This window comes from Trichosurus vulpecula, chromosome 5 (assembly GCF_011100635.1).
Source record: "Trichosurus vulpecula isolate mTriVul1 chromosome 5, mTriVul1.pri, whole genome shotgun sequence".
NCBI classification, from domain to species: Eukaryota; Metazoa; Chordata; class Mammalia; order Diprotodontia; family Phalangeridae; genus Trichosurus; species Trichosurus vulpecula.
The window spans coordinates 55182199-55326377 of NC_050577.1; the positions used below are offsets into that span (position 1 = coordinate 55182199).

Here is a 144179-nt window from a genome sequence, read left to right on the forward strand (position 1 = left end):
ATTTGGCCTTATATACTTAGTAGGCATGTGACCAAGCAAGTTTTTGTCTGGCTCAGTGTCCTCATCTGTAACTTTTGTAAAGTGCTTTGCAAAGCTTAAAGCACTATATAAATGTTAGCTATTGGTATTATTATTGCTGTTGTTAGCCCCTTCTGGAATAAAGTGTGTTGTTAAGCAGGAAGGTCAAAGGAATACTTCCAAGTCAGTACCACTCAGCCTTGAATTAAAATGTTGATTGCTGTGGGTCCCTGTATGCAGAGTGCAGGCATTTCCTTTGAGGAAGATTACAACCTTGGTAGTCTAGAAACTCCTAAATGGGTTCATTTAGCATTTTTGCTGGGTTATGAGATCTACTACTGGGTAGACAGATATTATCAACATATCTAAATGTAAGAAGAGAGATACACTTTGGATAACTAATGTAAAAGAAATTCTAGGTCATAGTTCAGGAAAAAAGTTTATTTAGAGCCATCAACTAGGATCATAATAAATAATGTAATATACTAATGTAATAACAGATGTTCTCATGCAGTTAACACAGTTACAAATATACAAGAAAGCTGGCTTACATTGTTGTTGGGACAAATTCAGAAGAGTATTTGGCAATACAATAAAAGTGAATAGTTACAATTATAGAACAAAATCTTTCTGTTGAACTTATTTTTACATTCCTCTCATACATCTCTGAATAAATCAATACATCATCCTCTTAGTTTCTGCCTTTCAACATGCCAGATAATTAAGCGAAAGCAACAGACAACTGTCAAAAGACAGAGTTGATGATTTATATGTTACACAGGAATATTTCTGAAGTGTACCATCTGACCAACATTTGTACAAGCTACTTAGTTGAAAAGGGATTTTAGAAAAGAAACAAAAAAATCCAAACTTTTATGATTTCAATGCTGAAGCTATGATATGATGTAAGCCAGTATCATTTAAGTATTGAAACATGCTCGGATGAATTAAAAATACAAGCAGAGGTGAAGTTTTTCAATTTTTTAATGCACTATAATGTAATAATATAGTTTTCAATTTTGATATCCAGTATGCAGATGCTACAGTACTGGACTTTTATAATCTGCCTGTAAGAGATGGCAAATTATCCTAGCCTGCAAATAAACATTCTATTTAAAGCTTAGAATTTTTTATTGTCATTGTCACAATGGCCCCAAATGATAAACTTTAACAGAAGACATTTAAAAAGAAATATAAATTAAATATATCCCAAACACTGAAAAAGTGTTTTAAAATTATTTACAATTTATCAATGATACCAGTGTATATCTTCATTTAGCCAAAGTATAATATTTTACATCTAACTGCCATTTTTTTTCAACCCTTCCATAAGTATTAGCATGGACCATCTTCCTTATAAACACTTGGGCAGATCAGTTTAGCGAGGGAGAACGGTCTGTGGTCCAGAGCAGTTCTATATATGGCCATTTGGTCTGGAGACAGCGTTTAACTGGAGTGTCATCTGTCTGAAGCATAGGATCTTCAAAGCCCATAACGACTGCTGTGCCTTCAACATACATGACCTGTTAAACAAAGATGACACCTATAAGTTTAGTCTACATGTTCAGATAACTCCATGAGGGATCTAGGCAATCTTCAGGATTAGCAAGTAAACTCTTCCACTCAGGTATAAAACCCTACATCTGATTTTGTCTTAGTAGAAATTATGAGTAAAAACATCTGTTCTTAGGCTACAGACTGAGGGTACATTTGTGATCTGTTTATAGTGAAAATCTAGAACTAAAGAGTAATGCATATACATACATTATTGTATGGCTGGCTATTCTGGGTTTGTTCCAGTTTAATAGTTAAAAATATATATGACCTCATAGAAAACATGCCAAACACCACAAGAATGAATTTTTCCATTTGTTTAAACCTTATTTACATTCTGTCTATATGGTGCATGTATATGAAACCTACAGCTCCAAAACCTAGATAGTCATGCAGTAACAACTGACATATTCTGAAAGGCTCTTTTTGCAACAATCCTCTCCCCAATCTTTAATGTCATAAGGTTCAATGTAAAGTTTGGGAGCTCTTGGATCTTTCTGGCATGGAAATCATCTGTTGCTTCAGTAAATGCTTCCATAATTTTAATTTTGTTTTGCTTTGGGTATGGACCTGTGACTTCATCAATGTGGAGAATTATAGGTGTGCAAACTTCTACTGATGCTGATCAGAAACTATGTGTAACCTGAAGTCTTAGAAAATGGCCTGTGACACTAAGAAATTAAGTCACAGGCTAGAACAGGGGTGGGAAACCTGCAGCCCTGAGGCTACATGTGGTCCTCTAGGCCCTCAAGTGTGGCCCTTTGACTGAATCCAAACTTTAATTGTTCTGTGATTCAGTCAAAGGGCTGCACTTGAGGACCTCAAGGCCTCAAGGCCACAGGTTCTTCACCCCTGGGCTAGTATATGTCAGTGGGATGATGTGAAGTCCATAGAAGGCTCTCTACTAGACCATCCTTCTACAGATTTTAGCCAAAAATATATCTTATTTGAATACTATATGAAAAGAAGAAAGAGTAAATAGGTGAATGTAATAAAAAAAAAACTGGAAGCAACTAAAAAAAGGTGTTGGGGAGAAAGATACATAAGAATAGATAGAACTGTATGGAAGGGAATGGCAGTCAGAAAATATTTACATGGGGCAGCAATTCTAGATATATACATATATATGCATATACACATAGAGATATATAATATGCATATACATGTACATGTCATAGAAAGGAAGATAGATAGATAGCTTGGTAAGTAGCTTGAACTTCTTAATGTGTAAGACTAAATGAAAATCAAAAGAAAATTTTTAACCCAATTATTTAATTTCTTTATTCAACAGGTTCTTTTAATGCTCTATATTATTTTCTCTATTAGGAAATATCTGATAATCACTAAGGACTATTAGCCTAAGTACATATTTCCAAACAAGAATTTAACATTTATGGTGCAAGAATAGATAATCTTTAATTTATACCTCTTTCTATGCAGGTATAATATGATGATTAACATTAATGTATAAGAAACAATAATATAATAATGAAGTTCTTCCAAAAGTATATTATCAAGTAAAAAATGGCTGATACAAAGTACCCTTGAAGTCTTACTTTTGGGACCCTCTGTATGATCAAGCCACATTACTGCAATACAAAAGCCATAAAACATTATCATGGCACATAAGTATAAAAGCTCATAGAATCAAACTGTTAGCTCAAAAGGGTCTTGCCAATAGAAATACTTTAAGTAAACTAGTGCATTGTTCTGTATCACTTGCTTAGGGAAAGAGGCAAAGTTTATTCCATCCTAAAGAATTTGGAAGACATGCTTTAAGGCAGGTCTGCCCAACATATGGCCCATGGGCTGCAACTGGCTGGTGAAAGGATTTTGGGTAGCCCGTAAAAAATGTAAAGGATGTAAAAGAAAGTAAAGATGGAACAAGTGCTTTTTTCCATGCCCCACTTAACCACCTTTGGCTAGTCACTATTGTGTCCGTCGTGTAACTTGGCGGGGTTGGTTGCCACTGCCCACTCTCTCCTGTCATGTGTCTCTAGTCTGAGAGGAGCCAGTTGTATCTTTTCACTGTGTTTTCAGCATATTAAAACTTGTACCACTCAGCAAAGTAATTTTTTAAAATATTAATGTGATTTCATGATAAAAATCTTAAGTATAATTAATTGATGTTAATTGAAATTTCCCTTTTTTAAAAATATGGTTTATTTGCAAAATAGTTTAACCATTAATTGTATTTTTTTGGAAAGTGAGCCACTAAAAACCTATCTGCGGCCCGAAGAAATTAAATTTAGCCTGTTTTAACTTTGGCCCCTACCTACTGCCAAGTCGTGCAGGTCTGCTCTAAGGTGAGATGTATATGAATTTTTATTTTAGCTAAAGCACTTCTGTTTGTTTTTCTTAAAAATTTCAGTTTTTTTGCTTTTAAGCTCCCAAATTAAACACTTATGAAGAATTATACACAAAATGTTGTCCAGGTTTTTTATATTTAAGAAATAATCTCATAGAACTTTTTTCATAAAGAATTTCCCTTACTATTCATTCAGTTCAAAACCCTTTTTTTCACTTAATACTGTTTACCATAAGCTCCTGCCTAAAACCATTCAATCTCCCTCTCATTAGTTCTTTCCTTTAGCCTGTTCACAGGTTATACCTCCATGATTTTATAGCATAGGTATTTTCAGAACAATTTCTATGAGCTTTCCATCCTAAAATATGTTGTCAATACTTGTTGCCTGTTGTGATTTCTCCTCTTTTTGCTACGGAGTGAGACATTTGTCATAGGCAGAGCTGCCCTCACTTACTGGAGAGAGGTGATGTTGGTAAGCAGACCAAGGACAGGCCTGGGGGTCCAGGACTCCATTTTAGTCCTTGCTCTGCCAAAGACTCGCTGTATGAACACAGGGACTGGGGAAGTCACTTAATGTCCCTCTCTCAGCTGCCTCATCTGTGAAATATGGATAATATGACCGACTGCCCTTGCAGGGATAACTAATTAGTGACTATACAGCACTTCATACGACAAAAGACTAGGCAAACCTTCAAACTTTGAATGAAGCACTTATGAACAGATTAAGAAACAGTATCTAAGCTTTTCTATTGTAGATCTATATGGGTCATGATATAGAAATAAAATATATTCTCACAGAATCAAAGAAACTCAAGTCCCCTAAGTCTGAGTATAAGTGAATACAATTTCTTGCTTATTATTCCCTTCATATGTTTATAAAGGGTGATAAAAAGACCCAATAAGGAAGCTGTGGCCTGGAAGACACCTGTGAGTGGACAAAGAGGTGGGCAGGTCACGTAGTAAGAGGGATAAAGGTGTACAGCCTGAAGGCTTTAGTGATATCCAAGAAATATTAAAAGAACCAAAGGAAGTCACTGCGTAGATCTTTTCTGGAAGATTTATAGATGTGTTGGTAAACAAAATGGGCTCTTAGCACTCAGTTCAACCAAGTGCCGTTGAAGAGTTTGGCCTTTTTTTCCTTGATGAGAATGAGAGTCCTTGGTAACCTCCTTGCCTCAGGGGAGGGCCCAGTTTACACATGAGTTTGAGTGACATGTTTGGGACATCAGAGGCTTTCAGACCACGTGGGTTTAAGTCACCTCTTTGTGACAATTCTAGGTCACGTGGGTGAGTCGAATGTATGACTCACCCTTGACCCTGAAAAAGATATAAAACCAGGGGTTGGCTTTCTCTTTTTTGGAGCTTTTACCCTCAGCCATGGTGGCACTCTGGTGACTCTGGGCCAGCCCTTGTTATGAGCTCCCGGGCTGAACCTAGATGTTGGTAACTATGAATTGTATTTGGTCTGTCTGTCGATGTTTGTAATTTGTTTGTATTTCTTACGAAGTTCAGTGAATGGTATTTGTATGCTGAATTAAAGTAAGCTTGTTAACCCCTTAACATAAAGCAGATCAAAAGAACCCAGGCTTTGGCAGCATTCTTGTTGTTGGGCTTGTGTTGGTCTTTCACCCCCACAACAGCTGCTAGCCAAATTGTTGAAACAATAGAAAGACATGGACAAGAATTATATCAGATGAGAGGGCATGGAAGAGGAAGAGCTCATGTGGATGATACTGGAGCAAAGATTCATTATGAAACTAAAGTATAATTTCTTTTTAGTTTTAAATACAGTTGAGTTGTTTTTTTTTTCCATTTCACCAAAAAGAGTCAATCAAAGCACAAATTTGCAATGCAATCAGGTCAGTTTTTGTGTGGTACAAGTTCCCTTTCCTGAATTTAAAAAAAAAATGCCCTTGGCGATAACGTGCTACTTGTAATCTTTAAATTGCATCTGTTTTCTCCTTTCAAACCATTTTTTCATCTATATTAATCAGAACTTATGTGACTAACTGTAATGCTGACTCAATAGCATATGTACATCCAAGATATTAACACACCCCTAAATACAGCCTATTTTGTGACAGTGAAACATGATGCTTCAAAATGTGATACCAATTTATATGCATTGTTCATAATAGAACATGGCATCTGCAAAGGATAATGTAGATAGCAATAAAGGGAAAATAAAGAGAATTTGGCGATCATGTCCTAATGTAGAATTCTAATAATACTTATGTTCTCAAATATTTCTATCATTGACCCAGTTAAAAATAAATAATTTATTTAAATAATCATACCTTTTCATTATAATTAGACTGCTTTAATCCATTGTAGTGGTATACGGTAAATGACTCTGGCACACTGGAATCCTATGACAAGTAAAGTATCATTACATATTTAAATCACAAATCAAATTGTTTCTAATTAGTAACTGAAACTTTAAATGTCAAGCCTTGAAAAGAGATGTATCTAGAAAAATGCACCCAAGCATTTTATTTACTTCTAAATAACTTGTTCTCAGAAACCCCGGCTTATCTGCAGCTGTGTGCTCATTCCACTGCAAAGACTTTGGACTTCCTACATAGAATGTCCCATGAAGGCTGTCAGTTCTTGAATAGCAGTTAAAAAAGAAAACGGTGTCATACAGAATGAGAGAATTTTAGAATTCTAAGGAAATTTACTTCAAATGTTATTCTATGTGAAATATGGCCATCTGGAATGTGACTTTCAAGCTAACCCTAATTTCCCTGCAAAAACCTGTGATTAATCCCTGTTGCCTAAAGGGCAAAGACCAAACCTGGTATTTGAGGCTTTCTGCACCCTGGCCCCCACTTACCTCTCTAGCCTTTATTTCAATGACTAATTTTCATGAACACTCTGATCCAGCCCAGTTTTATTTACTCACCCTCAAAAATGCTTTCACCTTGAGGCACAATTTTCATAATTGCTAAAACCAGGCTATCAACTGGAATGTTCATCCCTTTCCCAGTAGGGCTACGAATACTTTCTTTTGAGACCCAGGTCACATCCCATGTCCTCAAGGAAATGTCCACTGACCATTGGGAAGTGATTTCTTCCTCCTTTCAACTACCATGGCAACCATCTGAAGCATTCATTGGGTGATTATTCACCTCTTGCCTTGTTATATATCTCCCCTCCACCCCTACCCCCACCCCCTAGCACTTTTTTGGGAACAGAGTACAGTTTAATGATATTAAATAGGAGGATATTCTACTTCTAAAAACATTGGGAATTACCTCAAAACTTAAAAAAAGTTTTTTCTTTTAATGGATCTTTCCATTTGGATAGTATACAAAATTAAATATTACATGGATGGCAATATATTTTTTGTTTACTTAAGATGTTATATCATTGAAAAACATACTGTGACATTTACTGAAAGCATGTCAGAAATGTATTAAAAATAAGATTATTTCAACTACAGAAAACAAAGAGGAGGAAGTCTATGTTAAATACTTTTTTTATTTTTTACAATTTATCCATTTTCTTGTTTTTTTTTTTTTTTTTTTGTTTTCTGCAGGGCAACTGGGGTTAAGTGACTTGCCCAAGGTCACACAGCTAGTACATGTGTCAAGTGTCTGAGGCCAGATTTGAACTCAGGTCCTCCTGACTCCAGGGCTGGTGCTCTACTCACTGTACCATCTAGCTGCCCCATGTTAAATACTTATTAAGAAACCTAACACTTTAAGTATCTATATTTTAAGACATTGGAATTCATTGGAAAATACTTTTGCAATCTTCCCTCCATTAGGTAACTGCAAGAATTTTTTTCAATCAATAGCTTAGGATTTGAAAACCTATTAAAAAAAAGACAAAAAAAACCTTTCGTTCTTTTACTTTCCCAAATTTCCATGGCAGTTGCAGGTTTAGAAAGGGTGTGCTCTAGTCATTTAAAAAAAATGATCAAAATCTTATGTTCATAGTGCTGTTTACCATTTTAGGAATATAACTATTATGATTCAGACCAACTGTTCAAATCTGACACACAGGATTAACAATTTAAATTCTTTTAAACTCTTCTAAATTGCAATTAAGTCTTTAACATTTTTTCCCTTCTATTCTGAGTTATTTTCCACTTGGCAACTATCTCCTTTTTGTAACAGGGGTGAAAATGACACGGGTAATTTTGTCAAAGCACTTAACTTCAACTTACAATTGTGCTATTTGAGGAACAAAGGACCCAGGTATATTCAGGTAACTGACTAATTCAGTTAAGTGATAAAATCTTATGCTAGAGAAGAGACAAGGAACAATCTATAGGAGAGTGGAGTTAATGTGCCCAATATTCAGTCCTAGAATTCAGCGCCTCATAGGAGACTGAGAGGAGAAGGCAGAAACTGGTACTTAGCAGAGTGATAACAGCCAACGTATTCCCAAGCTGATGATGTTTCCCTAGGTATTTTTCTTTCCTCTTCCAAGAAGAAAGAGGTTATCCTTATGACTGAGGGTCCTTGGAAGGAATTCCTACCACCTGCTCTCTTGGCTTTCTTTCTGGAAAAAAGGTGGTCTAGTTTTTAAAGATTCCAGGCCACGGGAACTGGCACAAGGAACCTTGCTGCCACACAACCCTGGTGATAAACCTGGCCGATGATTCCAAGCCTCAGACTGAGCAGAACTCACTTGTATCCCACTTTATGCAGTGATTTAACATGCTACAATGTATTTTTGAGTGTACAATTATGAATTATGTTATTTTTACCACAAAATAAGAGCAGTATAAAGTAGCGATTTCTTTCTCAAAAATTAAGTGAACATACACAAGTGAACTCGGGGCAATCTTCCCATTAAATATAACGTAATTTAAGTACGTACATACACACATATATTCTTACTATGAGAATCTTTAAAAGAACAGAGCTTTCTTGACCTAAACTAAATCTATAAGTAGTAGGATAAATGTGTAGGAAAATTACCAGCATGATCTCTGAGAATCTCAACCATATTAGGAATCAATGAACACAATTCCTTGTTACCTGATCAGGAAAGAACTCCTGGAGAAAGGGACCCAGTAAGATAATTCCTAGTCCTTCTGGGTCTAATTTATTCTTCATGAGGTTGACACTGTAACAATATCAGAAAATACAAAAACAGTAAGTGCACTGGTACATTTTTATTCTTACATGATTAAAATATGTGGCATTACAACACATCACACTGCCAAAAATTCTGAGTGCTGTTCTTTTTAGAACCTTAATGACAAATACATAGGAATGGTGCTTGATTTGCCAAAATGTGGTTATTTTTAAATCACAGTAATCTGTTACTATTTACAATTTAATGTGAAGATAATTTTGAAGGTTCATTCCTTATTAGGTAAAGTCATTTTAAAATTGATGTTTATAAGCCTAGACCCATGGCACTGCCCCTGCCAGGAAGAATTTCTTTCTTTTGTCTGTTTTTAAAGAAAAAAAATTTATGAGGTGTATTTCACTGTAAGAGTACAAATCATTCATCTACTTTTTTCCTCTTTTTTCCTGGCAGAGTGGAAAGTACATGGGACTGGAAGTACAAGATCTAACTCTGTAATCTTGGGCAAGTCAGTTTCTCTAGGCCTTAATTCTTTATCTGTGAAATAAAGGCTTGTACTTGGTCAATAAAGTTCCTTCAGGCTTGATCACACTATACTATTTAGGTATAAGAATGACAGTGTTGTCGAGGAGGAAGAATGTTGTAATAAGAATCAGAGACAACTTCCAGTCTTATCTACTGGGGAGGGAGAACACTGTACACCATTGCTAAGGAGGAACACAGAAGGAAACTGGGGTGAGAGGTAGAAGATGAGATTTTTCAAACTTGAAGTTTCTGTTTTGAAGCCAGTAATTTAGGGTTCTTTGAAATACCAAAATATAAAAATGCTTGGCTTTTAATCCTCTGCTGGGTTCTACACACACACACACACACACACACACACACACACACACACACACCCATGTAGAATAAGGGTATCAAACTACCTACTATCTAACTTAAAAAGTAAAGGATTTGAGTATCATATTCCATCTAACGAATCTGAGATGATTAGGTCAGTAGGTTTGAACAGGAGGCTTATGAGGTTGTCAGACTCACAGATTCAAGTCTGTTTAAAAAGGATAACTCTACAGAGGGGAACAAATTCTACTACCAAAGACTGGACCTCAGTCATTTTACAAATATGTACCACTAGTCACAAGACTGGGTATCAGGACCTTTTAATTTACCCACTAACTACAACTAGAAAACAATTTAAATGGATCACTGTTGTCTTCTTCATACAGCAAGGATACCAACAAGTACTAAAGTAAGACATGGGAAATGTGGGTTAATTTTTAAATTAAGTTATACATGGGAGTGGGGGTGAATGGAGAAGGCAAAGAGAGAAAGCAACAATTGCAAAAGGAGAAGAGATTCAATTTTCTCCTTCAAATTGATAGGCTTCAATAAGGTGGTCTTATGCTTGGAGACTGGTTCAGTCTTTATTGAGAGGAAGCCTGGTAAACCACCATCATTATCACTTGCTACCATAGTTGAGAATCCTTCAGACATCTCCTTTATGTTATAAACCTGTCCACCTATGCTTAACTATTGAATACGTCTGCATCATAGTTCAAGGTGATAAGATTCTAAGATATTAGACTTGATTAGTTTATAAGTGTTTATACGTAGCTGCATACTTTCAAAGAGACCACATCTGAAATTCATCTAAAAAACATGAACAAGGCTGTATGCTGAAATCCCTAGTTACGTTACTTTACACGTCAGTTTGTTTTTTATTGTCAGATGAAAAATGTACAGAACTTAAAAGCATTAGAACTTGACATTCATGTTATTGTTCAGAAGAAACTGGTCAAATTTCCAGATTTAGTTTCATATTTGATCAACTTAATATTCCAATTAGTACAGTAAAATGCAAATTATCCCCAAGGAGAAACAAAATGCAAAAAATGTTGGTTTGTTTTTTTTTTTTTTTAGAGAAAGCTATTATACATGTGAAAAGTGCCTCTGCATAACACTAAGGTAATGAGGACAAGAAAAAAAAAATGAAACCTGAATGAATAGAAAGACTGGATTCTTCATGTGCTGACACTCAAAGGATTTAGTCCAGATCATTTAGTCATCTGGAAGTGTTAACATCTTTGACTGTCTTTAAACACGTAAGGCTGAAAGTCAAAGGGCTGCTGGTTATTGACAGAAGACACTATCTATTATCAGTATCTATAATATAGGGAACTGTTACAATTTTCTCCAAAACTGCCTAAACCAGGTTCAAAATGACAAAACAGAAAAATAACAGGAGATTGAAAAATTAAGTTTTGGTAGCTAACAGAAAAATACTTTGAAATTTCAAAAAAAAAAAAAAAATCCCCCCAAGCCCCACAATCCAACTTTTTAATACCATTCTTTTAAATGCCTAATAAAAAAAGACAGAGTATAGACAGGAAAGTTAGTTTTTGGCTAAGTGTAGTCTCAAAATCTTTCTTACTTTTTTTAACTATCCATCCACACAAACTGATCTTTCTTTTAATTAGAATATCATTCACTATGACATTTGTGTATATGTATATAAACACATATATCAATAAAATAATTAATGATGGTATGGTAAATTTTGATTTTAATGGAAATTTTACTTATGGTCAAATAAAAACTTTAATTTTCTATTATCTTACTATTCAGGATCTGATACAAGATCCAAAGCTTTCATCACATCTTCTAGAAGTGTATCAGGTATAAATCCATTATCTGCAAAAATAACAGAAAATTAGAAATTACTGCAGAAAGTGTCAACATCATCTTTGTAAATGTAGTCTTCAACAATCATTGCAGTCACACAAGTTCTCAAAAAAAAAATCAAATAAGAGGGGAAAATAAAGTGAGACACATTAAATTTATTCGAGGTTCCTTGACATATTCTCATTTGGACTTCTGTTTCCCTTGGCCTGGGCCTTTCTCGGCTAATGATTAACATTACAAACAAACAACCAAGCTTAATAACTTCAGTTTTAGAACTCTATCATGAAACTCTAAAATGAAGTGATCTTCCCTAGAAGCCTTTCCTATAAATGGTTTTAAAAAGGGCATAGTTTAAACTGACATTTAAACTTAAAATTATATGGAAACATTCAGCATTAAACAAATCTTTTATTTTTTAATATTTTGTTTTCACCATCTAAGATCTACTTTTTCACCCTCTCATCTCACTGCACTTCCCTTGACCCCAGTTGAGATGATAAGAAAAACAAAACCTATCACAAACATGTACAGTTGGTTTAAAAAAAAAGTTAAAAAAAATTCACATTAGCCATATCAAAAAAAAAAATTGTCCATTCTACATTCAGCCTTCCAACCTTCTACCACGAGGTGGGTAGTATGTTTCATCATCAGTCCTCTGGTACAGTGATCAGTCATTTTGCTGGCAAGCGCTCAGCACAATAGTACCATCACAGTTATATACCATAACTTGTTTATCTATTCCCCAATTTACACACATCCCCTCATAATGCCATCCTTTGCAACACTCAAAAATGAGTCATAAATAGTTATGTACACCGTTAGAGTTTGTTCTGCTTAAGACTAATCCCTTCTTAATCTATCTTCCTTCTATTTCTGCCTCACTTCTTCTGTCTTTTCCTTCCAATATCCCTGTTGTATGATTACCTCCAACTCTGTGTATGTGTGTACATGTGTACATATGTGTGCGTGTATTCTTCCTACTTTTGACCAGCAGACATGAAACTGAAGTTCAAGTGTCAAACATTTCTCTCCACCCCCTTCCTTGTTTGTACAGATATCTACTTGTACACTTTCATTATGTGAGATAATTTCCCCCAACCTTCCTTTTCCTAAATCCCAGTGTATTCTTCTTCCCTTCTCTATTTTTTCCCCCTTAAGATCATCAAAACATAACACAATCTTCCAAGGCCTTGTCTAATTGCACTCTATCTGTAAACAATGATGCAAAGGTTCAGGAGACATATGTATCATCTCTCTATATTTGAATGTAAGCAATTTATTCTTGTGTATCCTTTATCATTGTTTGTTCATGTTTATCTTTTAATATTTCCCTTCATGTGTGTGTTTTAACTTCAAAGTTTCTAAGCAGCTTTGGTATTTTTTTTTTTTTACCAGAAATGCTCCGAAGTCCTCTATTTCATTAAAAATCCATCCCCCCTTCCCCCATGGTATCATACTCAGTTTTGCTGGCTAAATTGTTCTTGGCTATAAGCCCCTATCCTTTGTCTTCTACAATATCACATTCCAAGCTCTCTGCTCCAACGAAGTGGTGGCTGCTAAATTTTGTGTGATCCACTAATGGCTCAGTGGTGCTTGAATTTTTTCTTTTTGCTTGTAGTATTTTGTTTTTAATCTGGAAACTCTGGATTTTGGCTATGATATTCCTAGGAGTTTTTATTTTGGAGTTTTTATTAGGAGATAACTGGTGGATTCTTTCTAGTTCAACTTTGCCTTCTGGTTTCTAAGAGATACAGTTTTCAGTTTTCTTAAAGTATGATATCAAGGCTCTTTTTGTATTAAGAGAGTCTAAGGATTAATTTTTGTATTCAATTTTTGTATTGAGATAGTCTAAATGATTAATTTTTTCCCTCCTCAATCTGTTTTCTAGATCAGATGTTTTTGCTATGAGATACCTTACATATTCTTCATCTTTTTTTTTCAACTTGTGAATTCTGTTTTAATATTTCTGGTTGCCTCATGGAGTCACTGGCTTCTATTTGGTCCATTTCAATTTTCAGGGAAGTTTACTGCTCAGATAAGATTTTGCATCTCTTGTGCAAAGGTATTAATTCCTTTTCTGATTATTTCTTCCATAGCTTTCATTTCTTTTTCAGTTTTTTCTTCAAGCACCCTCATTCCATTTATAACAAATATTTTTTTAATTCTTTTTTTTTTTTAACTCTTGCTTCATCTCTCCCAGGAATTCTAGTTAAGTGTGTGCCCAAGCTGTGTTTTTTCTCTGAGGCTTTGCTTATAGATGTTTTGGGATCATTCTTTTCTTCAACGGCTGTATCTTAAATGTCTCTGCTACCATAATGGCCCATTAGGGTGGGGTACTTGGGTTGGTCCTTTTGCTGAGTTCTTGGGGCACTGAGTGTTGTATTATTACAGGATCTCAAGGACAGGCTAGGGACAGGGAAACCTCTAGTACTCCCAAAGTGGTTTGATGCAGGGAGAAGTCTGATTTCTGGCCTCCCAGTCAGAGCTCCACAAGTTCCTGAGCTGAGATTGTGGCTGAACAAGAGTATACTACTGTTGGAGTCAGTTCCTATCAGCCAACTTAAAAGCTCTCTTGGTCAGAGCGGGGTTCCTCTTTGGTCTGGGAATTCTGCTTTGGTTATTTCTTTGCAGGATGGGCTAGATGATTCAACTGAAACTTTTCTCTGTGCCTGGAATCTGAGCAATACTGCTTCTTCTGGGTTCAAGGCTTTTTTCTTTCTCTGTGCATTGCCTGGGGCATCCCTACCTGGGATGCTACTTCCACGCACAGGTATGTTCAGGAGTCCTAGTGCCTCTAGTGTGAGGCCTTGCCGAGCTCTTTTCAGGGCTACTCATCCACCTTTGGTATCCACCTGATTCACCCAACTCCAAGAAGCTGTAGCATGTTCAACAGCCACACCCCAGTAAACCATCTTGGCAGACAGGCTAAACCAGGCTAAGGGTAACCAACAGACCTCAAACTTGTTGGTGAGTTAGGGGATGTCTATTCTGAACATGTGAGGATTTTCCCTTGATGGAATGGGCAGATAGAAGGTGGCTGGAGCAGGCATTATAGAGTGCTTGGAGCTTGTTCAGGCATCAAAGATGCCAAGGTCATCCACTGCATCCTGAGCCATCGCCAGTTGTCTTGACTTTTGTCCTGCCACTGATTTTGATGACTCAGGAAGAGAGAGGCTAACAATTTTGTACAAATCTGTCTCACTTGATATCACTCCATGATATCACTGGTCCTCTCTGAAAACAAAGGACAAACACCACCAACCATCACGACCTTTCTCAGTCTTCCCAGACTCTGTGACCCCGAACTGGGTAGTGGGCAATGAAGCTGCCAGTTGTTAACTGTCTTCATCATAGGGTACCAGGATGGGTCTGGTGGGGCCCTGCCACAAATCTGTGACCTCCTTTTGTCCTGGTGCACAGCCTCTCTCTGGGTGCTGGGGTTCTCTGCTTGCAGTGTGCTTCTGGCAGACTCAGTCCCCAGTGTATGCATATACTTGTCTGTCTTCCTATGCTGAGCTCAACTGAACAAAAAGACTTGTGATTTTTTCTATATTTCCCTATAAGGATTCAGTTTGGTGCATTTTCTCAATCTGTTTGGAGACGTTTGTGAAGCAAAACTCCCTGTCCTGCTTTTTACCACTTGGACATTGTGGCTCCGCCTCCTCAAGCATATCTTTTAATAAAAAGTATTCTTTTTACTACTGTTGAAATAACTGTTACAAGTTCCTATTACTCCTTTGTTTCATAACGCATATATTTTTTTAAAATTTAATAGCCTACTTAACTTCTGACGGGAATTTGGTGGTGTTATTTTTTAGACAGAGAGAAATCTCCCCCCTCCCTACTCCAGCTTTTATTGGGATTTAATTAAAGAGTATTACAATGTTAAAATGCAGTGTGGTATTTAATATAGGGAGAGACCATTTTACAGGAAAAAAATCCTTTCTGGCAGAAAACTGTATGAGTAGTGGCAAAACATACCTGGCAAAGGAAAAATATGACATAGAAAAGCTTCTAGGATATTTTAAAATTAAAGCAGTTTTAAACAGACATATTTTATATCCATAAACGTACACTGCCCTTTCTCCATACCTATTTACTCATTCCCGAGGATTTTCTCAGTTTTAAACTACCTTGCAATAAAAGATACTGCTTAGCAATTTTACATCCTGCCAAGTAGAATAGGGTATTTAAGAGCTCTGCTTCTATAATCAAACAAAGCAGTCACAGCAAAGTAAGATTTAGTTACTCTTCAACAAAATGTGGAACATACTGTACTGCCTCCCCCTCAGTATGGTATTTTTTTTGGCTCATATGTAAAAATAAGCCCATGTGTTGATCTGAACAAATATATCGATGGGGCCTGATTAAGTAATAAGAATCATTTAATAAAATTCAAAGCCAACATACTTTCAAGTGGTTTATAGTAATATACATATCAAGTATCTTAATATAGAGTTAAGCAGAAATTTAAAAAGGAATATATTTAAGTAATTATGAGCCATTCAGGCTTAGAAAACTCTGAGCAGAAAAAGGCTTATAACTATTTATTCTGCTTAGCTATGTTCAGAACTAATAATGTTAAACAATTTTTCAAACTTGGATAGAGCTTACTAAGCTATTTAGAGAAAGATTCCTCAATATGAAAATGAGCAAATTTCTGTTCATGGGCACGTAACAAAGAGAACACTATTTTGAGGTACTAATAATTATCTTTTTAGTAACATTGATGGACTGTGCTAAACTATCCATGCATGATCACCTAGTTCCTTTTCGGTAAATGGCAGTTATCTATGAAACTGCTGACAATTTCACACTAAAGAAAATTTCTATTTGTTGATGCATACAAAGCTTATTGGGTTTTGTGGGAACTGAAACTATAAGCCATGCCTCATCTATACCAGAAGTGCCAAACTCACAGCCTATAAAACTCCCAAGTACAGCCTGATTCAGATTAAAATGTAACTAAAAAATGTTTAATGAAATATATAAAAATACAATATACCACAGATGATTTGTAGTCAATATTTAATAATTTGTAATAACTGTAGTCAATCTGCAGTTTGCATAGATCCATTTCTATTTGAGTTTGACATCACTGATCTACAACATACTTCAGCCTTAGCATCACACAACCTCTATATAACATTACTTTGTTTCCTTAGTATAAACATCATGCAAATCTAGCTATGTGTACATAAAAAGTGACATCATCTTGTGCCACTATTTTCACCTATATCATTCTTAAACTAAGAAAATACTTGATAAAATATACTATCTCGAGTAACTTGCAATACATTCACTAGTTCAAGTAAGCACAGTTTGAAAGAGGAAGTACAAAAGAATACCTATAGTTTTCTCTTTGTTTCACTTTCTATTCAATCATATGTATAAAGGCTTAAGTAGAACAATCACTTTCAGAAAGAAACTGGAAATACTATCTCTCAAAATCTAAATGTAAAACTTCAGTAATCCAGTATCAACATTTTAAAGAGATTGGCACAATAGGGAACCTGGAAATTGAAGGAAGAGATTGAGTGAAACTTGTGCTACCAAGATTATGCATGTGGTATAGTGGATACTGCACTGGACTTGGGAGTCAAGAAGACCTGAATTCAAATCCTACTTCAGTTACTTACTAGATGTGAAACTCTGGGTAATTTACTTAACTTATGACTCAGTTTCCATATTTGTAAAATGAGGGGGTTGGACTTGACTGACACTAAAGTCTCTTCTAGTTCTAAAATTTTGATCTTATAAGATTAGCCAAGTTGAGGTGAACAGAAGTAGAAAATAAGAGCTGGCAGAGATGATGAGAGGAAACCACTGTATAACTCATTTAAAAAACTTCCATTTGAATTGTGCTTTTAAAGGTTCCAAGAGAAAAAAAGACATGGCCCATTTAAGAAAAGAACAATTTTTTAAAATGGCAGAAATCCAGTTACTAAAAACCACAGCAACTGCACAGCCAAAGAATAATTAATGCTAAGTGAGTCCTGATGGAATAGGGGAGTTGAGAATGTGACTGCTTTTATACCAGAAGAAAATCATAAAGCTGGACTTCACACAGATAAGACAGAAGAGATGTACTGTTTTTTTCCTCCATCTTTTCTGTTTCGAATCACAAACACAAATGATCAAAAGGATAGAAGATGTATAGAAATGTTTGGGGCACTCACTGAGATCAGCATGGTGATTCTCTTTCAGGAAATTAATTACTGAGAGCTGAGCACGAGCAGGAGGAAATCAAGCCATCAGTGACTTTTAATTAACTCAGGCAATAGGAAAAAGAGCTTTTAAATATTCAAGCTATAAGTAAATTGCCAGGAAGCTAAGTTAAGGTTGAGCATCTAAAAATTTTCAAATGCTTGGAACCATTGTGGGTGAGGCAAAATATAGGTTTTCTTGGGAGAGAAAACTGAGATTAGTTAAGTAATGGTTGTTGTTTATTGACTTAGTAACGAAGTTATTCATGTTTCCCTAAATCTTGTACTGTTACTATAGGTTACCTTAAATTTTAAAAAGTATTAAGAATAGAAGTTATTTAATTAAAGACTAGTATTTCTGCAGAAAAAAAAAAAACCCAAGAAATTTTTCTATGCCTGGAAAAAAGATAAATCATGGAATTTACCTAGCTAAATAGAAATCACTGTAATTCACATGGAGACAGAAACTAGACTTGCAGGCATAGTACAAAAGTGAAAATAAACTACAGGGATTCCTTTGCAAATCCAAAACTATGAGATGAAAGCAAATGGCACAGGTGTCAAGAAAAGAATCATGGCTAGGGCAAAGAGAAGTGCTTATGTGGACAGCAAGCAGCAAAGCAATGACAGGAATCACAGAAATCACTCTAAGAGGTGCAACCCCCTTCCCTCAATATATGTATGTATGTACCATTTATACATATATACATAAACACATATTTATATTTACTTAGTTATTAGAAATGTTTTCAATCATAATGGTTGAAAAATGAGAGAATTTAAGTCAACTTTTAGTTCACCAGAAAATTTGACGAACTGAGGTTCTGGGATAAAACAAAAACATTCAGAGGGCATTAAATTATTATTCACTAAGTTCAACAGAATTAAGTGCGTTTGATTCCTCTGGTTCCTGTTCTAGAATGAGCTCTAGATTCATAGAACATGAACATTACAAATAAAGGAATAACAAATTTTAATAGCCTAGAAAAAAGTTTTCAAAAATGGTTAGATCCATCAAAATTATTTGTTATTCAATATGTTTTTTGATTCCCGTTCTCATTTGTCAATTTTAGCTTTTTATGAAACATTAGTGTAGTTCTGAAAACACATCCTTAGAGTTTACAACACAGAAACAAATAGGAACTAACTAGAAGGAAATCAAACTATCACATTTCTCTTAGGCCCACAGCCTGATTTTCATTAAGCTTGTCTGATTTCCTTTAGACCTTGAGCACATGGAATAGTGTTTATTTTTATTGTTGAATTCAGGATTACTCCATAGGTTGGGAAGTGAGTAATGGAAGGTGATCTGCCAAGGCCTTTCTAAAATTAAAATATTGGTAGGGCTCCAAATGAAGAAGTAAACAGTTTAAAAAAATATCTGAACACATACCTCAGACCTTATTTTAAAAAGTATGATAAGCATATTATGATGATTATCATTCTCCTAGAATTCTAAGCTAGATATTTCCTGGTGTTAGACAAATTGAGAGTTAAAATCAGTTTCTAATATGTAAAGAAAAATAGTGAAATCTATACTTGGGTAAATTGGGAAAGAATAAATAAAGTAGTCATTTGGATACTTTTGCTTTAAAAAATATTGGAATTTGAAGAGAAAAGTGGTACAGGATACTGGAAAGAACTAGTGTGAAGAAAACCTACTTGCCTGTCGCAGAATTATTACTTATTAGCTGTGTGACCTCAGACAAGTCACTTTGGAATTTCAAATGTAAAATGAAGATAATAAACTCTCCCAATCTCATAAGATTGCTGTAAGAATCAATAAAAAATGTACAAAAATGTGCTTTGTGAACTCAAATAATCTGAGTTATTTGTTTTTTCTTGCATATGACATCATATCCTGACTCTGAGTGTTTTCCCATACCTGGAATAGTCTATCTCCTCACCTTTGCCTTCTGGGTTTCCTGGCTTCCTTAAAGTCTCAGCAAAACTTCAACCATTAGCAAGATTAGTATTTATTGCAAATAAAATTTTACCTGTCAATATTTTAAAAATTGATTTTTCCCCCCAGGGAAAGGCTTTGGGGGGTCATTAAACTAATTCTGAAATTTCTCAATGGTGACTTGGCCTATTCTTCTACTCATATGTATGTAAGTGAATCCATGAAACGATCTATGTGCATGTAGATCACAGACATATACATATATTATATATTTACACATTTACATATGCACGCATATCTATATACCAACAGATGGACACTATAGATTGCTCCTTCAATCATACTTTGGATAATAATCAGTTTTTTATCCACTTGGTTTTTCCTGGATGTATGGTTAAGCCAAATTCTTTTAAGTGATTATGGATCCCATCCAGGAGGCTCTGCGCTATTTCAGGGTTTGATGCAATCAGTAACTTTTACCTTCTCTGCATTGGGAACATCTGTAGGACCTTACCATCTAAAGGGAATCTCTCTTCAATTTGGATACTGTGCTGTAGCTTCTCCAGTGGGGAATGCCTGAATTGTGTTTAATTTTTACACACAATGACATAGATCACAGGACAGAGCCGGAACTCAAAGGCCATCTAATCCAATTCTTTCCTTTTATAGTTGGGGAAACTTAGTACCAGAGAGGCTAAATGACTTAGGGTGATACAGTTATTAAATGGCAGAGCTTGGAATAAAACCTAGGTCTTATGATTATGTATCTAGCACTTTCCACTGTATCTTGTCTTCTACGAGGTAGAAATTAAAGTGCTGTAAGCATAGCACTTGAGCTAAGTCTGGAAGACAGAGAAGGATGGATACTAAAATATGGACATGAGGTAGATGTGCTATCTGGGTATGGGAGATGTCCTGTGGAAATGCAGGGAGGCAATTAATGGCATGTAAAATTCAGAGAACGTCTAAGTAGTCTAGTTTGGCTGGAACATATTGACAACTGTGAAGGTAAGAAAGTAAGATTATGGAAGGTTTTAAAGGACAGGTAAGGAAGGAGTTTGCATTTTACCCTAGAGAGTAACAGTAGGGACCCAATGAAGGTTTTTCATTTCAATTCAATTTAAAAAATACTGAGTGCCTACTATGTCCAAGGCATTGTGCTAAGAATACTCTCAAATCCTCAAATCTGTCTTCTCACTGATTTGGAAGTTTCTTCTCACAATGAAAATTTCAACCATGCTTGTAGATCTGTGTGACTCCTCTTTATGTCTTCTATAATTTTAGCACAAAACATCTACCCAACATGCTGGAAGCTTTCCTTGATTTTTCCTGATGTTTCAGACACCAGTGATCCACTAGATATTGCTTGTCCCAATCATGAGACTAGCCCATGTTTTTTCTGTCATGCATGTCTTTGATGGGCTTCGTTAATCCTATTCCTCTTTGAAGCTTCTCATTAGTCATTAGTGTGCTATAGCCCAATGGCCCACACCTAGCACAGACCTGAGTATGGACAACATCTGTATGAAATTAACTTTCAATTTTTCAGAGCCTCTGTCATTTCATGTCTTGTATCCATAATACTATTAAGAGTACTGATATTAATGGGATAGGCTTTGTTTCTGGGAGAAGGCTAGAGCCATTCAAGGAGTTTTGCAAATTCCTGAAGACAATCCAGCCTAGGCTTTTTGGAGCCAGGCTTGTTCTTTGTTATTGTATAATATTCCCTTTTGATTTCTTTGTGGTTGTTCTTTCCATTCATGTTCTTGAAGTCTCTGTATGTACTGTATTTTTGGCTCCTCTTGTTTTGCTCTCCATTAGTTCTTATAGGTTTTTTCCACTCTCCTCTGTACTTATCACACCTGCCATTTCTTACCCCAGAGTAACATTTCACTACAATTATGTGCCACAACATCTAGCCATTCTCTAAATAATGGGTATCCTCTTTGTTTCCAATTCTCTTCTATCACAAAAACTGTTGCCATAAACATTTTGATGTATATGGTGACTTTCTTTTTATGAATGACCTCCTGATGCTTTAAATAATACTTTAAGGACCCTCTTTCTTTTCTTTCCCTTTTTGGTAGCTCTATTACTAGCTTGCTTCTTTGCTCCAAATGATGAAAAAAAAATATACATACATACACTCACATAGGTATGTATATCAAATAAGCATGGTCAAACAAAACAAACTCCTATTTGAAACTCAAGTTGCCTTCGACCATCATCTCTTTCTTCTTGGAAAGCAAGTCAGATGTTTTCTAAAGCTTTTAAGGCTCTTTTTAGTCTCCTTTTATGGCAATGGGTTCCTATCAGTTTTGTATAAAATTATAGCAACATTGGTTGATGTCATTTCTGTGTTACACATTTTTTATGACTTTCATAACTTCTAAAAATAGGTCAGAATTGAGTTATTTCAACTGCACACTATATATTTTGTTCTCATCATTATAGATACAAAGAAAAAAAAATGAAATAGATCTTGTCAAAGAACCTATATTTTATTGCTAAGGTTTTTGAGCATAAGAAGGACATGGTCATATCCATGCCTTTGGATGAATATTTTTGGCAGCTGATAGATTAAAGAAGGGAAAACAATTAGGAAGCTTTTAGAATAATATACATGACAGATGCCAGGGGATTTGTACTAGGGCAGCTGCCATCATTGGAGGTAAAATGAGTTCCTTAGCGATTGAAAAGTAAGGGTTATCTGTGAATACTGAAGTTACAAAACATGTCAGGGGATAGAGAGAAGAGAAAGAGGCTAAGTGTTAAAGCCACTGTGAAAAATGAGAGTAGCAAGGAAGTCATGACATGGTAGTGACAAAGAACGGAAAAGAATGCTATAATAGGATTGCATAGGGCTCAAAGAGGTTTTTGAATGACAAAGGGAGAGGAAGGATTTGAAATGACAGTGGGTAATTAGAAATATGTGCCTCCTTCAGGCCCAGTGAGTTAGAAAGCATTGAGAAGGCAAGAAAGATAAAGTTTTAGAAGATTTCCCTTCATACACAATTTGGAAAATTCAATGAAAAAATAATCAAAAGCTAACTATCACATGTATGCAGATCACTTTCATATCTATATTTCTACATAGTTACAAAACATCCCATGCTTTTTCATATGAGTAGAGGAAAAGGAAATAAACATTTATATAATCCTTATCATGTGCCAGGTACTATGCTAAGATTTTGCAAATATTATTCATTTATCTTCCCAACAACTCTGAGAAGCCTGTGCTATTATTATCTCCATTTTATATCTGAGGAAACTGAGGCAAACAGACTAAGTGACTTGCAGGTCTTCCTGACTCCAGGTCCAGCACTCTATCTACTGAGCCACCTGAGTGCTAAAATATCTTCCAGAGTAGACTTTCTGACACCTGAAATTTAACCCACTGAAGTTAAAATTATTTCTAAAAAGGGAATCTCTTTCCTATATCCATATCACTGACAATAATATTGCCCTTCTTGTGGGTTCTAAGTTTTTTCTTTTTCTTTATTTTTAGTTTTCAACATTCACTTCTACAAGATTTTGAGTTTCAAATTTTCTCCCCATCTCTCCCCTCCTCCCACCCCATGATGGCATGCATTCTGATTATTCCTTTCCCCAACCTGCCCTCCCTTCTATCACCCCCTGTTCTTATTCCCTTTCCTTCTATTTTGCTATGGGGCAAGATAGATTTCTATGCCCCACTGCCTGTATATCTTATTTCCCAGGTGCATGTAAAAACAATTTTTAACATGTGTTTTTAAAACTTTGAGTTCCAAATTGTCTTCCTTCCTTCCTCCCCAACTCACCCTCACTGAGAAGGCCAGCAATTCAACATAGATTATACATATGTAGTCATACAAAACACTTCCATAATAGTCATGTTGTGAAAGACTAACTATATTGCCCTCCATCCTATTCCACCTCCCATTTATTCTATTCTCTCTTTTGATTCTGTTTCTCCTCAAAAGTATTTGCCTCTGATTCTCCCTTCCCCTAATCCTGCTCTCCCTTCTATCATCCCACCCTTTCTTATCCCCTTCCCCCCTATTTTCCTGTAGGGTAAGATAGATTTCCATACCCAATTGAGTGTGTATGTTATTTCCTCCTTAAGCCAAATTTGATAAGAGTAAGGTTCACTCATTCTCTCTCACTTCCCCCCCTCTTCCCCTCCACTGTAAAAGCTTTTTCTTGCCTCTTTTATGTGAGATAATTTACCCCATTCTATCTCTCCCTTTCTCCTCTCAGTACACTCCTTTCTCACCCCTTAATTTTGTTTTTTAGATATCATCCCTTCATTTTCAACTCACCCTGTGCCCTCTGTCTATATACATACACATATACATACATAATACATATACAAATCTATCTACCTGTTCCCTCCAATTATGCTACGACTGAGAAAGGTCTCATGAGTTACAAATATCATCTTTCCATATAGGAATGTAAACAGTTCAACTTTAGTAAGTCCCTTATGATTTCTCTTTCCTGTTTACCTTTTCAAGCTTCTCTTGAATCTTGTATTTGAAAGTCACATTTTCTATTCAGCTCTGGTCTTTTCATCAATAATGTTTGAAAGTTCTCTATTTCATTGAATATCTATTTTCCCCCCTGAAATATTACACTCAGTTTTGTTGGGTAGGTGATTCTTGGTTTTAGAACTAGCTCTTTTGATCTCTAGAATATCACATTCTAGGCCCTCCAATCCCTTAATGTTGAAGCTCCTATATCTTGTTTTATCCTGATTGTGTTTCCACAATACTTGAATTGTTTCTTTCTGGCTGCTTGCACTATTTTCTCCCTGAAGTGGGGGCTCTGGAATTTGACTATTATAGTCCTGGGAGTTTTCATTTATTTTGGGATTTCTTTTAGGAGGTGATCAATGGATTCTTTCAATTTCTATCTTACTCTCTGGTTCTAGAGTATCAGGGAAGTTTTCCTTGATAATTTCTTGAAAGATGATATCTAGCCTCTTTTTTTTAATCATGTCCTTCAGGTAGTCCAATAATTTTAAAACTGTCTCTCCTGGATCTATTTTCCAGGTCAGTTGTTTTTCCAATGAGATATTTCATATTGTCTTCTATTTTTTCATTCTTTTGGTTTTGTTTTATACTTTCTTGATTTCTCATAGAGTCATTAGCTTCCATTTGCTCCATTCTAATTTTTAAGGAATTATTTTCTTCAGTGAGCTTTTGGCCCTCCTTTTCCATTTGGCCAATTCTGTTTTTTTTAATTTTTTTTTAATTTTTTTGCTTATCCTGATTTTTATTTATTTATTTTTAAATTTATTTAATATATTTAGTTTTCAGCACTGATTTTCACAAAAGTTTGAATTACAATTTTTTTCCCCATTTCTACCCTCCTCCCACTCCAAGATGGCATATATTCTGGTTGCCCCATTCCCCAGTCAGCCCTCCCATCTGTCACCCCACTCCCCTCCCATCACCCTTTCCCTTCTTCTCTTGTAGGGCAAGATAAATTTCTATGCCCCACTGCCTGTGCATCTTATTTCCTAGTTGCATCCAAAAACTTTTTTTTTTGTTGTTGTTTTTGAACGTCTGTTTTTAAAACTTTGAGTTCCAAATTCTCTCCCCTCTTCCCTCCCCACCCACCCTAAGAAGTCAAGCAATTCAACATAGGCCACATGCATATCATTATGTAAAACCCTTCCACAATACTCATCTTGTGAAAGATTAACTATGTTTTGTTCTTTCCAGGTAACCTGTCCCCCTTTACTGAATTTTCTCCCTTGACCCTGTCCCTTTTCAAAAGGGTTTGTTTTTGATTACCTCCTCCCCCTGTCTGCCCTCCCTTCTATCATCCCTCCTTTTTTATCTTTTTCCTCCTTCTTTCCTGTAGGGTAAGATACCCAATTGAGTGTGTATGGTATTCCCTCCTCAGGTCAAATCCAATGAGAGCAAGATTTACCCATTCCCCATCACCTGCCCCCTCTTCCCTTCCTACAGAACCACTTTTTCTTGCCACTTTTATGTGAGACAATTTACCCCATTCTATCTCTCCCTTTCTCCCTCTCTCAATATATTCCTCTCTTATCCCTTAAATTGATTTTATTTTTTTACATATCATCCCTTCATATTCAACTCACCCTGTGCCCTTTGTGTGTGTGTGTATATATACATGTATATATATACATATATATACCTACATATATACATACATACACATATGTATATATATGTATACACATATATATATGCATATTCCTTTCAGCTACTATGATACTGAGGTCTCATGAATCATACACATCATCTTTCTACGTAGGAATGTAAACCAAACAGTTCAACTTTAGTAAGTCCCTCATGATTTCTCTTTCTTGTTTACCTTTTCATGCTTCTCTTGATTCTTGTGTTTGAAAGTCGAATTTTCTATTCAGCTCTGGTCTTTTCATTGAGAAAGCTTGCAAGTCCTCTATTTTATTGAAAATCCATATTTTGCCTTGGAGCATGATACTCAGTTTTGCTGGGTAGGTGATTCTTGGTTTTAATCCTAGCTCCATTGACCTCCGGAATATTGTATTCCAAGCCCTTCAGTCCCTTAATGTGGAAGCTGCCAGATCCTATGTTATCCTGATTGTTTTTTTACAATATTCAAATAGTTTCTTTTTGGCTGCTTGCAGTATTTTCTGCTTGACCTGGGAGCTCTGGAATTTGGCGACGGTGTTCCTAGGAGTTTTCTTTTTGGGATCTATTTGAGGAGGCAATCTGTGGATTCTTTCAATTTCTATTTTACCCTGTGGCTCTAGAATATCAGAGCAATTCTCCTTGATAATTTCTTGAAAGATGATATCTAGGCTCTTTTTTTGATCATGGCTTTCAGGTAGTCCAATAATTTTTAAATTCTCTCTCCTGGATCTATTTTTTAGGTCAGTGGTTTTTCCAATGAGATTATTTGACATTGTCTTCCATTTTTTCATTCCTTTGGTTCTGTTTTATAATATCTTGATTTCTCATCAAGTCACTAGCTCCCACTTGCTCCAATCTCATTTTTAAGGTAGTATTTTCTTCAGTGGTCTTTTGGACCTCCTTTTCCATTTGGCTGATTCTGCCTTTCAAGGCATTCTTTGCCTCATTGGCTTTTTGGAGCTCTTTAGACATTTGAGTTCGTCTATTTTTTAAAGTGTTGTTTTCTTCAATATTTTTTTCAGTATTTTTTTGGGTCTCCTTTAGCAAGTCATTGATTTGTTTTTCATGGTTTTTTGCATCATTCTCATTTCTCGTCCCAATTTTTCCTCTACTTCTCTAACTTGCTTTTCCAACTCCTTTTTGAGCTCTTCCATGGCCTGAGACCAGTTTATGTTTTTCTTGGAGGCTTTTGGTGTAGGCTCTTGCACTTTGTTGACTTCTTCAGGCCGTATGTTTTGGTCTTCTTTGTCACCAAAGAAAGAATCCAAAGTCTGAGACTGAATCTGGGTGCGTTTTCGCTGTCTGGCCATGTTCCCAGCCAACTTACTTGACCCTTGAGTTTTTCATTCGGGTATGACTGCTTGTAGAGCAAAGAGTACTTTGTTCCAAGCTTGAGGGGATGTGCCGTTGATTTCAGAGCTATTTCTATATAGCCAGCTCTGCCACCCCAGCACTCCTCCTTCCTCAAGAACCACCAACCCAGACCTGACGCAAATCTTCAGCAGGCTCTTCAGTCCTGCTCTGATCTGCCACTTAATTCCTCCCACCACATGGGCCTGGGGCGGTAGTAACTGCAGCTGTAGTTCTGTAGCTGCACCCATCCCGCTGCCCCTGGGGTGGTGTCCGAACTGCGAAGTCTGTCCCCCCCACAGCTTTTCCCACTAACCTTCTCTGTTGTCTTTGGTGTTTGTGGGTTGAGAAGTTTGGTAACTGCCACAGCTCACTGATTCAAGGTGCTAGGGCCTGTTCTGCCTGGCTCCTGGTCTGGCTGGTGCTGCTGCCTCCCACGCTGAGCTCTGCTCCCCTCCACTCCGTGCGCGATAGACCTCATCCAGTGACCATCCAGGCTGTCCTGGGCTGGATTCCTGCTTCCCTCTGCCATTTTGTAGGTTCTGCAGTTCTAGAATTTGTTCAGAGCCATTTTTTATAGGTTTTTGGAGGGACATGGTGGGGAGCTCACGCAAGTCCCTGCTTTCCAGCCGCCATCGTGGCTTCACTCCCCCAGTTCTGCTTTTTAAGACATTCTTCTTCTCATTGGCTTTTTGGACCTCTTTTGCCATTTGGGTTAGTCTATTTTTTAAGGTGTTATTTTCTTCAATTTTGGGGAGCTGTCAACTTGTTTTTCATGATTTTCTTGCATCACTCTCATTTCTCTTCCCAATTTTTCCTCTACTTCTCTTCCTTGATTTTCAAAATCCTTTTTGAGCTCTTCCATAGCCCGAAACCAATTCATATTTTTCTTGGAGGCTTTGGATACAGCAACTTTAACTTTATTGTCTTCTTCTGGTTGTATGTTTCGATCTTCTTTGTCACCAAAGTAAGATTCTATAGTCTGTCTTTTTTCTGCTGGTTGCTCATTTTCCCCAGCCAATTTTAACTCTTTGTTAAGGTAGGACTCTGCTTCCAGTGTGGAGGATATACTGTCCAAAGCTACAGGGGTTTTGTGTAGCTATTTTCAGGGATATTTCTAGCGGCCTGTAAATTTTCAGTTCTTCCAAGGTGGTATGATCAAACAAGAGGTGTTTACTCCTCTCTTGGCCTGTGCTCTGGTCTGTGAGTGACCACAAGCATTCTTTTCTGCTTTGGAACTGTGAGGAGGATTCCATCTCCACCACTGCCACAAGCTCCACCAGGCCAGTATTCCTCCTTGCCCCAGGACTGCCACCCAGCACTGCTATCCAGATCCAAGCACGGGCAAAGCAAGAGAATCCTGCCTCAATGCCACTAAAGCGATCCCTGGAATCCCCCTGTGATTAGCTGCTTGATCCAGCCACTGTCTGTAAGCTGAGAGCTCTGGATGCAGCCACCACTGCCACTGCCCCTGGGCTGGAGCCACCCGGGCTCTATCTCTCGCCCTGGTCTGATAAACCTTTCCTACTGACCTTCTAAGTTGTCTTTGGAGTTTGTGGGTTGAGATGTTTGGAAACCACCACAACTGCCAGTGATTCAGTCCCCTGAGGTCTCCTCTCAGTTCGCTGGGGGCCAGTCCATGTTTTGTGTTGGACTGCGCTCCTCTTCCAGCCTGGTGCAACAGACATTTCCTGTTGACCTTCCAGGTTGTCTTGGGCTAGAAATTTGTTTCACTCTGTCATTTTGTGGGTTTTGCTGCTCTGGAATTTGTTTAGAGTCTTTTTTTACGGGCATTTGGAGGGGTTTAGGGGATAGCTCAAGCAAGTTCCTACTTTTATTCCGCCATCTTGGCTCTGCCCCCTCTAAGTTTTTAATTCTCTGAAATATCCATTGGATTTTTAATATGGGACTTTTTTTATAACCTCCTTTATGCCTATATCTACCTGTTAACTCAATAAATGTTGGTGACTGAATGACAAAAGAGTTAACTGATATATTGATGAGGCATCTAGAAGACTTACTAAGAAGGCTAAGGAATACAATGAGTCATGTGTACAGAAATGTAACTGAACATTCTGATTCTTTTTAAAACAGAATTTACCACCACACCCATGTCTAAGTAAAAATAACATTTAAACGGGGGGGGGGGGGGAAGCTTATTTTTTAACTTCTTATTCTAAGTCAGGAAATGTAGGAGGGATTATTAGGGATGAGATACAATAATCCATTCATAGCAGCAATTAACTATTCAATAATTGATTCTAAATCATACAACATAAAATTACTACTATTTCCTTACACACAAGGGAAAGTGAGATTTTCAGTATATCAGGGAGTATAAGTGTCAAGGTTTTTAATTGTAAAATTTTAAGTGTCAAAGTTTTTAATTTAATCCTTTTAGTGGATGTCAATGATGTCTTTCATCAGGTTACCAACTCACACTTAATGTTATGCCATGCTACAAAGACCTTCCATGTACATCATCTCATATGATCATATTGATAACTTATTTAGGTAGTTAGAACATCACTACTACCTGGGTTTTTTAAATGAGAAAACCAAGTTTAATTAGTAATTGGTGGCCAAGCTAGAATTCAAACCCCTATACTTGTACTCTAAGTCTAGGATTCTTTCCAAAACATTTTGTTGCTTCAAGCAAGAAGATAAATAGGATTGGGGATAGGGATATTTGTGAGATAAAAGCTTTAGGTTAGGAAAAAGTAGACACAGAGGTAAAAGAAGTACTAAATAACACCTAATACTGTGGATTTGGCAAATGCATAGGATACTGGTGACACTGATAAGAAGGGGATTTACTTAAAAAAGTTTTAACATTATTTAAAAAAAATGTGAACATTTCCATAAAGAACAGAAAAAAGGTTGTACATGACATAATGAATTTATATTACAGCCTTTTAAAAGGTATATATTAAATTTAACACAGTAATCCCAATATTGCCCTGCTTGTCTTTTTCTGAACTACCTTCTTTTACCTCTTCTTTAATATTTATTGATGATCTTTTCTTTTTTCCTTGTACTTTTATCACTATCTGCTCCTCTCCCTAGAGGTTCTTCCCTCCCTGCCCAATCTCCCAAGCTCTCCCTTGTTATAAATAAATCAAGTGAAACAAATTAACTCAATAGCGGTGTCTGGAAAAAGTCTATCTCCTTCTGCACCTCCAGCTCAACATCTCTCTTCTATGAATTGAGAATGATTTACCATCATTCATCTGGATCTGTGCTTGGTCATTACATCAATCCTGGCTCTTAAGTCTTTTACAATTTTTTTTCCTTTTACAATGTTGTTGTCATTGCACATATTTTTTCTCCTGGTTCTCTTCACTTCAATATATCTGTTCATATAAATCTTCCCAGTTCATATGAATCACACAAATTATCCAAATTGTTCTTTTCATCATCTTTTAATGGCACCATACATTAATATTACATTTATATACAGTTTAGCAAATATCTTCCATGTAATAACACTTTTACATAATATCAGAAGTCATTTGGAAATACCATTTTCTGATCGAATATAGATACAATGCACAGAATGTTAAGCATATTTAAATAAATTAATCTTGATGTTGTAATCATATTTCATATAAAATTTAATTTATATAATTTCTTTCTAAAGTTCTGAGTTTATAAACTACTCACTTAAAATCTGCAATTTGTAATTTGTAATACATGAATAAAATATTAATTGACAATGTATAATTCAGAAGGTAGTATTTCTCTTTTCAGACTGTGCCCAAAGTAAGAGTCCTAGTATGAACTTATTATATGAACAGTTAATTTTGATTAGACAAAATGAAGAATTTCTAACAAGCAAAATGAAAATAGAATGAAAAGAGACATAATTAACTGGAAAAAATCCTTTAAAACAAATTTCTCTGATAAGTGTCTACAAACTTGCACAAATATAAAATGAGAGCTTTTCCTAGATAGATAAATGGAAAGATATGAATAAGTTCAAATTACCACATGGAAGATATCAACAACAATAATGAAAAAATTGCTCCATATCACAACTAATAAGAAATGTGTAAATTAAAATAATTCTTAAGTTCTACTTTACGTCCACCAGATTGACAAAGATGACAGAAGAGGAAAATGGCAATTGCTACAGGGATTGTAGAAAGGACAGGGGCACTGATGGAGGTGTGGTGGAGTTGTGAACTGGTCCAACTATTCTAGAAAGTGAAATATCCCATAAAGGCACACTTTATAACCAATGATGCTGTGGTTAAAAAAAAAGAGACAGCTCATTCTCAAATATAACAACCTACTGCTGACTTGCTGCCTTTCAAAGTATAAAGACACAAACATTGCCTTCAAGTTGGAGTAGTGAGAACAATTAGCATGAGCTGTTTCAAGGACTGACCTAACTATACCTGGAGATTAGTATTCCTGAAGTATCAAAAATTCACCAAACTGTGCATTGCCTTTGATCCAGTGACAACATCATCAAGCATATAATCAAGGAGGTCAAAGAGAGAAGGTAGATACACACAAAAATATTTGTAGCAGTTCTTTTTGTTCTATCAAGTATTGGAACAAAGTGTGTGCTAATCAATTAAGGAATGGCTGTACAAATCATAGTATATGAATGCAACAAAATATTATTGCATCTTAAGAAATGAATAGGATGGATTTAGAGAAACTTTGATTCAGAACAAAATGAGCAGAATCAGGACAGAACAATTCATATGTTAACTACAGAAAAAGAAAACAACTGAAGAATTATAGAATTCTGATGAAATTAGAAAACAATTAAGACTTTAGGTGACTGATCCACATCTTGGCAGGGAGGTGACAGACTAAAGCACAGAATAAGATCAATGTGTTGATTTGTTTTCCTTAACTATATTTGTTACAACTGAACAGGTCTTCTATTTGGAGGAAGAGAGATAAGTAAGTAGATACTGATAGCAATGCAAAACAAAAGAGTATCAATAAAACATCTTAATTATATACAAAAGAAAACAAAAAAGAAGCTCAGGGCAATCTTATTACCATTATGTTAAATCTGACACACATCTGAATACAAAGGATGCAGCAGAATTGCAGTTTTGTATACAATTTTCTTTGTTGTGCATTGAAATATACAGGTTTGTTGATGATTGTTTAGCTCATAATAAAAATCTCACCTAATTACTATTTGGCTAGTTTCAGTCCTTTTCTCTGTTCTATTTTCCATTTTTCAAGAAGTATATTTTCCTTTTTATTTATTAAATTTAACAATTTATTAAACCTTTTCCATAAGACCAAATGAATATCAATAGGACTGTGTGTGTGTGTGTGTGTGTGTGTGTGTGTGTGTGTGTATGTGTATAGAAAGATGAAATCAACAAAAGTGAAAACAATGAAGTTTCTTACCTTCAGGATCATATGTTTGAAAAACCCTCCTCGCTTGTTCTGAAGGAGCTTCAGGGGCAACTAAAGCCATATCCTGAAAAGATAAAAATTTTCAAATGCATCTGTACAAAGCATCTGTATCTGTACAAAACATCATGTTAAGTGAAAGTGATACAAAGAAAAACAAAACAATCCCTGATGTCAAGGAACTTATATTACACTAGAGAGATACAATAGTATAAAAATAAGAATAATAAAAATCATCTGAAAAACAATTAACTTAAACAAAAGTAAACTACAAAATTTCTCTATCAAAACTAAATAGACTATAGTTAGCAACAACAGTAAATGTTTGTTTGACAGTACTAATTTACTGGGAAGCAAGAAGTGTAGCCTGAAATATGTCCCAGTCTTCAAAATATTTGTTACTGATATCCAAGTACTTCTTATACAAATGAACAGTATAATATAGAAACATATATGCTTATATTTCTGTTAGAATAGTTGACATACTGTACTGTATGACTGACATAAGCTGAAAAACTAAATCAAGAACCATTTCAGATCCACCAACTCTTATGATGCTGCCTATCAGATATGTCAATCTGAACGTCTTAAAATCAACTAAAATCAATTAGGATAAAAATGGTTGTTTATCTTCCATAGTAAACTTCCTCATTACAATATAAATAACCATTCTGCCAAACTTTCAAATGAGACATTTGGTTCTTCACCTATGACTCTTCAGTCACATATGTTTCACACTTTTTAAGGGAGACGTTGGGGAAAGGGTGAGTGGCTAGGCAAAAGATTTGTGATGTTACATGTATAAGGGAACTCCCAGTATTGGAAACTCCCTCTGTGGAGACAGCTTGGCAATTTACCTTTGACTTATAGTTTAAGTCACTTTATGGTCTCTCATATAGGTCTAGGTGAGAAAGGAAGTATAGTGGATAGAGAGCTGGTCCCATGAATCTAAAGATCTATGTCCAAGTCCCAACTTTGGCCTGTGCTAGCTGTGTGACCCCAGGCAAGTCACCTAACTTCTTAATAACCCGAGTAGTTCTCTAAGACTCTAAGTTGCAAAGATACCAATCTGCACTGGTGGAGAAAATTCCACAACAAGAGCATATTACTACAACAATGAAATTACAGGTTTGGTTAAAAAACGGAGGGATGGGGGGCTTATATCAGTTTTAGCTATTTTCTGTTTTACTATCATTTGGGAATTTCCAAGTGTCAATTTAACTTACTTGGAGAATATCTAGCAAATTACTATATGAAGGTAGAGCTCTTAATAAATTATCGATGAGGGGTGCTTACTTTCCTGATCTCTCCAGCTTCTAGTATCATCTCCCTCAAATCATTCACTTCTTTTCTTTACACACCCACACATACACACCCACACACAGAGTCTCTGCTGGCTAGTCTGTAAACTCCTTGAAGGCAGGGGCTACTGGAATAAATGCTTAGTGACTGAATAATTAAACTGTACAAATGACAACAAGTTTTCTCTGAAATGCTCTCTTCTGTTCTCAAATAAATACTATTCTTTCCATTATTCTAACCAAGGTGTATAAAAATTACTTAAACTTTTAATTTATTTTCCATTTTCTCGTTCAGTTACTGGAACAGACCATGACTTTCTGAATTACTTCAACAATCTTTCTACTGATTGGAATAAATTCTGCTATAATCCTCAAACTATACATAGGACACTTTGAAAATTAAGTATATCAAATTTATTCACACATAAATGTGAATATGTTAAGAAATGACTTTAAATATCCAGTATATCTATTTTTACTTGAAATTTTTTGTAATCCCCTTTGTAATTCTAGTTATAATAAAAAATGCAAATATAAATTTGAGAAGTAGATCATATATCCTTCATAGTGATGGGTAGGATATGAATTCTTAACCAAAATAGGGATAATTGCACAAGATAAAAGAGGTAATTATTATTATTACATGAAAAAGAAAAGCTTTTACAGAAATAAAATCTAAGATAAGAATGGAAGTAGCTGACTAAGGGGAAAAAATCTATCAAATATCTCTGATAAGGACTGATACCAAGATGTATAGACAGATAGACAGACAGAAGGAAAGAAAGAAGGATTGATTTAAGTATATACTGTATGCCAGGCACTGTGCTAAGTGCTTTACAAATATTTTCTCATTTGATCCTCATGACTCAGGAAGGTAGAGCTATTATTAAAAAAAACAAAAAATAAAAAACAAAACTGGGGCAAACTGAAGTTAAATGAGTTGCCCAGAGTCACAAAGCTAGAAAATCTCTACCTCCAGGCCCAATGCTTGATCCACTATGCCACCTAGCTACCTATACCTCTGCCTAGAACTCCAAAATTCCCCAATAAATAATGATCAAAGGATAGGAACAAACAGTGCTCAAAGTAAAACTTACAAACTGTTAACGACTGTATGAAAGAATGCTCCAAATCACTATTAATAGCAGAAAGTCAAACAGGAAAAACCCAGAGGTTTTAGCTCACACTGCAAATTGGCAAAGGCATCAAAAGATGGGAATAGTCAATGTTGGGGGGGTTGTGAAAAACTAGGTGCATTGACACATTTTTGGTCAAGCTGTGAATTAGTACAACCATTCTGGAAAGCAATTTGTAATTATGCAAATAAAGTGGCTAAAAATATTTGGATTTCTCTGACCTGAGATTCTTTGGTTAAGTATATACACTAGCGGGGGCACTGACAAAAAGAAAAGCTCCATATACTCCCAAATATCTATAGCATTACTTTTCGTGGCAGCAAAGAACTGGAAACAAAGTAAATGTCAATCAGTTGGGAAATAGCTAAATAAATTGTGGTGGATGGATTTAAGAGAATAATTCTATATTCTAAGAAACAATGAGCATGATGACTTGAGAGAAACATGTGAAGATTTATATGAACCTGTGCAAAATGGAGGTAAGAAGAGCAAGGAAAACAATATCCACAATGACTACAACAATTTAAATGGAAAGAACAACCACAAACAATAAAAAATGAATGTGGTGAAAATATAAAAAACATGTCTGGCCCCATGGAAGAAATAAGAGAAAAAAACTTCCATTGCAGGGGGGAGGGGGAAGGAGACAGTTCACAGATGTCAAAGCACTGAATATAATGTCAGAGAGTTTTTTGATGTACTGACTGGTTTTGCTGAATTTTTTCTTTTTTAACAAAAAAAAACTGTCATCATAAGGGATACCTTGTTGGGCAGAGGGACAAAGAAGGAAGTCTAGCTGATGTAAAAACAACATATATCAAAAAAAGCCTATTTTAAAAAGAAATTGCCAGGAAAATATTCCCAATACACATTTCTGACCAGAACACCTTTCTCCATGGCTTCTTGCTCAAAAAGACTTTGGCAGCTCTCCAAGTGGTCAAAGGATAATAAAACACACTCTAAGCCTGACATCTAAGGTCTTCTAAATCTGGCTCCACACAACATTTTCAACTTTATTCCATTCTCCCCCTCTTAATATGCTATTAAATTCCATCCAAATTATACCTCTAACTGTTCTCTTATTTTGTCCTGACTGAATTCATGAGAATCTTGCATAACTGTACTGCAAAATTATATCTAGACCAGGATCAAGTCAACTCCATAAATCCTTCCCTCTGATTTTCCTGACTCAAACTGATCTCCTCTAACTAAAATTACTTGTAGCATTTTGTTTGGGACCTCTCCTTTACTCTCACTACACTGCATTATATTTATCTGTAGACATATCTTATTTCTCATCTAAGCACCTAAGTTCCTTCAGGGCAAGAATTATGTTATTTTCCCACCATGCTTTGCACAGTGCAGATGTTTAATTTTTTAAAAAAAAATTAGAGAAATCACAGTGAACACTCAAGTCTTTTGTAATATCCACAGTGGGTGAAGGATGAAGAGTCAGTAAGGAATAAAGACAAGAATTCATCAAAGAGGTTGGAAAAGAACCAGGAGAATGATATAGAAGCCAACGGAGGAGAAACTTTCAAGAAAGACTGGATGATCAACAATGTCAAATGCTCCAAAGAGAGCTGAAGATGATGAGAACTTAGAAAAAACCTCTGGTTGGCTAAGAAAGAAGTAGAGATTCAGTTTTAACAAAGTGGTAATCATGGAGAACACAAGTTGGAAGTGAAGGGATAAGAAATGAAAAAGGAGGGGTAAAAAACTAGATAAAAAAAGGATTATCAAACATATTTTGCATTCTTCTAAAACAGGGTATCTTGAATATTCTTTTGTAGTTAATAGTTTTAAAAATAGCTTGGGTTTTTTATGTTCAAAAGAGAACAGTACAACTCACAAATGTACCATCTGAAGTGGAGAAGTGTGAAACATCTTAAACATATGTACTTGAATAACTCAAACAGGAGTTTCACAATTTTTTCCAAAATGCAAAATTTAAGCCCTAGGCCTTGTGAATTTTAATTGGATGGGTCCCACATAATGCAACTTCCACACAAGAGAGTAAAGTCAACTATTATTGTCACTTCTTAATAATATAAACTGAATTATGAAATGAGAAAATGCTTGCTTCTTTGTTCCCTATAATTTGCTATAAATGGTACTGCCCTAAACTTCTTAAAATTAATTTCTCCAACTTTAATAAATTAATATTAATAAATGTTTTTATTAATAAAATTTTCTTATCTTAATGACCTGATCCATTCTAGTTCTAAAGTTCCATGAATTCATAACACTGAAGATAATTTATCCAATTCTATTCCATTTAATTGGACAATTTCTAAGAATTTACTACTATGTACAAGGCACAGTGCTAGAGTTTGGGGAAACAAAGAGAGTTATAACACAGACTCTGCTTGCAAGGACTCTACACCTAATGATGGGTAGGGAAAGGGAGGGATGTGTATAGAAAAGAAATATACAAATAATTGTGTGTATAGAAGAGAAATATACAAATGATTATGTGTATAGAAAAGAAATATACAAATAATTATGTGTATAGAAGAGAAATACACAAATGATTATGAGAATAGACAGAGAACAATTAAGTAAAGTAATAGGTTTAAGTGAGGGAGGAAAGAGAAAAGATGGGAGGAGAGAAAGGGAGGGAGGGAGGGAGAGAGCGAGAGAGAACAATAGAGAGTGAGAGAGAGCAAGAGCAAGAGAGAGAGGGAAAGACAGAAGAGAGAGAGAAGGAGAGAGGAGAGCAAGAGAGGAGTGAGAACTGTACAGGTCTCCATAGGAGTTACTACCAAGAAAGGCTCAGACTGCATGAAATATAGTCAGTCAGTTAAATGCCTATTACATGCCAAACACAGTGTTAAGCACTGAGGATACAAACATAAAAAAAAAGAAAGACAGTCTTTACCTTCAAGGAGTTTATAATCTAATGGGAGAAAAAAACACATTAAAAAAAAAACCTGAAAAGGGGAGAGGGGAAGGGAAGCTACTGGGGATTGGGGGAGGAAATTGATGAAGAAGTCCAAAAGAAGTGTAGCTGGCTGGGAGATGAAGAGATGATTGGCCTGACCACCCTCCTTAAATGGTGTTTTCTCAGTCCCTGTTGCATCTGCCAATGTGGATTACTCTCTCCTCTCTGGAGTTCTGTGTCACAGGTTTGCAATGCAGTCCCTTTTTACCTCTGACTCCTAGAAGCAACTCGTGTTACATACACCTGTATTTAACCTTTTCACACTTATTCAATATATATACATATACACGTATATATATTTATATTTATGTATGTACTTTCTGTCCTCCCATTAGAATGTTAAGTTTAACACAAGTACAGAATGTTACATTCTTTGTATTTGCATTCCCAGCAGAGGAGGTGCTTAATTATGAGATAAGAAAATAGCAGTTGATTGACTAATGGAATCTCTTCTTTCTGGTTATTAGGGGGAATGAGGTGTTTCTTAAAAAATAATTTTAATGTAAAAACAAAGAAGAAAAAAATTCTTAAGAAGCATTGGGGAAACATGACCTGTGTCAGAAGGTTGTAAGACTGTCACAAAGGGGAAAGGGAAGGACCACTAAGCAGAGGGGCTGATAAACAAATATGCAACTGTTTGTAAAGAGGATCATAGAAACCTGCTTTCATGTAAAGGCAAGAATGATGTATACAGATGCACAGGTGATTTTAGGTGAGAGATCTTCTAATAATGGCAGGAGGAAGAGATGAGTGATGGAGGTTGGTATATCCCTACTGAGGGTAATGAAGCAACCAGCTAGTTGTTAAACCTGCTAACAACAATACAAATTTATTGACTTCCACATTCTTCTGTCTTTGACCTTGGAGCATATGCCTGACAGTGAGATCCATGGACAATTTAGTTACTTTTCCTACATAATTCCAAAATGGCATCCAGAATGTTTGGACTAGCTCACAGCCACATTGACAGCATAAGTAGTTCATGATCCAAAAACACTTTAAAATTATTATCCAATATACCTTTTTTTACTTTAACAATGGCATTCTGTTTCTGTGCAAAGAAAATTTAATTATCTTGATTTAAGAATGATAATAGAAACTGCATTCTAATTTGGGAGATAAGATTCTAAAATTATTAAAAACCAAAACAAGTGAGAAACTAGAAGAAAGTAATATAAAATACTCCCTGTTCCTAAAGTATCATTATTTAAATAAAATTTCACTTGATAATATATCTACCTGATTATAATGCTATTAATGAGATACAAATACAATTTTAAGCTACAATAAAATAGATTGTGATTTGAGTCATAACATTTAATATTCACAGATGTTACTAGAATGTACAATGTACTAGGTTACTGTACTACTCTCAGAGATAGAATACAGTTTGGAGCTATATTACATAGCATACGGTATTGTACAATTTAATATAGACACTAGCTGTGTGACCCTGGGCAAATCACTTAACCTAGTTTGCCTCAGTTTTCTCATCTGTAAAATGAGCTGGGAAAGGAAACGGAAACCACTCCAGTATCTTTGTCAAGAAAACCCCAAATGGGGTCACAAAGAGTTGAACATGACTGAAACATGACTGAACAATGATGACAACAAAAAACTGTAGTTTTGAACTGACCATCAATCTGACCCAGTTTGGCATTTTTTATATTATTAAATTCTCAGTACAGCAGAAATTAGGCAATGTAGGATTTCTTACTCCTACTATTGTCAAAATTAAGAACAAATGTGGGCTACTGACATAGTAGCCTAGGGTCCTCTTGTAGTATATGGTAACTATAAGTAAAGAGGAAGAGTTTATTCTTGAAAGGCTGGAGTAAGGAAGTAAATGGACAGGAAGAACCATTCAGAGAAGAGGATTTTTTATTACTACATTATAATCATTATCACTATCTGATGTAATTCATTCCTTGCACCCATTTTTATCAGATAACCTTAACTTTGTAAATCTCCAAATGAGGCTGGCTTTTTTATTTAACTTCCAGACATTCTAAAATTATGAAGCTGAAAAGGTAGTGTGACCTGGAATCTTTGCCACAGGACAAATGAATGCCTACATAATTTAAAAAAGGTGGATTTTTAAAAGGCCTATTTTAAAAAATGTCTAGGGATGAAGTGTCTTAGTATTCTAGATAACTTATTCTAATGTTTAGTTATTCTGTTTATGTCTGACTAATGAGTCAGTAATGAGTCAACTTGTAACACAGTTCCTCTTAATCAGGTTGCTATGATTATAATAAAAAAAGAAAGTCAGCAAAGTCTCTTTAAAGACAGTATGTCACTCTTTAACATTTAAAATGTTGATGGATCACTTTTGTCTTTATGCAAACAATACTTCACCCTAGTAACATCTCATTTTTCTACTCTGGAAAGGCATATTTTGTTTTCATTTCTCTAGGATTTTTATAATTTTTCCATTCCTTAGAGTTGAATGTCCTTTCAGTGATCACTTCACTTACATTGCTGCACTCATTCAACTTGGTTTCTTTGGTTTGGATTATTTCACTAATTCAGTCTGTTAAAAATCTTCCCATATTTTCCTGAATTCCTCATATTATATAAGTTTTTTCTCCTCAGTAAGTTTATGAATGCATAGCTTTTTCGACTACTACCCACTAAATGGGCACTCACTTTGTTTCCAGTTCTTTGCTTCCACAAAGGGTGGTGCTATGACTATTTTCTTATACAACAGATCTTTGTGTGTCTGCTTCCCATGATCACTGGATCAGAGTACGGACAGTTTAATAGTGCAGGGGCTCTTAATCTGGGGTCCACTAACTTGTTTTAAAATAATTTACAATTCTATTTTAATAGAGCCTGTATTCTTTAAAATCTTGTTTTATTCATTTAAAAAAATTCTTCTGAGAGTCCATGACACAAAAAAAGATTACAAACTCTCGTATAATTACAAACTAAAATCCAGAATAGTTGGATCACTTTATAGCTCCACTAACTGGATAAGATTGTCTACATTCCCATATGTTCTCTCATATTGACTGAATATTTCCATCTTTGATCTTTGACAATTCATATGGCTTAAAATGACAACTCAAAATTGTTTTAAGTTGCATTTCTCTTAGTGATTGGAAGAATGTTTTCACAGACACTTAAAATCTGAAATTCTTTTGAAACTGTATGTTCCTACTTTTGATTTTGAAACTGTGTGTTCATATCTTTTGACCACTAACTAGGGAATAAATTTTGGTGTCATATAATCATGTCATTTCATTATATATTTTGGATTTAAAATTTTTATAATGTCTTGTGATGCATGTGACTTCTCCTCTTCTGCATTTTTTCACATAAAAGGTCTTTTAGCTTGTCGGTTCCACTGATCTGCTCTTTTATTTTTAAACAGCATCAAAATTTTTTGATGATTACTACTTTATAATACAATTTGAGATATGAAAATGTTATGTCTTTTACTCAAAACTTTATTCCTCATTATTTCCCCTAAGATCCTAGACTTTTTGTGTTTCCAAACAAATGTGGCTAAAATTTCATCTAGTTCTGAAAGTCTCTACTCAATAATCTGATTGATAGAGCACTAAATGTATAAACTAATTTAGGTTATATTGTTATTTATAGGATTACATTGGCACAGCCTATCCAAGAGTGGTGAATAGCTCTCTAATTAAGTCTCACAATATTTCCATATATAGTGTTTTGTAGTAGTATTCAAGATTAAAATTGTCTTGGAAGGTTAACTCCCAGATACTTCATATACTTTGTTGTTATTTTGAATGGAATTTCTTTTATTGCCTCTTCCTGGTTTTTGTTAGTACTGTTTAGAAATGCTGATTTTTGTGAATTTATTTTATATCCTGCTACTTTGCTGAAGCATGTCAATTAATTTCTTTGCTGATTCTCTGGGGTTTTCCTAGGTATACAATCACTCATTTGCAAAACAAACAAACAAACAAATAAATAAATAAATAAAAAGGATATGTCTTAGTTTTACCCATTTCTAATGGGAAAGCCTCTAGTGTTCTTCCATTGCAAACCATCTTAGCTCTGTTTTAAATTCCTTACTACCTCTCCTCCACATTTTACGATCTGGAGCACTGGTCTATTTGTTGTCTCTTGCTCCGTGCTTTTGCACTAGCTGTCACCCATGCCTGGAATGCTCTGCTCCACTCACTTCCATCTTTTACCTTCCCTGGCTTTTTTCACAACTCAACTTTAATCCTGACTTCTGCAGGAGGCCCTTCTAGTTCTCTACAGCTTCTAGTGCCTTCTCCTCTCACATTACCTCCCATCTACTTTATATGTATTTTGTATGTATTTAGTTATTGTTAGTACTTTGAGGGAAGAATCTGTTTTTGCCATTCTTTGTATCCTAAGGTACTGCTGAGTACAGTATCTTGAACCTGATAAGTGATTAACAATTTTTTTTTGATTAATGGAGCATTTAAAATAGGTCCCAGCATGAGATAATCTTGAAAAAGCTGAACTAGGCTCTTTTGAACATCACTTCCTTTTCAAGATACTCACTAATTATTCAAGCAACTTGCATTTAAAATGCCTACTATATGCAAGGAATTAAGCTAGACTTTGGGGATGTCTCTGATAAGGTAAATCTATAATTCTTACTGGGCATGAAGTAAAGCTCAATGATTTATACTCTTCCAATTTCATTCTCTTCCCTTTGGAAAATGAGGACACTTATCCTTTTCTAGTTCTATGGCACCTCTATAATTTTCCATAATCTTTCAAAGATCACTAACAACAACTTAGCAATCACATCTCCCAATTTAAGTTTGCTGATTATTGGACATTCTTTATGATAGTCTCCAGTTCTAAACTGATGATCCTATGATGTATTCATTTGCAGGCAGTCAACAATTTGCTTACTATGGATGGACATACTAAATTTGAGATGCCTATGGGATGTCCTGTATGAGATGTTCAAAAAGACAATTGGTAATGTGAGTATGTAGCTCAGGAGAGATACTAGGGCCGGATAAAAATACCTGGAAATCATCTGTATAGAAATATTAAACTGATGATACCTGATGAGATAACTAAATGAGATAGTACAGAGCAGTGATGGGGAACCTGCAGACTCAAGGCCACATGTGGACCGCTGGATCCTCAAGTGCAGTCCTTTGACTGAATCCAAATGTCACAGAATAAATCCCCTTAATAAAAGGATTTGTTTATAAAGTTTGGACCCAGTCAAAAGGCTGTACCCAAGGATCTAGAAGGCCACAGGTTCCTCACTTCTGGTATAGAGTGAAAAAAGGAAGAAGTCCTAGGATAGGGATTGGGGGATATCCAGGGTTATGGGTATGATAGAGATTAAAAACCAGCTAAAGAGACTGAGGAAGACTAGACTTATAAAAGTACTGTCACAAAAGTACTGTCACTAAGAAGAAATAGTATCCTAGGGATGAAAGTGATCGACAGCATCAAACTCTGCATTGAGGTCAAGAAGGATTACAACAGAGAAAAATCCAGTATGGAGGTAAAAAATGGAAATCAAGGAGATGTCCATCATTTGAGGGAATGGCTGAACAAACTACAGTATATGAATGTAATGCAATACTACTGAAGTGTGAAAAATGAGGAAGATGGTTTCAAAAAGACATGGGAAGACCTAAATTAATGCATGATGAAGGCGACAGAACCAGAAGAGTAACCGATCTTATAAAAATGAACTATTTTGAAAGATAAATGAACTCTCATCAACCATGATTCCAGAGAACTGATTAAGAAAAATACTGCTTCCCTCCCTCTTTTCTTTCTCTGTCTCTCTTTCCAGTGGATGGGAGGATGTGGGAGGGAGAAAAAAAGAATGCTTCACAATTGAAAATAATAAAATAAAAAGTTCATTATTCCCATCAGTATCTTTAGACAACTCCTCTTTTTTTTAGTTCACTGGACTTGTTTTCAGCATTTCATTTTTGAGAACTTCCCCTCCCTCCTTTTGCTCAGTTCTTCTGTAATAATTTAGGCTAAAAGATGTCACCTAGCCCTTCCCTGAGCTGTGTGAAAGCTGTTCCTTATAAACCTAGGTTATATTCCAAGCTTCAGGGAAGAGCTGGAGTTTGAGCTGTGCCTAGAAGGATGGCTGAGATTCTGATAGCAAGAGATAAGAGGGGAAGATGGAAGCATGTCAGCTGAAGAAAATAAAAGTATGGGGAAGAATTGGTTATTTTCAGGAAATTCTTAGTTCCGTTTTGATATCCAGTAAGATAATAATAATTCACATTTATATGATACTTTTTGATTTACAAGGCAATATACACAAATTATCTCAACTGACAAATAGTTCTGTGAGGCATTATTATTATATTCATTTTACTGATAAGGAAAACTAAGTCTCAGAGAGCCTAAGTGGTTTGCTAAGAGTTACACAACTAAGAAGTGTCTGAAGTAAGATTCGAAACAAGAAACTTTTAGGTACAGAGCTCTAGACTATTTTACTGCTTTTCAACTTATAACAAGCCAGGAATACCAAAGCTAAAGAGTTTTGACCTTTTATTGTGTAAGGCAATGAGTACTAATTAAAAGCTTTTGAGCAAGAGTATCAGAAGTATATCTGTGAATTGGGAAATTGGATACAGGCTAGGAGTAATAAAGAGTAACATTTCAATCACAGTTGAAATTAAATACAATCTGAAATCCAAATAAAACAAAACAAGACTTTTAAAATGTGCTTGTGAGATAAAGGTAATTTCCAGAATTTTTAATTTAATTTTCCATGTTACTTAAGGTAAGGCTCAAACATACCAACATGTCTTCTTTGTACTATTTACTCTACCATATAAGTGAAAGGTCTTCCAAGGGATTATGTTCCAATATAGTGGCTGATTTTTTTAAAAAAAATTACCAAAACATTAAACCATTTTCTATCAGTAACCTAATCAGGATGGTCGCCTCACCCATCCAGTAATATAGCAAGAACCATAAATCAAACAAAAGAAAAAAAGGACTATGAGCCCCTAAAATATGCACTTCACATTAGCCATTTTATTTTAATACATGTATACATAACAAGGCCAGGTAGGTAGCACAGTGGATAGAGTGCCAGAGAGATTGATCTTCCTGAGTTCAAATCAGGACCCAAACACATACTAGCTATGTGACCACAGCCAAACAACAACAATGTTAACAAACTTCAGTATCTAAGCTCATAGATCAAAAGTTGCAAATTAGTAGTAGGAAGAAAAGCTACTACAGGTAGGCACACTGATAGCAGGGAGCAGTACAGCAAACAAAGGAAGGGGGAAAACACTACAAAAGGCACAAAGCCTCAAAAGATATCATGCTGATGTCACTTGGAGTAGGGACAAATTGCTCTATGAGGATATCACTGTTTTATAGCCTAATACAGTAATGAATTTGGGCAAATTACTCAATTTCTTTGATGATTTCTAACATCCTTTGCAACTGTAATACTCTTTGATTCTGTGTTAATAATGCTGAGTTATAATGGTTAAATTACATTCAGGACACTCTGTTAAGAAAAATAGAAGTATAACATATTTTTTTAAAAAAATTTCCGTCAAAATGGCTAATCAGCTGTATGGAAAAATCTGACTATTTCAAATGACTTATTTTTCTGAAAGGTTCCTGATAGTCAAGGTTGTATTATATGTGGTTTGGAAAGCATTATGTGATTGCACTGCATCATATTTACATTTTAAATTATGTTTCAGTTAGGCTGACATGAAAATTAATATTCATTTTCTGGGTGGTGAAGTGACATATCTATTAAGCAGCGAGAAGATGAAGCTTAGAATTTAAAACACATGTAGATTTTTAACAAAGAAGGTTATTTTTAACTTCGTTCAGAAAATTGTTATGTATATGTATTTTATGTCATTTTCTAGTCAAATTCTTCTAAATACTTACACAGTCAATTATAATATCCTCCGATGGAGGTTGCTGTAATTTTGAAAAGTCACTTATCTGAGGTCAGATAATGCCTTTGTACCCAATATATGAACACAAACATGCCCCTTTTTAGCTAAATCTACATTGCTCACTGGAATATAGGCAAAAAATTAAATTTAAATACTCAAATTTTTCTTACAAAAAAATGGAAGTGTACTAAGCCAATGATATCAAAGGTATTAAAATATAGTAAAACTCCATCATTATTTATTCCAGGTTGTCAGGCCAACCAGCTACAGTAACATGTCTTTCTCTGTAACAAAGAAATTCTACAACACACTGTTGTCTTTTCAAATCAATGTGATAATGGATTTTTACTCCATTAAATTTAGGGAAATTTACTAAAGTGGTAAAATGGATCTGTTGAATTCTGAAATACTTATATACCTTCCTCCTCCAAAAAATTAAAAGCAAAAGGTTTTAAATGGATTTCTAATGTTACATAACTGAGTAACAGACAAAAAGAGCCTGACTGCAGAAACAATCCTTTCTAGTCTCCCAGTAACAGATATCACAGTAAGAACATTGTCAACATACCCAGGAAAGGTTAAATGCATCTCTCTCTCTCTCTTTGGCATAAAACTAGCTTCTTTATATATTTAAAGTTTAGATCTTAAGTGTTTTAATGTACCCTCAATCTGAAAGGAAAGCTGCTTCATCATAAGAAAGGTCAAAGGTAGTACTCTGTACACGTACAAAGAGTCCCTATGTAATCACGAAGGGGGAAAATATAAAGGGATGAATGTAAAACTCATCATTTCCAGCCACATCAAAAGAAACTTTGAAATGGATTTCCAAGGAAATTAGTCACCCAGCTTCTGAAGAGTGAAACAAGATGCCATAGGTAGGCTTCAGTTTTGTTGTTACTGAATCACTAGCTGTAATGCCACACAGTGAGGGCTTAAGCCCCATCACCCTCTCACATGACAAAAGAAACTGATTTCAATTACATTTATGGATGTAATTGTTATGTCAGTGACACTTTTATGGTGTTTTAATTAATCACATTTTCTTAAAAAAATTTTTGTCACTCTAAAAAATATTCTTAAAAGTGACAGGATGCTTCTTGCTCAAGGGAAAATAAAGGATACTTAAAAATGCTCCCAAATTCAATTCTGGGTGACAAAATAGAAATTGAGGGGTACAGAAAAAGGACAAAAGGGGAAACCTGAAGGTCAAAATCGTCTATTGGAGGAAATTTCCACATAAAATATATCTACATGTAGAAGAAAATTTTTCAGTTTTCAAAGAATCAAAAAGAATTACATAAGACTGAAATCAAGTATAATAACCTCATTACTCCCTTTAACCAATTTTTGTCACGTTAAGAAAAAATATACTTTAAAGATGAATATGGATGTGACTAGCTCTTTAAGTGTTTGCTTTTCAAAATGGATTTATTATAAATAAGGATTTTTACAGTCTAATTTATCACACCAAAAGTACCACTTTACTCCCTAACACCTGTAACAACAATCTCTGGATTACATTCAATATTCAACATCTGGAATTAAAAAGGGAACGGGTTGGACAGAAACATATTTCTAACTGATTACATGTGTGCATGATGGTTAAAGTCACCAACAAATTATTTATTAATTTTAAAAGGAGTGTATATGTACATATACACATATAAAGCTTTGGGTTTTAAAAATTATAGATAATTTTGGGTATTTTTTAAACCATAGCTTCAGAATTATTATTTTTTTTTTCTCCTTTCCCTAACTGCCTTTCTGAATTACTTATATAACCGCTGGGTGACCAAAGGGTTTCTCATAGAAAACTCCTGTTGTACCCTAGAGACAGCTCTGATGACATGATAATAAAATCCTTTAACTCTACTTAAAGAATAACTCTCCATCTTTAACTAAGTTATGTTTGTTATTTTTAATCTAATAAAAGAAAGAAGTCTGGAATTATAGAAGCACTGGGATCTTGATCTTCTGTCACACTGAACAATTTTGATGAATCTTTGTCATTTTCATTACTTACCAGAGAATGGGACTGATGCACTGAGTTAGGCTGCCATCAGTGTTAAAATAATTATACATTAGATCCCAAATACTTCCCTCAAATCTGATGTGGGCAAAATTGAATTTATTCTATCTTCACTCTTCCTTTGTCCCCGCCAAAAAACAAACAAACAAAAAAAATACAACAAACTTCTTACAAACTTTCCTGTTTTGGTCAAGGGCACCCCAATTGCTTGTCACCCAAGACAGCGTTGTCACTCTCAACCCCTTATTCTTGCTAGCTTTTTCATTTCTATTTTCAAAATATTTCTCCTGAGGGGCCTCTCTTCTCTACTCAGACAGCTATTACCTATGTTAGGCCTTTTATTTGAAACTTCCCATAGCTTTCTAACTGGGCCATCTCTCTCAAGGTTCCCACCAGGCCAATGGAGCTGCACGGTTCTAGCACACTGACAGGATTAACTAAGGATGTGATCGTTTCATTCTTCTCTCTAGGATTAAGTATAGGGTGCCCCAAAAGTCTCTGAGCAGTTTTAAGTTTAATAACTTCAAAAGTATGAATGCTACAAATATGTAAAAAACCATTAAAATTTCAATTATTTAAATTTCTTTTAATATTGTTTTATGAATTTTGAATGTTAATTTTTTTTTGTTTCAGTCCCTCTGGTTGTAGATGGCAAGTATTAAAGTAAAAGTCAACTATGTTCTTTATTTAGCTGAACTCATGTTCACAACAGTAGTAAGAAGAAAATTCATTTCCTATTAAAAGAAAGAGGCCCCTCCATGGAAATTCAGAAAAAAAATAATAATATATAATACTGATTCAATTCCCAACAAACCTAGATGGAGGAGATGCCAAGAAAATGAATACACTGACAAAGTGAGAGAGAGGGCATTTGGACAGTCCCCCAAGATGAGTGTGCCATGAGTCTGCTGAATTGAAAATTCCAAATGACAGTGCGCAGAATTCTAACAGTGAAACTCTATAAGCATGCTTCCAAGGTCATAATTGTTCAAATGCTACAAAAAAATTACAATGTAAGGTTAGACTTTTGTCAACTGATGAAGTAAAAAATGTGAAAACTCCAATGGCGTTCTTGACAAGCTGACCTTTTCTGATGAAGCAACTTTCTACATAAGTGGCAAGTTAACTGCCATATTTGAGGTACAGAAAAGTCTCAGAAGTCAGGCAACATGAGACACCCCAAAAGTTAATGTTTGGCATGTCATTAACAAAAGTTTTTATCATTGGCTTTCTTTTTTAAAGAATCTATAGTCAATGGGAAATCTTACTTAGCAATGCTTAAGAATTTTCTTCATTTCTGAACTGCAGAGGTTACATCTATTAAATAATATTATTCTTCAAAAAGATGGGCAGGCCACTTTGTGTGATAGTTCTTGGATGAGAATTTCCCAGACTGGTAAGATAAGTAGAGAAGGCCCTTTAGCTTGGTCCCTTAGACTTTTTCTTTGGGGTCAAGTCAAAACTGTCATGTATGTATCATGTATCGAAACCTCTTATCTTTGGATATCTTTGGATAATGCTAGCTATAGGCCAGGGTTACAAATGCAATCCTTTTAGTTAATAAGCAACAATTGCTGTAAAGTTTTACAAAGTTAAAAAATCAACTAGAGCAATGTATAGTACTTCAGTAGCTATGTTAAGTTTAAGTAAGAAACATCAATATTTTAAAATTATAAATAACTAGCTTTTCAAATGTGTAATTTTGGAGCATCTATATTTCTCTTTATGCTTAAAACTGCACAAAGACTTTTGGGACACCCTGTATAAGCTCCTGTTTGGTGTTTAAAGCCATTCACAAAATGGCCCCAACCTACCTTTTAGGCCTTATTACATATGACTCCACCACAAACAATGTGGTTCAGCCAAACTATCCTCCTTGTTGATTCTCATACATGGCACTCCAAGTCCTTCTCTCCGCCTTTACACATTCCCGCCATGTGTAGAATGTAGTCTATAGAATGCGTGAAATATCCATCTATCACAATGTCTTGCTTTCCTCAAGTGCCACTTTCTACACTATACATTTCATGATCCACCAGCTGCTAATTCCTTCTCCCCCAAATCACCTTATATCTATTTTGTACCTACATATGCACATATTTCCCCCTGGCTACACTAAATCCTTGAGGACATGGCATGTTTTAACTTTTGTCTATTCCCAGTGACTGAAACATTGCAGTTACTTAATAAAATGCTTGTTGATTAATTAAATCTCCAATGTCCCTCTGTGTAAGAATTATATTGAGTTTATAATACTCTAAATCTGTATTGCCTTTGACTGCCAACTCTTTCTATTTGATAAATAAACCATCAGCTCATTGTGGTGGATTTTAGGCTGTTTGGTCTCCTTTTCATGACAAATGATTTACATCAGCTAACTTCCTTTCATCTGCCTATAATTCATTTGTTACCAATAACTTGCCTAAATAGGTTAGTTTTAAAACTGTTTTAAAATAGTTATTTTAATCACATATTTTTGGTCATTTTTACATTTTCATCTAGCTTTATATTAATTTTCATATTTGTTCTAATAAGCTAGTGTCCTAGCTACACAGACAGTTGATTAAGGAATAGCTCCCATATTGGTGACAAGTACTTTGCTGTTAAAATATAATCAGTTTTATTTTTTTATGTTATTTACTGATCACCATATCCAGTGCCTTCCCATTTTTTTCTTGAAGAAAATATTCATGATGCATAGGTAAACATGGGGCATCTGTGTAGTATAAAAATCTTTGGTCTCATTTATTATTCTTAATCCATATCTTCCAACAAAGTTTTCACCATTCTTTAGTATTCTCAACTTTGTACTTAAATTACTAAGAATCGAACTATATTGTTTTCATTTGCTATTAAGTTCTTCAAAGAATTTTTGGTCTCTCCAGCCTCTGTCACATTTATTGGTGTGTAAGCAGTGTTTTCTTTTCTTTTAGTCAAACAGGTGTCAAGCATTTATTAAACACTATGTGCTAGGTGCCGTACTAAGTTCTGGCAATACAAAGAAAGGCAAAATATAGCGCCTGCCCTCAAGGAGCTCACAATTTAATGGGGGAAACAACATATCAACATTTATCTTGGTTGTACATAGGCAATGGAAGGTAATGTTAGAAGAATGTAGTGGGAGGGTCAAGAGGTGGGATCAAGATGTCTCCTATAGAAGGTAAGATTTAAACTGAGTCTTAATGAAATCCAGGGAAGCCAGGCAACAGAGGTGAGGAGGAAGAACATTCAGGGCATAGAGGAAAGTCAATGAAAAAGCAGAGAGCCAGGAGACAGAATGTTGTTTACAAGGAACCACAAGAAGGTCAGTGTCACTTGAAGGGGTGTAAAGTGTAAATGGATAGGTAGGAAGAGGCCAGGTTGTGAAGTGCTTTAGATACTAAAGAGAAGATTTTATTTGATCCTGAAGGTAAAAGAGAACCACTGGAGTTTAAGTAGGGGCTGATAAAGTTAGACCTTTATTTTAGGAAAATCACTTTAGCAGATGATTGGGGGAAGGAGAGTAGAAAGGGGAGAGGGTGGGAAGGAAACAAGCATTCATTAAGTGTCTCCTATGTGCCTGACATTGTGCTAAGTGCTTTACAAATATTGTTTATTTGATCCTCACAGCAGCCCTGTGAGTGGAGGACGGATTAGAGCAACGAGGCTGACCAGAAGGCCATTGCAATAGGTAAAGTCAACCAGCAGGGATGACAGGACCAAATGGAACTTTTTTTTTAAAAGGATAGGGGAAAGATAAGCATATTTCTATGCTGTAAGGTAGGAATTTGTAGCTAGAAGTCAAAGATTACAGAGCACATGGTAATAAGAGGGGCCATCTGCTGGAGAAGTTCGGAAGTGATGAGATCAAGGATGCATATATCCAGGATTTGCTTTAGTAAGGAGAAAGGCCATTTCTTCATGAGATAGTGCTGAAGGAAGAGATAATGGGGAAAGGCATCTGAGTGACACGAGATGAGGAAGACGTAAAAGAAAGAACCCTTGTCAAAGGGCCTTTTTTTTTTCAGTGAAATATGAGTAGGGGTGCTTTAGATGAGAGTCTGGGAGATGGGGTGCTGCTAGATCACTTGGGAAGGCTAAGGCCTGGATCTAGGGTTTGAATATATAGATTTGAGTCATTTGTAGAGATGAGAAATTAAACTTATGGGAGCTATTAATCCTCCAAGGAGAATTTATCTATATCTTCATGGATAAGAATTAAACAAAATGGCCAGATGTTACTACAGTTGCAAACTTTATTATAAGTGGAGTGCAATTGTGAAACTACATCAAAGCATAACTATTATGAAAAGAATGCTCTAGTTATATTTTTAAAAAATAAAGTTGCCCTGTTCTGCCTATTTGGTAGCATCCTTTATAAATGTATATATTTTAATTTCCTACAAACTTAGCCATGGTCATGGAAAGAAGTTGTCAGGGTCTTTCAATTTAATTTTTTATTAATTATAGGTATCTGAAACTGTCATTGACAACTTTGTCATGAGGAGAAATACAAAAGAATACCAACCTCCCTCCACTGCCACAGTGTGCTGTAATAATAGCTACTGCTTAATACTATCACCTCAGAATTATAAAGTTTAAATACAGAACAATGTATTTTACTTATTGGGAACAGCAGAACAGAAAGCAACACTGCAGATGATCAGTGAGTCGATAAAGCGATTTGTGGCAGAACTACTGTACAATTATTCTACTGAGTCTGATCATTTACTTTGCTCAAACCTCATGGCACAATAACAACAATTCAAGTCTCTGTCAGTAACATTACTATACGGGTAGATGAATGGTGACCAACAGCCAAAGTACTTCTGAAACAGTTTAGGCCACAGCTTTTTTAAACTTACTCTAAAACCATGATTTTTCTGAATTGGGTTTTATCACTTACTTGTGAATTGTGGGTCTTTTTATTAAACAAAGTGCTATGGAAAAACAGATGTGCATTGCTAAACAAAGAAAGGCAATAATTTTTCTGACTCATCATACTTTAAGAGAATAAATTAAAGAAAAAATCATTTTTTCCCTTAGTAATCTAAGTGGTTTTATTGGGCAATTTCAAAGATCTGGCAGGAAAAAAAATCTATACGTGCATAGATTTCAACTACCAATATGAAACAAGAGTATGGTGCATCAATTATATAATTTTAGAAAAAATAAAATCTTACTTGAAAAAGCAAAGATTCAAATATGACTATTTTGTGTAAATTCCGGGACTAGCTACTTGAATGAGTCATTTATGAATTTTTCCTTTGTAATTTTTAAAGCTACCTATGGGATGTTGGTATGTTTTTAAAATTGTGAATTTCAAATTAAACTGACCAAAAGCTCCCTTCTCTCTTCCACACCTATTGAAATTATTCTACTTGCTATTTTGTCATGTAGCTCAGAAAACAAGGATTTCCATTGACATGGAATAAACATATATTTCCATTGCTGAAGGGCAGGTCTCCATTATGTATAACACTTCGGTAGGAAATGAGAGCAACTTAATTTGCCATCAATGAGACTTCTCAAATGTATGAAATCACAACTTCATTAAGTGCATGGGTCAGCACCTAAATTAAGAATCATGAACTTGCACAACCAACATTTCCTAGGAGTTCGCCACTACAATTTGAGGAGTTAAACACCTCATCTTAAAGAGAAAACACAAAACATATGGATAAGTGATCACTTCCCCAAAAGGAAACAATTTTCTTCTTCATCTGAGGGCACACACAATTACATTTTCATGGTCTACATCAACCAACCATGAACATTAATTTTAAACAAGTTATTTAGAGCCTATATGATGTGACAAAGTCTGTTAGCCACATATATATTTACTTTAGAAGGAATTACTAAATATTAATTTAGAGAATTGATTTACCAGTTTGGGACAAAATTTTTAAAAACTGACAAAGGATAGTAGCAAAAGGAGCATTATTTTTATTAGTTCAATAGATGGGTTAAAATAACTACACAGATTGGCTATAGTTTTGTAATTGCTAGGATACAGCTGTGATTTTAACCAGGTCCTAAGAAATGATTATAAAAACGCAGTCATAACAATATGCATTAACAACTATAACTCCTACATAAAAAAGAATACTAAATTCTCTATTCTTGGAATAACACACTATAAAACAAAAATAAAACACTATAAAATAAACTATACAGTGTTCTGTACTTCATTTTAATTGGTACTGATCATATATCCACCACATAGAGGAAAAGAAAGAGGGAGAGGGAGAAGTGAGAGTCATAAGAGATCAAGATTGAAGCCTGGTGAGAATTCTGGTTATATTGTGGACCTAACATATCAGTAAGAGCCATAGGTGGGGCTCTTGTATATGTGTTATTAAGTTCTCCTGTGAACCCTCATTCTGAGAATGGTATCAGAAGAATTTTGCTGTCCAGGTCCCTAGGGAATCTTATGTGTTTTTGTGCCTTTATTCTCTGTTGCTCTGAATCTGATTTGTCTGCACCCACGGGGAATGACTCTTTTCAAACGACCAGAGGTCAGTTCCTAAGAAAATCCTTGGAGCCATCCCTTTACTATAATGGTATGCCTATACTAAGAACTGTGGGACTATGGAAGCCAAAGTTCATGGGATACCTGACCTGCAAGAAGAATGAAAGTGCTATGAGATCAGAGGAAGAAGAAATCACTTCCAGGCTGGTGAAGGGGAATGGACAGAGAGAAAGCAGAGGGAAAACTGAAGGAAGACTTTATGGAATATGTGATATTAGTGTCTGGCCTTCAAGGAAGGGTAGGAAATGTAGAGGCAGTGATCAGAAAAAATTACTCCAGCCTGAAGGAACAAGAGACAAAGGCAGGAGACAACAAAGCATCAGGAATGTTTGGGAAATGGAGAATAAACCACCCAGTCTATGCACAGAATGAGGAGAGTAGCATGCTGAAAGGGAAGGTTAAAGCTAGAATGGATAGGCCTTAAATGCCAGGCTAAGAACTGTTGCTTTTATTCCAAAGACAGAGGGGAGTTATTGAATGTTTATAAGCAATGAAGTGACACAATTATATTTGTACATCATTTAGACCGATCTGTCAAACACACATAGACTGGGCAGGGAAAAGACAAGTGGGAAGATCTGTTGCTAGGCATTAGCTCAGGTGAGAGGCCGGAAGGACCTGAAATAGGATGGTTACAAGGGGAATGATAAGAAAGGAAGGGAAGCTTAACATATGGTAGAGGAAGAATCTAACAGGACTCGGAGAGAGACTGAGTGTATGGGACAAATTATATGGAAGTTAAAAATGATTCTTAGGTTATGAATTCTGGTGCCTAGGAGAGAATGTTAGTTTCACTGGTAGAAAAAGGAAGGCAAGGAGATCAGAATTTGAGAACAAAATGATGAATTCTACTTTAGATATGTTGGAATTAAGATAATGATGGGATATTTGGGTGGAGACGCCTAACTGGAAGTCAGAGATGGTTGTCTGGAGCTTGGGAAAGAGGTCAGGGTTGGAGATGTGAAGACCATCTTCACAGAAATGGAAGTAGACAAGATGAGACGAGGAACAGAAAAGTCCAGTCTAGAATCCTAGGGCATACCTAGGAAAGCAGGAGGCAAGAAGTGTCATGGAATCTGAAGGAAAAGGTAAGATTGAGGGTGAAGCAGTTTTCAAGAGTGTTCAAAACTAGAGAAGTTACAGAAATGAGTACTGATTGCAGGGCACTGACAATTAGGAAGTCACTGGTGGCTTTTATGCCTGCAGTTTCAAAACAGTAGTGCAGATCAAAAGGAGTTTAGTATTGAGTGAATAGAGATGAGGTAGTGACAATAGGTACTGATTACTGATTCACATTTTTGGTAGTGAAAAGAGATGTAAATACAAAAGACGCAGTCTCTTCCTTCAAAAAACTTATATTCTAATAGAAGGAAACAACACATAGGAAAGTGCTGGTTATGGAAAGATGGTTTGGTCAAGGAAGTCACAGGAATGGTTGGACAGAGTCTTAGGGAAGTCTAATGACATAGCCTCTTCAGAAGCACTATTACCATCGATCTGATCATTTCTTCTCCTACCTCTGGAAATAATGATTAAATGTCCAACCATTCCTGTGACTTCCTTGACCAAATCACCATTCCATGGCCAACACTCTCCTATGTTTACATCTCTAGCACGTAGCCAGACATATTAAGAAGCACTTCAAACTGCTTTTTCATTCATTCATTCTCACCATTTAATGTATGAGGAAACTGAGGCACAAGGAGGAAATGATTTGACCATTGTCATCTAGCTTGTGTCAGAGGCAGAATTCAAACTTAGAATGCTCCTGACTCCAATCTCAGTTTTAATATCCTGTCTTTTCTGCCTCATCATAGTGATTCCTGATCTTGAGTCAGAGGACCTGGGCTTAAATATTGTCTCTGACATTTACTGCCTGTGTGACTGTGGAAAAATCACTTAACATCTCTCTGGATCTGTTTCCTCATCTGTAAAATGGTAGGGTTATACTAAATCACATGGAAAGAACAGTGGACTTTGAATCAAATGATCTTGGTTCTAATCTAGTTTCAATCCTTACTGCAGATATCTAATTTTGATAAGCCTTAGTTTCCCCATTTGCAAAATGGAGACAATAATATACTGACTCACAAATCTGTTGTGAGGAAAGAGATTGTAAAACCACAAAATGTCAATTCTAGATTGTTGCTATTCTTATTACTGATAATTGCTAATACAATTGTTTAATACTGTACAGAAGTCTTCCTATTACATCAACAACTTTTGTGAAACTTCAGAGACAAAAGGTTCAAAGTTAGAAAAAGTAAATAACTATAACTGAAACAATCCTAAAATTAGCTAAGAAAACCACATGCCACAAAATGAAGATGTATATATTACTTTAACTTTTGAAAAGGCCTATGAGTTACGGGATGTTTCAGAAAAGTATTTAATAGTTTACACAAAGATCTCAACTTAATAAGGCCATGTGGTATCTGTATGCCTGAAGTCTTATAACAAAAACAAATTATCCAAATATCATACCTTGGCAAAAAAGACGGTGAGGTGAGTTTCACTGCCAACAATCCAAATGGGGAACTTTGGTGATTTCAAGTAAGAACCAACCTAGGGCAAATTTAGCAAAACAAAAATAACAGGTGAGCTAGATTGTTCTATTTCATCATGATAATAATTATATAAAATTCTTAAATACTTTCATTAACAAAGAAGTTTTGATACTCTGCAGGTTTAGGTACACCTAACCTGGTTGATAATACACTATCTTTTTAAATCAGTAATAAGGAGGAAGCAACAGAATCTCAACTAGAAATAGTCAGAACAGCCTTGAGAAACCATTTCTCTCTAAGTTGAAAAGTTACCCAGGAAACTACACCTTGAATTTTTGAATTTTCAGCACAATATCATTTGCAAAGCACCCCAAAACTTAGAATCCATCCAGTGATAAGCAGTGTGAAGACAGATGATTCTTTTATTATTACACGGAGACCCTAAAATACAGATCTTAGGTCATCTAATGGGCTCATAATGAATATGAATATTTCTCTAAAAAATCAAGTGTACAGAACCCTTATAGTAAAAACAGTGCACTACAACTTTAACCATCATAGACGAGAAGTAACTAAATCAAAATGTTTAAAAAATCTGTAGTCTTCCAATGAAAGTTTATGACAAAAGAAGCACAAAATAATAACACTTAATAATTGTATAGTGCTTTCTATTTTATAGAATGCTTCCATATGTACTGTTTCTTTGGCTCCTCAGAGCAATTCCAGCTATGAGTAGGCATATCCCACTATTAAAATGAGGATGCTGCTGTTCCCATTTTAAAGAAAAGTAAATGGAAGCTAGTTGATTAAATGATCTGCCCACACTGACAGTGGCTGAGCTAGACCCATAATGCAGATGTCCTCAGTCTTAGACCCCATTACTTTCTCCAGTCAATCAGTGAGATAATAAACACTTGTTAAACACCTACTAGGTGCCAGGACCTGTGCTCAGTGATAGTGACACAAAGAAAGGCCAAAGACGGGCCCTGCCCTTAAGGAGCTCACAGTCTAATGGGGATGACAACATGCAAACAAACATGTACCAATAAGCTACAGACAGGAAAAATAGGGAATATCAACAGGGGGAGGCAGGAGACTTAAGAGGGGTTGGGAAAAGCTTCCTGCCAAAGGTGGGATTTTAGCTGGAACTTAAAGGAAGCCAGGGCAGGTGGAAGACAGAAATGTAGAACAAGAGCACTCCGGTGGGGGGAGGGGGGGGAAGGTGGGAGGGGAGAGAACAGCCAGTCAAAATGCCTGGAAGCAGGAGAGGGAGTCTCTTCATGGAACAGTCAGGGGGCCAGTGTCATGGGATCCAAGAGTATTTGGGGGAAGGAGGGTACAGGATGTAAGAAGACTGGAAAGGTATGTCAAGGGGTAGAAATTATGAAGGGCTTTGAACGCCAAATAGGATTTTATAGTTGATCCTGGAGGTGACAGGGCATCACTGGGTTTATTGATTATGGAGGTGACATGGTCAGAACTGTGCTTAAGGATTATCACTTTGATAACTGAGTGGAAGATGGACTGGAGTAGGGAGACTTCTGACAGGGAGACCTACCACTAGGCTACTGTAATAATCTAGGCATGTGGTGATAAGGGCCTGCACCAGGATGCAGGATAGTAGCAGTGACAGAAGAGAAAAGGGGGCAAATATGAAAGATGTTACAAAGGTAAAATTAACAGGCCTTGGCAACACTGAATATTGGGGATGGGGGTGGGTGAGAGAGAGAGAGGTGTAAAGGATGACACACAGGTTGTGAGCCTGGATGACTGGGGAGGTTTGGAAGGGGGGAGAATTCTGAGGGAAAGATGATGAGTACAGTTGAGATGTCTATGGGTCATCTAGGAAGATCACTTCTTCTTGTGATATTAATATTAATATTAGATATTGCAACTGCCTCCAGAAAAATCTGCTACATGTAATTAAGTGCCAAAACTAATGGCAGTATTTGACACCTTTTGCTCAATTGCCCACTTTACCAGTCCAATATTTTTTCCTCTGGGTTTCTGGGACACTCCTTTCATCTGGTTCTCTAGCAATCTGACCATTCCCTCTCAGGCTACTTTGTCAATTCAACAATCCGTCAAAATGCTCTCTATGTGACAGTCACTGTACTAAATTCGGGGGATATAAAGCAAAAGCAAAAGTCATCCTTGTCTTCAAGAAGCTTACATTCTTTACATTTATCCCCTAACTACGGAGTGCACCCCAAGACTATGTACTGGGTTTTCTCTTTATTTTTCTCTCTATACTCTTACATGGTGATCTTATCAAATCACACGGGTTCAAATTATATTATCTATATTCAGCTTTGATCTTCCTTCTGGTCTCACATCACTATTCAAAATGTTTGTCTCAAGCAAAACTGTTTTTTATCCCTCCCCACTCTACCTTCTGAACTCTCCTATCACTACTGAGGGCACCACCATCCTCCTAGACACCTGCACCTTGGTCACCCAAGATGTGAGATTAGTTGCAAAATACTGCTTCTATCTACATAGCATCTCTCACATGCTCCATCCTTCCTCACTTCTCCTAAGTGGTCTCTCTGCCTCTAACCTCTACCCTCTTCAGCATGCACTCCTCACAGATATCAAAGTAATTTTCCTAAAAAGCCAAGTCTAATCATATTATTTCACTACTCACCAAACTCCAGTGGCTCCCTATGGCCTCCAGAAACAAAAATAAACTTTTCTGTTTGGCAATTAAAGATCTTCACAACTTGACTCCTTAGTACCTTTGCCCAGTCTTCTCACACACTACAGAGTCTTTCTCATACTCTGCAACCCAGCTACACTGACCTATTTACTATGGCACACACTGGACACCACATCTCTTCTACTTGTGCTTTTGTACTGGCTATCCTCCAAGCCTGGAACGCCTTTCCTCTTTGCCTCCACCTCACAGTCTGATGGGGAAGAAAACATGCAAGCAACTATGTACCAATAAGATATATATGGGATAAATTAGAGATAATAAAATGAGGGAAAGTACTAGCATTAAGGGAGATTGGAAAAGGTCTCTTGTGGATGGTGGGATTTTCACTGGGACCTGAAAGAAGGCAATAGATGGAGATGAAGAGGAAAAATATTCCATATATGGGAAGGAGAGCTAGTATCAATGGATCAAAGAATATGTGGTGAGGAGTAAAGTATAAGATTGGAAAATTAGGTGGTAGTCAGGTTAGGGAGGGCTTTGAATGTCAAACAGAGGGTTTCATATTTGATCCTCAAGATGAAAAAGAACCAATGGAGTTAACTGAATGGGGGGGGGGCAGGGGTGACATGGTCAGACCTGCACTTTAGAAAGATCAATTTGATAGCTTAGTGGGAGGTAGACTAGGGTGGCTGAGGTAGGGAGAACAACCAAAAGGCTATTGTTCTATTCCAAGTATAAGGTGATGAAGGCCTCTACCAAGATGGTGGCAATGAAAGAGAAGAGAAAGGGTGTATATGAGAGATGTTACAAAGGTGAGAGCCATAGAACTTGGCAACAAATTAAACATGGGAGAAGGCAGGGAAGGCTTAGAGTAGACAAAGATGATATCTAGGTTGCAAACCTGAGCAACTAGCAGGTTAGTGGTACCTCAACAGTAATAGGGAGGATCAACAGTCAATAAATAATTACTAAGCATCTACTATGTGTCAGGCACTGTGCTAAGAAATAGGGATACAAATATGAAAAAATAATGACAGTCTCTGGACCTTACAATAAAATGAGGGAAGACAATACCCAAAAGGAAGCCAAAAAGGAGAGGGAGGTAAGGGAAAATATAGAAAGCACATGAAATGCCCTGCATGATGGAGAAGTCAGACAGAGAAGTTTCAAAGTAGCATAGCCAGGTGAGAAATGAGATGTTCGAGCTGAGCTCTCTTCTTAAATGAAAGTTTGGAATTTGTGGCCCTACCCTCTAATTAGAGAGGCAGGAGGTAGTGATGAGACAGAATACCCAGGCTGATAAAATCTTACAGGATGATAAGGTTGAGAAAAGATAGTAAGTTCAGTTTTAGACATGTTGAGTTTAAGATGTCTGACAGAGAAGAGATGTGAGTCCAGGACTGGATAAGTAAATCCAAGAATCACAGAGATAACTGAATTCATGGAAGCCACTGAGACTACAAAGTGAAATAGTTACAAAGGTAGAAGAGAAGATGGACCGGGAGAGAGCCTTGAGCATAACCTTGATGAAGATGCAACAAATGAAACTGAGGGGTAGTCAGACAGGCAAGAGAACCAGGAAAGAATATGTCATGGAAACCTAGAAAGATGAGCGTCAAGGAGAAGAGGGTGACTGGCAGTATCAAAGACAGAAGAGAGGTCAAGAAGAACAGGGATTGAGAAAAAGTCATTTGATTTGGCAATTAAGAGATCACTAGTAGCCCTGGAGAGAGCAATGTCAGTTGAATGACTGGGAAGCCAGACTGTGGAAAGTACAGAGAAGAAAAGAAGTAGAGGCATTGATTGTACCTGGCCTTCTCATGGAGTTTTTAGCCTCAGAAAGGATGAGACCTAGAATAATAGGCTAATGGGAATGGATTCAAATGATAGTCTTTTGAGGATGGAGGAGATCTGGGCATGAGTGCAGGCAATAGGAAAGCAGCCAGTTGACAGTGAGAGACTGAGGAGAAATGACAGAGTGGAATGATAGAGCCTTCAATCTGCTGGAGACAATGGGATGGAATGGGATCACTTGTGCATGTAGTGGGGTTCTGCACTGACAAGAACAAGAGCTTCATGTTCAAATGAGAGAGAGATGAAGGAGAAGATGGTTGGAGAAGGCAGAGGTGTGACCCTGGGCAAGTCATTTAATCAATACCTGCCTCAATTTCCTCATCTGTAAAAAGGGGATAATAATGATAATAACAGCACCTGCCTCCCAAGGTGGTTGTGAAAATAAAAGAAGAAAATGCTTGTAAAGTGTTTTGTAAACCTTAAAGCCCCATGTACATGTTAGTCATTACTATTTTTAACAACACTATTATTGGTATTATTGTTATGTGTGTTGAAAAGGGGAAAAGAGAGTTCTTGGTGAATGGTCTCAATTTTTTCAGTGAAATATACGGCAAATTTCTTAGGTGAGTAGTGGGTGGGATTAGAGGAATGGCTTGAGAAAGAAGAAAAAGGTTTGGAAAAGCCACTGTGGTGAGCGTGATAGTGAGTTAATCAGGATAGCCTTGCTGCAGTGAGGGCCTAGCAGAGATTAGGTTACATAAGTCTGTAGTGGATCCAGTCAGTAAGGTTTCACAATTTTCTCCAGCAAAATGTTTCCCTTCAAGCCTCAGCTCCATTGCCGACTTCTCTATGAAGCCTGCTCTCCCTTCCCTTGTATCCTCTCTCATAACACTTTGTGATCCTTGTTATATAATACATCAGTACTTTTATGTGTTTTATATATATTGTTTCCTTGAAGCTCTTGAGGGTAGAGGCTGTTTCATTTTTATCTCCATAGGGCCTATTACCTGTACATAGTAACAACTTAATAAATGCTTGTGAACTAACTGCTGTAAATAATGGTAAAGGCTGAATTAAATGCAAAATTGTGTAAATCATATAGTATGCTCTCATTCCCCAATAAGTGCTGAATTACTGCAAAGTTAAGAAAAACAAAGAGCTAATACCAATCATGGCCTAAAAGGACTAACAATCCATTTGCAAAAAAAATAAATAAATAAAATAAAGACAGAGTTTAGGGAAGTATTATAAACCAATGTAACAACTCTTGCTTTTTACTAGTGAATAATAATAGTTCAAAATGACACTCAATGTTAACATAGTCTCCAGAATCCATTTCTCTTGGCTGCCAAATCATTAGAAAAAGGATAGGAAAACGTCAAATTTAATTAAATTTGCCCAAATCCCCCAATGTTCTTGACTCTATTCCCCTAAGCAGCTGGCATAGAACAGATATATCGACTTTAAGCAGTATATCTTCAGTAATTTATAGATATGAGACAACACAGCTGCTGTTAACATATTAGTCATATTTAAACAGGATACAAAAATAGCAGTCGAAAAGGGAAAATTATTCTTCATTAGTATTCATAGAGAAGGCAGCCATATTAATCAATGGCTGAAAAAGACTATATATTTAGAAAATATCAAAATTCTGATCAAATGAAAAAATCCATGTTTACAATATCACAATTAGCATCATCATGACAACCAACCTTACATATCACTAGATTTCATATAAAAGCATATAGCCAAAACAAGCTGGAGAAATAATACATTTTTTCTTATCTTTCAAATACATATTCATTCTTCTGTACTGATTTAAAAAATAATTCAGAGATTTAAATACATTTTACTTAAGTCATTAGAGATTAAGTTTCATAACATTAACATTTTTTCATTGTGGTTATAAAATCTGCAAAAAATTCAAGAAGTATTGAGGTGGATTCTTCTCTATGCTTGGTTTTCTGTATAGACTACAGAAGGATAAGACATGGTCCTAGCTGTCAAAGAGCTTATGATCTAACTGGCAAAACTAACCCACATTACATAATAAGGAAAAACACAAGACAGGATATGTGTTAACAATGAAAACCAAAAAATAATGTATGCTGCTGAAAAGCACTCAACCCTCATATAGGTACCCAAGTGGCACCCTCCACATGAGAACCTACCAACTCAAGGTTAGTAAGTAGCGCACCCAAATCATCTGATCACAATTGCAGCTAGAACTTATTCAGGAAACTACTGACACACTCAGTGTTATTAACCGACTGCTAGTAGTTAATTTTAATAAAGCGAAATTTAGAGGCTCAAGTGGATTGAACAGACTTTTGTGGCCTCACCTGGGAATCCAACAACTTCCTATGATAGTGTCCTTAAGGGAAAATGAATCACAAATAGGCTAAGCATCTCTAGAAACCTTTAAATGATTTTCACATGGTATAAGGCCAAAGCCTTCAATTTTCCTGTCAGTGTACTCTCTGGATGCTGTTCAACTTATCAATATCCCTTTAAAAATGGCATATAATACTTTAAATGTGGTCTGATAAGGTAAGAATAGGGGACAGTAAGTTCCCTTTTCCCTAAGAATATGCCTCTCTTAATGCTGCCTGACATCTCATTAGCACACACAGGTTCATTGAGAGCAGGAACCTTGAGAGCATTTTTGTTTGTGTCCTTAGGGTCTAGCAGAGTACGTGGGAATTAATAATCACATGTTGATTGACTCATGCTAATCCTTCAGTCCCCCCAACTACAAAAAACAATTTACATAAATATTTTTCAGATTTGTAAGATTCTAGTAGCCTATATATTCAGGTTCAAGGTTAATATTTCATAATTAATGATGCATATAAAGCTAAAAGCAGCAACAGTGAGGGAGATGGACAAGCCAAGTGTTGTACCCCTAGAACTTACAAAATATTACAACAACTAGGAGAAAGCTCCCAGTGCACTGGATGGAACCTTTATAAGCATTTTTGGAAAGATATGGACAAAAAACTCACACTGGATAACAAATCAAAGAATGTGCAATCTGTCCAGTGTAGGGTCTGTTCATATTGGGTGGATCCAACAGCAACCACTCTGTGCTGTCAGATTTTCAATCAAAAATCTGAGGAAAGATTCTAGCAGCCAAATGCCTGGTAAATATAGAGCACCTACTCTAACCTGCTACTTTTACAGATGAGAAAAGCTGAATTGACTTGGCCAATATCTTGCAGGCAGTACTCTAAGTACTAAAGAAAGGCCTTGCATTTAAGACTTCTTGATCTTTAACTCCAAAGCCGGATGTCCTTCCCATTTTACTGCATTCCCTGTTAAAACCTGTCTTGTCCAGTGCATAAGGGTAGATTTAGATATGGGTAGTGATGCTCATCTTATCTGAATATTTTAGTGAACATCTTCTGTGTGATATATTATCTTCAAGGTTCTTGGAAAAGTAAATAGACTATTTAAAAAAACAATTTGCATGAGACAATATTACTACTATTACTATTTACTACTAACAATTTTAACATCAAATTTTAATAATTAAAATATTCTGCATGCAATTTTCTTAATAGCTACAGATACTACCTAATATTTTACCATTTTTTTATGACAACTTTATCAAAGGACTCACAAGAAAAAGGTGTGGCACTTGGTTGGTAGAGTCTAAAAAATAAAATAATACCAACTACATCTTATTTCCTGATAATGTCCAGTAATATTGCACTTGTCAGTATCTTTACGGCAGATACATGCAGAGCTCCATATATAATCATATACACTTTGTGTGTGTGTGTGTGTATGCATACAAACAAAAGCATGTTATGCTGCTGTATCCTAAGCACCCTTGGGCCCTTCTGTCATACAACCCCACCATGTTGTTTCTCTCTATCAGAATATAAACACCTTGAGTGTAGGGGCTGTTTTGATCTTTTTGAACTATTAGCAATGGCACTTTGCAAACAGTAAGCATTTAACACATGTTTTTCAATTCATTCCTATATGTACTCAGTGGGAAAGGCACCTGTTTTGTAGTATGCCAAGAGCTAGAAGCGAGTAAATGTGAGCTGAGCGGGAAAGGTCAAAATGGCAGACCAGAGTACAAACTCTAATTTATATGGAGGAAGTCACTGTTATAATAATAATATATTTATTGATCTTTAAGACAATTCTGCCTTTTTTATTATTGATGAATGAAGACAATGAGAACTAACAGAATATGAGACACAAAGGGAACGACAAGTTGGAGGGAAAGGAAGCAAAATATGATTATTAGTACATCATTTATTCTTATTATAAAATCCTACTATCATCAAGGACCTAAAATAGATGAAAGATTTTTCCTAAACCTGTCCCTTCCCCAAAAAAAGAAATGACACTTACATAAAGGTAAACCTTTAGAGACCATGGCTCCATAAAATAGATATTTTCAATATTCAAAAATTAAGTTCAGAGATAAATTTTACTGCCAAGGAAAGGATAAGAGGGTAACAAAATAAGAGTACTGACTGGTTTTTGCAGCTGGCAAAGATATAAGTTAGAATTTCAGATTTTAGCAAATTCTTTTCTTTTCCTCATAAAGTAGTAATACTACTACTAGTTGTAGATTTTGTTTTGGGGAGAAATATGAAAGCTCTGAACTTGAACTCTACTCATTTTGAAGGCTAGCAATTTATGGCAGCCCAAAATGTGTTTGTCTTCATGAGATAAATCAACATACTGACTCATTTATTATTTTCAGGCAATTAGACCAGTATATATTTAGAGTCACTAATGGCCAACCTTTGAACCTACAATATACTTTCAACATGTCCACTAACAACAGAATACACTCTAAGGTAGTCAAATATTCAAAAAATTACATTAAAGTTATTAATAAGTAGTATTTTAAAAAATCAACTTACCTTACAATATCTTAAAGATTCCATTAATGTTAAAAAGCCTATGGTTGCTTGTTTATGTATGCCAAGAAGTTCTGTTTAAAAGGGGAAAAAAAAAGGTCATTTTATTAATATAGAGATCTGCAAAACATTTTCTCAGTTTGGCTCAAAATTATCAATCTTTATTCTCTAATAAGGTTATAATTCCTATTTCTTAGTAACACTACTATTAGATCACACGGAATACCTATTTGTTATCATATGCCATTGACTCATATGTGGCGTGTGTGTAAAAGGAAAGGAAAGAAACCAACATAGTGGGATATTTAAGGACACATATATATGTATGTGTGTGTATTTATTTAAATTTTTAATGCTATCATAGATTCATATACTATTCATTTGGAGGACAGCAAATTCATTATTGGAAATAATAGCAGACCATAAATTTAAAGTTGGAAAGGATTTTAGAGGTCATCTAGCTCAACCCCCTCATTTCAGATGAGGGCTCTGACACCCAGAGAGCTTAAGTCACTTGCCAAGATCACATAGTTAAGTAAGTAGCCAAAATGACAGTTGAACTTACACTCTCTGGCTCCAAATCCACTGCTCTAACTACTATTTTGGCTCAAACATGTAAATTTTACAATTTAGGTATAAACGCTAAAAAACATCTTTACAAAATATTCCCAAGAGTAAGAAGCCTTTTATTATATGGCTCTGAAATCTATTAAACTACTGAGAATTGATAAAAATTGTAATTACTATTCATGTAAAATACTAACATAGTTGGTCCTTATTTCTTTTTAACATTACCAATAAAAATTATCAAGATTTTCCACTGTGTACTTCCACATTACCAAAATTGAGGACATTTATTGTAATATAGTAAACGCTGCTATACTTAGCAGATATAATAAAACCTCACCAATTCAAAACCAAACAAGGAGAATGTAACTTTGAATTAATGAAAATCTTGAATTATGAACTCTACCTGAAAATTTTATTCTCTCAAAAACAGCTCTCCAGAAATCCTGTTTATACCATTAACTGAGATTTTGCATTGTGTATGAGTTCAACAATTTTTTGGGTGCTGAAAAAGCAGACATTCTAGTAATAATTTATAAAGAGTACAAAGGTAAATGTCAATCCTTCCCCTATCTAAACCTTATAAATTCTGAATTAATATAATCAAAACTAAAAAGCTTTTTACCTGCCTGAAGACAACCTGAGTTTTTAACATCTTAATTTTCCGTGTCAGTATCTCTCCTCCCCCCAAATCTACTTTAAATTATGATGCAAAGTAGCTAAAACGTTTTTACATTCTTATCGAAAGCCAGGTAATAAACATCATTTCATTTGACAGAGTTCCCTTCATTTATAAGTAGAGCAAATAAAAATCTGCAACCCATTCTAGGAAGGTTTGTCGAATCACGCTTTTCTGCAGATGAGGGTCAAAATTTTTCATTGTAATAGTCTTGATCATTAAATAAACAGAATTCAAATCAGATTCAAAATACTTTAATTCACCTATACAGAATCAGGCCATTTTTAAAAACCATTTATTGCCCAAGAACGATGTGATTTAAAATGAGATTTGGCATACAATCTTCCTAATCTCATAAAATAGGATGGTGAAGGAAGTAACAAGGGATGTTGAGTGGTATCATGGAAAAAGAATTGGCTGAGGGGTCAGGAGGTCTGGAATTCAGTCTTGGGTGCATTACTGACTAGTTGCATGACTTTGTTCAAATTATAACTTCTGTGGGGTTCAGTTTTCTTATCTGTAAAATGAGGGGGTTAGAATAAATCATCTCATTATAGATAAAAATTCCATGATTCTCACAGGATACATTGTAAGGCAAAGCCTCTGTGTCTCTGTTTTACAAACAATTATGAATATTTATTACATATCATTAAGATATTAAATATGATCACGTGGGAAACTAATTCCCTGTTAGAAAAAATATGTTTCTTAAAATGTCTTTCTATTTCTGGAATAATACTAAAATTCCAAGTTCTCAAAGAATTGCAGAAGAATCACATAATCTTATCTGACAATGACATAAATGATACAATCACTAGAAACTTCAAGGTTACCCAGCTAGTAGTATTAATATTAGTGCTAAAATTCAGAATTTTAAAAAGTGATACACTGGTAACTTTTTATTTTGAAATCACAAGATCAATTTAGTTTAAACCTATATAGCAGGATAGGTACATTAAAAATAACCTTCTTAGTTCATAATGACTTTTAGGTAATTGAAAAAGATTGTAGCTGAAACTGATTCTAGGCAGAAAAATTCTCATTTCCTTTAAAGGAAATATTTAAGTTTTTGGAGAGTGAAGCCATATCCCCATAAATTAAAGAGATCAACTTATAAGACAAAAAGTTAGCAATGGACTGCTAAAAATGCAGGCTACCTTCTCCCCATACATCTACACCAACAAAATCCTGAAATTCTACCAGATGGAATAACAATAAAGAAATTTAATAAAAAGCTCAAGTAACTTCTTCCACTGAAGAATGCCACAAAAAGTCAGCTAATGCTCCCCCACCACCAGCGAAGCCTGCACCAGCACAGAGTAACCTCCGAGTTAAGACCAGAGATGACAAGGGACACACATAGCTTACAAAACTATCAGCAACTGTAGGAGTTGGAGTACTGGGCACAGGCCATTGGGTTCAGGGGCTTGAGGAGGCTCTTAAGACTCAATACTCTGAACTTCAAAGATCCAGCGGGGCTAAACCCTGGGAGCTGGAAGTAAGTGTAAGAATGTTGGAGGCTCAGGGCAAGACTGAGCAGGGCTGACAACCCCATCCAAAAGCTGAGCAGGGAGCTAAGCCTGGCCCTAGAAGAAAGCCTCAATTCAGGAAATAAAGTTGGAGACATGAGTAAATAAAAGAAAACACTGTGCAGTATTACAAATGACTTCAAATAACAACTGCAAACAGAGATTTAAGAAGAAACACATACACACACACTTATGAGAAATGAAGCAAGAACTCAATATGAAATGAAAGCTCATGAGGAAATAATTGGAAAGAGAATAAGCCGCTTAGAAGAGAAAGTGTCAGTCTTACATAAGAAAAGGAATCCTTGAAAACTAGAACAGGCCAAACAGAAACCAGTGATTCTATGAGAAAAGAAGACGTTTTAGAACAAAATTAAAAGCCTGAAAAAAAGATAAATTATAACAAAAATAGACTAGAAAAAAGGTCAAGATAATTCAAAAAATCATGGGCCACCCTTGAAAACCATGATTCAAAAACAAAAAGCAAAACCTAAGCACTATATTTCAAGATATCATAAATGAAAATGCCCACCTCTATTAGAATTAGAGGTCAGAGATAAAAAGAATCCACTGGTCATTTTGGAAAGAAACTCCAAAAGGAAAATCCTCAGGAATGAAACAGCTAAAATCAGAAACACAATCAAAGAAAAAAAATATAGCAAACACACAGAAAGAAGCAGTTCAAGTACCAGGGAATTATATTTAGGATCAAATAAAACCTGTCAGCTTCTACTAGTAATTAATTATCTTGGAATACAATACTCCAAAAGGCAAAATATATAGATTTACAATCATGAACATTTTACCCTACAAAGATGAGCATAATCTTACAGTGGAAAAAAAATAAACTTTTAATAGAATAGAGGTCTTTCACGTATTCTTGATGGAAAGATCACAGCTGAGTAGAAACTCTGAAATACAAACAAAAGAGAAACCTAGAAAGAAGAAAGTAACCTACAGAAATCTAAAAAGGCAAATTGATTTGAACAAACGGAATGTAATGCAAACATACTAACGGCGGAGAAGAAACAAGTTTTCCCTTCAGAACCTTAAATGTCTTGAAATCATATTGAGGGAGTTAAGGATGAAAAATGCAGAACCTAGAGGTAGATTAATTCTGTTCTGGTGGTCTTGGAAGAAGAAAGAGAAGGAAATGTAAAAGGAGGAATACATCAACGTAGAAATAAAGGAGGTGGGGGGGGGGGGCGGAGCCAAGATGGCCACGTGAAGGCAGCGTCTTACCGGAGCTCTCTCACAAGGTCTGTCAGATTCCTAAAAAAAAGTGAATTTGAGCAGATTTGAGAGAGTCAGAAACCACGAGCAGTCTGAGTGGGGCAAATTTCCGAGCCGGGAGAAACTGAAAGGCCGGAGGCACGAACCTGTAGGCTCGGAGAGTGCTCGGTGCGGAGCTGCTCCAGACCAAGGCGGAAGCGGCTGGCCGGGAAATCCACGTGGGAGATGGGCTGGGAGAAAGCTGGGCGCCCGAAATCGGGGGAGATCCCCAGGACTCCCAACACAAGACGGCAGTCTGTGGAAGCGATGAGAGGTAGTGCAACGCCACCCATGAAACACCGTCTCCAGAAGTTTGCAGCCCAAACATATTGAACGCTGCTTCCTGAACTTCCGGGAGTTCTTAATGTCCAGGTAAACAGCTCTAATCCCTCCCCTCCCCACCCAGAGAATCCCTCGGGAAAAAAAAAAAAAGAATGCTGGAACTGAGCAGAAAGTAGCGGGGCTTCAGTGGTCAAATAGCAGAAGTTCATTAGTCCCATAGGGGCAGAGTCGGCAGGGGTCAACGCCAGGAGCCCAGACGTAGCCTTGCTCCCCCAGGGGAAGTGCCAGACATCAGCTCAGACAACAAACAGCTGAGACCATTGCTGAAAAGCAAGTGCTGGAGAGCACCCACAGGGAGTGAGACGCCAGGGAGCCAGACCCGTCCCCCACACCTCAGGAAACTGAAGGTTATAATTCTAGACTCACAACCCCCAGAATAAGAAAGCTGGGACAGAAAGCCCTGAGACCCACAGATAGAAATTCGTTGTAAAGCCAGCAAAAGGCAAACCAACATGAAGAAGAACACAAAAAAACCGAGGACAATAGATTCTTTTTATGGAGACAGGCAGGATCAAAATATCAACATAGAAGAGGATAGCAATGACATGATAGATACATCAGATACCCCAAAGCTAATATGAACTAGTCTCCTGCCCAAAAAGCACTGCTGGAAGAGCTTTTAAAGGAGGATTTTAAAAACCAAATTAGGGAGCTAAAAGAAAATATGGAAAAAATGGAAAAAAGGGAGAAAAAATCCACTGATGAAATCAACTCCCTAAAGAATAAGATTGGCGAAATGGCTACGGAGATTCAGAATCTAGAGAGAGAAAAGGACACCCTGAGAGGCGAAATCAACCAATTGAAAATGGAGGCTCAAAAGCAAAATGTAAATACTAACTCATTAAAAATTAGACTTGAGCAAGTAGAAGCTAATGAATCTATGAGGCACCAAGAAGTAATAAAACAAAACGTAAAGAATGAAAAAATAGAAAAAAATGTGAAATATCTGATTGGCAAAACAACTGACCTGGAAAATAGATCCAGGAGAGACAATTTGAGAGTTATTGGTCTTCCGGAAATCCACGATGAAAAAAAGAGCCTTGACAGTATCTTAGAAGAAATTATCAAAGACAACTGCCCAGAGGTCCTAGAACCAGAGGGCAAAATAGTCATTGAAAGAATTCACCGATCACCCCCTGAAAGAGATCCCAAACTGAAAACACCAAGAAATATTATAGCCAAATTTCAGAGCTATAAACTCAAGGAGAAAATACTGCAAGCAGCTAAAAAGAAGCAATTCAAATATCGTGGAACTACAGTCAGGATCACGCAGGATCTCTCAGCTTCCACATTAAAAGACAGGAGAAATTGGAATATGATATTCCGAAGGGCAAAGGAGCTGGGACTACAACCAAGGATCAACTGCCCAGCAAAACTAAGCATAACTTTACAGGCAAGGCGATGGACATTCAATGAAATTAGGGAATTCCAGACCTTCCTGATGAAAAGGCCAGAACTCAATGGAAAATTTGATCTCCAAATACAAAACTCAAGAGAGACATAAAAAGGTAACCAGGGGGAAAAACCCCACAAACCTTATTAACCAATAAGGTTAGGTTGTTTTCATCTTTATGTGGGATTGTATCATCTGATGTATGTTTAATATATATATATATACACACACACACACACACACACACACAGACACATATAAGTCATTCGTGTGAATGGTACAGCTATTATGACAATTGAAAGAGATATACATAGGTTGTGAATGCCTGTATAAATTAACTGATGTAAAGATATAAAATATAAGTAAGAGATATAAAGGGAGGGCTATGAGAAGCGGTAAGGAGGTAGTAGAAAAGGGTAAATTACACCAAAGGAAGTGGCACAAAAACATATTATAGTAGAGGGAAAGAAGGGAGGGAGAAGAGCAGTATTTGAGCTTTACTGTCATCTGATCTAGTTCAAGAAGGGAATAACATACTCTGATAAGTTTAGAAATCTAACTTGTCCTACGGGAAGTGGGAGGGTAAGGGGGGAAAAAGGGAGGGGGGTGGTCAGAAGGGGGAGGAGAAGTAGCAAGTGGGTAACGGTAAGATAAGGGAGGGGAATAAAGAGGGAGGGTTAACTGAGGAAAGCGGCGGTCAAAAGCAAAACTTTGTTGAGGAGGAGAAGGGGAAAGGAAGAAATAAAAGCATAAACAGGGGGAATTAGGATGGAGAAAAAGACACAGATAGAAATCATAACCCTGAACGTGCAGGGGATGAACATTCTCACAAAACAGAAGCAGATAGCGAATGGATTAAAAACCATAATCCTACAATATGCTGTTTACAAGAAACGCATTTGAAACAGGGGGATACACATAGGGTAAAGGTAAAAGGCTGGAGTAAAATATATTGTGCCTCAGCTAAAGTAAAAAAAGCAGGTGTAGCAATCCTAATCTCAGACAAAGCAAAAGTAAAGATAGATTCAATTAAAAGAGATAAGGAAGGACATTATATCCTGCTAAAAGGCACCATAAACAATGAAGCAATATCATTGCTTAACATATATGCACCAAGTGGTAAGGCATACAAATTCTTAGAGGAGAGGTTAAGGGAGTTAGAGGAAGAATTAGACAGCAAAACTATAATATTGGGAGACCTCAACCTCCCCCTTTCTGAACTTGATAAATCTAACCTCAAAATAAATAAGAAAAAAGTGAAGGAGGTAAACAGAATTTTAGAAAAGGCACATATGATAGACCTCTGGAGAAAACTGAATGGGGATAAAAGGGAATATACTTTCTTCTCAAAAGTACATGGCACATACTCAAAAACTGACCATGTCCTAGGGCATAAAAACCTCACAATCCAGTGCAGAAAAGCAGAAGTAGTCAATGCATCCTTTTCAGATCATGATGCAATAAGAATCATTTTTAATAAAGTACCATGGAAAAATAAGCTAAAAACTAATTGGAAACTAAATAATTTAATTCTAAAGAATGAGTTGGCCAAAGAACAAATCAGAGAAACAATTAATAATTTCATTCAAGAGAATGATAATAATGAAACAACATACCAAAACTTATGGGATGCAGCAAAAGCAGTTCTTAGGGGAAGTTTTATATCTCTAAATGCCTACATGAATAAAATAGGGAAAGAGGAGATCAATGATCTGGGCATACAGCTGAAAAAGCTAGAAAAAAGGCAAATTGAAAATCACCAATTAAATACGAAATTAGAAATACTGAAAATCAAAGGAGAGATTAATAAAATTGAAACCAAGAAAACTATTGAATTAATAAATAAAACAAAGAGCTGGTTTTATGAAAAAAAACCAATAAAATTGATAAACCTTTGGCCAATTTGATTAAAAAAAAGAAAGAAGAAAATCAAATTACCAGTATCAAAAATGAAAAGGGTGAGGTCACCTCTACTGAAGAGGAAATCAAAACAATAATTAGGAATTATTTTGCCCAACTGTATGTCCATAAATTTGACAACCTTAGAGATATGGATGAATATCTACAAAAACATAAACTGCCCAGGCTAACAGAGAAGGAAGTGAAATTTCTTAATGACCCCATATCAGAAAAAGAAATTGAGCAGGCCATCAACGAACTCCCTAGGAAAAAATCTCCAGGGCCAGATGGTTTTACATGTGAATTCTATCAAACATTTAAAGAACAACTAATTCCAATACTTTGTAGACTATTTGGGAAAATAGGTGAAGAAGGAGTCCTACCAAATTCTTTTTATGACACAAATATGGTACTAATACCCAAACCAGGTAGAGTTAAAACAGAGAAAGAAAATTATAGACCAATTTCTCTAATGAATATTGATGCAAAAATTTTAAATAAAATATTAGCAAAAAGATTGCAGCAACTCATTACGAGAATAATACACTATGACCAGGTAGGATTTATTCCAGGAATGCAAGGCTGGTTCAATATTAGGAAAACTATTAGCATAATTGACCATATCAACAACAAAACTAGCAGAAACCATATGATCATCTCAATAGACGCAGAAAAAGCCTTTGACAAAGTACAACACCCATTCCTATTAAAAACACTAGAAAGCATAGGAATAAGGGGAACCTTCCTCAAAATTATAAATAGCATCTACCTAAAACCATCGACAAGCATTATTTGTAATGGGGATAAACTAGATGCATTCCCAATAAGATCAGGGGTGAAACAAGGATGTCCATTATCACCCCTATTATTCAATTTGGTACTAGAAACATTAGCTGTAGCAATAAGAGAAGAAAAAGAAATTGAAGGAATTAGAATAGGAAAAGAAGAAACTAAATTATCACTTTTTGCAGATGATATGATGATTTATCTAGAGAATCCTAGAGAATCAAGTAAAAAACTACTTGAAATAATAAACAAATTTAGCAAAGTTGTAGGATATAAAATAAACCCACATAAATCCTCAGCATTCCTATACATTACTGACAAAGCCCAACAGCAAGAGATAGAAAGAGAAATTCCATTCAAAGTTACTGAAGGCACTATAAAATATTTGGGAGTCTATTTGCCAAGACAAACCCAGGGCCTATATGAACATAACTATGAAACACTTTTCACGCGAATAAAATCAGATCTAAATAAATGGAGAAATATCAGTTGCTCATGGTTAGGCTAAGCTAATATAATAAAAATGACAATTCTACCCAAATTAATCTATCTATTCAGTGCCATACCAATTGAACTACCAAAAAATTATTTTACTGAGCTGGACAAAATAATAACAAAATTCATTTGGAAAAACAAGAGGTCTAGAGTATCTAGGATATTAATGAAAAGACATGCTAGAGATGATGGCTTAGCCACACCAAATATTAAACTGTACTACACAGCAGCAGTCATCAAAACTGTCTGGTACTGGTTAAGAAACAGGGGTGTGGATCAGTGGAATAGCATAGGTATACAAGTAGGTGAAATCAGCAAGTTTAGCAATCTACTCTTTGATAAACCCAAAGAGGCCAGTTTCTGGGCTAATAATTCACTATTTCACAAAAACTGTTGGGAAAATTGGAAAATGGTAGGACAAAAACTGGGCATAGACCAATATCTTACACAATATACCAAAATAAAGTCAAAATGGGTTCATGATTTAGGAGTAAAAGTTGATACTCTAAGTAATTTGGGAAAGCAAGGAATACTTTACTTACCAGATTTGTGGAAAAGTAAAGAATTCATGACCCAACAAGAGATAGAAAGCATTACAAAATGCAAAATAGATAATTTTGATTATGTCAAATTGAAATGTTTTTGTACAAAAAAAGCCAATGCAACAAGAATTAGGAGGGAAGCAGAAAATTGGGAGAAAATCTTTGCAACTAGTATCTCTGATAAAGGCCTCATCTCTAAAATATACAGGGAGCTGAGCCAAATATATAGGAATACAAGCCATTCCCCAATTGAGAAATGGTCAAAGGATATGAACAGGCAGTTTTCAGAGGAAGAAATTAAAGCTATCTGTAGGCATATGAAAAAATGCTCTGGATCACTACTGATTAGAGAAATGCAAATCAAAACAACTGTTAGATACCACATCTGTCCTGTCAGATTGGCTAAAATAACAAATCAGGAGAATGATAAATGCTGGAAAGGATGTGGGGAAATTGGAACATTGTTGCATTGCTGGTGGAGTTGTGAGCTGATCCAGCCATTTTGGAGGGCATTTTGGAACTATGCCCAAAGGGCTATAGAAATGTTCATACCCTTTGACCCAGCAATACCACTTCTAGGGTTGTATCCCAAAGAAATCACGCAAGCCGGAAAAGGACCCATATGTACAAGAATATTTATAGCAGCTCTCTTTGTGGTAGCCAAGAATTGGAAAGTAAAGGGATGCCCATCAATTGGGGAATGGTTGAACAAGCTGTGGTATATGAAGGTGATGGAATACTATTGTGCCATAAGAAATGGGGATGATGCAGACTTCATAACAACCTGGAAAAACCTACACGACATAATGCTGAGTGAGCGGAGCAGAGCTAGGAGAACGTTGTGCACAGCCACAGATATATGGATTCCGTGAGGACCAACCCTGACATACTGCGCTTTTCTCAGCAACCTAAAGGGCAAGGACAACTCCAGGGGACTCACGATGGAGAATGCTATCTTCATTCAGAGAAAGAACTGTGAAGTTTGAATACAGACTGAGGCACACTACATGCTCGCCTTTTCTGCTTCTCTTTTGTTTTTGGGGTTTTTTTTTTTTGGTTCTGTTTCTTCTTTCTCATGATTTATTCCATTGGTCAAAATTCTTCTCCATGACTTGACTAGTGCATAAATTAATTCAATGCGACGTTACACATGACAGTTATATGAGACTTCATGCCGTCTTGGGGAGGGAGGGGAGAAAAACTGGAACTCAAAACCATGTACAACCGTGTGTGGTAAACTAAAAATAAATAAAGAAATTTATAAAAAAAAACAACAAAAAAAACAAACAAAAAAACCCCTAAAAACAGTCCATTTAGTCCAGTTTAGGAAATTCTAACAATCTGATTGAAATGGAGAGTTAAAGCTCTTGGCGGATTTGTCTGCGGGCTGTTTGTGTACTTTTTTAAAAAAAATTCACAGAAATACTCACTTAATCCAAGCCATATCTGTCAATAATGCATGTGACAAATGGTCATCCAGGTTCTGAATGAAGACTTCCAGTGAGGAAGAGCCCATTCTGGATGGCAGGTCATTAAAATTCTGACGGGCCCTAATTTTTAGGAAGTTTTATTTTCCACCATACCAAAATTTGCCTCCTTGCACCTTTTACTCTTAGTTGTGCTCTTAGCTGTGTCCTCTGAGGTCCAGAACAAGTCTAATCTCTCTATCCTTCAAATATTTGAAAACAGCTACCATGTCCCTCTTACAGTTTATCTTCTTCAGTCTAAACATCCCTAGTTCTTTCTAAAGATTATGCCATGAACTTGAAGATTCATAATACCTGCTGCCCTCTACTGGATGCTCCTTAGTTTATCAAAGTTTTTTTTCTTAAAATGTGACACCCAAACCCAAAAACAATACTTGGAAAGTGGTTGGATTAGGGCAAGAGACCATTGTCTTACTAGTCCTGCACACTATCTCTCTCTTAATGCAGTCTAAGATTTCAGTAGGGTTTTGGTTTTTGTTTTGTCATCACTATAGCATACCTTTGACATCTATCAAGCTTTGCAGTCCATTAAAACCCCCAAACTTTTTCAAATGAAGTGTTATATAGTCATAACTGCCCTACCTTGTATTTACAAAATTAATTTTTCAACTTGTATAAAGCTCTAATTTATCTTTATTAAATTTCATCCTAATTAATAATTCTGGGCAAATATAAATAGAATAAGGGCTATGACTAAAGGTTTTCAAGGCCCATTTCCTCTCATCTCATTTTTTTAAGAATTATAATCCTATTTTTAAAGTCTTCTGGCTCATACTTTGAATCTCTAATAATGTCAAGATCATCTTATAATCTCCATATATACAGCATTTCTTTACATTTTTCATTAAAACTATTACTTAAAAAATGTTGCATACTGAGATCATTCATATTCTAAGCACTCAAATGGTAGGAAAGGGGTGCTTCCTGGATTGTATATGCTTGTAGTAGTATCATATTTCAGAGAACTGAAACAATTTTCACAATGATGGGCATCCTCCCCCCACCCAAGCCTTCTCGTCACATATCACTCTTGTTCATATCTTCCTATAAACCCATCTACTCACCATGGAAGCCTTCTTCTTAGTTTCAACACCACACAGTAATGTTAGTGTCTACTTTTACTTAATTCTAATCCCAGGCTGAGAACTTGCAGAACTCAGACCTGAGTGAGAGCAATTAGATTTTGTCCTGGATCAGGGTATTTTGGGAGCACTGAAAGCTTGCAGATTCTGATTCTGAGCTATGTCTTACATCCTAGAATAATACAATACATAATACCCAAAGAAAACAGCCATAGGACCAGCCCAGGTTATTCCTCCAGATGGGTGCAGAGCCTTACTCAGACAGGTCCAAAGTCAGGAGGCTGGAAGTCAAAAGCTGGGAGAATGAGCAAACAAAAATAGAATCCCACGATAAAAAGCTATTATAATGACAGGTATGTTCAAGATAAACAAAGAGAAGAAAATGAGTATAAAATACCCATATGCAAAGCCTCAAAGAAAAGCACAAGCTGGGCATAAATTAAACTTGATTTCCCAGAAGAGATGAAGCAAGAGTTTAAAAAGTAGTGAAAGGGGGCGAAGCCAAGATGGTGGTGTACAAACAGGGACTTGCTTGAGCTCTCCCCCAAATCCCTCCAAACACCTGTAAAAAACGACTCTAAACAAATTCTAGGGCTACAGAACCCATGAAAAGACAGAGTGAAACAAGTCTCCAGCCCAAGATGGCCTGGATGGTGGTTAGGAATGGTCTACCATACTGTGCTGGGAGCAGAGCACAACCTGGTGTGGGCTGCTCCAGGACAGACCAGGCCAGAGCAGAAAGGGTGGAGCATGCCTCAGGGCACTGAATCACTGGCAGCTGTGGTGGTTTCCTGACTTCTCAACCCATAAACAACAAAGACAACATAGCAGGTCAAAGTCCTGGTTGGCAGTCCTTGGGGGAAGAGGAGCGCTGCGTGTGGCAGAGCTTGGAGTGGCTGTGGAGAGAGAGTCTTTCTGGTAGTTACATAGCAGAAAGAACTGCTTGCACTCACAAGCCAGAGCACAGGCCAGGAGAGGAGTATCATACCACCTCAGAATAAAAGTAACTGAAAACAGCAGTGCCAAACCCCTGAAGCTTGGGACAGAGCACTCTCCACTCTGGAAGCAGTCATGCCCTGACGAAGACCTCAAAAATCAAGTAATTGGCTGGGAAAATGAGCAGGCAGCACAAAAGGACTTTAGTGACAAAGAAGATCAAAACATACAGCCAGAAGAAGTCAACAAACTTAAAGATCCTACATCAAAAGCCCCTAAGAAAAATATGAATTGGTCTCAGGCCATGGAAGAGCTCATAAAGGATTTGGAAAAGCAAGTTAGAGAAGTAGAGGAAAAATTGGGAAGAGAAATGAGAGGGACGCAAGAAAATGATGAAAAACAAGTCAACGGCTTGCTAAAGGAGATCCCCCCCAAAACACTGAAGAAAATAACACCTTATAAAACAGACTAACTCAAATGGCAAAAGAGCTCCAAAAAGCCAATGAGGAGAAGAATGCCTTAAAAAGCAGAATTGGCCAAATGGAAAAGGAGGTCCAAAAGACCACTAAAGAAAATAATTCCTTAAAAATTAGAATGGAGCAAATGAAAGTTAATGACTCTATGAGAAATCAAGAAATTATAAAACAGAACCAAAAGAATGAAAAAATGGAAGACAATGTGAAATATCTTATTGGAAAAACCACTGACCTGGAGAAGAGATACAGGAGAGATAATTTGAAAATCACTGGACTACCTGAAAGCCATGATCAAAAAAAAGAGCCTAGACATCATCATTCAAGAAATTATCAAGGAAAACTGCCCTGATATTCTAGAACCAGAAAGTAGAAATTGAAAGAATCCACTGATCACCTCTTGAAAAAGATCCCAAAAAGAAAACTCCTAGGAATATTGTAGACAAATTCCAGAGATCCCAGATCAAGGACAAAATACTGCAAACAGCCAGAAAGAAACAATTTGATTATTGCGGAAACACAATCAGAATAACACAAGATCTAGCAGCTTCTACATTAAGGGATCAAAGGGCTTGTAATATGATATTTCAGAGGTCAACGGAGCTAGGATTAAAACCAAGAAATCACCTACCCAGAAAAACTGAGTATCATGCTCCAAGGCAAAATATGGATTTTCAACAAAATGGAGGACTTTCAAGCTTTCTCAGTGAAAAGACCAGAGCTGAATAGAAAATCTGACTTTCAAATACAAGAATCAAGAGAAGCATGAAAAGGTAACAGAAAAGAGAAATCATAAGGGACTTACTAAAGTTGAACTATTTACATTCCTACATGGAAAGATGATATTTGTAACTCGTAAGACCTTTCTCAGTATTAGGGTAGTAGAAGGGAATATATATATATATATATAGACAGAGGGCACAGGGTGAGGTGAATATAAAGAGATGATACCTAAAAAAATAAAATTAAGGGGTGAGAGAGGAATATATTGGGAAAAGGAGAAAGGTGGAGATAGAATGTGGCAAATTATCTCACATAAAAGTGGTAAGAAAAACCTGTTATAATGGAAGGGAAGAAGGGGTAGGTGAAAGGGAATGAGTGAACCTTGCTCTCATCAGATTTGGTTTAAGGAGGGAAAGTTGGTGGGAGGGGATAAGAGGAGGGGGATGACAGAAGGGAGAGCAGATTGGGGGAGGAGGTAGTCAAAAGCAAACACTTTTAAAAAGGGACAGGGTCAAAGGAGAAAACTGAATAAAGGGGGACAGGATAGCATGGAAGGAAATATAGTTAGTCTTTCACCACATGACTATTATGGAAGTATTTTGCATAATGATACATGTATAACTTATAGTGAATTGCTTGCCTTCTCAAGGAGAGTGGGTGGGGGAGGGAAGAAGGGAGAGAAATTGGAATTCAAGGTTCTAAAAACAAATGTTAAAAAAACTGTTTTTACATGCAACTGGGAAATAAGATATACAGACAATGGGGTACAGAAATCTATCTTGCCCTACAAGAAAGTAAGGGGATAGGGGATAAAGGAGGGGAAGTCAGGTGATAGATGGGAGGGCAGACTGGAGAAAGGGGCAATCAGAATATATGCCATCTTGGGGTAGGGGGAGGGTAGAGATGGGGAGAAAATTTGCAACTCAAAATCTTGTAGTCTTGTGGAAATGAATGTTGAAAACTAAAAATAAATTAAAAAAATAAAAATAAAAAAGTAGCGAAAAATGCTTTAATAAGTGAATTGAGAGCATTAGAGGGGGAAAAACAGAAAAGAAACAAAAGCTATGGAAGAAAGAATTGGAAAGGGAATTAACAGTTTGGCAGAATAGGTACAAAATTTTGTCTCCCCAACAAACTAAGTTAGAATGGCCCAAACTGAAGCCAATGACTCCATGAGACAAGAAATATTAAAATAAAGCGAAAAGACTGAAAATATAAAAGAAAAATGTAAGGTAACACTCATAGCAAGAACAATTCACCTGGAACAGAGACTAAGGAGAAAAAAAAATAAAGAATCATTGGATTACCTGAACATCATGACAAAAATAAAAGAGCCTAGTCATATTTCAATAAATCTTAAAAGAAAATTGCCCAAGACCCTTAGGACCAGGGGACTAAGCACACTGGTCACCTCCTGAAAGAATCACCTGAACTCCCAGGAACATTAGTTCTAAAATTTAGTGTCTAAGGCAAAGAAAAAAAAATATTTCAAACAGCCAGAAGAAAAGAATTTAAGTATTGAAGTGCCAGAGTCACTATCACATAATTTAGTAGCCACTGCTATAAATGAATAAAGAGCTTGGAATACCATATTACTGAAACAAAGGATATAGAATTAGAGCAAAGATAATTTATTCAGAAAAGCTGAATATAAACCTACAAGAAAAAAAAAATTGACCTTCAATGAGATAGAGGACTTCCAAGCATTTCTGGTGGAAAGACCAGAGCTGTGTAGAAACTCTGAAGTTCAAACTCAAGAGTGAAGAGAAACATAAAGAAGATAAACACAAATGAAAAATCTTATGAGATTAAGCAAGGATGAATTGCTTATATTCAAATATGGAAAGATGTACTTGTCCCCTTTGAACTCTATCATCATCAGGGGACAAAACCTAGGACTGGTTCTGTAAAGTCTTGTTGATCTTAAAAGAAGAATGGAAAGAGAGAGGAAGAGAAATATATTAGGGAGGGAGCACAGGGAAAGGAAAAGGAAAGTTAAGGAAAATTAGTTTCACATAATCAGGGTACACAACTACACATTTATACAAACAACCAGGAAGGGACTGGAGAAGCAGCTGGCATTTGAACCTCACTCTCACCTACACTGGTCAAAGGAAGGAAGAATCATTTCATTTTTCATATTTGTATTCTTAGCACCTAGCACAATAGCTTATAAAAGCAAATGCTTAATAATGCTCCTGAATTGGACTGAGGACAAGAAAGACAAATGAAAGAAACTGCCACAGAACTGCATGGCTCTAAAGTTAACAATTTACTGTTTATCATTCTGCTAAATGCATGGATTTGCTATTGCTGGTAGGGATCTATATGAAGGGGATGTATTCACAAGGCCACTAATTATACTTTCTTCAGTATACTGTGAATCTCCTAACTATGAATATTATCTTCTTCCTCACTAAAGGTCTGCCACTCTGATGAACAAAGGTTTCTAATAATATATTTCTGATGGGACTACATACAGAGATGGATACCATCTAATTTCCAGTGTAGTATATGAGACAGGGGGACTCAAAGGAATGGGTCTATTTGTTACCAAATAAGAGAAAAAGGAGTTGGAAGCAAAGTAGAGAGAAAAACGAATTAAGATTGTCAAGAAAATCAGAATCTCCTCCCAGCTTAGCCAGTAACTAGCTAATAAGTCACTTTAACCTCCTTGGGCTTCAGTTCCCTCATTTGCAAAGCAAATGAGTCTGATGATCCTGAAGGTCTCTTCTAGCTCTAGAACTTGGTGATTTTAAGCTTTTAGGTAGAGGGGAGGATATACGTTTCTGTAGTTTTCTCCATGAAACTCTTCTCTCAGCTACCTGGCACTAAAACATTTCTAAGACATCCTTATAAAGTCCTGTTAAAAAAAATCACATTTATGGTAAAAATAATGATTAAAAAAGAAACCATGTCATCATTTTAAATGCAGTTATTGTTGTATGGCTTTATTCTTATAGAACGCCATAATTTAAGTTTCATTTTTTGAAAGGCATCCCAGAGAAATGTGACAATGACTGTCCTACTTTCTCATGCATTCTTGAGGTAGTTCTTTCAGAAAGTCAAGCCTATTCTATTTCTAGCTGTGGCCAAATGAAAAATTGTCTTTCCTTGAGTAGATGGACTGATTAAATTATTTCACATAGAAGTTATATTCACAGTCTTATTTCTGCAACATGTAAAAGTAAATGGGGGAAAAATTGTAAAGATTTCTGAAATGAAATGATCAGATTTATTATTAGACAAATCCTAAAAATTTTAAAGTAGCAAAAACATTAACTTACAAAAAATAGGACATAGGCATTCCAAAAATTGTGGGTTTTTATAATGGTTCTCTATATACTTTTGTTTATAAAGAAAAAACTCAGTAGCTTCTCTTAGATTTTTTTAAATAATTTTAATTTAAGAAAATTAGGTAGATTATAAGTACCTCTGACCCTGTAAAGCATTCTACTATTGGGACACTCTTGTCCTCTACAAGGTAAGGGAAAGCTAGAAAACAGACAGAAAAAATAATCAATTTACACTAGACAAAAATTATACAGTCAGAAAAATATTATACAAATAACAAAAAATATACTTACTCATTCCTGAGCACTCTCTATCTCCATCCCATACATTAGAAACAGCATGCCCAGTTAGTAGAAGGTTAATTAAACTTTGGCTATTTAACATAAAAAAAACCTATAATTAATAAACAAAAACCTGGCAGCAAACAACTATTTGTTTTGAATAAAATTATTTCAAAGGCACAAAACATTTAACTTTAAGTTCTTTGTATTGAATTTTGCTATGGTGGGGGGAAGGTGGCAGGGGGTACTCTTAATTTTAAAATTTTTCATTTCTAAAATGTCACCTGATCATTAAAAATCAACACAGATAACTACTTCACAATGTACGCTGTCCTCTATATTTTATATAAATTTAAGACCTTTACAAAAGATAGTATAGTCAAGTGAAGAGAATGTTGAACTGATAATTTAATATTAAGTCCATTTACTTTCATTACTGAATATCCAAATTATCTAGAAAGAATAACTAAAGCTACTAGCTTTATTTTTGATAGTACACGCACTGAATTCATGCATGATGTCATGAAAATAGGAAGCTACTAGTATGATATATCAATGTACTGGAAAGGATTAATCTTTTTGCTCTGTTTTCTTTCCACATCTCTCAAAAATTATTTTGAATAAAGGAAACAGAATAAAATGAAAGAAGAATTAGTAAAACAGTAAAGGTTAGTGAGATGGGATGAAGTTGTTACTGATTTCCACTTTTAAGAAAGGGTAAATTTTATTTGGAAAATAAAGAAAAATATTCATCTATGAAACAGAAACAAAACAGAATTTTAAAAATCACCAGATTTCATTTTTCAAAGGCAAAAAAATCATTCTGTAAAATATGTTTAATATATGGAAGAAAACTTCATTTAAATATTTTATACATAAGAAAATTAAGTCACAAAAGACTTATGTTGATGTTCACGTTCCTGAACAACATTGTTCGTGAAAACAGTACTACTATTAACTGTCTCCTCGTACAGAGTTTTATGTTAGGTCATGACTATATTAAGACATCTTAATTCATTACCTGCCATGTCCATATACAGGATCTATCAAAGGTTCTGTTGAATCTTCAATTTCATTTTTTATGTTTTCAATACCCTAAAGAAACCAATTATTACAATTCATTGGCATATTTTTTTGAAAAATAAGATTAAAAGTGTTTTACACTGATCAATACCTAACATAAAATAAGCAAACAGGAAAAATAAATGCCTTTTTTAGTTAAAGACATCTCAAGTAGAAAGAATGAGGAACTTTATTGAAAAGGAAAACATGTCCCAAAATTATCTTTTGGGGGTCTATAAGAGGTTCCAACAAAATATATTTGTGTTACAAGAGTAAAATTATGCCCTGATTTTAAGAGGTAATAGGAAGAAAAATTAGTTACCATATTAATTTTACTTTTTGTGGGGAGGGGCAGTGAAATCTCAACTTGTGCTTTTATTGGTAGGGAAAATATGATGTAGAAACTGCTTCCACTGATACAAACTGGGAATTTAATTTGTTTGTACAGTACAAGACAGTTGCCTGGGGTCATTGAGAGGTTTGATTTGTACATGGTCATGCAGCTAGTATGCATCAAGGACAGGGCTTGAACCCAGGTCTTAACATCAACCCCAGCATTCTATTAAATATGACTCACAGCCTCTCGGTTTACATATCTAATATATCTGCTGAGGTATACATTTGATTATGGTTTCTAAATGGGAGATGCCCAAATTTCATATTTCATAAAACTATGTATTTAAAATACACATTAACTGTTCTTGGCAAAATAACTTACCCATAGTTAAAAAAAAAATGTTTACCATTAGTTATGCAGTAGAGTTAAAAAAAATGAAAGGGTTGATTCTGACTTTGTATTAATACAATCTCCTAAAAATACAGTTGAATACTGTCTAAAAAAAAAGCATGCAACTTCCTAATCCCCCAAGTAGGCTATATTTACTTATGTAACAAGTGAAGATACAAAATGTTTAATTTCCATAATTCTACTGGTCACAAAAAGAAACTCATTCAGATGATATGCTAGACTGGCATGAAGATGTAGTTGGATTAAGCTAATAGCTCTCTGCAAAAATGTAGCAACAGATCAATATCAAATGTATCTTATCTCCAACACTCAAAATACTGCAGTAAGATGCAAATACAAAGTAACCTTAAGGAATTTAACTGATCACCCACAATGCTGAAAAGCACATGGCAAGTACCAAATAGGAGAGATCACTGGATTGAAATGATCTGACAAGTCTTCACATATAAAGCATCCTTCAAGCCTGACAGGTAGAAATTAGGCAGGAAAAATGTTATAAGCTCAACATAAGATGGTCCTAGCAGTTTATAAAAATAAGTCAATGTGTAAGGGGTTCATGTATGTGAGTTGTGAGAGGTTTGAATGAAAAATTAAGTTGGGACCATCTTAGAAAGGGATTTAAAATGCCATGTTACAGAATTGTTCTCTCCTAAACAATGGGGAGAATCATGATAAGCTTTTGATCAAAACAGTAATTAGGAAAACCAATCTGAGGGTTGGGTACAAGACAGACTGGAGTGTAAAGAGATCTGAGGCAGGGAGAAAAGTGAGGAGGTAATGACTACAGTTATTACTATAAGGATCTTTACTAAGATGGTGAAAGTGGGAATTAAAAGGGGCAGATGTAGGAGATATTATGAACAAATAATCAGTGGGACTTGCTGACTGATTCAATATTGGGGTTAAAGAAGAAAGGTAAAAAGGTTATTAAGAATCATTGTGGTTTTGAACTTATACGATTCTGAGAATGACTGGCAGAAACATGGTGGCCAGGAGGAAAAATGATTTTGGGGTAATGATGAGTTCTATTTAGACTTGGAGCATTTCAGGAAATAATAGGATATTAAAGTGAAAATGATCAATAAGAAATTAAAGATGAGGAACCAGAACTGGAGAAAGAGAACAGATGGAACTGATCATTGAACTTGGACAGAAACTCAGAAAAGAAAATTTTCAGTAAGAGGCAGTGGGGAAAAGAGTCAAAATGCTTTAAAGAGATCAAAGAGAACAAACATTCAGAAAAAGCCTCTGGATTTGGTCATTAGAAAGGCAATCTCCACCAGTGACTTCACTATAGTGTCTAAGGGTGGGGAAGCCAACTCTTCAAGGGTTAAAGAGTAAGTGGATGAGGATTTCTCAATATAGTATGAAGCAGAATATAGCTGCATCTAAACTTTAAAACGAAAACATCTAAACCTTGGAACTAAATAATGTTGAATTCAGATTCATCTCTAAAAGGTAAGAAAGTACTGAACTGAAATAATAAAAGTCATAAGAATTGACTTCTTAAACAAACCTTTGTGAGTATCACAGAATACAGAAAAAGCAATACTCCAAATTTGTTTGCCCACATGGAATATTGATCCCAAATAGCTTCTTTTAGTTCAGGAAAACTTTTGAATGACCTTTTGCTGAGGAGGAAAAAAGAGAAATGAATATTAGTAATTTATTCATAAAATAGTATAAACCAACAATCAAGGAAAAGGTGGAATACTGAGATTTTAAATTGCTTTATATGTTTTAAAAACCATAACAAATAAGATACTGAGTATTAAAAAGACTCTCTTACAATCCTATCTATTAGCAGAGATGAGCTGACTATTGGTTTTACCTAACATATGAAGTTAAGACAGAAATCCTACTTGGCAGGGACCATCTCTACCTCTCTGTTCTATGCATTATAAAGGCTGGGTAATGTCTGGGATTAATAACATTATCCAATAATATATAATTTAGGAAATAACCAGCTTTATTTTGAGGCAATTGAGTAGAAAAGAATCTTGAATTTCTGATATTAAAAAAACCTTTGCTAAGCAGCATACTTGAAATGGTTAAAAAAAAAACTACTGGAAGTTTCCTATAGACATGGAATCACAGGTATAGTTTAAAAAAATTGAAATAACTTGAAATATTCAAAAAGTATTTATTGTAGATATGAAAAACCAAGTCACAACCGAGCTAATTTCAAAGAAAGTGACCTCTAAATTCTGATGCAAGCTTCATCTTAATAAATTCTAATAAGGAAGCATATCTACTCTTTTAACATGTAATAAAGAGTTTAATAAAGAGATTTGTAGTTCTACAAAGAAGTTAGGGCCATATAAATCTTTCCATTCTCTCGGGGTAAGGATATTTGCTATTTAGCATTAATTATATTTTTCCATTTTGCCTATGAAAATAGATTTCAGTGAATAATATACATTTAGATACTTAATTAGGATTTGGGTAAATCTTAATATATCAGTACACCACTACTTCCTGTCCTTTAAATACAACACAGAAAAATTATCCTTAAAGTATTCATTTAAAATCCACACTCAACAGTTTCAGTACTATGTTTTTTAAGCACCTTTCCCCTTACCATAGCATGAATGAACACCAAAAAGTAATGTGCCCACAAGATAAGTATTTTAAATGTTCCAATGTGTTACTTACTGAATTAATGAATGAAACCGCTCAAAGCCAAGCTCTTCGACAGCCAAGGCAGCTATACATAAAAGACACTTTTCAGCACTACACATGGCAAATAAATGACACAAGATACACACAGCAAGCTATAAATATTTTCAAGCTTCAAACATAATGTCTCCTATTTCCTTCCCCATCTTAAAGTTCCCAGTTTATCTTCAATTTTATTATTATATGAAGAAATAAAACATTTTGGCATTTAAATTATTGTGATTAAAATTAAGATATTTTTGACACAAATTACAAAATAGTAGCTTGATAAAAACATTTCCTTTTAATTAAGCTAAGCTACTAGGGCTTGCAGAACGTGAAGAAATTTCAGGTTAGTTTTTTGTCCAATTTATAATTGTAAGCATAAATTCAGACATGTAAATTTTTTGAATAGCCATGTTAACTAAGTTACACTTTACAATCAGCTTAAAAAAAAAAAACTACCTTTTAAAGAAAAGCAACTACCATCATTTTGTAAACATAAGATTTCTATTTTTTAAAAGTTAAAATATCTAACATTCTATTTAGTAATAAGACTGCTTTTAAAAATTACTTGTGACATCTTTTAAATTGTGTCATCCATTGCAAAATGCCCATTCATTACTATTTTTTCCTTATCTTATTAATTTTTTGTGTTTACATGCCTCAACTGTCTAGAAAAAGACACAGCATTCTGAGTCTATACAGGTTCAACAACTGCTTTAGATCTGTTTCCTTGCAATCATTCATACAACTTTTGAGTGCTTTTGTCAATTTACCTCTTTAAATTATATTTTAAGAATATGCAAATATAAATAAAAAACCAAAATAATAAAATAAAGGAAACAACATCCTTAAGCATCCTGTGCAATGGAAATGCCTCATTTCATTTAAAATAAAGAGGCCTTAAATTCTAGTATTAAAAGATAATTAGACTTAGTGAACAAGGTTTCTCAATGACCAGCTATGAAAATTACTGCTGATTCATTCTGAATTCACAGTTTAAACCTGACCTGAAGTTACATTTGGATAATACTTTGAAATCTTGTTTTCTTTTGAAAAGACAAATACTTTAGATATTTTAATAAATAAGTTGAAAGATTCATTCATATATCAAATATATCACTTATAATGGAAACGAGTTGTAATTGAACCTGAGACTCTAATATTGCAAACAAGTGTGCATTTACTAACAAGCCACAAGTATACATCACATAAGCCAGTGAAATTGGTGCGCTTACAGAGAGTAAAATATGCAATTCAGAACAAAAACCAAACAAATAGTTTATACTAAAATGTTAAAGATTGTGCCTATTTTTATACAAATATGACTAATTCTAGTGGCTAACAATCTCAATGATTTTTATTGGGGTGTATTCCATGAAAGCAGACACAAAAGAGTTAATTTAGAGTAAAGTGTAAAGCAAAAAAACCCAGCTTAGCAGGCAAGAATAATGGAAAGATACTACGGAAATACAAGAAACAGAACAAAGCATAGAAGAAGGGAAATAACAGGCACAAGAAAATATTTATGATGAAATAATATTTCACATAAGTCCAGTTTACTTTTAAGCATCTAAGATAAATTTTCAAAATTTCCTGATAAAAACAAAAACAAACCCTCCAAAATTTGGGAACTATTTTTGAGGATAAAGATAACAATATTTTAAATTTTTTTTAAAAAAAGCAGTTTCAATGAAATATCATATTGAGCTATCACTTTTAAAATGAGGCAGCAAGTACAGTAGAATATCAATTTACTACATAGAAGACTTCAGAATGACAGCAAGTATCTTGGCACTCATTTGAATTAGTCTCATTAAAAGAATATATTTGATTAATGGTCATTTAAATAAGTTTGAAACTAAATACTTTGAATACCCACATACCATCTATATCTCAAACTGAGAATATATTAACTATTTAAATGATCTTTATATGTACCCTATAAAGCAATACACATAATTGTTTCAAGATAAGTCATAAGTAGGTCTATCATTTTCACCCATCTGATAAACATTAAATTTTCCGCTTGACACATTTATCAACTACAAAAATAATCTGAATAATTTGAAGGGTCATCTTTCTGAACAGAAACAGGAAATATCTTCTTTTCATTAGTTTAATAGTGTAATACTTTATTGTAAATGCACTTGGGACAAAGACACAACAAATTAATCAAGCTCATCATGTTTTAATTTTAGAAGTGAAATGTGGTAAATAATTACATTAAACAGTAGCCATAATCCAGTGGGATGTGATTATTTAAGAATCAGGATGGATGTCATAAGGATAAAAAAATTACTTTTTAGAAATCTGGCACCCAATTTGGAGGGAGAGAGAGGAGAAGGGAGAGAGGAAAAGGACAGGGACTCAGAAAGAGAAAGGGAAGGAGAGTTTCCAAGTTTCTTTAGTACTGTGGTTTCTTTGGCTACAAATTAGAATAGTGTAAAATGCCTAAAAATAGAAAAAATATTCTACAAGACGATATGTAAAGCTGATTTTAGTATAAAAACTAAGTCTTTATAGCTATCAACTGACTTCTGTAAGAAATTTAATATCTTGAAACAAAAACATAGAAGTGGCTTCTATACCACTAGAAGATTACACATCATAAAATTCATCAATTTAGAGAATAAGTCAATTGGCTATGAAATACAGAGAGGTAGAGTCCACCTTCAGGATAAAAAAAAATAATGGATAATAAAAATAGTTAAGAATTTCTTGGATTATCAGTTTAGACACAGAAGTCACCACTCTGCATTTTGATATACTTAAATAAGGGCACTTTTAAACTTTTTTTTAATTCGCTTTTAAAATCATGTGGACAGTAATGCCAAATGTTTCAAGAAGAATTTCAGTTTTGTATAAACAATACAGACAAATAATATTGACATAATCTGCTAAGAAATGTCTTGTGGAAAATTTCCCCTAATTTTATTCTAGGAAAGATATAAAAAACACATAATTTTTTTTATGAAGTATAGTAGGTACTTTACTATAGATTATCTTAATTTTCTCTTTTGGAATGCCAAAGAAGAATGTTAATTACAAGTAAGGATGAAGGTGTATAGTAAGAGATACTTTAATAGACGGAGCTCACAGGATGAAGCTTGAAAAGCACAACAGACAGTAATGAAGAAGATAACCAGAATTAAAACATCATTGCCTTTGATAGATGCATTTTTCCTTTTTGGAAAAGTAAAAATGAAAGAGGACTACTAAAAGAAAGCTAGTGTCCTCTCTTGTCTCTAGATGAATAGAAAATTTATTCAAAAAGTATTAGTATTCAGACTTTAAATGCAGGCTTACAAATGAAGATACCCCATGAAAACAAGAATTTTTTTATTTTTTAAACTGTAAAAAGTTTAAATTAAGAGCAAAATAACACTGGGAACAAAATAAAAAAGCATCTTACAAGTATGTTCCTCTCGACAACTAGACTCAGCAGGGCCTTCAGAAATACTTGCAGTGTCTTCAGCGGTCTTTCCTCTTATCCATGCTGCCAAGCAGTAAGACCCAGAGTTGTCAGAGCAGGCAGTTTCTAAAATATCACACAGGGTATGACAAAGAAGATCCTTCCGTTCTTCCTCTAAAATTGACACAAGTTATAAAGTAGTTGTAACTACTGCCCATAAAAAAAAGATTAAACACTGTTATCTTGTCACAAATTAAAATACCATCAAAATGTATGTGTGTTTCTGTGTAGGGTTATATGTACGTCTGTCTGTCTTTATACAGGATAAATAGAAATAATTAACAGGCAAGGCAAAGGAATCAAGAGGGGATGGGGAAGGTTCTGTAGAAGGTGGGATTTTAGTTGTAACTTAAAAGACACCTCAGCAGTCAGAGTTAAGGAAGAAGATTGTTCCAGACATCAGAGACAGTCAGAAAATATGTGGCACTGAGAGGGAATGTCTTGCTTGTGGAATGGCCAGAGGCCAGTATCACTGGGTTGAACAGTACATACACATTGTGGAATAAGGTGTATGAAGACTGGAAAGGTAGCAGGAGACTAGGCTTTGAAGTGCTCTGCATGGCAAATAAACCATTTTGTATTTGGTCTTTGAGGCAATGGGAATCCCTTAGAGTTCACTGAGTAGGGTGTAACATGATCGGACCTGAGCTACAGAGAAATCACTCTAGTGGCTGAATGGAGAATGAACTGGAGTGGGGAGAGACCTGAGGAAGGCAGAGCCACCAACAGGTTATTGTGGTAATCAAGATGTGAGGTGATGAGGGCTTGCACCAGAGTAAGGACAGTGTCAGAGGAGAGAAGAGGAAGTGTTCAAGAGATGTTGCAAAGGTAAAATAGATAGGTCTTGGCAACAGCTTGGATATAAAGGGAAAGAGTGAGAAATCCAGCATGACTCCTAGGCTGGGAGCCTGAGGGACTAGGAGAATGGTATTGTCCTCAACAGTAACTGAGAAGGTAGGAGGTGAGAAGGACTTGGGGGAAAGATAATGTGTTACATTTTAGATAAATAGAGTTTAAGATGTCTGCTGGACACCCAAGAGATGTCTGAAAGGCAGCTGGAGGTCTGAGACTGGAAGTCAGCAGAGAATTTGTGGCAGGATAGGTAGATTTGAGAGTCATTAGCATAAAGGTAAATAAAGTGCTGGGCCTGGAGTCAGGGAAACCTGAGTTCAAATGTGGTTTCAGACATATACTAGCTGTGTGACCCTGGGCAAGTCACTTAACACCATTGGCCTCAGTTTCCTCATCTGTAAAGTGAACTGGAGAAGGAAATGGCAAGCCACTTTGGTATCTTTGCCAAGAAAACCCCAAATGGGGTCATGAAGAATTGGATATGACTGAAACACCTGAACAACAAGCATAAAGATGGTAATTAAATCCACAGGAGCTGATAGGACCCAGGACAGAACCTTGAGAGATATCTACTGTTAGGGGGTATGATCTGGAGGAGAATCCACCAAAGAAGACAGAAAAGGAGTGGTCAGACAGGCTGGTGGTGATATAGGAGGGAGGGGCGTTCTGAAAACCTAGAGAGAAAAGAGTATCAAGGAGGGGAGAGTGATCAACAATGTCAAAGGCTGCAAAAATGTCAAGGAGAATAAGGATTGAGAAAAGGCCGTATTACTGACCGGAGAGAGCAGTTTTGGTAGAATGATAAGGCCAGAAGCTAGATTTGAGGGTTTAGAAAGAGAGTGAAAGGAAAGTAAGTGGAGGCATCTATTGTTGGCAGCTTTTTTGAGGAGTTTGGCTACAGAGGACAGAAGAGATACAGGATGATAGCAGGGATGAATGGTGGCAACAAAGGAGGGAAGAAGTAATGAAAAGAGAAAATTTCTTTTCTGAAATGTTTTTATAAATTAAAGGGACAAATTAAGGAATTCATGCAGTGTTCTAAATTATGGGGAAATTGCAGTGTATATGAGTGTGTATTAGAAATACTACAAAATTTTAAGTAGTCACTGACTGATCACATTTTCAGAATATTATGTTTGTTTTTAAAGGTGTTCATGTTTCATTTTCTACTTCTTTGTAGCGCTCATAAAAAATAGGCTCAGTCAACCAATTGACACGCATTTGTTAAGTGCCTATGAGAGGATTCTGGGAAGCAAGGTTTAAACACCTGATACCGTGACATGTGACATCTCCAGTTATGGAAGGGCTGCCAAGCCTGTAATATCTACAGTATAAAGGTAAGATTCAACCAGGATCTTTAGTTAAAACCATGGTATTTGGAAATCTAGAAAAAAAAAGCACTTTTATATTTGGAACCCATGTATTCTGAAAGGGATTTGAATTTGAATATCATATCTGTTTTAAAAGAGTTATGTCGACACTAGAATTTTTTGCTTACCGAAAGTATGCATTACCATGTCTTGTAAAAATTTTGTATTTATAGTCAAGTATGTATTCAGTGGTAAAACAGCAATTATATGTGAATTTAGAAAAATTACATATTCTTTGTATTTCTTAATATAATTTTACTGTTTTATAAATATTTTCAAATGAAAGACTAAATAGGAAAAGTTATAAATTAAGAAAATCTTATTTTAGAGTAAGAACTGTGGATTTTTTTTTTTTTTGAGATCTCAGTTAAGGTTGAATGGTGCACTGGAAAGAGTATATGGTATAGACCAAGAATACATATGCGTCTGAGTCTCAGTACTGTCTACTAACTGTTGTTACAAGTTTTGTTTTCTTAGTCTCAGTTTCCTCATCTGTAAAATTAGGATAATACCTAATTGGTCAGCCAAACTGGGAATCAACTGAGAAAATGTATTTTGTAAAATGTAAAAACCTATTTTTTAAAAGTGATATAATTATAATATACTTGTTGATTAGGTAAATGCATTTAAAATAAGTTTAAAAAATCAAGATGAATAATTATTAAAAAAATACCTTGGCAATCTCTCCAAGAAGACTTTTCAGAAGTAAACAATAGCTTCTTCAAAAGAAATGCCTTTATGAAATTAAAGCAACAATTATTAGGATACATAAACATAGCAAAAACTCAAATGTCAATCTCTAATTTTAAAGTATAAGTGATGTAACTCATTTCTCTGTTCAGATCTTTTAATTATGCTTTAAAAGTTTTTGCTGAATTGAAATTTCCCCAATGTGAAATATACTTTTAGCTTTTTTTATTAGAACTGACTTTTTTATTAATAAAATCGATTTAAAGTTATAGCTATAGCATTGACAAGTTCAAAAACACTGTAATTGCATATTATATACTTATGTATTACATAAGATGATATATTTTGTGTATACATTATACATTTATATAATACTAGCTCTTTTTTCTGTCAGCCATGTTAGCTCAACAAATGGAAACAAAGGAAGGCAAGAGGCTTAACAATCACGTGTTTTCTTTGGACTTCTCCATCATGTCCCCAGGAACCTCATCATCCCAGAAAGACCGCATCAACCTTTGTACTCACACCACATCAATATCTTCTGCCTCTAGCACTCCTCCGACTGGAGAGTGAAGAGCTCCTCTTAAAAATTCCATTTTAAGGAGGGTGCCCAGGCCAGCCGTCTATTCTCCACCCACCTTCCCTTTCACTTTCCTTTTGTGTTGTCTTCCTCAGTAGATTATAAGCAACTTGGGGACAAGGATTTTCTTTTTTGTATCTGTATGCCAAGCATTTAGCATAGTGCCTGGCACGTAGCAGGTACTTAGGAAACTTTTATTGACTGACTAATCTATAATATAAGTTGCTATCTGTACATAGTAAGCAGACTGGTATACTGGAAAATATGCTGGTCTTGGTACTAAAAAGATTTGAGTCCTAACTCTGCTTAGTTCTGTGACCAGGAACAAGTCATGTTGCCTCTCTGAAGCTCAGTTTCCCTATCTCACATGGTTGTTATGAATCTCAAATAAGATAACAGCGAAAAGGTACTTTGCAAACTTTTAAGTGCTACGTAAATAAAAATCTGTTCCTATCATGGTGAAGTATAGTATAAATAAATTTCTCTTTACGTATTCAAAGAAGTGCATGTATGGACACTGAAAGCACACATTACAAATCAGCATTTTTCCCCTTTAGGCTTATATAGCAACTGATACAGACTCAAGTTGACTGAGAGCCTTATGTCCATGATTAACAGTTATACAGACTTTTGTAACAAAAACATGAGAGGCAGTGTGGCATAGGAATAATGGCTAGAGGGCCAGCCTTGAAGGCAAAAAGACCAGGGTTCAAGATTTGCTTCTGACACATCACTGGTTGTGTGACCCTGGGCAAACAACTTAACTTCAATGCCTCAGGAAGCTTTCTAGAATTGTAAGTTATGGGTGAAATGCCCAGAGATATACACACTGCTTATGCAACCACAGGCCCAGACTAACCCCTTACAAAAACAAACAACCCCCAGATTTAACACTGAGTCTTCTCACCATGCATTTTGTAAATCATCACCAGCACATGTTACCTGAACAGGAGCAATAACTGCACAGGGTCCACCTTCAAATTGTTCCAGCGCAGAACCTTCTGATTCACTAAACACAAAGCCTAAAAATAAAAATAAATAAAATGTTTAAAAAATATCACTAAATGTTTCTATGAGAAACATCATTCATCAGAGTAAGCAGAATATCTGTGGAGTTAACTGATTAGTGGAGTAAAAGTGGAGATACCTCAAGGTTGGAGACACCTCAGGTCTATTGATCACACAGCTATTGGTAGCTGAGTCTAAACAATCTGATTACTCTCTGTGTCTTGATTTTCAATTTGTAAAATGAAGAGAATAAATGGGATAACATATAACAGACTTTCATTAACTTGGATTTTAAAATATAATAAAAATGGAGAAACTCTCCATAGTATTGGCTGCTCTATTTTATCTTCTTCACTGCTTAGAAGAAAAGGGGTATGAGCTTTTTGGTCACTTTTGACATAGTATTTTGACTTTTCAAAGCCTACCAAGAAACACTAACAGCCATACATTCATCTTTTAACACTGAGCCATATTCCCTAAAATAAGAATGTAGTGTTAAAGAATAATAATGATGATGATGATGATGATAGCTCGCACATACGTAGCACTTTATTGTTTGCCACATAGTCCCTCCTTTGGTCTTCATAATCCAGTGATGTAGATGCGATTATTATTTCAATTTTACAGCTGAGGAAATTGAGACAGATGGTAAGTACGCCTCGGACCTTCCTGAGTTGGGCAAAGAAACGGCAGAGGGCCTTGACTACCTTTATCTACAATCATCATTGTTGCCTCTTCTGGGGATTACAAAAGCTGTTTGGTCTAACATAAACGTCCTACGCAGCCACATCTGTAAAACAGCCAGGGGTCTAGTACATGTATATTGGTATTGGAATGGTTTCATTCTTTATCAGCGATCTCATGAACTTCTCTCAATCTTCATCCTTCTTGACCTCTGTAGCTTTTGTAGGCGGGGGAGGGAGGTAAAAGAAGGCTAGAAAGGTAGGCAGGAGGAGGTTACAGGCTTTGAAAGTCCTTGTTGATCCTGGAAGTGACAGGGAGCCACTGGTGTTTATTAAGGAGGGAAGTCACACGGTCAGACTTGAACTTCATGAAGCTTACTGTGACAGCTAAATGGAGGATAACTAAAGTGGGGAGAGATTCATAGCAGACAAACCAACCACTAGGCTACTGCTATAGTCCAGATATGAGATGAGGGCCTACACCAGGGTGGCAGTAACGTCAGAGAACAGATGAGGTCATATATGAGAGATGTGATGAAGCTAAATAGCCTTTTGCAGTAGATTATATACTGAGGGATGAGGGAAAGGAAGTCAAGTATGACACGTAGGTTGCAAGTTTGAATGACTGGAAGGATGATGGTGTCCTCAACACTAAAAAGGAAGTTAGGAAGAGGGGAGGGTTTGGGTGGAAAGATAATTCAGCTTTGGATGTGCTAAGTTTAAGATGCCTATAGGACATCCAGTTCAAGATGGCCTATATGCAGTTTGAGATATAAGTTTGGAGGTTAGGAAAGAAGTTAGGGGTAAATAAGCATGATGTGAGAATCTTCATCATGGAGATGATAACGGAATCCATGAAAGCTGATAAAATTGTCAACTGTGATCTAGTGGGAGATGAGAAGAGGATCTAGGACAGAGCCCTGGGGGATACCCAGTCAGTGGAGGTCAGCTACTGGATAAAGATCCATTAGTGGAGACTGAGAAGGAGGAGCCAAATAGGAGAAGAACCGGGATAGAGTAGCACAATGAAAACTTCTGAGTTATCAAGGAGAAGAGGCTGATTAACCCTATCAAAAGCTACAGACGTCAAGAAGAATGAAGATTGAGAAAAGGCCATTAGATTTAGCAAAGACATCACTGATAATTTATTTATTAGTTTTGCTGAACTTCCTTTTTTGCCTCTCTTTTGTTCTTTATTACAAGAAACAGCTCTTTGGGGAAGAAATATGTTTGGAAATTAAGCTGATATAAAAATCAGACATCAGTAAAAACTTTAAACAAAAGAGTTGAGTTGCTGCCATATGAGGGTCATTTAAAGGAACTCAGGCTATTTAACTCGGAGAAAAAGAATCTTAAGGACATGATAACAGTATGTCAGTACTGAAGAACGGTCAATTAGAAAAGAGATTAGACTTGTTCTGCTTGATCCCAGAATGCTGAACTAGGAGCAATGTGTAGAAGTTGAAAAGAGGCAAGTTAAGGTTTGATTTAAATGACCTGTTTCAAACCACCAGAGGTATCTAAACCCCACTTTTAAGTTTTATTGTTGCCTTTTGTTTTTATATCCCAGGGACTACACCATGATCCCTCCTCTCCCATTGAACCCTACCTTGTAATAGAAACATTTTAGTAAACTGATCAACAGAGTGACTATGCCCCATAGTGTGTAAACATAATCTACATCTCAAGGCCCTCCCCTCTCTATTAAGGGAAGAGAGAGAGTGTTTTAACTAGTTTTTTCCAGTGGGGAAAGGAGAGAGTAATAAGCATTCATTAAGTACCTACTATGTGCCTGGAACTGTGCTAAGCACTTAACAAAAATCACTTCACTTGATCCTCACAACAACACTAGGAGGTAGGTGTGAGCCCAGATATGAATTCAAGTCTTCCTGACTCAAGGTCTAGCATTCTATTCACTATACCACTTAGCAGTTTCTTACCCGAGTTGGTCATTACAATTAATTATATCTCATGGCTTTTTAATGGTGTTTTTCTTTATATTTTGTAGTCATTAGATAGTTTGTTTTCTTGTTTTTATGTTGTTCTGCACCAGTGCATACATATCTTCCTATGTTAGAATTTAAGTTATCAGAAAAAGATGTGATAGCCAACTTTTTCATAAACTTTAGGTGGGAAGATATGCCAAAGATATGAAAAATAATATTTTCCCTTGAAAAATACACTAAGTGAACTGATAATGAATGAAGTAAGGAGTACCAGGAATACAAAATGACTTCAACAATGTATGGGAAAAAACATGAAACTGAATGTTGCATAATTATAATGAAGCTTGATGCTCAAGAGAAAATAATGTATCTTCCTCCCAACTTTACTGCAAAATTGGAGGAAATCTGTCAATAAATATTAAGCACCTACCCTTTGCCAAACACTGCTAATCCCTGGGGGATATAAAGAAAGGCAAGAGGTAGCCCCTGCCCTCAAGGAGCTTACAGTCCTCTAATGAGGGCGACGACATGCAACAAATAGCTACAGGATAAAGTGGAAATAATAAACAGAAGGAAAACACATGGTAGCAACTCAAGGTCCTTCAACAGCCATAACTGCCCACTGTACAGTGGTAAAAAAAAAAACAAAAAACACTGGACTTATAGGAAGTAGACCTTTAATCAAATCTTGCTTCTTTCACTTCTTACCTTGTCTAACTTTGGGTATCTCACTTAAACTATCTGGACCCCAATTTCCTCCCCTATAAAATGAGGGAGTTTGACTACATGGCCTCTAAGATCCCTTCTAGCTCTAAATCTATGATGCCTATTATTTTTCTCTAGTCATTCTCCACTTCAACTATGAGTTTCCCAAAATATGGAAAGCAGAACTGAACACAAGATATGATCTCACTAGGGTAGAGTACAGAGGTATTATCACTGTCCTGGACACTAGACTTCGATTAATGCAGCCAAAGCTTACGTTAACTTTTAAGCTTTCGTTAAAAACACTATTTATTCATAGTGAGCCTGAAGTCCACTAAAATACCCTTCCCTGCCTATCTCTTGTCTTGTATTTGTGAAATTGATTTCATGATTATTAAAAGCTTTACATTTGTCATTTTTTTTTTAACAAATCATTATTTTATGTCCTTTTCTGCACTTTTTTGGTATTTTTTTTTTTGCATCTTAAATGTTTTGATGCCCTTTTTTGAGAATCTCTATCATTATCCACTATTTTGTCTCTAGCCTTATATAGAAGCTTTCCCTTATGATATATATTTTTTAAGTAAAACAAATCAAGACACTGGCTATGTCTATTAAACTTCATCATACAGAGCTCAATGTTCTGGCCTATCAAATACTTTTTGTATCCTGACTTTATCATGCAGTGTGTTGGCTATTTCTCCTAGCTTATGCCACCCGCATGTTTGATAAAAATACTATATGTACACAATATATGTATATGTTATATATATGTGTGTGTATATATACATAATTTACTATTTGCATTATATATTTACAACATATACTATGTAGGTATATGTTTACTATCTATAATGTCTGTCATATATGTAAATACATATGTGTATATATTTTATCTACATCTCTAGCGTACACACATTGCCTATATTCAAGTCACTGATAAAGGTATTAAAACAGCACAGAGACAAGAAAAGATTTCCAGAGTATTCCACTAAAGACAAACTGCCAAGTTACCATCAAACTATGTTTCTGTCCTGTCACTTAATGAATTCCCTACCCACCTACTTAACCTATCAGCTAGCCCACATTTCTCCATCTTGTTCACAAGATTAATTATCAAACATTTTGCTAATATTTAGGTAAACATACACCACCCCTATGGCATTCTTCTGACACTAGCTAACCCTGTCCAGAACAAACAAACAAAAGGAATGAGATTGGCCTGGCAAGGTCTATTCTTGACAAAGTTATGCTCGATCTACAGGATCGGTTTCATTTCTAGATATTCATGAAAATAATTTATAGTAATTATGAAAATAATAATTCTACCAGTAAACAAAGTCAAAGATCACTCACCTACAATGCAATTGCAGGCACATAGATGTCTATATTATGAATACATTTCAAGATTGCTCCACTTGGTGAGCCAGTGACACTTCTAGAAGAGAAATATCATCTAAACATGGTCTTAAAAAAACTTATTTCTAAAAAATAAAAATCTCATATCTGTCAATTGTTTCTTAATGATGGCTCCAAGATCTGAATGCAGTCCAATGCTAAGTACCATTATATATTTATGAAACAATGCCAGAGTTGATGTCAGAACACTAATGCAGCATTTTAAGTGCTATAAAGTGGAGTCTTATTGTCTGCTCAGACATCCCAGATGACTGCTGGAGTAATCTCTGGCAGCTGGAACTTCAAAAAATAAATAAATAAAACATACAAAAGCCTACTCCAAACCTCAGTGTAACAAATTTAATCACTATATATATATATATATATATATATATATATATGTACACATATGTATGTTCAGTTACCCTGAAATATTAACAATGTTTGGAATTGCTCATCTGAAGCATTTTATTCTGTTAAGTATTTTTCTAAGTGAATATGAAACATTATAAATTCTGAAGTGGTACTTATTAAATTATTCCCTGTAAGGACACCTAACCTGTCTAATATCTCAATAAGCCCTTTTCAGCAATTTTATAAAAACAACCCTGTATCTTCAAAATAATTCCAATAGCCCATTAGTTATTCATATAATAATGCCAAAACATATGCACTTTTCAATTTGATTAAAGTCCAGTTCAAGACTTAAGGAATGTTAGAATAGCAGATAAGTGGCCTGCACTTAGTAGAAGAATGGCCACAATTATTTCACCTACCCAGAGGACCATAAGTTACCTCCTCAAAAAAAAAATGAGATTAATTAATAGTGGTACTACTTACCTCACCCAACTATGAGGAAAGCATTCTGCAAACCTTAAAGCATTGAAAATGAAGTAGTTGTAGTTGTTACTTAGGTGTCTGTGACTGTCAAAGAAAACTTGAGAGCATAAGCATTTCTTTCAGGACTGGAAATACATTAGGGTGGAACTGTCCAATGCAGAAGAACACTGCTACATGAAAACGATATGGTTCTTAACTATTAGTCTTCTTAAAAGCCTGTCAAGCCCAATTTTATTTTACATTTTATAGGGCATATATGAGAGAAAATATTCTTGAAAATACTAGATTTGGAGACAATGAGATTATAAAATCCTTGAGGACAAGGGCACCAATCTAACCTCTCTTATCCTCAGTTACCTAATCTGTAAAATAAGAGGGTTGGGCTAGATGGTTTCTAAGTTACCTTTCCAGTCTAAAAACCTATAATCTCTGATCTTTGGCAGAGCCCACAATTAAATTATTTCACATTACAATAACCAAACCGTGAGTTTACCTTAACAGTTCAAAACAAAAGTTTAATATTTCCATATTTTAGCAGGGTAAAACATAAAAAAAAATGTTTTGCACAGATTGGATGGTCAGTAAGTGTTGAAGCAAGCAAAATAATGCTTCCCTTTAAAAGCTTTAATATAGTTTTTTTTCCCCCTATTTCAACACTATACCTAAATATCGTCAGTTTTATTCATGTTTGTTATAAAAATGCAAAGACCCCAAAGGATAACTAATTAAAAGGGAAACAGAATTTAAGATAAGATTTGAAAACGCAAGATTTTAGACCAAATAATTATATCCCATCAAGTGATATCTGGTCCACAATTATACTGAGCAATTAGAAATTCCATCAAAACAATGAGATGAAAATGGCACAGAAAGTAAGGAGAGCTGTATTCTAGTTATGGTTCTAGAACCATAATGATTTGATATCAGCTCAAAAGAGGTCTTCAGTGCCCTTAGGGATCTATGCTTTGTCCTATGCCAAGCATAAGCATTTTGATCAATGAGTTATATGTAAAGGTATAGATGGCCTGATTACAATCACTCAAAAAAAAGCACTTATTAAGTTTGCAGATGAAACAACACCAACAAACAATTCTAAGACAGTCAGGATTCAAAGATTTTGATAGGTTAAAACGTTGGGCATAAGATTTATTCAATGAGTATTTAAATACCTACTTGTGCCAAGTACCATGCTAGCACAAGGGATATAAAGACAATAACTACACACATACACATAACAAATACAAAGTAATTTTGAGGAGTAAGGGCACCACTAAGAAAGAAAGAAGGTAGAATCAGTATAGGTCTCATGCAAGAAAGGAGTTAGGGATTCTAAGGAAGAGGCAAAGTATTCCAGGTATGGAGGACAAAAGGCACAGAGGTGGAGGATGTTTTAAAGGGTAAAGAGAATAGCAATTGATCCAGTTTAAATGGAAACAATTTAGTAAAGGGACTCAAGTTTATGTCATATACTGATCAGTTGAAGAAGCTGGGGAAGTTAACAGTGGAGGAGACTGGGATGCGATTAACTGTGTTCATGTATTTTAAGGGTTGTTATATGGAACAGAGATTAGACTTTTTTCTTCCTGTCCCCAGAAGGCTGATCTAGGACCAAGGTGTAGAAGCTTAAAAAAAAAAAAAACTAAAAAAACCAAAGCATAGTTAGGCTCAATTAAAGGAAAAATTAGCTAATCTAGCCATCAGAACTATCAAAAAGTGGAATGGCTCCTTCCTAAGAGGGTAGTGTGTTCCCTCTCACTGATTTAAACACATGAACAGTTAGTATGGTACAGAAAGGATTCTTGTTCAGGCATGAATTGGATTATTTGGCCATCTGGGGATCCTTCCAATCCTGAGACTCTACGATTCTACCACTAACTAGAGGTGTGACTTTTGGACAAGCCATTTAACCTGGGGAGATAACCAATTCCTAATCTTTCACTGATCACTACCCTAGGAATTGAGGTTAAATAAAAATCAGCTATCCTAAAATGAGTGGGGGAAAAGATGGAGTAGAGTATCTCTAAACTTCTAACTCTATAATACCAAGTTCTCATTTTGAAAGACGCTAAAACAATGCCAAGGAAAGAAATATTGTTTTTCTTTATGATGTATATTCTCAGTATAAGTTTTCAATTTTAAATGTTCAACAATCACTTATTTGTATCACAAATGTGCTGTTAAAAAAAAAAAACAACAACAACAACAAACCTCAGATGCCCAAAATGTGTTCTCAAAAGCAACACAAACTTTTACCCTCATCCCAAGAAATAGAGTTCCAAATGTGCTCTGGCAAAATTACCTCAGTACTGAGGGAGCTGCTTGGCGTCCTAGGCTCCCTTGGACTCTGAAAATAAAACTCCACACCCCTTCTTAGTAGAGATGTAATGCATCACAAGAAACAGCCTTGCCCTCTCATCCAGACTTTGCAGGCCATGATGTAGTGTAGTTCTATATCCTGTACCACGCCTTGAACACTAGTGACACACCCACAAACAATTACAACAGGCAAGCGGTAATAAAACAGATTCCTCTGACCACCCACCCACCTTCTCTTATTTCCCTCCTCCCTTGATACAACAGGTAGAATCTACCTTAAAACACTGTAAGTCACCACGTAGAGGAAGCTGATTTGCACGGCAAAGTGCAGAACAAGACTTCTATTAACCTCAGCCTAGAACCGAGTCATTTATTTATTGAAATTGATGAGGATGCAAAATCCGGACCAGAAGTTATTAACTTCAGCCTAAAACATTCTAACTATGCATTCATTTTTATAGGAAACTGGTGGGAACAAAACGTAGACCAAAAGTTCTTAACCTTAACAGAAAACAACCCAACTAAATTACCACCCCGCCTTTTTTTTTAAATGGGAAACTGCTAAGGGTGAAGAGCTTGGAGGTTAACCTTTGCCTAAAACATTCGAACTAAGTCACTTTTTTTTTTCATAGGAAACTGGTGTGGACAAAAAGTTTTGACAAGGGGACCTTAACCTAAGCCTAGAATACTCCAACTAAGTCAACCTTTATAGGAAACTGACGACTCAAAGTGTAGTCAAGGAGTTCTTAACCTCCTAAAACAATCCAACTAAGGCGCTCATTTTTACAGGAAACTGGTGTGGACACAAAGCGCTGACAAGAAGTTCTTAACCATAGCCGCCCTAAAACAATCCAAGTAGGTCAATTTTTTTTTTTTTAAGATTGGAAACTGACGTGGATGGAGTGTCGACAAGAACAATCCAACTAAGTAGACCTTTTACAGGAAACTGACCTAGATGCAAAAGTGCAGACCTGAGATTCTTCACCTTTTTGTATCATGCTCCGCTTTGGCAGTCTGTTGAAGCCTCTACAGACCCTTCTCGGAATGGTTTTCCTTTGGACTGGGAGCTCCCTGAGAGCAGGGACATTTTGTTTGATTTGCCTTTCTTTGTATTCCCAGTGCTTAACAAGGTGCCCGACACATCGCAGGGGCTTACTTAATGCTTGTTCACTTGATTAAATGTACAATGTGAGTAGGATTACAAAGGTAATCAATTATACGGACGTAAAGTTATCTTTTTTAAGTTCCCGGACCGAGGTTAACTGAGCAGCGCTCCCGTAGCCAGCCCACACCACCGCCCTCTCGGCACCGGCAGATCCGCCCCGAGTGGGGTGGGGTCGGGTCCCGGAGGTCCAGCACCTGCCGGCCCCGCGCCGGAGGGGTGGCGGCTGAGGGCCCAGGCTGGGGGGCGGCCAGCCCCGCCGCAGAGGGGGAGGGGCGCGGGCCCCACGGTACCTTGAGTCCAGCGGCAGAAGATGGTGTCGGAGAGGCCGGGGCTGGTCTTGGGGCCCCACACCAGCTCCATCAGCTCTTTCGTCAGTTCGGACATGATGAGGTGCCGGCGAGCGGGTTTTCGCTTCCAGGCCTCCCGCCCCGAAACATGGGGATTGGGGAGGCTGGGAAGGCTCGGGCTGAGGCAGCGGAGGTGAAGGGGCGGAGAAGGAAGAGGAGGAGGAGGAAGAGAAGAGGAGGAACGAAAAAAGAAGGAGAAGGAGGAGGAGGACCGGGAGGAGGGTGGAAGCGACCCGGTACTTCTGCACAGGATCCGGCGCCTGTCAGCCAAGCCACCGCGCCGAGTTTCCGCAGGACCGGAAGTTCTCCTCCGCCACTTCCTCCCTTTTAGCCCCACCCACCGGTCAGAGCTCGGGAGGCGGTGACAGCTTCGGCGCTCCCTCCCCGGAAGCGGAAATGACGACAAGAGAGCTTGCGGCGCTAGTTTCCTCTTGATGGTGGAGGAGCTGGCCGGCCATCTTCCACCTTTGGCTTAGGGTGAACCGAGATTGGCACGAGGTGGGGGAATTTGTTTGGGGGACAGCCATAGCTTCCGTCCTTTTCTCCCTCTCTCTCTGTCTCCCATCCTCTCCCGCCCCCTACAGCGCTTCAGCCATCCCCCTACAGGGAACACCTTCCAAGGCTCACCTGGGGGAGCTCCCTTAGTCTATAAGAGTATTATTATTAATAATAATAATAATAATGTTGTACAGTCATGTCTGACTCTTTATGATCCCATTTGGAGTTTTCTTGGCAAAGACACTGGAGTGGTTTGCCATTTCCTTCTCCAGTACATTTTACAGATGAGGAACCTGAGGCAAACAGGGTGAAGTGACTTGCCCACCGTCACACATGTTGGAAGTGTTTGAGGCCAGCTTTGAACTCACAAAGATGAATGTTCCTGACTCCAGGGTCAGCACTATCCATTGTGTCACCTAGTTGTCTGAATAATAATAATAGCTTTCATTTATATAACACTTTAAGGTTTGAAAAGGGCTTTACAAGTATTTATACTCATAACAACCTGGGAGGTAGGTGCTCCTACAGAATAATAAGAAATAATCCTCATTTTTACAGAAGAGAAAACTCGAGGAAGATATTGTCCAGGTTTTCTGTTTGCCACTGTGGAAACAGTTTTCATCAAAAGAGAACATAAAAATTGAAGAGAGAAGGATGAGGATGGCTGAGGTGAAAGGCGGAGGTTGAAAAATAATCAGACACAAATTAGGCATCTTAATTAACCTTGTTAAAGGATGGATATGTCCCTGACCATTGAAGAATCTGATTCCTCCTTTGTGCTCTTTCTTCATTTTACTGAATTGTGAATGTTAGGTATTGGCAGTGGCAGTAGTAGGAGCAGTTAGCAGTTGTAGTAGTGTGACTTATGGTGGTATACTGAAAAAAGAGCCAGTTGGAGTCCAAAAGACCTGGGTTCAAAATCTTTGACACCTACTGGTTGAGTAACCATGGGCAAGTCATTTAATTTCTCAGTGCCCCCAAGCAACTCTTGTAGAAAGAACCTCTAAATTCGGAGCCATGAGACTTGAATATGAATCTGAGCTCTGTCACTTTCTGTTGAACCTAGACTGGTCACAACCTCTAGGAATCCTCAGGCAATTCTATTGGAAAGATCTCATCCACATAGATTTGAATCCAAATTGCATTCTACCTTTCAGTGCTTGTGTGGGGCAAGTGCCAAACCCTGTGGGCTCCTGCTTCCTCAGGTGGTATTTGGACTATGTGACCTACCTCTGAGGTTTACAAGCCTAATTCTACAAGCCTATAAATTGCAAAATGGTTGCTCCTATATTTACTATTTAAACTTAAATGTGAATTGTCATTGGTTTGGTGTGTGGCTATAAGGTAATAACATTGGGTCAGGTGACAAAGATTAATTCAGAAGCAGTTGTTAAAGATAGGCAAATATGGGAAATGAAAGTATTCTAAAAGTAACGTGAAGTCAAGTTGTCAACAAGCATTTATTAAATCCCTACTATGGGTTGGACGTTTGCTAAGTGTTTGAGGATTCAAAGAAAGGAACAAGTGAAAACAAACAAAAACAGTCCCTACACTCAAGGAGCTCACAGGCTAGTGGAGAATATGTTAGGCAAAAAACTATGTACAAACAAATTGGAAGTATTCTCAGAGTTAAAGCACCAATATTAAGGGGCACCAGGAAAGGCTTATTGCAGACGGGGAGATTTTAGCTGACACTTAAAGGAAGTCAGGGAGGCCAGGAAGTGGAGTAAAGGAGACAGAGAGAATTTCAGATATGAGAGACAGCTAGTGAAAATGAATGGTTGGGAAATGGAGTATCTAGTGCAAGAAGCCCAGGGTCATTGGATCATAGAATATGTGTAAGGGAGTAAAGTCTAAGAAGACTGAAAAGATATGAACAAGACTTTGAGGAAAAGAATTATGGAGGGATGACATGTGATATAGTTAGACCTACATTTTAGGAAGACACTTTGATAACTGAGTGTCAGATGGACTAGGGAGGGGAGAGACTTGAGGCAGAGAGACCAACCAGAAACTCATGGAAGTAGTCGAGGAGCAAAAGGGGAAAGCATTTGATCTATAGTTTTCTTTATTATTGTTTTGGGATGAATCAGGAAAATATGAGTGAGTAGATATTAATGAAATGTTTCTACTTGTTCACTCTAGATTTTAAGACAGTATTGCCACTTTCAAAGCATCAGAGAAATAATTTTGATGTCTTTTTTTTAACCAAAGTTGGTATCATTGTGATTGCTAAATTCCACATCTTGAAACATAATAAAGCATCTTCTGTGCCATGGCAACCTGTGAAAATAACTTTCTATGAAAAATGTGTTATTCTATCTCTTAACCAACCTATAATTTAGATGGTTACTCATCCATCTTATATGACTTTGTAGTACTCCTTTAGATATTATGATTCAATTTGCCATCAAATTAGATTAATTCAAGTAGAAGACAGTATTTTCTACCCAAACCCGCAATTCACAAAGTGCCAGATAATTTGTGTTTTCTTAGTATATAAATTTACTTCTATAAAATTAGACCAAGTCCCTTGATCGCAGTTATTGGCTTGTAAGAATCAATGACAATTGTGGATAGGTTTGCCACTTCTTTTCAGTCTTACTTTTTTCTTATTTTTTACAGAATTCTTCTTCTATTGGATTATGAGTAGGATATTCTCCATGGCAATGGCAAACATTGGGCAAGTGTGTATCTAGTTATTTTATACCTTGATTGATATTGATAAAAGATAATTTAAAAACAATCAATTATCTCTGCAGTTACTTCTTTCAAGTAATATTTTATGATGTGTTAATGTAAGCATGGTAGAAAGCTTGTTAGAAGAGAACCTTTGCAGCTATGCTTTGCTCTTCTGAGTCAAATGTGTTTTGTAATTAACAAATAGTAAAGATAGTAGGATCTTGTATGCTACATACTTTTCAGTAACACATATATGAAGATGTGATCTGTTGCAGAAAATCATCCCAGACAGCCTGACAGCAGGCCTACATTTTCATCAAGGATAGCCTAAATATGCATGCAAGCTATTTTCATAATCCCATCAAGATGAGAAAAATTGTCACGTGGACAAGTCCATTAATGTCCATTCAGTAACTTTTTTTGGAAATTATAATTTCATTATTTGGCATTTTCTTTATTTTAATATATCTTGAAAGGTGCTTTTAAAACTCAGATTAGTGGCCATAAGTTGTAGCATGTTAGAATAATGATTTTCATGCAAGCAAGGGATCCCTTCCAATAAATATATGACTAGAAAAAGAGGTAAGCTGATTATGAAATAGAGAGCAAGGAATAACCGATAGATAAATTGAGTGCTATACTTGTATTATAAGATAGAAAAAAACCTTGAGGATGGCTTTAAGCATGGCAAGTTGATCTATAAAGGATTTATGGGAGGACATGTACAAAAGTCACACAATATAAGGCATGGATTTTGTGTAGTCTACACCAAAGGAAGGATAGCCTATGTCAACATGACAGATCTATTATTGTACTGAAATATTCATATGTACAAAGTGTTTTGTAATTATTTTATTAATTGCTATTAATGACTATCTTTCAAAGCTAATCAATATCATTATGTCTTATAATATCCACAAAAAGAAGCATTTTGGAGGAAACTAGGAAAATGACTCCAGGAAATTAGGCAGAATTTCCAGTAACAACTGGCCTTCTAGCTTTCCTACCTATAGTGTAGAATCCTTTTGTGTGTATTTGAGCTGGTTGTACCAATTTCATATTCTTAAGCACAGGATTTGGAGTAAAAACACCTGGATTAAAATTCGGCCTTTGCCACTTACCAGCTATGTAACTTTGAGCAGTGTTAATTTTTAGGCCTTGGTTTCTTCAACATAAAAAATAAGGGAGTTGGACTAGACATTGAAGGTACTTTTGAGCTCTAAGTACATGATCCTAAGTGCCCTCTTCCTTAAGTGACTTATCATCTTCTGAGGTTTTAGAATACACATCTGGCAGAGATCAATAATAAGAATAGATAATTATAGAAATGCTGATGAATCTTGTCCATGCTGTTTATTTGTTGCTTTCACTCTAATTCTAGGTATAAACAATCTTGGGATGATTTCCCTTAATTATTTCTCAGACTCATTTTTTTTACTTGTGATGGGAGCATTATTCTAAGGTATTGCAGCTGTCCTTGAGATTTAATTGGCTCAGTATGTTAATTTGGCTTCCTGGTCTCCTGGGATGCAAAAAACTGTGAGGATCCAACTGGGCACTGAGGTTTGGTGGGCAAGGCTGGCATGGGTAGCATGGGGCAGAGGAGCTCCCCTCTGTTGAATCATGGCAGTGTCTCCACTGAATGTTCATGCTCAATATCCTTCTGCTCCTATATCTAAGTATATATTTGTTAACTGTCAAATTTTATATGTGTTTCCACTGTTTCATTGCAGCATTGAATCTAAATTACTAGAAGACCAGAATTTCCTATAACACTCCTCCACTATTTTTGGTTGTTGTTTTATGAGATGATATTGCTTGCAATCTTTTGTTCTTCTATGTAATGCTTCATGAATGCACTAATTTAGTGACATTTAGCTACTCTGTCTCTCCACTTGTCAAAAAAAAACCAAGTGTTTGTTGACTGAGATAGTTTCTGGGCTCTGTTGACTTCCTTCTTGTGATGATATCAGCTAAACATTGATGAGAAGTGATAGTCTGATTTTGTGTATTTAAGTTTATCAATTTCTCCTTTTTTAGCATTAAGAACTTGTTTGAATAGGTTAAAATAAAACTGTTCTAATTGCATAAAATTTCTTCTCATCTTAATCCCTTCTTTTAATTTGGTTTTGATGTTGACTTTTACTCTAATTTGTTGGTTTGCCTGAATTTAGAAATTACCTTCAGGTCAGTTACCAGTCACTTCCTACCTGTTAAGTTAGAGTCAATTTCATTTTTTTCTTGTGATAATATTCATTATTCACCCTGTCTAATGATTTCTTACTGTTTTCTTTTGAATATGAAGCATCAAATTAATGTTATAAAACAACATTCTGTGTGCAGAGAACACTGTGCTAGGTGCTAAGAGAAATATGAAGTTGGATATGGCTCCTGTCATCTAAGAGCTTACGGTTTAGTAAAGGAAAGAGACACTAGCCATAGTGCAGACCATCATATGATATGTGTGTTAGGGAGCTATAAAATAAAGTGTTATATAATGTGGGGCAGTGGGGAGCAGACCATTACTGACCAGTACTAGAAAAGTATTCTTGAAAGGCAGACCTTAATAGAAAATATGGTGCTGTCATTTCTGGTTCATTTCATTTCTTCTAATACATCAACAGGTGGTGCCATTGTGTTACAGTTGAATTTATTTTATGGAGTAGACAGATATACACATCTCACATTGTTAGGAGTCAGTGGTGCTGGGCAGGAAGCTCCTGGTGTGGAGACTTTCTCCACTCATGCAGATGAGGAAATCAGAGTTGCCCAGGGCACCACAGTGCATGTGCATCTGAGGTAGAATGTAGTCTTCCTTATTCCAAGACCGACCATGTGGCCACTGTGCCAAGCAACTTTTCATAAGTATATATGTGCACACACACACACACACACACCCCCTTTTTGAAAGGTACTTAAGATCTATTTATTGAGTTGGGTTGATTCATTCTTTCATTTTATTGAAAAGTATTTGAAACCTTAATGTAGTATTCATTTTCCAAAGCAATAGATATTTGGATCTAATGTAGTTATACTTCCTGACGTAATGAAGCGATGTGTATCTACTAACATCTTATGGCAAGTTTGAAAGGCTTTATAGGTTACATCCCCCTCCCCAGCCCTTTCTTTTAAAATGAGATGAAAGGAAGAAGTATAGAATAGTGAAAAGAGCATGGGCTATGAAGTTCAAATCGACTCAAATCCCATCTCTGGTGTTTACCCACTGCATGACCTGTGTAAGCTGCTTAACTTGCCTGGGTCTTAGTTTTCTCATCTGTAAAATTAAGTTTAACCCCGAAGGCCTCTGAGGCACCTTCCCACCATAGAGCTAAGATTCTAAAAATGGTTTTCTAGGGGCAGCTAGGTGGCACAGTGAGTAGAACACTGGCCCTGGAGTCAGGAGGACCTGAGTTCAAATCAGACCTCAGACACTTGACACACTTACTAGCTGTGTGACCTTGGGCAAGTCACTTAACCCTAATTGTCTTGCCTTCCCCCCTCAAAAAAAAGATTTTCTAATTCCATTGTGTTAAAAGTTTTCCCTCAAATGGGAAGTTGAGAATTTTCAGAAAGTTCTTAAATTGTGCCAAAATTATATGTGTATACAATGACTTACTGATGTTGATATAGCAATTGAGTATGTAAGGTGGAATTTTACCCAGGTTTTCCTGATTCCTGATCCACTATGTCATACTGCCTCTCAGAATACATACATTCACACGCACACATACATATATATGTATATATATACATATGAATATACATAATGTATATACATATATGCATATATATATACACATATGTGTATACACTATTTATATTCTATAAAGGCTATCCCATAATAACAGTGGGGATATAAATTTAACTTCTGAAGCCCTTAACAAAAGGAGATATGTCTGAGAGAAGAGATATGTCTGAGGGAACAGGAAAAGCCTCAAAAAGATGTTGACAAGGATACTGTTGTTTTGACCTTCAGAGACTGAGTCATAATCATCTAACTCTTTCATGTTCTCTGTGCCCAACTGTTTAATTAGCCTGCTATCCAAGTCATAACACAGGACTTTCCTAGGGACACATCTAATATAAATTCCTCTTTGTTCAAAGCCCTTTATAACTTGTACCCCATTCCCTCATACCTTTCTAGTCTTCTTACACTATACCCCTTCCCACCCCACCTCCCTGTACTATTTGATCCAGTGACACTAGCTTCCTTTTCTTTTGCTGGAACAAGATGCTTCATCTCCAAACTCTGACTATCCCCCATGCCTCCATATCTCTTCTTCTTAGCTTCCTTCAAGTTCCAGCTAAAATCCTGCATTTCCTGATCCCCCTTAATTCTAGTGCCCTCCTTTTGTTAATTATTTCCAATTTATCCCTTATGGTTTGTTCATGCATAGTTGTTTGCATGTCCTCTCCCCATTATACTGTGAGCTCCTTAAAAGCAGGGACTGTCTTTTACCTTCCTTTGTATCTTCAGCACTTAGCATACAGCCTGACACATAGGAGGTGCTTAATAAATGTTTGCTGACTGACTGACAGGGAAACAAACACAAACAGGGAATTCCATTCAGAAATACCAAACTACCAGTGGTGTACTCTGCTGGACACATCAGCTTGTTTTCTTCTTCTTCCTTCAAATACAACTCCATGATTGCACTGTAATGAGCGAATTAAAAACATAATGCCCCTCTCTGTTTTTATATGCTGTCAATAGTTAGATTCAAAATGGAAGAGGGGACAATAAGGCAATTTGAAATAACTATTTATTGCTGCCTTGCAGATCTATAACAAACTGGATGACCAAAGGTCTTCATCCTATACTGCTTTTTGCCATTCACCTTGAATAGCAACCTGCCACTCAAGCTGATTTCTCAGTCATAATATAATCATAACGTAAAGTAATGGGGAACTAGTACAAAACAGTGACTGAGAGAATGTTTAGAGGCTCATTGTGTTGTTAATTTAATGATAATTAATTTGCAAGTATGTTTTAAACACCTACTCTGTGCCAGGCACTGTGTTAGCTGCTGGGGATATAACAGTCCCTACTAGTAATGAGCTATAATTCTAATGGGGATGCTATTTAAATTTGCATTTGGCATGCAATATATATGCAATATGAATATGAATATTCCACCACTGCTATGGTTGGGCCGAACAATGATGTAGTTATTCTTCCCAAAGGAATTCTAGGTAATCCTGACCTTGTGGGGCTCATGAAGGGACCTGGGCCTCCCAACCTTTGTCAAATCCTCATTTTTATATGATATCCTGTAGTAGGTACCTATACCGGACTTGGAATCAGGAAGACTTAGGTGCAAATTCTATCATAGAAATTTAGTAACTCTATGATCCTAGGCAAGTCCCTTAACTTAGAAAAATAGAAAAGATCATTCAAGATTTTTGTAACAAATGTTTTTCTCCATCAATGACAGTGGAGCTAATACATGTCAACTTTCATATTATCATCCCCATTGTGCTTCATGAGGAAATAATGAGACCTGACATTATTATTTTTTGTCTATAATGTCTTGTTGCATCTCTGGATTTTTGTGTGTTGTTCCTACCATTCCTTTTCCAGAATGTGTGCTACTTATTAAAATTTTTATCTTTACTTCTATGCCATTGATTTTCTTTTCTTTTAGAATTAATTCTTCATTAAGAGTTCTAATTTTGTTCCTTATCTTTTGAGTTTTTTATATTGATTAAGCTTTGTAATAATTCTGGAAGTCTGTTCTTTTTTTCTGGGAGTCTAGTTTTCATAACTACAGAATTATTTCCTTCTTTAGTACTTTTTCTAGTTTGCCTTACTCCATGATATTTTTACATTTGGCAGTATTTGTCAGAAGTCTAATAGTTTTGAGACATCTTATATAAGCTTTAAACTGCACTAAGACTTTGGGACACCATTGTAAGAAACGGGGAGGGGGGGAGCAGTTTTGTTTCCAAAGAGAGTATCCCTCTTCCTCCCTGCCCCCAGCTTTAGCAGAATGTAAGTCAGGTGACTGGTTAGAACTAGTTCTAATCAAAGCTCTGGGTGAAAGTTTAGAGGCTTGTATGCATGCTTAAATGAGCCATTGGAGGAGGGCATGATGTAGTCAGTCAGGGGGTTTTATCTAGCCAATAAAGAGCCTGGTGGGAGATTTGAAGGGGGGATCAGTAAAAGGACTGGCATCCATCTGAGTCCTTTGTGCTCTCCTGTACTCTGTTCAGGGGACATAGCCATTTATTCAGACCAAATAAATGTAAAATATAATTAAAGCACCCCCAACCTCTGCCGCTTAGGTGGCGTCTTTTCTCATGAGAAAACAATAAAATTCCTTTTTGCCTTTTCTCAAGAATTGTCTCTGTCTATTTTTAATGTGAGTAGTGGTCTCAGATCCACACAGTTTTGGGGCCTGCCCAGGATCCCCCTTATCTGAGGAAGGGTCTCCTAATCAATCCAAGGACAGGCTCCAGCTGGCCATTTGCTAGTAGTCCCTGGAACGACTGACGAGATTTCCTTTCACTCTTAAGGAACGGACCTGAAGAGAGACTATCTTGGGAGGCAAAAACGAAAGTGGAATGGAGCTCCTGACTGTGCTAGCTAAGTCCAGTCAGAGGAATGGTTGAATTGATCTGGTCATGTAAGTTGTGCACCTGACCCAGGTAAGCAAGACCCTTGAGTCCTCTAGAGGGCAAGACTGGTGAACCCCTGGGTGACCAATTGGGGTGGGGGCAAGATTGGTGAACCTCCTTTTGGGAAAAGGAGAGCAAGAACTTGTGAGCCATGGGGAGAACTCAGTCTAAGATGAGTGGGGCAAGAAGAGTGAGCTTTTTTTCAGAAAACAAGAACTTGTGAGCCTCAGCCCTGGGTGGCAATAGCGCACTAGGGGCCAGAGTAGCTAATTGGGAGTTACCAAAGTACAAAGGGAAACACAAGAGAAAAGAAAAATGCTGGCCATGTTTAATTTGTGTAGGGGATTTCTAAAAATTCTCTCTGAGTTTTGGGATTCCCTGTCATTTTCTGTCTGTATCTGTTCTGTGTTTCTGTGTGGGGTGAGTGTGTGGGCTGGCACCCTGTGAGTTCCACTATCTCTGTCTTTCTCTCCTGCCCTGACTCTGGTCTCTTTGGAGAAATGAGTGGGTGGGAGAGAGGGAGGGAGAGGAGTATTTTGTTGTTTGGGTTATATGATGGAAAGGGCAAGTTGAAGAGGGAAATAAGGTATGTGCTGCTTTGGAGGGACTTTGATCAAAGTCCACCAGAAGGGATAAGTAGGAGGGGCAGGAAGGTTCAACCATGTAGGAGAAGATCATGTGTGGAAAGTGTAGGGTAGGTATAATCTATTTGAGTAAAGGTTTTGAGGGTAAAAAGGTTTGGAGGCTCTTGAAGAGTTGTTGGAAAATATTCTCTTCCTCCCTCTCGCATTCCAGCTTTGGCCAAGTTGGAATACCAGATTAGAAGTTGAATTGTGAAACGCCAGCATGTTTTAGAACTGATAAAGAATCAGAGCAAAAGCAGCCCACCCAGAAAAAGAGAGGACTCATAAAGAGAAGAAAGCTGGGAGCTCTGAATTAAGGTTTGATTAGGTCCTAACAGTTTAAAAAAAACTGTATTTGCATTGACTCAGTGTATCTAACATCAAGCAAAGTGTGTTAAAACTGTAGAAGTAAAGGGGTCTTCTGTATGATAATTGGATGATTAAAGGTTCAGTGCTCTCTTTAGAATGTAATTAAATTATTTTAAGGTAAAAAGCACCTTCATTTCTTGTAGGGCAAGATAAATTTCTATGCCCCATGGCCTGTGTATCTTATTTTCTGGTTGCATGCAAAAACTTTTTTTTTGAACATCTGTTTTTAAAACTTTGAGTTTCAAATTCTCTCCCCTCTTCCCTTCCTAGCCACCCTCCCTAAGAAGTCAAACAATTCAACATAGGCCGCCTGTATATCATTATGTATAACCCTTCCACAATACTCATGTTGTGAAAGACCCACTATATTTTGCTCCTTCCCAACCCATCCCCCTTTATTGAATTTTCTCCCTTGACCCTGTCCCCTTTTGAAAGTGTTTGTTTTTGATTACCTCCACCCCCATCTGCCCTCCCTTCTATCATCCCCCCTTTTTTATCTTCTTCTTCCTCCTTTTTTCCTCTGGGGTAAGTTACTCAATTGACTATGTATGGTATTTCCTCCTCTGGTCAAATCCAATGAGAGCAAGATTCACTCATTCCCCCTCACCTGACTTCTCTTCCCTTCCTACAGAACTGCTTTTTCTTGCCACTTTTATGTGACATAATTTACCCCATTCTATCACTCCCTATCTCCTTCTTCCAATATATTCCTCTCTCATCCCTTAATTTTATTTTTTTTCTTTTAGATATCTTCCCTTCATCTTCAACTCACCCTGTGCCCGCTCTCTCTCTCTCTCTCTCTCTCTTTCTATATATATATATATATATATATATATATATATATATATATGTATATGTATATGTATATATATATATATGTACACAAACATATATACATACATACATACTCACATAAGCATATATATATATATATATATATATATATATATATATATATATATATATGTATGTATGAATATTCCCTTCAGCTGCCCTAATACTGAGGTCTCATGAATCATACACGTCATCTTTTCATGTAGGAATGTAAACAAAACAGTTCAACTTTAGTAAGTCCCTTGCAATTTCTTTTTCTTGTTCTTTTTCTTGATTACCTTTTCATGCTTCTCTTGATTCTTGTGTTTGAAAGTCAAATTTTCTATTCAGCTCTGGTCTTTTCACTGAGAAAGCTTGAAAGTCCTCCATTTTATTGAAAGTCCATATTTTGCCTTGGAGCATGATACTCAGTTTTGCTGGGTAGGTGATTCTTGGTTTTAATCCTAGCTCCATTGACTTCCGGAATATCGTATTGCAAGCCCTTTGATCTCTTAATGTAGAAGCTGCTAGATCTTGGTTTATTCTGATTGTGTTTCCACAATACTCAAATTGTTTCTTTCTGGCTGCTTGCAATATTTTCTCCTTGATCTGGGGCTCTGGAATTTGGCAACAATATTCCTAGGAGATTTCTTTTTGGGATCTATTTGAGGAGGCGATCAGTGGATTCTTTAAATTTCTACTTTGCCCTGTGGCTCTAGAATACCAGGGCAGTTCTCCTTGATAATTTCTTGAAAGATGATATCTAGGCTCTTTTTTTGATCATGGCTTTCAGGTGGTCCAATAATTTTTAAATTATCTCTCCTGCATCTTTTTTCCAGGTCGGTGGTTTTTCCAATGAGATATTTGACACTGTTTTCCATTTTTTCATTCCTTTGGTTCTGTTTTATAATATCTTGATTTCTCATCAAGTCACTAGCTTCCACTTGCTCCAATCTAATTTTTAAGGTAGTATTTTCTTCAGTGGTCTTATGGACCTCCTTTTCCATTTGGGTAATTCTGCCTTTCAAAGCATTCTTCTCCTCGTTGGCTTTTTGGAGCTCTTTTGCCATTTGAGTTAATCTATTTTTTAAGGTGTTGTTTCCTTCAGTGTATTTTTCAGTATTTTTTTGGGTCTCCTTTATCAAGTCATTGACTTGTTTTTCATGGTTTTCTCGCATCCTTCTCATTTCTCTTCCCAATTTTTCCTCTACTTCTCTAACTTGCTTTTCCAACTCCTTTTTGAGCTCTTCCATGGCCTGAGACTAGTTCATGTTTTTCTTGGAGGCTTTTGTTGTAGGCTCTTTGACTTTGTTGACTTCTTCAGGCTGAATGTTTCGGTCTTCTTTGTCACCAAAGAAAAATTCTAAAGTCTGAGACTGAATCTGGGTGCGTTTTTGCTGTCTGGCCATGTCCCAGCCAACTAACTTGACCCTTGACTTTTTCAGTGGGGTATGGCTGCTTGTAGAGTTAAGAGAACTATGTTCCAAGCTTGGGGGGATGCGCCAGCTCTGCCACACCAGCATTCCTCCTTCCCCGAGAACCCCCAACTCAGACTGGACTTAGATCTTCAGCAGGGTCTTCACTCCTGCTCTGATCCACCACTTAATTCCTCCCACCAGGTGGGCCTGGGGCTGGAAGCAACTGCAGCTGTAGTTCTGTAGCTGCCCCACCCCCACTGCCCCCAGGGCAGTAGCCAAACTGGGAACTCCTTCCACTCCTGCAGCTTTTCCCACTAACCTTCTTTGTTGTCTTTGGTGTTTGTGGGTTGAGAAGTCTGGTAACTGCTGCAGCTCACTGATTCAGGGCGCTAGGGCATGCTCTGCCTGCCTCCTGGTCTGGTTGGTCCGCATTGCCCACGCTGGGCTCGGCTCCCCTCGGCTCCCCTCCACTCCCAGTTCTGTGCAGGATAGACCTCACCCAGAGACCATCCAGGCTGTCCTGGGCTGGAGCCCTGCTTCCCTCTGTTAATTTGTGGGTTCTGCAGTTCTAGAATTGATTCAGAGCCACTTTTTATAGGTTTTTGGAGGGACTCGGCAGGGAGCTCACGCTAGTCCCTGCTTTCCAGCTGCCATCTTGGCTGTGTCCCCCTCCAGATATTTTCAATGCAGCATGATACAGTAGAAAGAACACTGTTTTAAATCAGGTGCCTTGTAAGAGAGTCACAATTCTGCTTGTATAACCTTGAGTACATACATTTTCTCTGGGTTTTGAGTTCCTTATCTGTAAAATAAGGTAGAGTGTATTAGATCCTATATTGTTTCTTCAGTCTCTAAATCTATGATCTCTTGATTCTCCAAGGTTTTTTGGAATGAAGCAAAATATTATCTAATTTTTTTTATCATATAAATAGTATATTAAATTCAGTGAGATGGGAATTGGGGAATTACTTGGTAGTGATGGTAGGACAAGAGGTTAGAAGGAAGCTATTTCTTCATGTTAGGACAGTATTTTTTAATTTGATTTTATTAACCCTATTCAGGGTTACCTCCATAACCATATGCATAACCTGTACAGTGGAAATACATAGTTCACTTCTATTTAACTCAACAAATGCTTATGGATAAATAATACTGAGACCTTGTTCTAAAATTTCATACTCTAATGTAGAAGAGTCTTGTTAAAATCAGCAAATAATAATAATAATTTTGCATTTTAGAGTGTTTTATATATACGTCCACACACACACACACACACACACACACACACACACATACACCCACACCTCTATATATACACATATGTGTGTATGTGTGTATATATATATATATATATATATATATATATATATATATATGTATACAATTGACATTAATGCTATGGGGATTATTATCCCATTTTACAGATAAGGAAAAAGAGACTGAGAGAGGTTAAGTGACTTTTGCATTTTGGATAAGGCAAAGAAAATAGATACAGTAAAAATAAATACTGTGAAAAATTACTGAAAAAGAAACTATGTTATGCTAAAAGGTACCATAGATAATATGACAATATAGCTCATATTTATATAGTACTTTTAAGTTTTGCAAACCACTTTGTATATATTATCTCATTTGATTCTCACAAAAATCTTGTAACATATTGTTATTCCCATTTGACAGATGAGTATGCTGGGGCTCACAGAGATTATTAATTGCTCCTGTTTACATAGCCTGGAAGTTATCAAAGGTAGAATTTGAACTCAGCCTTTACTTCCCAAACTAACTCTCTATCTGCTACACTAGATTGACTCTCAATATCAATGTCAATAATAATTTAAATGTTAAATAGACATATAAATCCACCAAATTACATGGCATGTGAATAATTAAACAAAAAGCTAACTGAATTACAAAAACCCCTATTTAATAAGAAAGGTATAGGTGATTTTTAACATCACTCTTTCAGACCTTGACAGACCTAACAGAAAGATAAACTAGAAGGAAAGTATAGCTCCAAACAAACTGTTCAAAAAATTATACAAAATAGATTTTTTGTGATTAGTGACTAAGAATATTAAAGTGTTGACCATATCAACAACAAAACTAGCAAAAACCATATGATCATCTCAATAGACGCAGAAAAAGCCTTTGACAAAGTACAACACCCATTCCTATTAAAAACACTAGAAAGCATAGGAATAAGGGGAACCTTCCTCAAAATTATAAATAGCATCTACCTAAAACGATCAACAAGCATTATTTGTAATGGGGATAAACTAGATGCATTCCCAATAAGATCAGGGGTGAAACAAGGATGTCCATTATCACCCCTATTATTCAATTTGGTTCTAGAAACATTAGCTGTAGCAATAAGAGAAGAAAAAGAAATTGAAGGAATTAGAATAGGAAAAGAAGAAACTAAATTATCACTTTTTGCAGATGATATGATGATTTATCTAGAGAATCCTAGAGAATCAAGTAAAAAACTACTTGAAATAATAAACAACTTTAGCAAAGTTGCAGGATGTAAAATAAACCCACATAAATCCTCAGCGTTCCTATACATTACTGACAAAGCCCAACAGCAAGAGATAGAAAGAGAAATTCCATTCAAAGTTACTGAAGGCACTATAAAATATTTGGGAGTCTATTTGCCAAGACAAACCCAGGGCCTATATGAACATAACTATGAAACACTTTTCACGCGAATAAAATCAGATCTAAATAAATGGAGAAATATCAGTTGCTCATGGTTAGGCCGAGCTAATATAATAAAAATGACAATTCTACCTAAATTAATCTATCTATTCAGTGCCATACCAATCGAACTACCAAAAAATTATTTTACTGAGCTGGACAAAATAATAACAAAATTCATTTGGAAAAACAAGAGGTCTAGAGTATCTAGGATATTAATGAAAAGACATGCTAGAGATGGAGGCTTAGCCATACCAGATATTAAACTGTACTACCCAGCAGCAGTCATCAAAACTGCCTGGTACTGGTTAAGAAACAGGGGTGTGGATCAGTGGAATAGGATAGGTACACAAGTAGGTGAAATCAACAAGTTTAGCAATCTACTCTTTGATAAACCCAAAGAAGCCAGTTTCTGGGCTAATAATTCACTATTTCACAAAAACTGTTGGGAAAATTGGAAAATGGTAGGACAAAAACTGGGCATAGACCAATATCTTACACCATATACCAAAATAAAGTCAAAATGGGTTCATGATTTAGGAGTAAAAGTTGATACTCTAAGTAATTTGGGAAAGCAAGGAATGGTTTACTTATCAGATTTGTGGAAAGGTAAAGAATTCATGACCCAACAAGAGATAGAGAGCATTACAAAATGCAAAATGGATAATTTTGATTATGTCAAATTGAAATGTTTTTGTACAAAAAAAGCCAATGCAACAAGAATTAGGAGGGAAGCAGAAAATTGGGAGAAAATCTTTGCAACTAGTATCTCTGATAAAGGCCTCATCTCTAAAATATACAGGGAGCTGAGCCAAATATATAGGAATACAAGCCATTCCCCAATTGAGAAATGGTCAAAGGATATGAACAGGCAGTTTTCAGAGGAAGAAATTAAAGCTATCTACAGGCATATGGAAAAATGCTCTGGATCGCTGCTGATTAGAGAAATGCAAATCAAAACAACTCTTAGATACCACATCTCCCCTGTCAGATTGGCTAAAATAACAAATCAGGAGAATGATAAATGCTGGAAAGGATGTGGGGAAATTGGAACATTGTTGCATTGCTGGTGGAGTTGTGAGCTGATCCAGCCATTTTGGAGGGTGGTGTGGAACTATGCCCAAAGGGCTATAGAAATGTTCATACCCTTTGACCCAGTAATACCACTTCTAGGGTTGTATCCCAAAGAAATCACGCAAGCGGGAAAAGGACCCATATGTACAAGAATATTTATAGCAGCTCTCTTTGTGGTAGCCAAGAATTGGAAAGCAAAGGGATGCCCATCAATTGGGGAATGGCTGAACAAGCTGTGGTATATGAAGGTGATGGAATACTATTGTGCCATAAGAAACGGGGATGATGCAGACTTCATAACAACCTGGAAAAACCTACACGACATAATGCTGAGTGAGCGGAGCAGAGCCAGGAGAACGTTGTGCACAGCCACAGATATGTGGATTCCGTGAGGACCAACCCTGACATACTGCGCTTCTCTCAGCAACCTAAAGAGGCAAGGACAACTCCAGGGGACTCACGATGGAGAATGCTATCTTCATTCAGAGAAAGAACTGCGAAGTTTGAATACAGACTGAGGCACACTACATGCTCGCCTTTTCTGCTTCTCTTTTGTTTTTGTTTTTGGGGTTTTTTTTTGTTTTTTTTTTGGTTCTGTTTCTTCTTTCTCATGATTCATTCCATTGGTCAAAATTCTTCTCCACGACTTGACTAGAGCATAAATTAATTCAATGCGAAGTTATACATGACAGTTATATGAGACTTCATGCCGTCTTGGGGAGGGAGGGGGGAGGGAGGGGAGAAAAACTGGAACTCAAAACTATGTAGAACCGTGTGTGGTAAACTAAAAATAAATAAATAAATAAAAAAGAATATTAAAGTGTTCACTTTTTATAGCATAATGTAGGACCTTGGCAAAAGTTTAGAATGTAGAAGATATAAACAGATCATAAATACAGAAATATTAAATGTATTCTTTATAGACCATTGAAATAAAAAGGAAAATGAGAACAAATTAATGGAGACTAAGTATACTTTCAATATTTAGTGGACCAAATCAATGATCTATCTATCTATCTATCTATCTATCTATCTATCTATCTATCTATCTACCGATCTATCTATCTACCTATCATCTATATGTATATATATATTTAAAATCTATATATTATAGTGGATCAAAGAATAAATCAGCGAAACAACTAATGATAAACATAATTGTAAATGATAAATAGTTATACCAAAGAGAACAATAGCAAAGAATCAGCATATGAAAATCTGTTGGATGTCACTAAAACAATTCTTAGGAGAAAATATTAATAAATATCCTACAAAATATAGCACCTATGTTTAAAAAAAACACTAAGAAGCTTAGGAATGAAAAAGTCCCTAATATAATTAAAAACATGTTTCTAAACTAATAGCATTATTTTTAAAAATACTTTAAAATAAAGTTTTATTGCATTTAAAAATGTAAAAACCATTCTTAACTTGGTCAAAAAGAGGCTAAAGGGAATTTGGCCCTCTGTTTATAGTCTGTTGACCCCTGAGTTAGTCCAACACATTTATTAACGAAGAATTAGCATTATTTCTAACAGAGAAACATTTGTACCTTTCTGAATAAGATCAGGTCTGAAATAAATGTGCTTCCGCTATTATTTGACATAGTGTTAGAATTGCTAGGTATAGGAATAAGACCACACACACACACACACATGGAAATAAGAAAATAAATATAAGGAGAGAACCATTTGTAGATACTTGGATAGAGAATCACCAAGAAATTGAGATAATAGTTTTAGTGAAGTAGAAGAATATAAGATAAATTCTTGCAAATTATTATCACTTCTATATATTATAAACAAGTCAATAAGTGTGTATTTAGTTCTGTGGCATTCTGCTAAGTGCTCGGAATACAAATAATGGCAAAAATACTATCCCGACCCTCAAAGAGTTCACAGTCTAATGAAGGAAATAACACGACAAAGACCAAGTCCATACGAGATATATGCAGGGTAAATTGAACCTAATTTCTAAAGGAGGTGGAGGCAAAAAGGGAGAGCATTCCAGGCATGGGAGACAGCCAGGGGAAATATATGAAATCTGGGGATGGAATGTGTTGTGGGGGGAACAGTAAGGAAGCCATTGTCACTGGATTGGGAGTACATGGAAGGGAGGTAAGTGTAATAATATTTGGAAGTGGCCAAAAATGGCTTTAAAAGCCAAACACAGGATTTTATATTTCATCCTGGAGAAAATAGACAAGAAGAATGAAAGAACTAGAAAAAGAAATCCCACTTAAAGTTAAAGAAAAAGAAATCATGGTAATTAACCTATGAAAATATGCACATGACTTATGAGTACAACTACAAGATTTTTTTAGAAACAAAGGCTTAAATAATTGTAGAGATGTTCAGCGTTCATGGTGGGGCTATACCAATATAGTAAAAATGAAGATACTAACCAAATTAGAACGTTTGTTTTATTTTAATGAAATTACCGATATGCTTTAGAATTAAACAAAATAATGGCAAAATATATAGGGAGAAGTTGGCTCAAATGATTAAAAATAGGAAGATTCTAAAGTATGTGAAAAAAACTATCTGTCACTGGATTTTTTTGTAAAAGTAAATGAGTATAATATATGAAGGGGAAATTCACAACCATTAATTGAGCAAGATCTAAAAAGTAAATGAACATAGTGGTCTAATGTTTAATAGACTCAGAAATACACATTGGTGGCATAGTGGGTATATAGTTTTGGACCTGGAGACATGAAGACTTGAATTCAGACTAGCTGTGTGACCCTGGGCAAGTCACTTAACCTTTGTTTGCTTCAGTTTCTTCACCTGTAAAATGGGGATAATAACAGCATCTACCTTTCAGGATTGTTGTGAGGATAAAAATGAAATATGTGTAAAGCTCTTTTAGCTATTTTCTCTTTTTTCTTTTTATGGTGATGATGACAATTATGATGATGATTGCATTTTGAAATAAGAAATGATGGGGAAAATCAAAAGCAGTTTGGCAAAAACATGGTTATATTATCTCTTACTGTGTAGTAGAAGAAATAACAAATAGATCATTAGATTTAGAGATGGTAAGTGCCTTAGAGATCAACTAGGGCAATACTTTCATTCACATGTAAGGAAACTGAGACTCAGAGAAATTAAATAACTTGCCCACGGTTGCACAGGTAATGAGTGGCAAAGGTCAGATTCAGATACAGGTTCTCCAATTCCAAATCTAGTGTTCTTTCCCCTATACTACGTTAACTCTCTAAATAATATAAATATTTAAAGTCATACCATTTATAAAGGTTAGATAACACAAGGAAAAGAGCAGGCAAAGAAAGAAAGAGATTGGGGAGTGTTACATGTTAATTCATAAAATATAGGCTTAATTTAGGGTCAGACGTAAATATTCATGGGCCATAGGCTTTTGTGCTAAATTTTTTGGCCATACCAGCTGGCTGTATTGACATACATATTGGCTGGTGGGCAACCTTAATCTAGTAGGCAAATAATGAATGTTTGTTGAACTGAATTAGTACCAAAAATAAGATCAAACTCTAAGTACTATTAAACTACAATCAGGATAAATATCAAGAAATTAAAGCAACCAAATTCGGAAGCATTTGAATCATTTATATGAATGGGCCAGCTGATGGCAAGTGCACTTGAGTAGACAGATTACTGAAGGTGGAGAAGGGTAGATAGGAAAAAGTTCAATTTGAGCACAACAGAACTTGTCTATTTTGTTTCTGAATAGATGCAGTTGTTCCTGTGTAATTGTATGTCATCATCTCAATTTTCCTAATTTAGATGAGTTAGCACTTACGAACATTTTGCAAAATGACAGCCCTTTTGATAGATATTTTAAGAATCTTTTCTTTCAACACCAAATAAATTCATTCAACATCTATTGCTTCTTACTTGTGGTAGGTAATGTAATGTATTAAAAGAACACTGAATTTGTACTCAAAGTACTTGGGCTTGAGTTTTGGCTCTGCTGCTTGTCCATTTAAGTTTGACAAGTCTTTAACCTCTGGACCTTGATTTTTCTCTCCTGTAAAAATGAGTCACTTGGATTAGATTATCATTTCAGTCCATTTCAACTTTAAAATCCTATAATAATCATCACTATTGTATTTTTATAGGAATACAGAATGGGAAAATCTTTCTTGAATGAAACTCAGTAGTATCAATGTAATAATTTCTCTTCCTTATTTTACAGAATTATATCTAATCATACATTTAAATCTAATGGTAATATATCTAAGGCAAGAACTACATTTCTCAGAAGGTCCCATTGCACAAAGATAGTCCTCATTCATTTGCCATAGGACTGTGTGCCTGAAACACAGGGCAATTGCATCATGAGTGTAACAGAAGATTCTTAGAAATGAGAAGTCCCCTTGAGAGACTATCTTGGTAACATCCATGAAGCCAAGAGCCTGAGCAAATTCATGAGACCTCACAGAGGAAGGAGAGAGAGCTTCTGAGTTCAGATACTAAGCAGTCTTGGCTCTTTCCAAGCTAGGTTGCCCACATTGAAGGTAGGGGAGCAAGAAGGGAGAGGGACAGGGAATAAGAGGGGGAAGAGGGGGAAGAGGAGGGAGGGAGGGAGGAAAGGATAGAGGAAGGGAGGGGGAGGGAGGGAGAGGAAGAGGGAGAGGGAGAGGGAGAGAGAACCTCTCTCATTCCTGTATGGTTAACAAACTCCCACCTTGTCATACACTTCTCTCCCCTGCTCCCCCCATTGATTCTGAACCCCTGGCTGTGATTATTCAAACCCTGTTATCTACCTCCCACTGCCCACTTCCTTATTCCCATCCCTTTTAACACAATCTTCTCTCTAATCCCACCGCTGCCCCATCCCTTTCTAAAGCTACCTGCACTTTCTATTGTGTACTCTGGAATGCTTTCTTTCTTTCTTTCTTTCTTTCTTTCTTTCTTTCTTTCTTTCTTTCTTTTTAAACCTTTTCATTTCCTATTTCTTCCATCTCCTGGATCTCACTGACACCTGGCTCCCTCCTGATGACTCAGACGACCATGGCCATTCTTTTAGGCACTGGTTTCATTTTCAGTCATATCTCCCAACTCACTGGTAGAAGTGAAGGAGTTGGAATGTTCCTTGCTCCCTGTTACCAGGTCTAGGCTCTTCCTCTACTGTGATTTCTCAGTAAACTTTTATCCGATGAGGTTCATTCAATTCATATTTAGCACCCAACTAAGATTCTTGGTCTCCAGGACTCTCCCCTTCCTTCCTAAGCTAGATTAGTCCTGGTTCAGTCTTTCTTTCCTCCAAACTCTTGCCCTTATATTAGGGGACTTCAACATATATATTGATGTTCTCTCAAAGACTCTAATCTCCAGATGTCTCAGTGAATGTTTAACATTGAGCTATCCAGTTTTTTTCTCTTTTTGTTTTTTTGTAATTTTTTTGTTTCTTCTTTCTCATGATTCATTCCATTGGTCATAATTCTTCTTTACAACTTGACTATTGTGTAAATACGTTCAATGCAAAGTTATATGTAGAAGATATATTGGATTCCATGCCATCTTGGGGAGGGAGGAGAGAGGGGGAGAAGAAAATCTGGAACTCAAAATTATGTGGAACTGAGTGTTGTAAACTAAAAATAAAAATCTCAAAAAAATTGAGCTATCCAAACAAAGGATACACTTTTAAGTCTGGTGCATTATTAACACTTTTTTCTATTACTTTCTTAAATCTAGATAATCAATGAAGCAATAAATGAAGCCCTGATCTGTGGCATTTGCATTTCTGAGTTAAAAATGCTCATATTAAAAATTTAATGATTAGTTTTTGGAAGCTTAAGCTGGCTCCAGCACACCCCTACTAACCTCCAAAGCAACTTGTTTACTTCCTATAACCTACTCTTCCACCTCACCTCAGCTACACACTGGAATGTTCATATCATTGATTGTGCCATCACCCACAAATATTCCACTTTCATGTTCATGAACATTGAAAATGCTTTATCAGATCACACTCTGTTGTCATTTTATTTCTCCCTTTACTTTTCAATCTCAAAACCTGTATTATGTCCTTACTCAGATGCCTTCCACCACTATCTCCCTCACTTTGTCTCACATGAAGAGGTAACCTTTCTATTTGCCAGGGCCAGTGCTTCTTAAACTGTGGGTCGAGATCGCCTATGAGGTTGTGACCCACAATTCAAGAAGCACTGAAAGGGTCACAAGTAGAAAAAGTTTAAAAAGCCCTGCATGTTCAAGCAATCTCATTCTGTCCTGTTGTCCAGCAAATTGTCCCTTTCATCATCTCCGCTCTTCCACTTATATAGGGTCTTTCTCTGTCTACTAGCTGCTCTCTTTCCATCTACAAACATGCCTATGTCTCTCTCATTTTCAAAAACCCTCACTTGAGCTGTTCCAATAGCTATTACTTCATATCTCTCCTCCTTTTTGCGGCCAGACTTCTGGAGAAGATCATCAAGAATAGGTGCCTCCATTTTCTTTGCTCTCACTACTTAACTCTTTATGTATTTATTTATTTTATTTTTAGTTTACAACACATGGTTCTACATAATTTTGAGTTCCAGATTTTCTTCACTCCCTCCCCAAGATGGCATGGAATCCCATATAACTTCCACGTATAACTTTGCATTGAATTAATTTACACACTAGTCAAGTTGTGGAGAAGAATTATGACTAATGGGATGAATCATGAGAAAGAAGAAACAGAACCAAAAAAAAACCAACCCAAAAACAAAAACAAAAGAGAGAAAAAAAAGGGGGAGGAAAAAGGTGAGCATGAAGTGTGCCTCAATCTGCACTCATACTTAATAGTTCTTTCTCTGGATGTAGATAGCATTCTCCATCATAAGTCCTTTGGAGTTGTCTTTGCACATTGTGTTGCTGAGAAGAGTAAAGTCTATCAGGGTTAGTCCTCACAGAATCCATATATCTGTGGTTGTGTATAATGTTCTCCTGGCTCTGCTCCGCTCACTCAGCATTATGTTGTGTAGGTTTTTCCAGGTTGTTATGAAGTCTGTATCATCCCCATTTCTTATGGCACAATAGTATTCCATTACCTTCATATACCACAGCTTGTTCAGATATTCCCCAATTGATGGGCATCCCTTTGATTTCCAATTCTTGGCTACCACAAAAAGAGCCACTGTAAATATTTTTGTACATATGGGTCCTTTTCCCACTTGTGTGATCTCTTTGGGATACAACTCTAGAAGTGGTATTACTGGGTCAAAGGGTATGAATATTTTTATAGCCCTTTGGGCATAGTTCCAAATTGCTCTCCAAAATGACTGGATCAGTGCACAACTCCACCAGCAATGTAACAATGTTCCAATTTTCCCACATCCTCTCCAGAATTTATCATTTTCCTGTTTTGTTATTTTAGCCAATCTGACAGGAGAGATGTGGTATCTAAGAGTTGTTTCGATTTGCATTTCTCTAATCAGTAGTGATTTCGAGCATTTTTTCCTATGTCTATAGATATCTTTAATTTCTTCCTCTGAAAACTGCCTGTTCATATCCTTTGACCATTTCTCAATTGGGGAATGACTTCTATTCCTATATATTTGGCTCAGTTCCCTGTATATTTTTGAAATGAGGCCTTTATCAGAGATACTAGTTGTAAAGATTTCCTCTCAATTTTCTGCTTCCCTCCTAATCTTTGTTGCATTGGCTTTTTTGTACAAAAACATTTCAATTTAACATAATCAAAATTATCCATTTTGCCTTTTGTAATGCTCTCTGCCTCTTGTTGGGTCATGAATTCTTTTCTTTTCCATAAATCTGATAGGTAAACTGTTCTTTGCTCTCCCAAATTGCTTATAGTTTCAGCCTTTATTCCTAAATCATGAACTCATTTTGACTTTATTTTGGTATGTGGTGTAAGATACTGGTCTGTGCCCAGTTTCCGCCCTTCCATTTTCCAATTCTCCCAGTAGTTTTTGTGAAATAGTGAATTCTTAGCCCAGAAGCTGGATTCTTTGGGTTTATCAAAGAGTAGATTGCTATAGTCATTGACTTCTCCATCTTGTGTACCTATCCTATTCCAATGATCCACAACTCTGTTTCTTAGCCGGTACCAGGTAGTTTTGATGACTGCTGCTCTATAGTACAGTTTAATATCTGGCATTGCTAGGCTACCTTCTCTAGCATTGCTTATCATTAATACCCTAGATATTCTAGTCCTCTTGCTCTTCCAGGTGAATTTTGTTAGTATTTTATCCAGCTCTGTAAAATAATTTTTTGGTAGTCCAATTGGTATGGTACTGAATAAATAGATTAATTTAGGTAAAATTGTCATTTTTATTATATTAGCTCGGCTTAACCATGAGCAACTGATATTTTTCCATTTATTTAGATCTGACTTTATTCACGTGAAAAGTGTTTCATAATTATGTTCATGTAGGCCCTGGGTTTGTCTTGGCAGATAGACTCCCAAACATTTTATAGTGTCTACAGTAACTTTGAATGGAATTTCTCTTTCTATCTCTTGCTGTTGGGCTTTGTTCATAATGTATAGGAATGCTGAAGATTTATGTGGGTTTATTTTATATCCTGTAACTTTGCTAAAGTTGTTTATTATTTCAAGTAGTTTTTTACTTGATTCTCTGGGATTCTCTAAGTAAATCATCATATCATCTGCAAAAAGTGATAATTTAGTTTCTTCTTTGCCTATTCTAATTCCTTCAATTTCTTTTTCTTCTCTTATTACTACAGCTAACATTTCTAGTAACAAATTGAATAGTAGGGGTGATAATGGACATCCTTGTTTCACCCCTGATCTTATTGGGAATGCATCTAGCTTATCCCCATTACAAATAATGCCTGTTGATGGTTTTAGGTAGATGTTATTTATAATTTTAAGGAAGGCTCCATTTATTCCTATGCTTTCTAGTTTTTTTAATATGAATGGGTGTTGTATTTTGTCAAAGGCTTTTTCTGCATCTATTGAGATGATCATATGGTTTCTGCTAGTTTTATTGTTGATATGGTCAATTATGCTAAACGTTTTCCTAATATTGAACCAGCCTTGCATTCCTGGAATAAATCCTACCTGGTCATAGTGTATTATTCTGGTGATAAGGTGCTGCAATCTTTTTGCTAATATTTTATTTAAAATTTTTGCATCAATATTCATTAGGGAAATTGGTCTATAATTTTCTTTCTTTGTTTTGACTCTATCTGGTTTGAGTATTAGTACCATATTTGTGTCATAAAAAGAATTTGGTAGGACTCCTTCTTTACCTGTTTTCCCAAACAGTCTACAAAGTATAGGAATTAATTGTTCTTTAAATGTTTGATAGAATTCACATGTAAAACCATCTGGCCCTGGAGATTTTTTCCTAGAGAGTTCATTGATGGCTTGCTTGATTTCTTTTTCTGAGATGGGTTTATTTAGAAATTTTAATTCCTTTTCTGTTAACCTGGGCAATTTATGTTTTTGTAGGTATTCATCCATATCTCTAAGGTTGTCAAATTTATGGGCATACAATTGGGCAAAATAATTCCTGATTATTGTTTTAATTTCCTCTTCATTAGAGGTGAACTCACCCTTTTCATTTTTGATACTGGTAATTTGATTTTCTTCTTTCTTTTTTTTAATCAAATTCACCAAATGTTTATCAATTTTATTGTTTTTTTTCATAAAACCAGCTCTTTGTTTTATTTATTAATTCAATAGTTGTCTTGGTTTCAATTTTATTAATCTCTCCTTTGATTTTCAGTATTTCTAATTTGGTATTTAATTGGGGATTTTCAATTTATTCTTTTTCATGCTTTTTCAGTTGTATGCCCAAATCATTGATCTCCTTTTTCCCTATTTTATTCATGTAAGCATTTAGAGATATAAAACTTCCCCTTCTGGTATGTTGTCTCATTATTGTCATTCTCTTGAATGAAGTTATTAATTGTTTCTCTGATTTGCTCTTTGTCCCACTCTTTCTTTAGAATTAGATTATTTAGTTTCCAATTAATTTTTAGCTCATTTTTCCATGGTTCCTTGTTACAAATAATTTTTATTGCATCATGATCTGAAAAGTATGCTTTGACTACTTCTGCCTTTCTGCACTGGATTGTGAGGCTTTTATGTCCTAGTACATGGTCAATTTTTGAGTATGTGCCATGTACTGCTGAGAAGAAAGTATATTACTTTTTATCCCCATGCCTTTTCTAAAATTCTGTTCACTTCCTTAACTTCTTTCGTATTTATTTTGAGGTTTGATTTATCAAGTTCAGAAAGGGGAAGTTTGAGGTCTCTCAGTATTATAGTTTTGCTGTCTATTTCTTCCTGTAATTCCCTTAACCTTTCCTCTAAGAATCTGTATGCCATATCACTTGGTGCATATATGTTAAATAATGATATTGCTTCATTGTTTATGGTGCCTTTTAGCAGGATGTAGTGTCCTTCCTTATCTCTTTTAATTAAATCTATCTTTACTTTTGCTTTGTCTGAGATTAGGATTGCTACACCTGCTTTTTTTACTTTAGTTGAGGCACAATATATTTTACTCCAGCCTTTTACCTTTACCCTGTGTGTATCCCCCTGTTTCAAATGTGGTTCTTGTAAACTGCATATTGTAGGCTTATGGTTTTTAATCCACTCTGCTATCTGCTTCTGTTTTATGGGAGAGTTCATCCCATTCACATTCACAGTTGTGATTTCTATCTGTGTCTTTTTCTCCATCCTATTTCCCCATTTATGCTTTTATTTCTCCCTTTCCCCTTCCACTCCTCAACAAAGTTTTGCTTTTGACTGCCGCCTTCCTCAGTTTGCCCTCCCTCTTTATTCCCCTCCCTTGTCTTACTGTTTCCCACTTGCTACTTCTCCTCTCCCTTCTCACCACCCCCCTCCCTTTTTTCCCCCTTTCCGCTCCTACTTCCTGTAGGACAAGTTAGATGTCTATACTTATCAGGGTATGTTATTCCCTTCTTGAACTAGATCAGACGACAGGAAAGCTCAAATGCTGCTCTTCTCCCTCCCTTGTTTCCCTCTACTAAAATGTGTTTTTGTGCCTTTTCATTTGGTGTAATTTACCCTTTTCTACTACTTCCTTGCCTCTTCTCTCAAAGCCCTCCCTTTACATCTCTTAATTATGTTTTTTATCCTTATATCAGTTGTTTTATACAGATATTCACAGTCTATGTGTATCCCTTTCAATTGTCATAGTTGGTGTACTATTCTCAAGATTGACATATATATGTATATATATAAAACATACGTAAGACGATATAATTCTGTATAAAGATACAAATAATTTGCCCTTATTGATTAATAAGGTTTGTGGGGGTTTTCCCCTCTGTTTACCTTTTTATGTCTCTCTTTAGTTTTGTATTTGGAGATCAAATTTTCCATTGAGTTCTGGCCTTTTCATCAGGAAGGTCTGGAATTCCCTTATTTCGTTGAATGTCCTTCTCCTTGCCTGAAAAATTATGCTTAATTTTTCTGGGTAATTGATCCTTGGTTGTAGTCCCAGCTCCTTTGCCCTTCAGAATATCATATTCCAATTTTTCCTTTCTTTCAGTGTAGAAGCTGAGAGATCCTGCGTGATCCTGACTGTAGTTCCACAATATTTGAATTGTTTCTTTTTGGCTGCTTGCAGTATTTTCTCCTTGACTTTGTAATTCTGAAATTTGGCTATAGTTTTTCTTGGTGTTTTCAGTTTGGAATCTCTTTCAGGGGATGATCGGTGAATTCTTTCAATGACTATTTTGCCCTCTGGTTCTAGGACCTCTGGGCAGTTATCTTTGATAATTTCTTCTAAGATACTGTCAAGGCTCTTTTTTTCCATCGTGGATTTCCAGTAGACTAATAACTCTTAAATTGTCTCTCCTGGATCTATTTTCCAGGTCAGTTGTTTTCCCAATCAGATATTTCACATTTTTTTTCTATTTTTTTCATTCTTTACATTTTGTCTTACTACTTCTTGATGCCTCATAGGGTCATTAGCTTCCACTTGCTCAACTCTAATTTTTAATGAGTTACTGTCTTCATTTTGCTTTTGAGACTCCTTTTCCAGTTGGTTGATTTTACCTCTCAGGGTGTCATTTTCTCTATTTAGATTCTGAATCTCCATAGCCATTTCACCAATCTTATTCTTTAGCGACTTGATTTCATCAGCGGATTTTTTTTCCATTTTTTTCCCATTTTTTCTTTTACCTCCCTAATTTGGTTTTTAAAATCCTCCTTTAGCTCTTCCAGTAATGCTTTTTGGGCTTGAGACCAGTTCACACTACCTTTTGAGGCATCAGATGTGGGTATAGTGTCATTGCTATCCTCTTCCAAGTTGGTATTTTGATCATACCTGTCTCCATAAAAAGAATCAATGGTCCTCGGGTTTTTTTGTGTTTTTCATGTTGGTTAGCCTTTTTCCTGGCTTTACAATAAATTTCTACTTTTGGGGCTCAGGGCTCTCTGTCTCAGCTTTCTTATTCTGGGGATTGTGAGTCTAGTTATTGGCTTTGTGAATTATAACTTTCAATTTCCTGAGGTGTGGGGAAGGGGTCTGGCTGCCTGAGGTCTATTCCCCTAGGTTTGCTCTCCAGCACTGTCACTCTTCAGCAATGGTCTCAGCTCTTTGTTATTTGAGCTGGTGTCTGGCACTTCCCCTGGGGGAGCAAGATTATGTCTGGGCTCCTGGTGTTGACCCCTGCTGGCTCTGCCCCTCTGGGACTCAGGAACTCCCACTACGCGGCCACTGAATCCCCACTTCTGTCTCCTCTATTCCAGCATTTTTTTCCGAGGAATTCTCTGGGTGGGGAGGGGAGGGATTAGAACCATTTACCTGGCAATTATGTCTCCAGGAAGTTCAAGAAGCCCGTGTTTCATACCTTTGGGCTGCAAGCCTCAGGAGTTGATGTCTCACAGCCAGTGGCATTGCACTGCCTCTAGTCACTTCCACAGACTGCTGTCCTGTGTTGGGAGGCCTGGGGATCTCTGCTAGTTTCAGGCACCCAGCTTTCTCCCAGCTTGTCTCCCACGTGGGTTTTCCTGGCTGCTTCTGCTTTGGTGCTGTCTGGAGCAGCTCCACAAGCTGAGCACTCTCCAAGCCTACAGATTCATTCCTTCAACCTTTCAGACTCTCCTGGCTTGGAAATTTGCCCCATTCAGACTGCTCGCGGTTTCTAACTCTCTCAAATCTGCTCAAATTCACTTTTTTATAGGAATCTGATAGAACTTGTGAGAGAGCTTCGGTAGGATGCTGTTTTCATGCGGCCATCTTGGCCCCACCTCCCCACTTAACTCTTTATAGTCCAGTTTCTAATCTCATCATTCAACTAAAACTGTTTTTTCCAATGTTGTCAATGAATCTTCAGCCTTCTTGATTTTTCTGTAGCTTTTGATATTCCTGATCATTCTTTTCTCTTTGCTACTTTCTTCTCTCTAGGTTTTCATGACACTTATCTCCTGGTTCTCCTCCCACCTATTTGATCAGTTCTCCATCCCCTTTAATGGATCTTCATCCAAAGCTTGTTACTCTCTGTCTCTCTCTGTCTCTCTGTCTCTCTCTCTCTCTTTCTCTCTCTCCTACTTCCTTGCTAATAGTGGATTGCCTTCCTAAGGCTCTGTCCTGGGCCCTCTTCTCTGTTTCCTCAATACTGTTCACCTGGTGATTTTATCAGCTCCCATGGATTCAATTATCTTTTCTATGCTGATGATTGTCAGATCTACTCATTCTGCTCTAACTTTGCTCCTAATATTGAGACTCATATCTCTAATTATTGATGGGACATCTTGAACTGGGTGTCCTATAGACATCTTAAACTTAACCTGTCCAAAACTGAACTCATTATCTCCACCTCCTCCAACTCTTTCCTCATCTTATTTTACTGATTATTATAGAGGGCAATACCATCCTCTTAGGTAGTTACCTCAGAGATGCCCCCTTCTCTGACACTACCACCACCCTGGTGCAGACCCTCATGCCTCTACTATTGCAATATCCTATTGGTTGGACTACCTGCCTGATGTCTTTCCCTCACTCCAGTCCTGCCTCCACAGAGCTGTTAAATTAACCTTCCTAAAATTCAGGTCTGATCACGTCACTTATTGGCCATTCAATTGAATAGTTAGTGATCATTCAGTAAACTCCAGTGGCTCTCTATTAGCTTCAGGATCAAATATAAAATTCTCTATTGTTCAGAGCCCTCCACAACTTGACCCTTCTTCCCTTTCTAGTCTTTTTATCACTTATTCCTCCCCATGTGCTTTGTGGTCCAATGGCATTGACTTCTTTGCTATTCCCTACAAAAGCCCTCTATACCAACACTAAGCATTTTTCTCTGGTTCTCCCCCATGCTTGGAACCCTTTCCTTCCTAATCTCTGCCTCCTGGCTTCCTGGGATTTCTTTAAGTCTCTGCTAATGTCCCACCTTCTACAGCAACCCTTTTCCAAATCTGTCTTAATGCTAGCACTTTCCCTCTGTTAATTGCCTTCAATTTTTTTCTTCTACCTAACTTGTTTGTATATAATTGTTTGTATGTTCTTTCCTCCATCGAACTGGGAGCTTTTTGAGAGCAGGGTCTGTTTTTTGCCTCTTTTTTTTTATCCCCAGCACTTATCACAGTGTCTGGCACATAGTAGGCACTTAATACATACCAATTACGTGACTAATTTGGTCCTATCTCTTTGTGTTAAGAACTGAATCCCAATTTTTTAAGCATGGTGAGCTATATATCTATTTCCTCTGAGAATTTAATCTCTTTGCAAGAAGTGAGAAAGCTTTTGATTCACTGAATTATGTTTTCAGTTCTTTCTGTAACCTTTTCATGCAAAAACAGTTTACCAATAAACAGTGCTTAAAGTTCATATCAGTTTTGTACAGCTGGGGAAACAAATGTAGAGAATTTAATTGTCTTTTTGAAGGTCAGGTAAGTCAGAGTTGAAGCTCAGAAGATTGTAAGATGTCAACTTCCCTTAATCTTGTTCACACTCATAGAGCAATTTAGACAAATAGAAGCAAAGTTCTTTAAGCTGGACTTCACTTTTGGAGAAAATGGAGATGAAAAGATTAAAAATCATGTAATATGTTCTTGTTATGTGAAGCCTACAAAATATCATTGATTCTTGCAACAATAATTGTTTGAATTATCGAAAATTCATAGTAAAGGAATACATTTGTTGACTACCCTAAACATGTGCTCATAACTTCCATTAATACTGGGGAACAATTCCACTGAATTCTGAAGAGTCTATGAGCCCCCAAGAGTCCACTTTATATTTCTGTTGCTGTGGCTTCCAGGACAGTGCCATTCACATGAGAGGGTACTCAATAATATTTGCTGGATGAATTAATAAAAAGAGGTTAATGCTATAATTTACAGAATAATCTCAGTAGAAAATCTATAACATTCACATAACCAAAGGCCATATTTTTTTCAAAACCCACAAAAACAAAAAGACCATCATGTAAAATTGATTCCTACCAAGAAGTAACTCCATCATTTTCAAAAACGTTGACAAAAATTAATATCCCTATTTACACAGCAAGAATTGGATACAAATTTGACAAACATGTTGTAACATTACTGTAGGAAATGATACTATGCATCTAGCTAAAAGACAACCTTTGCTTGGGGGCATGTTTTGCTTATTAAGAAGAGACATTCATATTTGGTTTTAGACTTTATTTTCAAAGCATTCATTAATTTGGATGCTAATTCATATTAATATGACTTTGGGTTATAGTCAGAACTATTACTAGGAGTAGGCATCTGCCTAGGGTATAACGGGGGGGAGTGCTGTTTCTTAATATTACTTTTTAACAAATACATATTTTTTCATTCCAGAAAACTCTATTTTCTATAGCATGTATATATTTATTTTGTGATAAATCAAGTTTCATATGTAATAGTAAGGGTTCAAAGCCTCTAATAGATTACTGTGGATAGACATAAGGTCACAGTTTTCAAAACTTGCTTGAGGTGCGCAAATACCTCTTTCCAGCTCCCGCTATAACATTCAAATATGATTATTTGTACCCATGATATGAGTCTTGGTGCTCCATCAGCAGTATGTTATTTCAGAAGATTTCATTGCTGCTATTTTTAATATGTTTACAAGGCCTTAGCAGGAGTTTGATTCAATTAAACCTACATTAGGCATCTAATCTGAGAAAGGCATTGTAGTCGAAACTAGGAGATAGTTAGACTAAAAATAGTCCTAGCCATAAGGGGTTCACATTATACTTAAAGAGAGGCGTACAACATGGGTATAACAAAAAATACAAAGTGATTTATAAAGAGTAAGACCACTAAAAACTGGGAGGATCAGGGAAAGTTTCAAGGGCAAAATAACAATTTAGTTGAGTCTTGAAGAAAAGAAAAATTCTGAGAGCAGAAATTTAGGGCATGTCAGGCATGGGGTGACTGTTGATTAGGAAAGTGGAACAGTTAGGCATAGGCTAGGATGAGCTTAGGAAACAACTAGTAGTTCAGTTTTATGTCCCTAACATGGAGATGATCTGACCAAGGACTTTGTTATTGTCAGTCTTGAGGACTTATGGAAAATTGTCAAAATGTGGTTGCACAGAGAAGTTCATAAGTATTGTACATCAACTTCATGACAGCAATCTTGCCTGGGTTCTGGATAATGGACCATGCTCTCACATGATGTTTGTAGCGATGTTGTCAATGAGGACAAACATGGTGTCAAGGTCAGCTACAACACTGAGGGTAAATTATTCAACTTGAAAAGGCTAAAATCCAAGACCAAAGTGGAAGGAGTGTTGGTGTACTTTTGTGGAGCATGAATTAGAGTGAGATCTGAAGCAATGAAACCAATTATGAGGTGGATACAATAGTCTAAGCAATAATCTGAGCCAGAAGTGATGAAATCTTATTTAGATAATGACTTGTGCAAAGAACTAGCATTTTTGCCCTGGACCACTGCCCCACCCCCATCCCTTACCCAAGCATGAGCTCTCCAGCCCTCTCTTCTAGGAAACATCTCTTTAGTAGCTAATTATTGCAAATTATAGAGTAGGGATGATGAGTGAGTGGGACTTCTGAGCATTGTGGTGGAGTTCTGAAGAACAAAGTGCAGGCTGAGGGAGGCTTGGGGAGGGCAGGACTCCTGTGGATTGTTTGCATGAACATGAGCACAGATGTTTTTGTTAGTGTGAATGTGATGAGCCAAATAATGATTCCAGTGAAAGTAGGCTTCTCAGAAGCTTAGGCATACTCACCCTATGAGTGCAGATCCTTGAAGGATAGGGAAATGAACTGTGACCTTGGTGGGGGTGAAAGAGGCACAATAAGTTCATACTGGATCCTGGTGGTGATTCCAGCAATCTGCTTCAGGTACTTGATATCTGATTAGGCTAAATGTCTGAGCCCAGAAGGGTTCACTTAGGAAATTAGGGGGTACTCAGGGAAATATCAAAGTATTCAGAGCAGTGATAAGGTGCTTTTGTTTGATTGTGGGAGTAGGTCCATCTACTGAAACAATTTATGTAAGGAAATGACTGACTGAAAAATTAAAGGCACTGATAAAATACTTTAAAAGAAAAAAGGGGTTATTTGCAAACTAAAATGCAATTGAAATTGAAATCTTTCCTTAATAGACAGTCTTTGTGAGTTGCTGTGGTCAAATATGGTCATTATCTGATGGCCAACCTTTTGCTGATGAGCCTCTTCAAATTTATCTAGTCTGAAATTCAGGTGATAAAATCAATCTTTATGTATTTTCAGAAACTTTGTAGCTTGGTCAATGGATCAATGGGAGAAGAAATTCTGTGTACACAGTCTTTAAGAACTCAGGGTCAATTGCGTACCCCAGTGAAACATTAAAGTAGAAGATGGAATCCTACAATAATTGATGTTAGCCAAGCCAACAATTTCTAGTGGCCAAATCCATTGTTCTTTTCTCAGTCTTTACGGTTCTTGTTCTTTCTATAGCATTTGGCACCACTGATGAACGTCTCCTATTCAATACTCTCCTCTCTGACTTTTCATGACCTTCCTTCCTCCTGGCTTGCCTCTACATTTTTGCCTATTCCTTCTCAGTGTCATTTGCTGGTTGATCATTCATGTTTCACCTACTCAGTGTGGGTGTACTCAAAAGCTCTGGACTGGTCTCTCTTCACTCATTATACCCTCTCAGTGATCTTATTCCATGCATTCAATTATCATCTCTTTTCTATAAAGATCATTCCTACATATAACATATATATATGTACATATATATATGTACATATATATATGTACATATATATATATATACACGTGTGTGTGTGTGTGTGTATGTGTGTGTGTGTGTGTGTGTGTGTGTGTGTGTGTGTGTAGAGAGAGAGAGAACCACACACACTCTCCTGAGGCCCAGTCTTGCATTGTGAACTGCCTACTGATCATTTTGAATTGGATGTACCATGGGAATCTCAAACTTACCATGTCTCCAATGGAATTAATTATTTTCACCACTACCTGACACTCCCCTCTTCCTAACTTCTTTACTTATGATAAGGGTACCACCATCCTTCCAGTCAACGGAATTTGTAACTTCATTGTCATTGACTTTTTCATGCTCATTATTGTTATTTTTCAATTGTGTCCAACACTTTGTAATCCCATGGACCATGATATACCAGGCCATACTGTTGCGTAGAAAATAACAGCGAGACGAGACCTGGGTTCAAGGTAAATTTAAGTGTGGAATTATTGGCCAAGCGCGTGACTACCTGGAGTACATACTCAAAGTACCCTCAAATCAGGCAATCCCGAACTGAGGGACTGCAATGCTTATAAAGGCAAAAACCACAATTACACAATTAGGGAGGATCGCTAGCAGAAGCAATGACTTACAGAAGCCAAGATCAGCCATTGGTTGAATTCATCAGCTCAGAGCTAATTTGGGAATATGGCGAGATTCAGGGGTGTGACCATCCTGTGATGAAGGGTGGTCAGCTTCCTAGAATGGGTGGTGCTCTTAGGTCGTAATGGTTTCCTATAACTGGGTGGAGGGTTCAGGGTGGAATTTCCCAGAAAGTAACCTCTACTTGATCAGCTGTGGTCTGAGTGGAGGGACCTAGCTTGGTCAGCAGAATAGCTGCACCATAACCCAGGGTGTGGGGCTATTTGGTAACTGGGGGGGTTTCTCCTTAAAATAAACTTATGCCTTACCCTAGCAACTGATCCTTGAACGTAATGCTGATGTAGAGAGAATATACAGAATGCTGAATCATGAGGAGGGGGTGGGGGTCAGGGGACTAGTCTTGGGCAATCTACCCAGAATTATGCCTTAAGCAGTTTCAAGCCATTACAGGGTGTAGGGCAGAGACAAAGACAAGAATATAAAGGGGATTAATGATGGGCTCAAAGGGGATTAATGGTGGGCTTCTACTGGTGGGCTTCAGTTTGGGTGTAACAATACTATCTTCCCCTATCTTCTGAAGTCTGTCCAAGCTCAGATTTTTGCTTCCATGACACCATCATCCATCTCATCCTCTGTCATTCCCTTGTCCTTTTGCTTTTAATCTTTCTCAGTATCAGAGTCTTTTCCAATGACCATTTCCCCACAATCCATCAATTGGAAAGTCTCCTTCATAGTACCTCCACATCATCTCTTGCGTTTGACCCCTTCTCTATTTATATAGCTGTCAGACTAGTTTAGGCTCCCATCACATCTTATTTGTACTGTATCCCTGCTTCAGTCTCTCCCTTTTCTAAACTATCTTACCTGTAGCTTTCAAAGAGATACCCCTAAATCAGGGGTCTGACTATGTTATTTCCCTCCTCAAAAAATTACAATGGCTCCCTGTTGCCTCTAGGCTAAAATATAAACTCCTCTGTATTCAAAGATCTTTTTAATCTGACTTGAATCTACCTTCCTGGGTTTATTATGTTTCACTCCGCTTCTCACACTTTATAGTACAGCCAAAATGGCCACTGAAGAAATTGCTATTCCTCAAATATGAAAACATTTCATGTCCCATCTCTGTGCCTTTTATAGTGGCTCTCTCCCATGCAGGGAATGCCCTTCCTCCTTGCTTCTGCCTCTCAGACTCCCTAGCTCCCTGTCAAACACAGCTCAAATGCCATCTCCTACTTGAAGCCTTTCTTGACCCTTCTAGTTGCCAAAACTCCCTAAAACTTACTGTGTAAATATTTCAAATTAACTTCCCCCCCAATAGAATCTGAGATCTTTAAGAAAAGAGGCTGTTACATTTTTGTTGTCTTTGTATTTTCAATACCCAGCATAGTACCTTGAACATATTCAGTATTTGATAGATGCTTGTGGATTGGTTGGTATTCAATAAAAAGAAAAAAAAATCAACTGCTTCCCTATATAAATTCTGAGACTTAAAATCTCCTTGTAATTCCTATAATTTTTTTCCTGTAAGAAGCAATGGCAAATATGAAAAGTACAAATTTTTGTATACAAAGCTTTAATTTTAGTCTGTTAAAGAAAGCCCTTTTGTGGGGAATTGAAAAGATTGCCAGCATGACATGGAAGATGATGGTAAGTCAGAAGAAACCTGTCATCAGAATATTGATAGGATGGATGCAGGTAACTAAGTTGAATAAAATTGTCCCAATACCTGAGCTGCTTTCTTGTTGTAAGTTACATTCTGTTCCAAGTTACAAGTAACACCTTCATCCCCTCTGAACATTAAGAATTAGGTTTAGTAAGATATACTGCTTTGTATACAAAAGGTATTTTATAAATATTTGTTGAATGAATAAGCAGCAACTTGGTTTATTGTGAGAAGCCATGCAAAGAAAGCAGAACCAAGAGCACAAGATACTCAAAGACTAATGTACTATAGACTGTTCATAGCTGTAGTCTTGGAAGGAACCTCAGAAACCATGTGGTCCAATTCCTTCATTTTACAGATATAGAAACTGAGGCCCAGTGAGATTACTCATTCAGCCCAAAGTCAGAAGAGAGATAACATTAAGAGGTGGTTAAACATGAATTAATTTTAATGAGCAATTTCAGTCCTAAAGAACTGATGATGAAACAGAATCCTCAGTTGGATATGTCATATGTCTATGCTGTCAGCTACTGTCATTATGTCAGTTGCTTTTGTTTTATTATTACAAGTGTGGGAGGATTTAATGTGGGGGGATCATTAGGGGAAAATGATAGTAGTATAAATATGATAATACTTTTTAAAAAGAACCAGTTTACATACATGACAGCCAGAATATCCCTACTTACATATAGTAAATGTCCATTAGAGAGCTATCTGATATCCCTCAGGCAAATATCTGAAACAACTTCACTGGTCTTGAAGAAGCCTTCACTTGACTCTTCTATGTACTCTTACTACCATCCCTCTCCCCTCTGCCTCACTATGAAATTCTTAAAAATATTCATATACAACACCTCTATTTCCCTGCTACCTATTCTCTCCTCAACCCTGTGAATTCTAGCTTTTTATCCCTACCATTCTATTGAAACTGCTGTTCTGGTTTTTTCATAATCAACAATCCTAGTGACTTTTTCAGTCCTTATTCACCTTGATCTCTTTGTAACACTTGATGCTGTTGGCTCCTTCTTGATACTGCCTTCTTTAGAAACATCACAGCTTCCTGGTTCTCCTTCTC

The 144179-nt window shown here is 36.3% G+C and overlaps 1 protein-coding gene across 2 annotated transcripts; it reads right to left on the reverse strand.

The window, feature by feature from the left end:
- Positions 1 to 438: 438 nt before the first annotated feature.
- MINDY3 (MINDY lysine 48 deubiquitinase 3) lies at positions 439 to 106222 on the reverse strand. 2 transcript variants are annotated; one of them, XM_036761285.1, is made up of 15 exons: positions 105827 to 106222; positions 96418 to 96497; positions 94879 to 94939; positions 91924 to 92097; positions 88503 to 88554; positions 87364 to 87478; positions 85059 to 85132; positions 84050 to 84129; positions 66261 to 66331; positions 56890 to 56970; positions 32590 to 32662; positions 11548 to 11620; positions 8875 to 8962; positions 6178 to 6249; positions 439 to 1541 (listed from the first exon to the last, which is right to left on the reverse strand). In XM_036761285.1, exons 1-15 carry the CDS (start codon positions 105918 to 105920, stop codon positions 1392 to 1394), a joined length of 1338 nt encoding a protein of 445 aa, XP_036617180.1. In that variant the 5' UTR covers positions 105921 to 106222; the 3' UTR covers positions 439 to 1391. The 2 variants fall into 2 exon arrangements, with proteins under 2 accessions (XP_036617180.1, XP_036617181.1); XM_036761286.1 differs by lacking the exon at positions 105827 to 106222 and adding an exon at positions 101174 to 101187.
- Positions 106223 to 144179: the final 37957 nt, after the last annotated feature.

Bases quoted from the DNA above. Each gene is read 5' to 3' on its own strand.
- MINDY3 (XM_036761285.1), bottom strand. From the start codon at position 105,920: ATGTCCGAACTGACGAAAGAGCTGATGGAGCTGGTGTGGGGCCCCAAG. The intron at 32,663-56,889 runs GTATGATATTTG...TTATCTTTTCAG, and splicing joins TCACCGTCTTTTTTGCCAAG to GATATGGCTTTAGTTGCCCC. The intron at 6,250-8,874 runs GTAACAAGGAAT...TACTTGTCATAG, and splicing joins AGGAGTTCTTTCCTGATCAG to GATTCCAGTGTGCCAGAGTC.